This window comes from Lineus longissimus, chromosome 17 (genome assembly GCF_910592395.1).
Source record: "Lineus longissimus chromosome 17, tnLinLong1.2, whole genome shotgun sequence".
Lineage (NCBI taxonomy): Eukaryota > Metazoa > Nemertea > Pilidiophora > Heteronemertea > Lineidae > Lineus > Lineus longissimus.
This window is the reverse complement of record NC_088324.1, coordinates 15,640,436-15,757,988: the sequence shown is the minus strand read 5'-3', so window position 1 is coordinate 15,757,988 and position 117,553 is coordinate 15,640,436. Positions and strand designations below refer to the sequence as shown.

General features: G+C 43.1%; 11 protein-coding genes across 12 annotated transcripts; 5 read left to right on the top strand and 6 right to left on the bottom strand.

Annotated features, from left to right (window-relative positions):
* The first annotated feature begins 4,886 nt into the window (after positions 1-4,886).
* LOC135501347 (kynurenine formamidase-like) lies at positions 4,887-8,744 on the top strand. Its single transcript, XM_064793415.1, has 9 exons — positions 4,887-5,052; positions 5,550-5,643; positions 5,996-6,100; positions 6,340-6,388; positions 6,670-6,923; positions 7,100-7,178; positions 7,551-7,686; positions 7,899-8,003; positions 8,365-8,744. The coding sequence occupies exons 1-9, from the start codon at positions 4,960-4,962 to the stop codon at positions 8,395-8,397; spliced, it is 948 nt and encodes a 315-aa protein (XP_064649485.1). The 5' UTR covers positions 4,887-4,959; the 3' UTR covers positions 8,398-8,744.
* Positions 8,745-9,171: 427 nt separating this feature from the next.
* Positions 9,172-14,759, top strand: LOC135501431 (coiled-coil alpha-helical rod protein 1-like). The gene is made up of 14 exons (XM_064793549.1): positions 9,172-9,304; positions 9,541-9,673; positions 9,864-9,909; positions 10,029-10,280; positions 10,401-10,588; positions 10,702-10,831; positions 11,231-11,479; positions 11,718-11,935; positions 12,160-12,381; positions 12,550-12,674; positions 12,871-12,941; positions 13,143-13,356; positions 13,586-13,737; positions 14,304-14,759. Exons 1-14 carry the CDS (start codon positions 9,262-9,264, stop codon positions 14,529-14,531), a joined length of 2,271 nt encoding a protein of 756 aa, XP_064649619.1. The 5' UTR covers positions 9,172-9,261; the 3' UTR covers positions 14,532-14,759.
* Positions 14,760-19,671: 4,912 nt separating this feature from the next.
* On the top strand, positions 19,672-27,238 carry LOC135501098 (aromatic-L-amino-acid decarboxylase-like). 2 transcript variants are annotated; one of them, XM_064792904.1, is made up of 10 exons: positions 19,672-19,780; positions 22,296-22,540; positions 22,941-23,054; positions 23,233-23,346; positions 23,709-23,987; positions 24,427-24,493; positions 24,938-25,100; positions 25,653-25,842; positions 26,094-26,195; positions 26,529-27,238. In XM_064792904.1, exons 2-10 carry the CDS (start codon positions 22,340-22,342, stop codon positions 26,760-26,762), a joined length of 1,464 nt encoding a protein of 487 aa, XP_064648974.1. In that variant the 5' UTR covers positions 19,672-19,780; positions 22,296-22,339; the 3' UTR covers positions 26,763-27,238. The 2 variants fall into 2 exon arrangements, with proteins under 2 accessions (XP_064648974.1, XP_064648973.1); XM_064792903.1 differs by lacking the exon at positions 19,672-19,780 and adding an exon at positions 20,517-20,638.
* Positions 27,239-32,955: 5,717 nt separating this feature from the next.
* LOC135501043 (tyramine receptor tyra-2-like) lies at positions 32,956-33,987 on the bottom strand. The gene has a single exon (XM_064792763.1). It carries the CDS (start codon positions 33,985-33,987, stop codon positions 32,956-32,958), a length of 1,032 nt encoding a protein of 343 aa, XP_064648833.1.
* A 7,748-nt stretch (positions 33,988-41,735) lies between these two features.
* On the bottom strand, positions 41,736-44,180 carry LOC135501254 (temptin-like). Its single transcript, XM_064793274.1, has 3 exons — positions 44,071-44,180; positions 43,421-43,635; positions 41,736-42,594 (listed from the first exon to the last, which is right to left on the bottom strand). The coding sequence occupies exons 2-3, from the start codon at positions 43,628-43,630 to the stop codon at positions 42,226-42,228; spliced, it is 579 nt and encodes a 192-aa protein (XP_064649344.1). The 5' UTR covers positions 43,631-43,635; positions 44,071-44,180; the 3' UTR covers positions 41,736-42,225.
* A 1,498-nt stretch (positions 44,181-45,678) lies between these two features.
* LOC135501042 (FMRFamide peptide receptor frpr-18-like) lies at positions 45,679-46,740 on the top strand. The gene has a single exon (XM_064792762.1). It carries the CDS (start codon positions 45,679-45,681, stop codon positions 46,738-46,740), a length of 1,062 nt encoding a protein of 353 aa, XP_064648832.1.
* Positions 46,741-47,514: 774 nt separating this feature from the next.
* On the bottom strand, positions 47,515-48,721 carry LOC135501669 (temptin-like). The gene is made up of 2 exons (XM_064793907.1): positions 48,095-48,721; positions 47,515-47,824 (listed from the first exon to the last, which is right to left on the bottom strand). The coding sequence occupies exons 1-2, from the start codon at positions 48,302-48,304 to the stop codon at positions 47,525-47,527; spliced, it is 510 nt and encodes a 169-aa protein (XP_064649977.1). The 5' UTR covers positions 48,305-48,721; the 3' UTR covers positions 47,515-47,524.
* A 151-nt stretch (positions 48,722-48,872) lies between these two features.
* Positions 48,873-59,139, bottom strand: LOC135501668 (glycine receptor subunit alpha-2-like). Its single transcript, XM_064793906.1, has 8 exons — positions 59,013-59,139; positions 54,070-54,160; positions 53,273-53,328; positions 51,476-51,549; positions 50,624-50,930; positions 50,209-50,340; positions 49,647-50,008; positions 48,873-49,458 (listed from the first exon to the last, which is right to left on the bottom strand). Exons 2-8 carry the CDS (start codon positions 54,144-54,146, stop codon positions 49,297-49,299), a joined length of 1,170 nt encoding a protein of 389 aa, XP_064649976.1. The 5' UTR covers positions 54,147-54,160; positions 59,013-59,139; the 3' UTR covers positions 48,873-49,296.
* LOC135501041 (uncharacterized) lies at positions 55,191-55,571 on the top strand. Its single transcript, XM_064792761.1, has one exon. It carries the CDS (start codon positions 55,191-55,193, stop codon positions 55,569-55,571), a length of 381 nt encoding a protein of 126 aa, XP_064648831.1.
* An 870-nt stretch (positions 59,140-60,009) lies between the features above and the next one.
* Positions 60,010-72,785, bottom strand: LOC135501235 (complement C2-like). The gene is made up of 19 exons (XM_064793229.1): positions 72,672-72,785; positions 72,195-72,272; positions 71,520-71,705; positions 70,878-71,123; positions 70,275-70,451; positions 69,472-69,744; positions 68,772-68,963; positions 67,960-68,160; positions 67,468-67,647; positions 66,256-66,476; positions 65,684-65,840; positions 65,249-65,359; positions 64,596-64,850; positions 63,664-63,803; positions 63,172-63,283; positions 62,792-63,016; positions 62,048-62,236; positions 61,499-61,600; positions 60,010-60,915 (listed from the first exon to the last, which is right to left on the bottom strand). Coding segments are annotated over exons 1-19 (3,168 nt in total). The 5' UTR covers positions 72,673-72,785; the 3' UTR covers positions 60,010-60,793.
* A 526-nt stretch (positions 72,786-73,311) lies between these two features.
* LOC135501559 (metabotropic glutamate receptor 3-like) lies at positions 73,312-86,649 on the bottom strand. The gene is made up of 3 exons (XM_064793718.1): positions 86,412-86,649; positions 75,272-77,978; positions 73,312-74,815 (listed from the first exon to the last, which is right to left on the bottom strand). The coding sequence occupies exons 2-3, from the start codon at positions 77,366-77,368 to the stop codon at positions 74,288-74,290; spliced, it is 2,625 nt and encodes an 874-aa protein (XP_064649788.1). The 5' UTR covers positions 77,369-77,978; positions 86,412-86,649; the 3' UTR covers positions 73,312-74,287.
* Positions 86,650-117,553: the final 30,904 nt, after the last annotated feature.

Here is a 117,553-nt window from a genome sequence, read left to right as displayed (position 1 = left end):
AAGGTCTTTTCAGTTCCTCCCTTGCCCTGAAGATGGCGATGACGTAGTTCTTTCGTGAGATTTAAAGTTCTAAACTACGTCATCGCCATCTTCAGGGCACGGTAGGAACTGAAATGACCGTTTGGTCTTTTCAGTTCTTATCTTGCCCTGAAGATGGCGATGGCGTAGTTCTTCCATGAAGTCCATGAGACTCCGATAACCAGCTCAAAGAGGGTGGATTTGGGCCACGTAGATCTACGTGGTTCGGCGCTGAAGGTGTTAAAGGTGCACAAAGTTGCCAATTGTGGTCTCTCCAAACACTTGGACATGTAAGATTTGACTCATAAATTAGATGTATAAGTACATTCAAGATGTTTAATCTTATGATGTAATCTTTCCGTGGATTTTGATTGGCCATGAATTCAAGTGCGCCATTTTCTCCGCCATTTTCAACAAGTTGGATGCTCTCCGTGGTCAGCGCTCTTTTCTTTTCGACTTTTTGAAGATCAAAATAAGGTAGGGATGCAAATTTTTCAAATATTTCAGTTATTTTACTCAGCGTGTAAGCTTACAAAGTGTGTTTGCCTTTGTCCCATTATGTCGTCCCTTTATTTTGAACGTCAAATCCGTGAAGCGCCTCCACAAATTGTCCCCTCAGTTTAATCTCTGAAATCGCATAAATCCTAAGTTAGTCACAGGAATAGTGCCCCTCAATACCAGAGTCAGTCGTGTGCTCTTTCCTTGTACATTTTACCGAGTGTTGAACTGAAGTTCGGATCCCCCCCCCCCCCCCCGGGCCCCCATTCTCTGGGATTATCCCCTAGGACGCGATTTTATTCCTAAACCTTTCGGGCAGTACAGTGTACATTTGTACACAGGTTCTCAGCCAATCAGAATCCGATAAATCTGAAGAAAGCACCACATTGTCTAGTGAAGTGTGTTGAAAACAATCATTCTTGTGTCATTTGAACTCATTTGGCTTGCGTAGTTTTGTTTGTATAGTATTGTATAGTAGAACTTGCCATTATATCAACAGATATTTCATTTATTTTAGTCGGTCCATCGCTCTGACAGAAGGTGTAGAGTGGTGGGTGGTAGATCGCCCTGATTGTACAGGCGTGGTATCTTCGCTTTAAGTGATGTGTGGGAACTTTGAGTGTAGGTCTCACTTTATGTAAGCTTCAGGTAGATTATGGCATGATGTCATCTTAAAGGGTAGCTCTTACCAAAGTGGTGAGTGGTGATGACTGTCACTTGGAGCGTAGGTCTCACTGAAAGTAAAGCAGTGGGATCTTCACTTCAGGTATATTATGCCACCTTAAAGGGCAGTTCTTACTAAAGTTATTGTGTGAGACCTTCCCTTTGAGTGGAGTGTGAGAACTTGGAGTGAAAGTACTACTGAAAGTAAAGCAGTGGGATCTTCACTTCAGGTAGATTATGCCATATTAAAGGGCAGTTCTTACTAAAGTTATTGTGTGAGACCTTCCCTTTAAGTGGTGTGTTGTTACTTAGAGTGAAGTTCTCACTGAAACAAAAGCAGTGGGATATTCACTTTAAGTGGTTAAGGTTACCTCGGCAGCTGAATATTTTTTACTATTCTGAACATGAATGTTATTACTGATTATGAATGGCCTGCCACTATCACCGACTGTTGTGTCCCACCGACTATAACAGCAGAAGTAAGGAATATACTGTTATGGAGGTCAGGTAGTGGTTCCTTGGCATTTGCTTGCAGTTTCTATGGCAGAGACCCCACCGCGATCCAAGGACCTTGCTTTATCCATTGATATCGTCCGCACGGGTGACCGGGGGAAGAGCGTGAAGAGCAAGCCGCTCCCGCGTGGGCTTTTGCCCCGATGAGGGGGATCATAGAAAGTGTGTGCACTTGTTAGCCAATAAACCATTCTGCCCCTCTAAGGCATAAAATGGTTACAACTCTGTTGACTGCGAAGTGAAAGCAGTTTGGAGACGAGATGATAATGTCTCGTGTGCAGCATGCACGATGAATCGACTCTGAAATACCAGCTGCTTCAACACATGATTGTCGCCTGTCTCACAGAACGATTATGCCCCCTCGATTATCAGGTATACAGTGGTGACTATGATATTTGGACAGTCACTTGGAGCGTAGGTCTCACTGAAAGTACAGTAGTGGGATCTTCACTTCAGGTATATTATGCCACCTTAAAGGGCAGTTCTTACTAAAGTTACAGTGTGAGACTTTCCCTTTAAGTGGAGTGTGGGAACTTTGGGTGAAAGTACTGCTGGAAGTAAAGCAGTGGGATCTTCACTTCAGGTAGATTATGCCACATTAAAGGGCAGCTCTTACTAAAGTCATTGTGTGAGACCTTCCCTTTAAGTGGAGTGTGGGAACTTGGAGTGAAAGTACTACTGAAAGTAAAGCAGTGGGATCTTCACTTCAGGTATATTATGCCATCTTAAAGGGCAGTTCTTACTAAAGTCATTGTGTGAGACCTTCCCTTTAAGTGGAGTGTGGGAACTTGGAGTGAAAGTACTACTGAAAGTAAAGCAGTGGGATCTTCACTTCAGGTAGATTATGCCACATTAAAGGGCAGCTCTTACTAAAGTCATTGTGTGAGACCTTCCCTTTAAGTGGTGTGTTGTTACTTAGAGTGAAGTTCTCACTGAAACAAAAGCAGTGGGATATTCACTTTCAAGGTTGCCTCGGCAGCTGAATATTGTTTACTGATCTGAACATTAATGCTATTACTGATAATGAATGGCCTGCCACTATCACCGACTGTTGTGTCACACCGACTATAGCAGCAGAAGTAAGGAATATGCTGTTATGGAGGTCAGGTAGTGGTTCCTTGGCATTTGCTTGCAGTTTCTATGGCAGAGACCCCACCGCGATCCAAGGACCTTGCTTTATCCATTGATATCGTCCGCACGGGTGACCGGGGGAAGAGCGTGAAGAGCAAGCCGCTCCCGCGTGGGCTTTTGCCCCGATGAGGGGGATCATAGAAAGTGTGTGCACTTGTTAGCCAATAAACCATTCTGCCCCTCTAAGGCATAAAATGGTTACAACTCTGTTGACTGCGAAGTGAAAGCAGTTTGGAGACGAGATGATAATGTCTCGTGTGCAGCATGCACGATGAATCGACTCTGAAATACCAGCTGCTTCAACACATGATTGTCGCCTGTCTCACAGAACGATTATGCCCCCTCGATTATCAGGTATACAGTGGTGACTATGATATTTGGACAGTCACTTGGAGCGTAGGTGTCACTGAAAGTAAAGCAGTGGGATCTTCGCTTCAGGGAGATAATACCACATTAAAGGGCAGTTCTTACTAAAGTTACAGCGTGAGACTTTCCCTTTAAGTGGAGTGTGGGAACTTGGGGTGAAAGTACTACTGAAAGTAAAGCGGTGGGATCTTCACTTCAGGTTGATTATGCCACATTAAAGGGCAGCTCTTACTAAAGTCATTGTGTGAGACCTTCCCTTTAAGTGGTGTGTTGTTACTTAGAGTGAAGTTCTCACTGAAACAAAAGCAGTGGGATATTCACTTTAAGTGGTTAAGGTTGCCTCGGCAGCTGAATATTTTTTACTATTCTGAACATGAATGTTATTACTGATAATGAATGGCCTGCCACTATCACCGACTGTTGTGTCACACCGACTATAGCAGCAGAAGTAAGGAATATGCTGTTATGGAGGTCAGGTAGTGGTTCCTTGGCATTTGCTTGCAGTTTCTATGGCAGAGACCCCGCCGCGATCCAAGGACCTTGCTTTATCCATTGATATCGTCCGCACGGGTGACCGGGGGAAGAGCGTGAAGAGCAAGCCGCTCCCGCGTGGGCTTTTGCCCCGATGAGGGGGGTCATAGAAAGTGTGTGCACTTGTTAGCCAATAAACCATTCTGCCCCCTCTAAGGCATAAAATGGTTACGACTCTGTTGACTGCGAAGTGAAAGCAGTTTGGAGACGAGATGATAATGTCTCGATCGTGTGCAGCATGCACGATGAATCGACTCTGAAATACCAGCTGCTTCAACACATGATTGTCGCCTGTCTCACAGAACGATTATGCCCCCTCGATTATCAGGTATACAGTGGTGACTATGATATTTGGACAGTCACTTGGAGCGTAGGTCTCACTGAAAGTAAAGCAGTGGGATCTTCACTTCAGGTATATTATGCCACCTTAAAGGGCAGTTCTTACTAAAGTTACAGAGTGAGACTTTCCCTTTAAGTGGAGTGTGGGAACTTGGGGTGAAAGTACCACTGGAAGTAAAGCGGTGGGATCTTCGCTTCAGGTATATTATGCCATATTAAAGGGTAGCTCTTACTAACGTTACAGCGTGAGACTTTCCCTTTAAGTGGAGTGTGGGAACTTTGGGTGAAAGTACTACCGAAAGTAAACCAGTGGGATCTTCACTTCAGGTAGATTATGCCATATTAAAGGGTAGCTCTTACTAAAGCTATTGCGTGAGACCTTCCCTTTTAAGTGGTGTGTTGTGTCTTGGAGTGAAAGGCTTGGTGAAGTTATAGAAATGAGACCCTCTCTTTCAATGGATTTTGTTTAGCTCAAAGGGTAGGTCTCACTGAAGTTGAAGCAGTGGGATCTCCACTTTAGGCGGAGTGCTGGATCTCTCATTGTCCTTATTCTTGTATATGATTTAATTTTGATTGGAGCGAAACGTTTTTTCCTCTCTGTCTAATATATCAATTCTTTCTAAATTCATCGATTGATCGTCTTTTTTGTAGGGAGGGAGGAAAGCTCGATCCTGGATGGAGTTGCCTAGAAAAGGTAAGGTAAGGATCGCTGAACGACAGCATACGGATAGACTCCCTGTTTGAAAACAACAACCACACCAAGAGGCAGGTAGGCCTGGCCTCCGCACTGGCTAGTGAGACCACAAGCTATTTCATTGGTCAATACTTTCCGTGGGATTCGGGTGTAAGGACCGACCACCAATTTCCGGGATTCGGGTAAATAACCACTTCGCCAAAGAAATGGCAACAGCCTTGACAGCCACCTCGAATAAAACCCCTGAAACAGGGGAAGTCGGGGTTGCAAAAACTTTATTTAGAGGCATGAATAAAGAAGTAAGTAGATCCAACTATAACACGAGTCTTTGCCGCTGTGCCACTTTTATGTTGGATGCTCCTTGACTTTAACTTTTGTCTTTGTAGTAGGCCCTACGTGTAGTAGGCCCTACGTGTAGTAGGCCCTACGTGTAGTAGGCCCTACGTGTAGTAGGCCCTACGTGTAGTAGGCCCTATGTGTAGTAGGCCCTACGTGTAGTAGGCCCTACGTGTAGTAGGCCCTACATGAGTATAGGCCTACAGCCTACAGGACATGGTCGGTGTTGTCTGATGAACATTATCGCTCTTCAGCCTCTTGCACCACACTGCCACCAGCCACTAATTCGAGACTCACTAATTCTGAAGAAACCTGTTTCAAAGGCTACTGACCACTCACTTTGGCCTGGCATGAAATGATCAATGCACCATTGCCAAAAAAATGCTGATATTCGCGATACACAGGCCTGCACCATATTCGACGGGTTTCTGACTTGCTGTTTTTATTATCTGACTAACAGGAGTGTAAGCATCAGTACAAATGCTCCAGCTGGAGCTCTCGGACACTCGATTCAGAACAAATACTTCAACAGTTTTGTAAGGTGACAACACATGGTAAGTGTGTGATCTAGGCTACAGGGACTGAGGGAGGGATCCAGCCCTGCCTGTTTTTGGACAATCTTGAGAAAACTAAGGATTTGTGGTGGATTCACCGACTGCTTTCCGAATTTGAGTCGAATGTCAGTTGAACTTGAACCGAGGAATAGGCCCGGGTGGCAGAAATTGAGTTATTCATAAAAATCAAAGGTTGCAGTTCAGTCTTGTATCCACAGTGCAACTAATGTGCTGTAAACCTTTAGCTTACAGACAGCGGGTTTCTCAAAAAAAATTGAACGCCATCATTTGAGTTGGATTGGAACAGATATTGATGCGGAACTTCATATTTTTACAATTTACTTTGTTGCAGAGTCCCAGGAAGCATACAAAACTATACCATGTGACAAAGATATCAAATATGGCAACAGAGAGAGAGAAAGACTGGATATTTTTGTGTCAGACTCTCTTCCAGCAGGTAAGGCCTAACAGATCCAGACTCAGACATGTCTGAACAATAGAAGCCTTTTAAGTTGGCATTTGTCTTTTACAAGACACAGTTTTTTAGGATAAAACTGTTGTGGGAGAAAAAATGTTTGAACTGTCAACAAACATGACAAATAAACCAGATTACTGAGCATTTTTGTATGACTCCTCCGGAATAATCGATCTCCACGACTCTGAACCTGTCCAAATATCTGTTGTTTTACATTTCAGATGCACCTGTGTTTGTCTTTGTCCACGGAGGATACTGGATCCATGAGGAGTAAGTACGGTTGATAACTTCCTTGTGTTGGCTAATATTGTATGTCAATGGTTCATGTACTGCTCATGGGGCACTCCTAAAGAAGTTGAGAAGAGACGTGTTGTTACATAATACAGAGAGTGAATCATTTAATTTTCTTCTGGCTTCCAGTCATTGTCAAATCAGATCCAAGATTTGGGCTTGGTGTCAAAGTTTGGATCACCAGACATGGAGAGTTCACAATACAGTGATAAAAGAAACCAAGTTTTAACCTTCTGAGACCTATTTTGTCTTTCTTACAGCTATACTTCCTATGCTCTCATGGTGCCCAATTTGACCTCTGCTGGCACTGTTGTCGTAGTTGTTGAGTACAGTTTAGCTCCCGAGGTAAAGCTGGAGGACCAGGTTGAGCAAGTTCAGAGAGCTGTGGCATACGTTTGTGAATGGGCGAAACAACGAGGATCAAGGGGCGTCTATGTATCTGGTCACAGCGCCGGTGGTCATCTGACCGCCATGTGTATGACGCAGCCACACGACAGTTACCATATCATCAAAGGTATGTCCATTTTGTGTAATCTTCCTGTTAGAAACAGTGAGATGGTGTGCTTCCTGCGTGTCTCATTATTGATGTGCTGTGCTTTGATGGTATTCTCAATAGAACCAAAGCAAGATTCATTTGTCCACCTGTCCCCTGGAGACATGCATTTTCATTAGTGTTCTTTTCCATTGTAGGCGTGATTCCTATGTCTGGTATTTACGATGTTCGACCTATCACCTACACAAGTGTAGCAGATACAATGCCACTAACGGAGTATGTATTCAGGGAGAGTGTTGCCAGATAATGCCAGACTGCATCTGTTGCACTATCTATTCAGTTGAACATCAGTTATCAGGACACTACTCTTATCAGTTGAAACAACAGGCCTACATTGTATGAGTCAGACCTGGAATATCCTTATAGAGAGGTTCACTGTACTGGCTACTACAACAGAACGTCTTTCTGAGGGCATCTTTTGGACAGAAAAGTGCTATCTTTGATGGAGAGTTCCTGATTAAAGAGGTCGATTTGAGTGGAAATGATATGTTTGGGACAAAACTCGGTGTGCATCAATTTGAGAGTGAAATGCAAAAAGCGATGTCTGTCAAGAGAGGTTCTGCTGTATTATATTCATCACTGTTTTAGAGAGTATGCCTGGGAACAGAGTCCCATGAAGCAAATCAAGGCAGTCATTGAAGGATGTCGCGACAAGAAGGTCCTGGTGTTATTAGGGGGAGACGAGTCACCAGAATTTAAACGTCAGTCGCATGAGTTTAACAAGGTTCGTATCTGATATGACATTTGAACAAAGTAGCATATTTAGTAGAAGTAGAAGATCATTGACTGGGCATCATAATTTGATGGACTTTCTAAAACATGACTCCACTTTGTCGGCACTTAAAATTCCTGATGCTGCTTGCAAAGTGTTCTCGGCATCATCAAAATCACCCTGTTTAATCCTTACTTAGTTGTTCTACCTTGTATTGTTTTCAGTCATTGACAGATGGCGGTATAACTAGTCAGTATGTGGAGTTGGCCGGCGAGGATCATTTCTCGCTTATTGAGTCGATGTGTAAGAGAGAGTCTGCTTTGTCAGTGGTAAGCACTTTTACTAATATTGTCCTTTTTTGACTTATAAAACAAGACCATTAGATGAAATAGTACAGTACTCATCAGCAGCATTCCTAAGGTTTCCAGTCAAACTTAGGGCTTGACAGCATTCGGCCTCTACAACAACTTGAGAAGAAAGGAGGAGTTGTATGCCACGTTTTCAGTTGAATTACAGTCAAACCAGTCAGGAGCCATCCAAGTCTTTGCGTTCACAGCACCCTTCCTGTATTGATTCTATCCAATGCAGATATGGCCATATTGACTCCTGACTGTGTTTGCAGTATCACAAGTCACTACCACAGTTTCGATGACGATTCTAAATTCTGTTATATGTTATGTGTTTTTTCAGGCAGTTTTAACCTTCATGGGATTGCAAGTGTGAACTTGATGACTGTGATGAAAAGTCGTCATTTCATATGCAACATATCAACATATCAATTAGTTTTAATGACAATTCTTTATTACGCTCAGTTATAAACAGTGAAGTCCTCCCTCTGGGCCGAGGGAGTCAGAGTGGTTCTACTATATATTACAGTCATATCCAGTTTACAAACCAGCAGTACCTGCTGTTAGCGAGAAATGACATATTAGACACGTCTCTTTGAATGGATCATTGTGGATGAAGTGGCTTGGCTTTCATGGGACTGGTTGGTTCGAATCGTTGCTCACAAATTTTACAAAACTGTAATCTTTCGGGTTGATTAATAAATCACAATTGATGTTTGTTCATCTTAGTCTTGATTTGTTTAATCTAAGTTCCATGTCTGTTGTCATCTGATGTGAAACTTGAGAATGTCCTCTCCCCCTGGTCTTGGCCTCAGCAGCCACCCCAAATGACTTACTGGATGTGACCCAAAGATTAATGAAAGACTCTCCCTCTGTACCTATGTGTGTGGAAGAAATGGGGGTTTATTTTTCGCTCATCTGGCTCTTCTGTGAAGGCCGGAGACCCTCTAGCTCTGGATGTCCCTGCCCTATTGTCCATGGTCGAAGCTATACAAGAGACCAAGGAAGATGCCCCTCTACCTATGTATCTAGAAGACGAACCCCCAACATGAGAGAATTTGTCTTACATTATCCCCATGCAGTTCTTTATAAGATATTGAGGTACGGTGGCAACGGCAGGCGATATCACTCTCGGGTGTCCTGTTAAGTCCCCGACGTCTTGTCTTCGGGGCACCAAATGGAGAGGTCTGCGGCGTGAGTGGAATGGATTCAGGAAGTTTATCAACCGCGACGTTAAAAAATGGCGGCCAATTCAAAGAATTTTCCGATTTCTCCTCCAAAAGGTGAATTAAACTCTTGTTTCTTCCAACAATCCAAAAAGTCACAGATATCAGAAGTCACACAAGACATGCCATGATATTGTATGATATTGTATCAGGTATTGATAAAGACTTGGGGCATATGTACATCGTGGGCAGGGTGGTCTTTGACGTTGATCGCGCAGCAAATCTCGCACAAAAGAGACAACAGTAGCTAAGATCTGAAAAAATCATCCTAAAAACCCTTATATTATTTTCAGCAGGCATGGCAGGGAAGCCAGAATTGTTACCCCCTTCAAGTTTTGAAACCAGTAAGCCAGAAGATCCATGGAAAGCATACGCGAAAGCCACTCAGGAACTTGTGTCATTGAAATTTGAGAATCAACGGCTGAGGTAACTAAACTAGGCGGTGTCGATCAGATCAGAGTGATTATAAGCTCAAAATCAGTAATGTGAGAAAGCAACACTCATTGCATGGCGATGATTCACATTCCCTGAAGCCTGAGAAAGAAACAAAATGTTAGATTGTCATAAAGTTATTTAGGCCCCTAGTAAATTAATTTTTGATATTTAACATTTTAAGGGATGAACGGAAAATGCGACCAGAGACCTGCATATCAAGTGGAGAGGTGAGTCATTGCAGATGTCTTTAACCTTCAGCACCTTCAGTGAAACTTAAAGCAAACATCAACAATGAAATCGGGATACCTCTCATGGTTAAAAATATACTAATCTATTTATATTTCAGAAGGAAATCCATGCCAGAGTGGACGTTCATCATCAGCAACCGAGCAGATTGATGGAGCGTCCACATCATTATGATGACATCATCACTCGGCAGGCCGGAGAGATTGCACGGCTACAACAGCAGCTCGAAGAGGTCAAGGGCATTCGGACCCGTGAGGTGGCTGAGTTGGAGGCACAGTTGTCTATCGTGGAGAAGGAGCGAGATAAACTGGAAGGAAACGTGAGGAATATCGTAAACAAGAATGAAAATGAGGTAATGACGATCGGTCAATATTCATTATTCTACTTCAGGCATTCCGGTGGGCCCAGGCTCTCTCTTGAATAGTATCATAAAATACATGAAAAGCAAATGCATTTCATTGTTGTATTTCAGTTGCAACAACTTCAACGAGATCATGACCAGGAGGTCACTGATTACATCTCGAAGCTGAACAACTTTGAGGATGCATTTGGCTCATGTGAGGAAAAGCTTCACCAGCGGACGAGGGAGTTTGAGGTGTATATGGAGAGCATGCATAGGGAGAGCGACCAGAAGATAACATCCCTCGAGATGAGTCTCAGGTCGGTAGCAAGTTCATCTAGCTTACCTTAGCTTGCGTACTGAATTTCCCTCGTCATTGACAAAATTGGAAGTTGATTTGTTACAAGGAAATCACTTTGCTTTTTCGCTTCAGGGAGAAGACAAATGAAGTTGAGATCCTTGAATCGAAGGTTTCCCAGTTGAAGACGTACCTCGGGAAGGTAGAGGACTCGAGTCCTGAACCACTACAGAAGGAGAATGGAAGGCTCGAGACTAATATTAAGGTGAGAAAGACTCGGTGAGGAAACCATGAGAGTTTGTGGGATGTTTTTTTCTTCCTTTACTCTTGTAAGACTTTGTTTTGTGCCTCTAAGACTTGTGGCCAGGTGGGTTCTGCCCTGATGACTCCATCTTCGGCCTTGGCAGATGAGTCCTTCGCAATTTACCCATGTTTCTCACATGGATTGGATCCTGCTAGCCCTGGCTAGATGGAATCACAGCTTTACCTCACATTCAAAGATTCATGCAAAGTCGCCAGCAATTGGTCACACCACTAGATCGTGCTGTCCGTTGTTGAAGATCAGTTCGGAAAATATCACATCATTGCCTCGATTGTTTTCCTCAGTACAGAATGACTTTAACAAGTCTCTTTCAAATTCTGAATGTATGTGTTTGTTTCTCAGGAATTACAGCAAACCCAGAGTTGTCTGGAGATGAATAATCAGCTGCTAAACGTGCGCCTTGAGTCAATGAATGAGATCCTCAGCCTCCAGGAGAAGGAGCTCTCTCGGACACGATCAGAGCTGATGGACCCAGGTAAACAGGCTGTCAACCTCCTCACCAGGTGGCGAGAGAAGGTGTTTGCGCTGCTGGTCCAGTTGAAATCGGTGGACATTACAAACAAGAGGGATGCATCTAATTTCAAAAACGAGGTCAGTTTAAAGTCTCTCATGTTTGGAAATTGAAGTAAATGTATTACAGTATACCACAATCAGATGTGATTTCAACAGCAAGTCCTGATCAAGAGCATTTCAAGGAATAGTCATCTTAGTAGGCTTTGATAAGTGGAGTCTTTAGGGAAGTATCTGTGTGTCTCCCTTCAATCAACTATGTCGCCATCTGAAATAAACTGAAAATATTGTAGCAATGACAAACAACTTTCATTTGCAGTTTGACAACTACAAAGATCAAATCATTTCAACTAAAAATGAAGTGCAGGTTCTGACACACATGGTAAACGACAGGAATGCTGAGTTAGCGATGGAGAGGAACAGTGTGAAGAGTCTGGAGCAGGAGTTGACCAAGGTTCAGCAGTTGGCGCTCGCCCTCGATGACAAGGCCCAGGTCGATGTCAACCAGCTGCAGTACCTTGTGGCTGCTGTGAAGAGGTAAGAGACACGCTGCTGGTACAAACCGTGGTTTGGCAACTATTTGGGCTCAATGTATTGATGTGCTGTGTCTCCTTGACACCCAGAGTGCTTCCTGTCAGAGTGAGTAGGTTTGAGATATCTTCGTCAAATGACTGAGTATGGTATCAAAAACTTCCCTCGCCTTTCCAGTTTTCAGGGGGAAAGTTATGCCTATTTGTATGTCTTGACTTTCTTCCATGCAGCATGTTTGAAAAAGCCTGCAGCACTGAAGCAACATTCCAAGATGTGACCAGCAAGCTGAAGACGTACATGCAGAGAATCAGCTTCGCCAGCAAGAGAGTCACCATGCTACAGGGGCAGTTTGCCAGGAAGGAGGCCCTCGTCAAGTTACAGATAACAGAAGGGAGTAAGATGGCTGGACAGGTGGTGGTTGAGAGCAGGATGGAGGAGCCGGAGAAGGACAGGTGAATGAACATCCTGGCCACATGTTGTGACTGCTTTCTTTTGAGGGTTGCATGGTTGGATCTGGGGGACAAGAATAATTAGACCATTACGACAGCGATAGTCAGAAAGGCCGTCATGTTTGTAAATGTAAATGATACAGTATTTCAAAGTTGACATCTTTGTTCCAGTATGAGCTACTCTGAGCTGATTGTTGAGCTTGATCGTGTGACGCTCGAGAGGGATCACTTGGTTGATCAGATGAAACAGGATGCTGGTCTGCTGAAGGGGAAGGTGGAAGAGGCAAGGAGAAAATGTAGGTTCAGTGATGAAATGTGTTCGAAACCCCTTTTTGGGAGAGTGAGAGGGTAGGTAGACTCTTACTAACCCTGTTGCTGATGGGAGTGACTCAAGTTGTGTTTGAGCATGTAAGAAAGGATTCACTCTTGACCCCTGTTCCGTGAGGTGATATCTTGCTGGTCTTTTTCATCTGTTGAATTCTTTTGTTTCAGATGAAAACGAAGTTGTTGACCTGCGGAATCAGGTGTTGAGGTTAGAGCAAGCTGTCAGAGACAAAACAGATGTGAGTTGCACTTCAAGGTTGTTTCTTTTTTCTGAGCCCCGTGTGGGCTTGTGTATTGTGGTGTTGATTCAGAAGAAACTTGCAGTCTCTTTGTGGAGACGTTTTTGACCTGCCACATTGAAACAGCTACCTCTTGCACAGTCCTAGATTGTCACTAAACCAATTTGATAATATTGTTCATGATGTCTTTTTCCACCCCAGAGATGTCACAATCTGGATCATCAACTTGAAAACTGCTTCTCAGAGCTGGACGACTCTAGAGTAACTGTGGAGAGCCTGACGAGAGAGATCAAGGAGCGCCACCTTCAGTCTGCCATAGAAGAACAAGCGAAGGTGACCCAGGTTGAGTTTACAGAACAGCTGGCGTCTCTGGAGAAGAAACTGAATGAAGCCAGGAAGGAACATACTAAGGCTGGTAAGTACAGAGAGGTATTGTAGCTACACTGCCTGCATTGAAGATATTGTGTGAGCTAACAACACAATGCTTGAATCAGCTGGAAAACTATTTGATTCTGAATGTTGCAATTAATTAATCCAGAGCCTGAAGTCAGAAATGTGTCCTATACCAGGGACCTCGATGACGAAGGCCACTGGATGTGAAAGGTTTCAATATGAGGTCACAACTTGTCCCTTTCTTTCCCTAGTTGTGACATTGCGGCAGTTTGAGCGTCAGGCAGCGCGAGAGAAAGACAGATCGGCTGATTATTGTCTGACATTGGAAAAGGAATATTCGCTGAAGATGGATAAACTAAAACAACAAGTGAGGAGCTTGGAGCAGGAGAGAAACCTCATGATGGTAGGGAAGCACTTCTCTGCAGAAATACACTCTTGATGACACAATCAGTTGGAATGTTATTAACTGCCATAATGCCAGCTGAGAAGTCTTAATTACTTACTTAGGACCCTTCGTGCCCTCGGTGGCACATGGGGCGTTCCCCAGGGTCCTCCACTCAAGTCTGTTGGCTGCTTGCTGTCTGGCTGCCTCCCACGTTGGGCCCTTCTCTTGAAATTCCTTTGCCATGGAACGCCGCCAGGTCTCTCTTGGTCTGCTGAGAAGTCTTGGTGGTGGCTTACTCCTATGAGGGACAGCAATCTGTCATAGTCATGACAGTTTCTTGTCTCTTGTCACATTCAGAGGACTCCTGTCTCATCGCAACCACTGACATGTCCTCACTAACCTCTTCTTACCATCTGATGAGAGCATAGTCTTCTCATTCCAATAGATGGATGGGAGGATTAGGGTGCAGACACCATGTCTACCTCTGTCCCCCAACCATGCCAACATTATAGTTCTCTCTCTTTAACTTGTTCAATTTCGATTGTACACATTTAAAATCTTGTCTAATTATGTCTCTTCTTCAGGCGACTCTCAGACAGGAAGGACTCTTGAAGAAAGTCCATTCTTCTCCAGTCCAAGATCTCGAGTCATGTGAACCAAGCGACCATCAGGAGCCAGGAGTGAGAGCAGGTGACCAGGAGGCAGCTGGTTCACAGGATCCTGCCAAGGGGCAGGCGAAAGAATCGCTAAAAGCTGTCATGGATGACATCAAATCGCTGACATCAGAAATGTTTGAGGACGATGATCAGTGATAGAGATACTTTTAAAAGATGAGGCTTTCAGAAACATTGAGATTGTCAGTACAAAATCGGATCTGATGAGGACAAAGTCACAACCAGAATGCTGAGGTAAGACCGCATTGAAATGTCACATGTCAATGCAAACTTCTGCTGGTTGAAAGTAAAAAACTGCTGGACAGTTGGAACCTTGAGGAATTATAAATGTTGGCACTAAGTAATGACATGTGTAATTCTATATCGTCCGTGAAATAAAGATAGTTTGTCAAAAAACGACTAAAGATATGTTGGATACTTGTTCAATCATGGGTCCTATCATGGTGACCAGTTCTGACCTTCAGCTGGAGATCATGGAATGGCTTGATTGTGACATGTCTGCTGGCGTCTGAAGGCCAAAGAAGCACATCATGATCATGAACTCCCCTGGAGACCAAGAAAATATGGAGAAACATCCAAGTGCAGTCTTGGTTGTGACTTGTCTCTGGCATCTGGAGGCCAGTAGAAATGATGGCCTGGTGGGTCTGGCTGCCTTGCTTGTATACATGTTAAGACAGGCACAAGCAGACTGAATCGGACCTGAGAGATCTTGCCAATGCGTTGAGAGAGTGGTCTGGCAGGTTCGCAGTGCTGTCGACACGGTGGAAAGATGAGACGGTCACGAGCAGACTGAATCGTGCCTCACTGCTCAATCGTGACGTCTATGGTAGGCGGGAGGGGACATAAATCAGAATATATCGGCCGATTAATTACTTCATGTACTTGCGCCGCAAAGGCCTCCGCGAATGATGCGCCGCAACAATGCCCCGCTAAAAACACGCCGCAAAAGAATGCGCCGTAAAAATCTCGCCGCGTGACCCAATTTAAACCAATCAGGAGCCAAGGACGGTTTGAATTTTGCGGCAGAGGTATTTTCGCGGGAGTCTTCTGCACGATTTGCGGGGGACTTATGCAAATTTCGACACTTTAGCGGCGCATTTCTTTAACCAGTCAGTGTCAGTGGGCATGCTGGGTGTCATGCATGCGCAGCCATGTGATCAGTTAATCGGCCGATATATTCTGATTTATGTCCCCTCCCGCCTACCATGGACGTCCACACTCTGAGAAGAATGTGGCCTAATCGGGCCGTCCCATCATATTACCAACACGGTGAGAGAGATGAAACGGCCATAATCAGTTCGTAGTCGGGCACAGCAGGTCTCCACCACTGTTATACCGACACGGTTTGAGAGTTGAGACAGTCACAACCAAATATAACTCAATCATCCAGCCAATAAGGGAAGACAGATGAGACATTCAATAACCTCACAGACAAGGAACATTGCGCTGCTTGGTCACAGTAACGATCTTACAGTTTATCAAACTCCCGACCTGACTGTGCATCACAGTCACAATCTGACATAGACAGTGAGAGCATCAAATAACTGACAATCAGTCAGTGCGTCCTCCTCACTTGGTGTCGCAATCAACCAGTCAGTCGGCTGATTGTGACTGTCTCGTCGCCTGTCTCAGCCTGAAGGAAGAATATCATTCCTGATAGATTCATCACAAGAAAAACGGTTACTGGTTTATCAGAAGTAGCTATGAGAAGAATAATCCATTGTATTTCAAAATCTATGCGTGCAAGTATTTTGTGAGAAATGTTATGAGCAATTGCATAAGAGTCGTAGGTCTTTTGAAAATCAGGCCTTTAAAGTCCGAATGTCCCGATATCAAAGTACATACTAGGCATATGGTATTGGCATTCGAATCGGTTTAGACAAGTACATAAGAGTACATGTACTTAGGCCCTCTCTTCGGTTTGTAACACAGAGTACGATTTGCTATTAAAATGATCGACCATTAAGAACAAGTAAGGGGTTGAATGTCCGTCGAGTAGAAAACTAACGGCTAGTATCGCTCTTGCGGACCTGTCTTTTGGATTGCCTTCGATAGAGGTGAGTTTTTAAACACGAATCTATCGTCTGTGTCATTTGTCCATTGTGCTGGACACGATCAATTCTGGAAATCGTTTGCATTTCACCATCGAAGCCAGTGTGTCAGCGCGGGGTGTCGTCCGCCTGGTTGTTAAAAAGTATTCGGTCTGGTGATGTATAGTGATGTGTTGATTCGTCGTCTACTGTAGTTGTTCATCCTGAGATCAGGTTTTTGATACTCCTACCTCGTATACAAAAAGATCGAGAGGCCGAGTATATTGAAAATCACTGGTTATGTCAGGCATACTTATATTCATCTTTCATTGGCACACCGAAATTTCGTAAAAAGGACCTTATCTCTGAAGATTGATTCTATGTTTTAATGTTGTCCTAAGATAAAGACTAATCTTACATTATTGTGTTTGTAAACACCATTTAGGATAGTCCTCAGCAAATCCCGCATCTTGCCCTGATTGGTCGAATTTCTTTTCCCGAAAGTGTTTGTTGTGTGATTCTTCCTGGTTTTTTGATAATACTGATTTGTTTTAGGCCGGATTTGCAATGTTTGGTTATCAGTCCCTTCCATATCCTAGTCTCGGTCTTCTTCATCAAAGTTCTCTTTCCACTAGACCGTTTTCCCGCTGCAATCGCCACGACGGCAAAGCTTCGCTCGGCCCTAGCTGGTATTCGGTAATCGGACGTGATCCACTGGCGCGGTTGGCGTCTTTTGATGCGACGACGGTACCCCGCTTCCACCGTGGGTCATTTGCATCTGTAGGGCCTAGTTGTGCGGCGGAGAGGGGTGTTACAACTACATACCAAAGGCGACTCCGGGGGGTGTGGGGCACTCTCATAGAAAGGGGTATGCACATACATGACGCAAATCTCAGAGAAAACTGCCCAGTCTGTTTTCCTGCATCTACTATCAGTGCGTTCAGAGTCTTTGAAAGACTCTGGTGCGTTGGTATATAGGGAAACGGTAAAAACATCTGAAGAAAATATGATCTAGAATGCTTGTGTTACTTCTTGGCCTGAACGTGAAGTTACTATCTCGTGGGTTTGTCTTAATCTTTCAGTTCAAATACCAAGTTGACAAACAAGATGTCTGTTTGTGTTTACCATGAACCTCGGGTTTTCACCTACATCTCCGCGGACGGCTAAATTTAGCATGTTATCGGGTTCGTGTGTGTGAAAAGAATCACATAGTTGACGCACATCAAACATTAGCCGATTCCAAGTTTGACGGACAGTTTATTGACTCAAAAATGGTCTTTCAGTTGATTACCGGAAACTACAAACATGAAACGCGACGAGATATTTTTGTCGCGGGGACTTGGAATAATTATCGCATGCGAGAGAAGTATCTCGTCTGCAGTGGAAAACGTAACCCAAAGCAAAATAAAGCATGGGGACACATCCCCTTTAACATCTAAAGGGGGTCCCATGCTGCTTTACTTAATTATTCTCATAGAAAGTCCGTCCCATATGTCCCTACATCAATATGATAGAGTGTATCAATAATTGATCGTCTGCTAATTATAGCTAGAGTTATTTTACCGAATTTCCTGTCTGCTAGAATGGTAACTATTGGTTACCGCGGTAGCTGTGATGCTGTTTCCTGGCCACGGGTAATGATGTATTGATTTTTGATCAAACCTTGACGACCTCGCGCCATGTGCTGTGATGTGTTATCAATCATGCAAGAGGTGTGGGCAAATGAAGTACCTGGGGTGAGGTGTGCCATCATTGATAGCGCGCTTGGCATGCCGATAATGGTACTTGAATGTTACCTTTGGATACTTGACTTTAATTGAAGAGAAAAGATGGATGTTTAGTCTGAGGGATCGTGGGGAAGAAATCACTGGGTCTTTAGAAGAAGAAGAGGCTCTGTTCTGGTAGAGATTATTAAATTGGTCTTTACCCAGACCCTTTGATTGTGACATTGTCCTCATGATCAATATGGCATGACTGGGAATTTGAATAAGACTAGCAAATGCTTTTTCTAAAACTCCACGTACATTTACACTAGGCGTTTCTGTACAAAATTTAAGTAAAAGCATTTGCTAGTTTTTAATCACCCATTGGCTTTCCTTTAAAGCATGGGTCAAACGGGCTCTGCTCGCCTAGGCCTTTTTATGTAATAAGGAACAAAGGAGTAGATGTACTTTTATGCGATACACGCAGGGACCACTCCAGATAACATCATAATGGCGCCTGATGGGTTCGAATGGGGGACGAGACAGGTCACAGAGGAGCTCTTATGAGAAGAAAAAAACAAACAAAAACTATCCCTTGAGCGGGTTCGAACTGGGGACCTTCTATACTTGAGCCATGAAACCGTTGTTATGAGTGAACAAATCTTTCAGGTATTGTTTGTACGAGCTTGAGTAGAATGGCGTTTTGCCCCATCTGTTCCATTTTCAGTTTCAATGTAGCCTTTAAAATTGGCAATTTAACAATACTGGCAAAGGAAATTCATAAGATACATAATCAGGAGATGAACATGACACCCTCTGATGATTATAGGAACACGCACTGTTTTTGCGCGTTTTAAAGATGCAAAACATTTTTCCACTTCGTTGGTATTGAAACCAAGCGTGTATTGAGGAACTGTATGATCAAGACATCTTCGATTTCTGACAGGGGCCACGTGAGGGCGTAAGGGTCAGTTCTAGTAATAATGTGAATTGCTGCGCGTCCAGTGCTCCGTTCGTGAAGACGGTAGCGCCACTGCGGACTGCTTGTAGTTTATCATGTCTGAGGGCGTTTGGCGTTCAAAACATGGCGGACGTGTTCTGTTACTTGGCCGCTAGGGTTTTTATGGCTGCACGTCAGCTTTCATTTACAGTTCATGCGGGTCACACCATTAACAGGGCGTCACTGCGACATGCGATAAAATCCTAGCGTTTAGGAGAAAAACAACGCTCTACCATGCCTCATCGCAGCGATAACTGTCAGTAGAAGCAGAGGGCAGCAAAAAATATTTTCTTTATGGGACGCTGGCCAACTCTAGCGGGCAGTGGTGCTTTCCTGTACGTGGGTCTCAAGTTTCCACCCCCCAAACACTTGGTATCACCATTCATTATTCAGACCGTCGACTGATGGTATCACCCGACCAGCAGTCGAGTCAATGCGACAAACGGTAGTTACCACGGACGCAACCAAACGTCACATGACTCATTGGGCAATCACCGATATTTGGATAGTATTTAAACAAACGATCCTAACTCGTGTGTGATTGGTTTGTGTGGTCAGTATCGGCGAGAAGTCAGTGGTGATCGGTGGTTCGTGGTTGTGCTCATATCAGAGGTGGGAAGAAGCAGGACGTGTTAACCAACAGAATATCTCAAGGTAAAGCTGATTCCTGCAATTCTCGTTTCATTGCTTTTCCAAGACGTTGGTTTTCCCAGTTTTGACTTTTCATTTGTTGATATCGGTTTATCGGTGACATTACATGATTGAGTGGGTCACTGGTATTTGCAGTCACTTTCAATTGGTGGCAGTGTTGTTAGTGGCGATTGGAGACTGATTCAGGTTGTGTTTTCTAATAAGAGGCAAAGTTGATATCTGCAATTCTGTTCCACTCGTTGCTGTCGCAAAATGTTGGTATCACGAAAGTTCATGAACTGTCTTGTTGGATGATAGCTTATATCTCGTTATAAAATGTACCGTGTGTTATTTGGGATGATAGGACAAAGCGGACACCTGTGCCGCTGCTTTGAGGAGATATAATTCCTCTTTTCATTTCGTTTCATAAAGATCTATTTCAAGGAATCAGTAGGCCTGTCATGGTTTATTCTTCTTTTGAGGCAATGCGGCTGACAATGATAACCCGGTCTTCCATTCTAGGCAGGGGCATGATACCGCGTGTACCAGTTTTATAACATTAGGCCTACTTCCACGAAGGACAAAGGTCATATCTAGTTTGATAACCGCAGTTCCATGAAGAACACTGGGTCACATCCACTCACAACCTGGGAGGAGTGCTGTCCCAATTACAATCAACAAGTAGACCAATTATTGTTTACATTAACGCCATAGCCTATATGTGTTGTGTCCACTGCTGTCCAAATATCGACCAATGACGTATTCAATTGTGCGACATCAGATAAGAAGTCAACATTATGTAAGGTCTATATCTCAGTCGGACGTGATATCCTCCTCTCATGTCTCGGATTTGATCCTTTTCCTTCGTCTGCTGCAATTCGGGTAGGTCTGATGAACGTTCGCTATTCGCCCGTACACCGACAAGGTGAAGCGGCTGGGGTGACGAGCCAAGCTCTCATAACCAAACTCAGGGCATGCCTGCATGTTCACAAGCCATGATGTTTTTGGTTTTAAATGGACTTCACTTTACAAATTCGTCGATTCGATGTATACTTTCTTGACGGTGCAACATTTTGGTACAGGCCTAGTCTTTTTTCATTCAGTGCACGTCCATATCCACCTTTCTACTTAATGCAGTTCGTATTGTCTATAATAAGTTTTAAAGTCGATTTTACTGAGAAACCGCGTCATGTGAGTTAAAATCGACCTTTCTGATAAATCACGGTCATGAGTTTCTCAGCGCACCTGAATTACGACCATCGACCTGGCCAATCGGTGTCACCCCTTAAACCTTGCTCAGTTTATCAGGACAAGGGCCATTGAATATTTTACTATGTTGTGTTATCAGTTGTCTGACTGTGACACTCCCTGATCGGACTCGTTGTTTTGGCGCACCTCAGTGTCTTCGTATCGATATTGGGACATTCGTACATATTCCAGATTGCCATTGCATATTGACAATATCGTCAACGCATTACAGTTTTGGCATAAGAACTAAAATGTCAGGTGTGAACAGGGTCACTCTAATCGGAGGGTGGAAGGTGGGTGGGTGTTGGGGTATCAACGAGGTTGTGGTCTTCTACCGCTCTGCTCTGAAGGCAATGATGAGGCCATTTTGCTCAGTACCTACTGGTTTAACATGCATCATCTGTGCCCAAGTGTAACATCCTTATGTTTGCCTATCATTAGAGAATTCAAGTCCCTTTCCATCACCGGGAAATTACATTTCATTTCTCTGCAAGCTCTCATCTATTCATAACCTCTTCTCCCTACCTCGACATCATAAGTGCAGAAATCGATCGCTACATTTTCGTTATCCCTCCATCTAGTTTCTGTCACCGCTAAATCCAGGCTCATGAATGCTGATTGTTCTGTATCTGCGGCTATGAATAAGCGGCTAATTTACAAGTCGTGTTTCAGCGGCAGTGTGAAAGAGTCAGATGTTATACTCCCGTGGAAGAGTGACGATGGCAGTCGATGCACAGGGCGAAAGTATTACTTCCGTAACGTCTTCGTTAGCAATACTGCCAGTGCCTCGGTGTTCCCGCACTTCACCCGCACAGCACACTTTGCAACGCATAACCTGCCAGGAAGACTAACGCTGGGTCGCCTTTCAGGATAATACCTGTGCGCTGTGAACAGCAAGCATGGTTCGGCCTGCATCTATCATTCCCACACCTCATCGTTACTCTACGGTTTCCCTTGTTGTAGCTCTCTCTCAATGAGTTTCTGGCGGCATGCATTTTGTTCAGAAGCACTGGGAAAACCAGCGAACCTCTCGCAGACACTCACTGTAGCTACATGTATAATGGAGGCAAAAGCTACCCCCCTTCGAGCCGCATTTGTTGCTGAGCGTAAGCGGTAAACGAATGATGCAAAAAAGGGATAATGTGTGTCAATTCTGTCGGAAGAGTCAACAACTTCACCGTTCTATATTCCGATTTGAAGATGGTTTCACCATACATATGCAGCGGAGAGTAAGTTCGGCTCGGTGGCCTTATGGTTCCATTCATTTATGTCAAATTCGATTTCTTTCCAGTCTTTGAAGAACGCCTCCAACGTCTCTCAACCTAAACACATACGATGGACGCCGAGGAGTTCAGAAAACGCGGGAAGGAGATGGTGGACTACGTTGCCGATTATCTCGAAAACATCCAGGAACGCCGTGTCTTCCCGACGGTGGAACCAGGCTACCTCCACCACCTCATTCCAGACCACGCCCCAGATACACCGGACAAGTGGGACGAGGTTATGGCCGATGTGGAGCGTGTCATCATGCCAGGGGTAAGTTCTTAAAAAGGTTGCAAAGGTCTTCGATGGTTGATTAGGCGAACTGCTCAATGTATTTGCCGCCAGAATCCGCTCAATGAGCTGGCGTTTACGGTAATGAGTGAACCCATGGCAGGATATGATAACATTGGAATGCCACATGTGCCATCCATTGTCGATCTTCACCAGTCACATACAGCATTGAGGCATTGGTAGCTTGTGATGGGAAATATTACCATGAGGTAGATGAGCAGAGTTCCGTACGAAGCTGATCAGTCTTCGCCATGAGGTTCCGGGTTCAGGATGCAGTTTTAGCACCTGCTTGTGTTGTCATGAGTAGATGGCTGTGATCAGGTTCCACAACTCTACTTCGTCTAATGATTCACCATGTCTGACTATATTCTTCTTGTTGCAGGTGACCCACTGGCATCACCCTCAGTTCCACGCCTACTTCCCTACCGCACAGTCGTACCCAGCCATCTGTGCTGATATGCTCTCAGATGCCATTGGCTGTATCGGATTCTCATGGGTAAGTGTCAGTAATCCAAGGAATGTGTGCAAACATCGTCGTTCCGCTTGGTCCAGCCTTAGAGTAACCAGCCTAAAGCTCCGGCATTCGCCCAATCTGATATTCGTGTTGTCTGGTCAAGATATTCCGATACTTTGTCGTCCTCCCCCAACGTGTTAAGATTTTGTACGTATTTCAGGCGTCAAGTCCCTCATGTACAGAGCTAGAGGTGGTGATGATGGACTGGCTCGGCAAGATGCTCAACCTGCCAGAAGCATTTTTATCAGGAGGGAAGGGTGGTGGTGTAATTCAGGTAGGTATTCCTGTCAGTGGACATGGATGAGTTGACACCCTTCATCTAGTTACTCTGGGTCAGTTGAGCCCAGTGTCAGAGTCTAGACTTAACACAAAGCCAAACAAGACATGTTGCTTTGCCTTGAGGCGGTCTTCACTTACTTCCAAATACGGTTCCAACGCCTTGCCAACGGTTCGGATTAAGAAGCTCCTGTCGTGACACTCTTTGCTCTGACCCTAACTTTTACACTCGAAGCATTTTGTCACCGATCGACGTTCTGTAGGATATGACAAGTCTCATCTAATCCAATAGGCACTGGAGAAGAAAAACTCAGATCTCAGAATGCGTTATGACAAATGTCCCTGCCTGTCCAATTCCAGGGTACGGCCAGTGAAGCCACGCTTGTCGCTCTCCTGGCCGCTAGGTTCAAAATCATCCACGAACAGCTGGAGAAGAACCCCGACCTCACCAAAGCTGACATCATGGGCAAGCTGGTGGCCTACTACTCCGAACAGGCTCACTCTTCAGTCGAGAGGGCGGGCCTACTCGGCATGGTCAAGATGACTGCTATCCCGTCTGATGAGGAGGAGAGTATGAGGGGAGAGGCACTGGAGGCGGCCATCGCCAGGGATAAGGAGAATGGACTGCTTCCATTCTTGGTTAGTGATTTCTTCCCAGTCAGCCGGCAACGCACCGTTCTCAGGCAAATTCTCTAACCACCTTCTTTTAGTCCACTCGCGCAAACGTAGTGGTACGCTGGATGCACTGTGCAGTGATGTTGTCTCAAGCATCTTCTCAGTCTCTTCTCGCAGTTGCTGGAAGTAAATGTCGACATAATTCTACCAACAGAAAGTGCTGATCGAGATGTTTCGAAGTGATTGTACGTCAGTGTAATGCCGTCCCCTACCATGCTCAACTTTAAGGAGTGACACATTTGCGGCTAGCTGATCTGAGGGGCAAACACTACAACAATGCCGCTTGGTTTCCTGGCTCAACTGTGACCACAAGCCACCGGTAAAGTGTGAGCTGATTGTAAGGTCACGCACTCGATAAGAGATACCATGCCAGACCATAACAGCAACTTGCCTCTCGTTGCAGGTTGTCACCACATTAGGGACCACTTCTAGCTGTGCCTTTGATAACCTACTGGAGGTAGGCCCCGTCTGTAAGTAAATTTAGCTTAGCATCTGTTTCAGCAAATAAAACAACGATACTTCAGAATGAGGTGCAGCAGGGTTCGACAACAGATCGCCTCGATCCATTGTTAATCACTATCCTTATGCGTTTTGTTTGTGGCTGAAGGTCCAGATGATATCTTAATGGGCATCCCGACTACCGATTGCACCCTATATTTCTTTAGGCGCTACATATCAAAGGCACACTGCAGTTGAGAAATGGATTCTCTCCGCCGCGTTTACTTGGAAGGGTGATATTGCATTCTAGAGACAACGAGACATCCAGCAATGCTACCATCTGGAGTAGCAATGCTGCCATCTGGAGTAGCGATCACTCACTCCTGCAACTTCCCATTTCTCTGTCAACGGTGCCACCACATCCCTCTGGGGAGTTGGTCTTGAGCCGTCTCTGTCAACACTTTGTGATATTCCAGGTGAAAAACATGATATTTGGATGCATATCGATGCGGCATACGCCGGGAGTTCCTTTATCTGCCCTGAGTTCCGACCCTTCCTGGACGGAGTGGAGTATGCCATGTCATTCAACTTCAACCCTCACAAGTGGATGCTGGTGAACTTTGACTGCTCGGCCATGTGGTAAGTCGCCTCCACCAGTTTTGTAGGGCCTGTCGAAAATGGGCGACTGGTCACAACCCAGTCTTTCGGCCACTTCCTTCATGCGGACATCTTGGCGACTTCGTTATCAGAATGTCGATTACTGTATATTGCAGTTGGTGAGCCGGTTCAAGTTGCACGACTAACTTACTACCAGTAGCTAAAGGCGAAGGTTCACCGTTTCTTCAAGAACGGGATATTTCAATGCTCATGACTGAACTCATCCAGTCTAGTCCTACACTATCATTAGACCAGGCGCAAAGGTTTGAAATATCCTACGATAGAATATCGGGGGGAAAGGATTCTATTATGGCCCTTTAATCTCTTAGATATTGATGCTTAATTGGTCCCTCTAGAACACAATACTATGATCCGTCAGAATACAATATGGCTAGGCACTTCTTCGAGTAGAACGGGCATTTTCGACTGCTACACATAGGCGTCCAGACGGCGTCATAGCTGTGAACAATGCGAAAGAAAAGATTGTTATATCTTTAGGACACCACCGTATAGTATTACCACCTTTCCTTGAAGGTTAAAGGATTCCAGCTATGTTGTCGATGCGTTCAACATGGATCCGCTCTATCTGAAACATGACGCTCAGGGCCTAGTGCCTGATTACCGACACTGGCAGATCCCGCTGGGGAGAAGGTTCCGATCTCTCAAGATGTGGTTTGTCATGAGATTATACGGCATACAGGGTCTACAGGCATACATAAGAAAGGTAGGGGTGATCCTGGTGTTCCAGTTAAAAGTCTAAGTTCAGCTTCAAGTGCACTCATGCCTAAAGCGCGGATGGATATATCAAGCTTTCCTATAGTTTTGTTCTGTTTTAGGGAAGCCCCACGAACAACAGAAATAGCCGTGAACACTGACATCGATTTACAAAAACAACATGAAGAACAATCTAATATTATTACACCACTGACAGTTCCATGCCCTACATTTCTGATACCTTCTGACTCATTCTTCCAGCACATTGAGCTTGCACACGAATTCGAAGCTTTAGTAAGAGAAGACGAGAAGTTTGAAATCTTCGGTAAAGTCACGATGGGTCTCGTCTGCTTCCGGTTGAAGGTGAGTCGACTTACCACCGTCCCATCTCATCCTCCCCAGATAATGCGCCACATTCAGGATAGTGTTGAGTTTTGGTCACATTCAGCATTCATATGTAATTCATGTGTGATGTGGAACCTCCCTTTAATGGACATCTTTGTTATAGCAAGTCACCATATTAGGACAGTAAGCTTGGTCACAAGTGGGGCGTTTCTACACAATTCAACCTCTGAAATTAGGTCACCTCCCGATCAAGGACCTTAGAGTTACCAGCCTCGTACAGAGAGTGCATTGGTCTCCTTTATTGACAGGTATCACTGTACTTGCCGCTTCTGAAATGTTTGTTTGTTCTAGGGCCCTAACGAAATCAACGAAGCTCTCCTGAAGAAAATCAACAAAGAAGGCAAGATACACATCGTACCATCCAAGGTCAAGGCCACGTACTTTCTGCGGTTCGCCATCTGTCACAAGGAGAACGATTCGGAGGATGTTCACTTCGCTTGGGAGGTAATCAAAACAGCTTCCACTAAGGTGCAGATTGCCTATGATAACGGAGAGTTATCTAATGGCTCTAACGGCACACCTTGAGCTAGATGACAATTAGGTTTGGTGGCAATTAGGTTTGATGGCAATTAGATTTGTTAAATTTGTAATGAGCATGAATGACCGCGACTCGTATTAACACTTCACAGGAAGAACAAAGGACATTCATGATCCGTTCGCTTGGAATGTAATCGAAACCAGGTGCTGATTGCCTGTGACAGGGGGAATAACCACAGTGATCCTACATGTACGTACGCAATGCGGCCGACCGGATATTTGAAATGGACTCGTCGAGGCCTTTGTCCGGGCATTTTGCACACCCGGGTTTGCAGAGGAAGGCCCTATATCATGTTGGATCACAACTGATTTATAATTTTTTAATGAATAGCATCACATTTAATCAATTTGGTCAGATTCAAGATGATTGTTGCATTTGTGCGCCGGATGAATCTTACTCAGGTGTATGATAATTTTTGTGCTTGTTCATGTATATAACCGTTGCAAATATATGATGCAAATTTTCTAAACATATTTTGTCTTCTTTCTTTAATTGAATACAAACAAGGAACATACTAAGAATCGATAATTGATAATTGATGTCTAATTACTGCATCCTACCATCCAAGTCAGTGTCGAACTTCGCCACGGCGTAAAAACACATCTTCACAATAGGTTTAACGGTCGAAGACGTCAGACAATGCCCCCCCCCCGTGCTTTTTCTGGCGTCGTCGACCGTTAAAACCTATTGTGAGGATGGTTTGTTTTCCCGACTGCAGGTGGTACATGCGTATCTGGTAAGTTGCCTCCGCAGAACAGCTTTCTCTCCGTGACATTTTGTTCCTGCGGACCTCAGATATTCACTGAATGTGTCAAAGATCCATTTTGGTCTGCAATATCTAACAGTAAAAGAGTAGTCACGCAGATACACAGTAATTGTTGCTTATTACGATCAAAGCCAGGACGCGATACACGAGAGTCTAAATCACGAGAAACCAGTCGGAAGTCGAAAGACTCGGCCGCCAATCTGGCACTCTGAATCGATCTGCAATTTCTTCCAGTGTTTGCCTACGTTTTTATAATGAGGTACACAGGAAGAAAATGATTGCAATGAACCTGATTGCAAATCTTGAAGAAATGTGTCTTTAAATGGAAGTGCTGTCGTTTTCTTGGTTTTTTTGAATAAATGTTGGCCACAATTATACACAGGAACGTTTAGTTGGTGGCGCTTCCGATTTATTTGCTTGAAACCACAGGGAAGAAATAGCAGTTTCCACTATTGACCGGATGGCATACACCGGAATACTTTACTGATGGAGGCTCCTTCTGACGTCATGATTCGTTTTGGGGGTGTTCTACGCGAAGGCGTCAGCAATGTCAACGCCTTCAGGTTCAATTAAAGAGAACAAGATCAACTAATAATAGTGATTAGTCCCTTTTTGAAATATATACATGTACATTTACCTGCTTGAAGAGAAAACGTGGGGTGTACTTATGAGATTTTGTAAGCTCAGAAAAGGTCGTTGTCTTAAGTCGCTCCAGCTTACATAGGATGGGTGGCTCACTCCGTATTCAAAGGTTCAGTCAGCTGAGAACTTGACATGCTCAAATTAGACTGTGACAGCAAATCTTCAATATTTCGACCAGCTTTCTTAACTTGGCTCAAAAGGCGAAAATAGAAGCTTATTTACTCGAAGTGTGTCACTGCTTTATCTTTCATGCTGAGAAGATATTGAATAAGTTGTAGGCGTTATTGTTTAGTTAATCCATTACAGGAAAAGACAAAGTCAGTTTGCCAAGAATAGAAGAAAATCATTGAATTCTATTTTCCCCTCCTCTGATGGAACAGTGTCAAGCAGGAGCTCCATTTTAAAAGAGTTAAGCTAAACTCATCTTTTTCGAAGAACAGTTGGGTTTACGAAACACAGTTGCCGTTGCAGTTCAATCAAAAAGGACTTTAGTCTGTTCTGACTCTGCCGAGTTGTAAAAATATTCCTCGTACTAGCGAAAATAACGCCAACATACTGTTATATAGTAGAGACACCTTTTTGCAACTGTGTTTAACTTGACCTGATCAACCTGGTAGCTGCATGCCTATAATGTTCTACCTTTAAGTCATAAACGCCCCCTGCATCGGTATATACAAACCGATGTCTTCTAATCAAGGTCTTCTTCTTTACACTTGACTATGACAGGACTATGACCACATCTATGACAGGACTATGACCACATCTATGACACGACTATGACCACATCTATGACACGACTATGACCACATCTATGACACGACTATGACCACATCTATGGCAGGACTATGACCACATCTATGACAGGACTATGACCACATCTATGACAGGACTATGACCACATCTATGACAGGACTATGATCACATCTATGACAGGACTATGACCACATCTATGGCAGGACTATGATCACATCTATGACAGGACTATGACCACATCTATGGCAGGACTATGATCACATCTATGACAGGACTATGACCACATCTATGGCAGGACTATGATCACATCTATGACAGGACTATGACCACATCTATGACAGGACTATGACCACATCCAAGTATCACAGTCGGTGATGACGAAACTAAACTCAACATCATCAATTGAACGTCAGCCGTATCTCTCCCACTATTGATATCTCCTACCGTTGGCTTTACCTTAAATGTCAAAAGTGCGCGTTCCTCTATTACTATAGCAACGACGCCAATACCGGAATGATGCACTCAGATGTATGTTGCTGTAATGGAGACTGGTTGTTAAAAGAATGTAAGAGCTGTAAGCTCTTTATGTTCCTTGTACCTCCATTATGCCCACTGTGAAAAGGAGGGGACGGCAATATTACGTCGGTCAATAAATCTAGCTGCACTAGGCTTATCGGGGGAGAGGGAGGGTGAAAATCGACAGTACCGAGAGACAGGAGAAAATTGAGCGTGAAAAAAGTTTTTGAAAACGCTTTTCCCTCTAGAAATCCTCGCCACGCATATGTAGCCCATGTTACTTGAAGAAAGGTCCGCAATGGCGGTGGACAGTTTTGAAGACTAGTGTCCATCATCTTAGTACTGGCAGTAGGCCTGATGTTATCTGTCCAAACAGCGTCATTGCACTGACGAGGTAACTCAGAACTGCAGAAAAGTGGGCGTCCTTAAATTCCATCATGCAATTCATCAATATGATAAAAACAACATATGATATTGGTAAATTCTTATTTATTGTAAAAGGTGTTATTCGTACCGCACAACGAAAAAGGTGGGCTGATATGAATTTGATAAAGATAAAGAATATCCGTGCTGGTTACTTTTATATCATATACGTATACAAGAAAGTCCAGCAGGTCCGCTCGCACAAAAGTGTATACTGCTGATCAGTCACAGAACTTACAGACATCATGACAAGCAACTTCATGGTCGTAAGTGACATCAATTTTTTCCAAATCGCATAAACAACATGAATTCCTTCATTTGCAAGTTGTAACTAATACCGTGCCGTCTTTAAATCCTATAGTGCATTTGATTATGAAACCCACCAACAACAACTAAATCAGCTCCAGGGTACATCCACATTCAACAAATCACAATAATCATCGAGCAAGTACATGTATACTAGGGATGCACCCGATCAGAGTAAAACCAATGGAAGCGTTGATATGACTTCAGGAGATGGGCAAACGAGGGACGAATACCCCTTTTTCCAAACCATTCCTTGATCCATGGCAACTGATATAATTTGGTAAACCCAGCGGAGGGATTTAGCGTACAAAGTTGGACAATTTTGTCGCGAAAACTTAAACGATGAAGTCAATATGACAAAGGTCAACTAGTGTAAGAATCCGGATCTTAGATCGAAAGAAATGCATTGGCTATCCGCAAGATGTCTGTACCCGAATAACCGTACGATTGTCTTGACTGTTATTTCTTCTGAAACGAGTTTGTTTTCCTGGTGAATTACTCCTGAACTACCCCCGTTTGCCTCATCATTTAAGCTCATCATTCGAATAAAGGGGCTGGTTGGCGGGGAAAGCAATCTTTCTATTGATCTCTGACCATGGCTCCAATTTGGCGAGATTAGAAAATCAACGAAGGGGATTTCAAAGTCAGGCAATTTTACGGAGGCAGTATTTCTCCAGAGGCAAAGGAGGCTGGAAGGAGGACATAACAGATAAACTCGAAATTGAATTACCACCGAACATGGTGTATTGACGAAAAGATAACGAAGGGGGAAGCATTGATGTCTAACGATAAATGAAACGCGAGTCACAAAATAATATGCAGTATGTCATATATACACGCTTGGTATCAATGTATAAGTTCTATACGCTTTTTTTTCGTTGATAGAAACAAACAAAAGAAGCCCATCACAATTTTACTGTTTTCGTTGGTGCCAGGGGCATAATGACAAATCTTGTTATGGACTCTTGGCATAACATGTTTGTTATATCCTTACATGTCAAACCAACACGACGTGAAACCATAACAGCTTTATCAGATCCAGGTAAAACCATTAAGGGAGCGAAGGCAATCCGGTATTTAATCATATTTATCAGATCGGGAGCATTATCTTGGTATAGTCACCCCTTAGGTGCTAACTTATCAATGTTTATGGCTGACATTTCCTAGCATTGCAGCAGGGGACCATTAATTTTCACCAGTATGTAGGTAGCCTCATTCAGCCAGAATATAGATAAAACCTAAGATGTCATAAATGAAAAAAGTACAAAGCAATATTCGGTATCAATTCTTCAAACATATCTGTCTGAAAAAAGATTACAAGTTACTAAATATGAACGCTATTGACTATCCTGAATGTCTTTGCCCGGAGGCTAATTCTAAATATCAGTTTCTACATCAATAATATACCAATACTTTGAAGATGAAAACCGTTTTGAATCTGTGTTCTATTTCAAATCGTAAGACCTGATATCAAATTGGTCCGAAACCCTGGATATCAGGAGCAGTCTCTTTTATAGTTTTCCATCATAGTTCATTCAAGCTCACAATATAAAGGCGTATTTCATCCCACTGCTAATTGGAAACATACATTGCCAGTAACTAGACAAGGAGCCTCATATCTGAATGGTTAACCCTATTGGCTATCACGAGAAAATGGCCAGGAGAACACAGGGTTGTATTTCTGGATGGACTGGCTTTGCTTTCAAGAATTTAAAAGTCCTGGCTCTTCACGTCTCTTATATCAATGCATCAATGTAACTATAGTGAGTGAACACCCAATGCTCCCTATAAATACATGTACATCTAGTGGCTTATATCATGTACATCGTCGACTGTCGACCAGCATATACATTTACAAGTGCAATGAATGACATTTCAAATTATGTTACGTTTGGAACGGATACTTAAACCTTATAACAGCACATTATTGATAGCTAGAATGGTGATTTTAAAATGACTCGGTGATTGGATGCAGATCATTTACTACCGATATTCGTAAATTTGGTTGTCATATTGCCAAATCTAGGTCTGAATGTCGTTTTGACAAACTTGGTGACAAATTATTTCTTACTGACGAATCTCTATTTGTAGAAATCCTTTGATCTACGCAGCGGCTATTGGCAAGTAGAACTCAGCCAGGACACTAAAGACCAGACCACGTTTATAACTCATGCAAGTTTTACATCACTTTGATCAGACGTTCCCAATGTGGGGATGGAATGACTAATCGATTAAAGATTTATGTTATTTTGATGATTTAAGTTGTCGATAAATTCATGTATGATTAAAGTACCTCACCACATGCCGCACACAGCATGGTGTCTAATCATGCAGTACCGTTTTTGCTATTAATTAAAAGAAACACTTCCACAATCTTGTTAAGGATACAGGTAATGAGATTTGGAGAAACCAATAATAGCATGGTTCCTCGCTGACACACTATGGTGATTATTACACGTACAATGTGCTGTGAATTTGAAGATTTGAAGATTGATTCTTTTTCCATAGAAATAGCATCCGCTTGTGTGATAATGTTCATTTCCAATTCTGTTATCGGCCAACATGTTCTTTCACGAAGGAGGTCCATCATCCACTGTCACAACCAGACGACAGTACAAACATTCATTTCATTATCACAGATATCTCCCCTAAACCAACGAGATCAATTTCCGTCAGTTTCTCATGAGAAAACACGCGATGACAGCATTCTTCAAGCTGACCGCTTCCACGTGAGCAAAATTTTGATGGACATCCAAAAAGAACCACTTGGTTTTTCACCTGTTTGAAAACAGCCGGGTGTATGCCCTCCGGAACGACTGGTTACACATGCAGTAGATGATTGGGTTCACACTCGAATTGAAATAGTTGATCCAAATGGCGATGTCGTAAATGCGCTTGTGGATGCAGTTGTTACAGAAAGCCTGGAGTGGCCACATGATACTGTAGGGCAACCAGCAGACAAGTAAGCAGCCCATGATCACGCCCAAGGTTTTGGCAGCTTTTATCTGCTTGTTCAAACGCATTCGTTCCAAGTAGGTGTATCGTTCAGATTTTAGATACTCCCCGTAGGCAAGTTTCGTATGTTTGCTACCAGGTGGCGGTGATAAAGGTCCCGGATCTGAGCGCCTCGGTAGCGTGAAGACAGAACTGCTCTTGCGCATGACCATGTCATCACTCATGCAGCTGTTTCTCGGGGCCAGCAGGCAATTCGTGACAAATGACCCATCCACACTGCGGACCCTTCGCCCGCTGAAACTTCCCTCACTATCGCGAGACAGATTACCCTGTTGAGGATGGTCAGTTTTTCCTTCGACATTTGATTCAGAATCTTCATCGTTCTCATCATCTGTGCTCGCATCGTCATCATCCACAAGGCACCGACCATCTAGGGCCGGTGTCTCTGAGGCCACGGCAGTCGTTACATCTTTCCCCCCAGCATAGGCAATCAACCCAGTGCGAAAGATTGGAATGACCCTCTCGGTGCTGGGCGTGTTCTTCATGCCTGCGCACGTGGCGTCTGTCACAAACGTGCTATCTTCCTTCTCACTGTCAGAACTGGAGGACATATCGCACTCAGTCCCCGTGTGTCCTTCGCTCGTACTCTGACTGTAAACGGAGGCAAGCCTCTTGCGTTTTCCTTTCGCAACGAAAGGATTGAACCTGTTCGCAGAGTATGGCGTAGTAATCTGTGCCGTTACGTAACTGTTCTTCATTCTACGCAGACTCGGTCTGTCTGTTGCCATGGTGCTACGGATGGATCGCATACGGATGTTCATCTGGTGAGAGTGTTTGCGCAGGACCGACATTATTTTGACAAACAAGCAAATGATAACGGAAATTGGCAGGAATATACCGGGCACAGTGGCGATGATTACGATGTATCCTGGATCCCAGATGTGCTGGCACGTATTTGGCGGCGTATAACCGTTCTTCCATCGCGTAAACATTAAAATAGTTATCCAATACGTAGCAGGGACTAACCAAGCTAGGAATATCATAATTCTAGCCCGCCTCTTCGTTCTTGAGCGGATTGTTTTCAGTGGTTTTGATACAGCTAAATATCTATCGTATGCTATCATGCATACATTGGTCAGGGATGCACAGCATGCCGTGTAGTCAATGCACTGCCATGTATCACAGAAAATAGTCCCGAAAATCCAGATTCCGTCAAAAACAATGGAATACATCATCATCCACGTCATCACAACACTACCCACGACCAAGTCAGCAGCCGCTAAACTAGCGATGTAATAACTGCTAATGTTCTGTAATCTCTTATCCTTCTTTACCGCAATAATTGTCACTAAATTCCCAAATGTCGTGAATAATATTATGATTGATAAAACTGAGCATACGATGGCTTTTCGCTCTGTAGGCCAAATGTCAAGGTCAGACGCGTTGGTGGCAATGCCTGTATCTTGTTTCAGGTTCCCCTGGAGGCATCCGCCAATTTTCACCATGTCTGTGCCACCCGATCCTCGCGATCGATTCAGTTCCTCAGACTGCATGTTTCGAGTTGATTCACTTTGAAAACGATAACACAACTCATTTCGCAAATCACATGATCATGACCACAATTCACAGCGCATGCGCGCCCTGTATCCCTTCGACAGTGGTGTAATCCGATAAAAGGACAAGAAAAATTACACTAAACGTACAGCTTCGAGAAATCGTCAAAGACGTTTTTGCTGTTGTTCGTCAAATCAATGTACTCTATGATATTCTTGATAACTTGATATCAGCGATGGCGGCGTTGTGATTACCATTCTAGATACTGGTCACCCACTGTAAGCATCGATCCAACACAACCGAACTTCATCTTCGATCAACTGAAAAATGTAAAGTTGGCAATGAAAATGAATGTGTTCACCAATTGTGACAGGATACAAATAAAGATCTCATCTGCCTGGCATTATACTGCATCAATCCCCTGCTAGTTCCTTCCATAAGTTCACCTTCTAGATAAATATGATTGCTCACACAGACTTATGAAAGGCGTTTTATATATTCATCAAGTACCGTATTTAACGTGTTACCGAATGTCAGTGATAGTCTTTCTGAAAACGAACACCAAGTTCTCAAATCAAATTGCCCCTTCCCCGTATCAAGCTACAGAACACTAAATGAATCTATACACAAAACATTTGCATTAGCCATCAGGCAAATGAAAAGGATGACAAGCTACATTTCATTTGTAAACACGTCAAATGAACCCAGGGTCCTCCGCCGGCGAAGTTCGTAAACGACATAATCAAATTGTCACTTTGAGACTATTCTGCCATGAGTGATAATAAGGCTCATGCATTGAAGTTGTTATTCCAATCTGTCGTGTTATTCACTCGATTAACACGTCAAACATGGAACACTTTCCCTGGAGATGTCTCCTCGTGAAGACACGCCAATTTGCTCAGTCATTTTCCTATTTCATGCCCCTCCCTGGGACCCTTTCCCAACCGCACTCCTGGTGGTCAACATTTTAGGAGTAGTCACGTGTAATGGCGTTGTTGATACTCGGCGTTTTCGCGCCAGTCATGTTATTCCACGCTTTCTGAGAACATTTTGTCGATACTTCCGATCGCATTGTCCAACCAGAGAGGTAAACTCTGATATTCTGTAGCCTTTGAGTAACCTTTTTTTAAATACCGCATTGATATTGATATGAACTTAAACTGACAGTGTATTTGTTAGTACTTTAGAGACTATGCGTTGACGCGTCAAACCTCGGAACCCGGCCAATGGAAGCTAATCCGTTTGTCCCCTTCTTTCCTTTGGAGGGATATGTTTTGTTTGCAGGTGACAAATACTGCTCGAAATGTGGTATCGGCAGTTTGTCAATAAGATGCGCTTGTGTGCTCACGATGGTACAGTGGGCTTTAAGGCAATACATAAAAATCAAATGGGCTCGTTATGATTCGTTCGATGTTGGCTGGACACATGACTTTCATCCGACATGATCGCTTGGAAGAGGTGTGGTGATAGACGATGTGAACTTTTCTGCTTCAGTGGAGCGCAATGGAAACGGACCACGTTTACTTTGGTTTAGGGGCTTCAGGTCATCACCTCACCCCTATTAAGGCAATAAACATGACCCGATTCGTGTTCCAAGCTTGACGACTTGCAATGAGAGATCTGTCACGGAAATCACCACAACAAGAAGAAATTTTATATGAGCGAGATTTGGGATCGAGGCTTGCGTGCCGAGTCACCACTGAGGAAGCGAAAACCCCGAAAATTTATCGATATGACCTGCCACGTGATCATCTCCCCCCCAATCAGAATGCGCCTTTGATTTGATTTTTCTGGTTTGTGACGAAGATCTTTGCCACTTTTATAAAACGGCATCAAAAATTAGCTCGGGGCTGGCTCATGCTACGAGATACTTGCCTTTCGTATATCAAATGGATAGCTCTCAGCTACATCTCAAATCGCATCTAAAGTGTCTTCAAGAGTATTTTTACAATCCCCATATCACGAAGCAATGGCCAACCACGCCCACCGCGTTAGAAGACCAGAGTGCTCCGAGTGACTGATCCAGTGCCGCCAAATGATAATTGATTAGACGTTCCTGATTACGATGCCGATTCGACATGGATAACCACTGTATGGTACGTGGTACTTGGCAGGATGTACCGGTGGAAGGATATGTTATTATCTTTGAGAGTGAGAGGGTATACGCCTCCGCCAATACGGTACCACGCACTTTAACTACTTTTCATGCAGACTAACATTAGTTCGCAATGACGTCATGGTAGGCGAACTGGGCGGGGAGCTGTGTCAGTCATATAATTTTGTAAAAGATGCCAATGATATTCTAACCTGCTTCGATAAGAAGTCCCTTTTTGAGGACAATCAAGAATGATTCTAGAACTTTGATAAGATGATTCCGAACGCCAAACATCCTCCAATTTATTGCACTTGTTCAGAGTTCTATGATCAATTATTCAGTTCTCGAAGAAACATATTAAAAAAACCCTCGAAAAGATCGATAGGCACGGCATGATGGCAGGTTGTCAGGTAATGCTGCTGAAATCAGGAGGATACGTGCCACGTACAAAAGATGCTGATATATCTATCAATTCAGTTACTAGGAATAGATAGAATTGGTGCAGAATTTAATCTTGACGTTTAAATATGCGTTTCAAGGAGGACTTGCAATAGTGCGAAAACGATTTCCAGAAACCGCTGAAGTTCTAACTGTAGTTTGATGTATCAATTGATTCAATTGGCATGTCTATATGGTAACGCCTTAGGCAGGATGCTGCCGACATAACACTAGTATATACAACCATTTACTAGGGATGTTGTTTATAGTTATGATACCCAAGAAAGCATGTCAATTTAAGCTCTGAAGAAATAGAAAGGGTACGTTTTCCGAATCAAATCCAGGGGCTCCAACAAAACCAATAATTACGTTCTTCTGTATCTCATCGTTGTTTTTATGATGTTCGTGTCGTTTTCAAGGTCCAGTCCTGTGCGAAAGCTATTTGCAGACAGTTACCATGGTGTAGGATATGTCTCCAACTGCAACTCGACTGCAGGCCTCCTTGGTTCGTGAAAGGCTTAGCCGACGAACAACGTAAACAACAGGCCTGGTTGTAATCTTGGAGAAAAAGGGGATGTTCTGTCGCTTGACGAAGAAAATAGCTCAGTCTTCGAGCAATGTTACATTTACCTTATTTTCTGTTCTCTTAATGCTTATTGGCTTGGATGGTTTTGCGTTTCAGCGATGACCGTTTTAGCACGGTCTATTTGAAGGACTGGTGCCTCAAAAACTGGTTAGAAATTACCAACAAATATAAGTACGATCTATTTAGAGGGTCATGTCTTCGACGACGATATGTAACACTTTAGCAAACCGACGACGGGGAGAATTATTCATATCTTTTAATCATGTTTGCCACCTTACCTTGATAGTTTGCTTTAAAGTATCGTACATCCATTTTTCTTGATGAGGCGAAGTCCTGTTGGTAGATTTGTAACCTCTTGTCGCAAATACTCGCCAGTCCCTCTAAGATCACGTTGGTGCTAACAGAAGCGTCAACATATGCGAGTAAATCTTCCTTTGACGAAATGAAAAAGGGTTGATATCCGTTAAGAGTTCAAGTCTACATTCCTTGATAATGAGTTTTCTTTTCGTTTGAGATTAGCAACATACAGTTACCGGAGAGTGGGATGAAACTGGGCTTCTTTTTTATATATCACTGTGCCTACTGTCGTACACCAGGAAGGTAATCCAGTCAGACGACGAGGCCTCAAATTCTGCAGTGACAACCGCCTAGCCAAGTCACATTATCCAGATCCGCAAAAATACTTCCTTGGTTACGCCTAGTAACGGAACTCCAGATAGGGACAAACCACGAAAAACTAAAGAATTAAAGCTCTTATCGCCTCATGTCTCATCCAGGGACTGTATCTCTCGCATGTGGTAATGGACACCTAAACTGCTCCAGCCTTTTCAGCAACTATGAGCGAAAACTTAGCGATCGCATCTCCTCACCGATTGGCTGGTTGTGAATGGGTTTCTACAGTAAGGAGAATTTAAACGAATCGGGGGCGTTCGGTTATTCTATTTCGAGAACGCTGCGACCGCGATCGGAAAAATACGATGAATCGGAAAAAGTTCGAGCATTCTCGGATAATTTCGGGAACACTATAAATGGCATTGCGCTTGTGTTACAAGTAACCTGGGAACGCTTAATCAATGAGATTGAGGAGGCATACAATTCAATTGTGCCGCATTGTCGAGGGGTTATTCGTGTAAATATTGTAAGAGTGCAAATCCTGTGGATGCTGGGATACTGCGAAGCGAGCTGGTGAAATTAGATTGGCTGTCTTTTTCCCTCGTGATTCTGGTAGTTCATCCAGGGTTGGTTGACAAATTATCTCAATGAATTCCTTGCGCTGTTATGATTCACTGGTGACTCCAGCACGTTTCAGAGACACCCGTTTATCATGTCTATGGGGTTCTTGATTTTAGCTTTGCACGAACACCGACCGTTATGTCGGAATGATCATTTGACATAATCTCGACAAAAACATTTGGGGCCATGCAACAACAGTCTGGCCACCATAGCCGCCTTCATGGAAACAATCAACTCTGTTCGATCATAACGAATATCCAGATTCGCCGGGTAGGGTTCTCCAATAGAAAACGTCCATGCTGAAGTTGGGGACATGTGAAGTCACAGGATGGCCGCTTTAGTCGGGTGTAGTAGGTTCGAGGTGTCACCTCTAATGACAGTCTCAAGGCTCCCAAGCGAGTAGAGCTTCTAAAGTTAGAGGTGGCACCTGTAGACTAATGCCTGGTCACGAGGCCTACCAGCTGTCAGAGCTTCAAAGGTTAGAGATGGCACCTCTAGACTAATGCCTGGTCACGAGGCCTGCCAGCCGTCAGAGCTTCAAAGGTTAGAGATGGCACCTCTAGACTAATGCCTGGTCATCAGGCTTGCCAGCTGTCAGAGCTTCAAAGGTTAGAGGTGGCACCTCTAGACGAATGCCTGGTCATCAGGCTTGCCAGCTGTCAGAGCTTCAAAGGTTAGAGATGGCACCTCTAGACTAATGCCTGGTCATCAGGCTTGCCAGCTGTCAGAGCTTCAAAGGTTAGAGATGGCACCTCTAGACTAATGCCTGGTCACGAGGCCTGCCAGCCGTCAGAGCTTCAAAGGTTAGAGATGGCACCTCTAGACTAATGCCTGGTCATCAGGCTTGCCAGCTGTCAGAGCTTCAAAGGTTAGAGATGGCACCTCTAGACTAATGCCTGGTCATCAGGCTTGCCAGCTGTCAGAGCTTCAAAGGTTAGAGATGGCACCTCTAGACTAATGCCTGGTCATCAGGCTTGCCAGCTGTCAGAGCTTCTAAAGTTAGAGGTGGCACCTCTAGACTAATGCCTGGTCATCAGGCTTGCCAGCTGTCAGAGCTTCAAAGGTTAGAGATGGCACCTCTAGACTAATGCCTGGTCACGAGGCCTGCCAGCCGTCAGATCTTCAAAGGTTAGAGGTGGCACCCCATGACTGATGCCAGGGCTCGAGGCTTACTAGCTCGCAGAACTTCTCAGGTTAGAGGTGGCACCCTATGACTGATGCCAGAGCTCGAGGCTTACTAGCTCTAAGAACTTCTCAGGTTAGAGGTGGCTGGCGAAGAAGCAAGCTAGTCACTTAACATGATACATCATTGCACTACAAAAAACATGCCCTTCCGTCACACCTCAACTTGTGTCAAAGGGCAGAAAGTGATATTTGTAACCCTTAATACCAGGCCACCCGTCCAGGCTCCCCAGTTGCAAGCGCCGTTGCTAAGGTTAAGGATCAACAAGCGAGGCCAGTTGCTAGACAAGATGCATCATGCACGACAAGAAGCGGATCCTTTCCCAGTGGTGTTTCCTGGCAGATGTCGCCATTTCCCCGGAAAGATCGGTCAAATAGGTGCCCTTGTACCAGGTTTTTAACATCATCGGCGTTTCATAATGATGGCGTGGGGTATTTTCTTGTGGAGTAGCCTGATTAGTCTGAAAGATGTTGCTATTAAGCTATCATGGTCCGTGCTTAGAAATATAGCCTACTTGCAGTAAGTAAACTTCAATCAGTTCTTGACTTCGTGAAAGGTCATGCTCATTAAATTTTGTTGAAAATAATTGAAAGCATACTGAGAGGTTCTTTGCGCCTCTGACTGCTTCTTTTATTGTTGACACGAGCATTTCGTGACACAGAGTATGATCGTGGATGTCTGCTCTTTGATAGTGGAAAATATCATTTGATGAACTAGTCCCAAGGCCAAGGTTATCACGATTTCAAATTTTGCGAATCACTTCCAGAGGGGACATGTGAACGCCCATGTAGCTTTCAATTTGGAAACGCCATGACACGTGACTCGTGAACGTGATAATATGACGCCAGTGTTAACTCTTCTCGCGAGATCTTTACCAAATGGAGAGATTTTACCAGGTTTCCACTTGTTTTTTCAGCTGCCATCACAACAATCTAAACACAGCGCTATAAGAACACACTGACAGGGATAACGGCCGCTGCTGGTCCCCTGGAACATTGCACACAATAACAATAGAATCAGCATGCACCTAATCAAAGCATGCCTCATCCGACAGACAGGCGCAATCATGTTTCTTTTGCCAAACAATCCCATCCGGTGATGCTGACTGCAATATTGATGAAGCCGATTTCACCGGAAAGCTTTGTCAGTCGTGCTAATTAGAAAAAAATATCCCCTGTTGTCCGAGGATAGGAAAGGGCACTGTTGTTGACTACTAAAAAAAACACGAACTCCAAAATAACTCCTGGGCAATGTGTTCTGCATCCTGAAATAATGACCGAGCTCAGGAACTTGTGCGAGGGGAGGAACATACGACTGAATAATGGTATTCGAGGATGTGTTTCGTTGCTCCATACGACTGTCGTCCTTTTCAGTCACCCGTGCGCCGTACTTATCTATGCTCATCTCCACCCTAAGGTTTGCGTACTGACCATCATGTACTAGCTGGTAAGGCGCGAGTTTAGTTGCAATCATGCCCTGGATGGGGCAAAGAATCAACGCAGAACAACACTTGATCTAAAAGTTGTTTATTGACAGAAATCTCATAACAGTTTCATTAAAGATCTAAATAGGTTCATAAGCTTCGTCAAGAGGAAATAACATAGGAGGCCGGGATGTTCTTTGGCCATTTTCCCCCCTGGTTTGGTTTGATATACACTCTTAATCCAAAATTCGATCATCACGTGTGGCGAGGGAGAATACACATCTAACTCTAACATTGGGTGATATGAATAAAGACTAGCAAATGCTTTTATCTAAAACGCCATGTACATTTACACTAGGCCTTTCTGTACAAAATCGAAGTAAAAGCATTTGCTAGTCTTTATTCATATCACCCATTATCTACAGATACAAAGTAACGTTCGAATTTCTTCAGTCTATTGCTATCATGAGGTTGCAAAGTTTTGAAGACAAGATGGCGCCCTGACAAGTCACGTGACGCTTAGAAAGTACATTTGATCAACCGGATGAGAAAGGGCTTTGTGTTGGAATTACTGCGTCTAGAAAATCGCGACAATGGCGGCCACAAACAGCATAATCACGGATACAGCAATAGTAGAGGAGCCCTGGACTGGGATGTTTGATGGATGAAGGGTTGGCATCCGAGTTGGCATACGCGGCGTTGGCATACGCGGCGTTGGTATTACCGTCGCATTATTCGCTGGTGACTTGATATTACACACGTTGACAGAGTTACGGAACATGCACAGTGCACTCGCTGGTGGCTCACAGATACCGGGGTGAGAAATACCGTCGGATGTGGCAGGGGCTTTCCCGATCACCCAGTCACAGTTAGGATCACCCAGCTCCTGGCCGTTGGTCTTGCCGTCACCGTCACTGTCAGCCTTACACAGGGTTTGGGTCCACGACTGGAAACAAAAGGCACGTTTAATAAATGAATCGGATAATGCAGTGATAGCATAGAGACCAACAACTGATCATGACCACTCTCTGTGTTTTAATCCAAGCACTGATTTGAAAGGCATTGACTTTGGTTTGGCTGTCCCAAATATTTGCCAAGCCACGGTTCTTTGTGTAACGTTTTTGGTTGATCCCCATGTGTGAGTGTTTGGATAAAATAGACAGCGAGAGATACCATGACCTTCCAATGTGAGGGGAAACAGAGAAAACGTGTCAGTCCGTCTTTAAGCGTTCCCAAACAATGAGAGAAACACTCAGCAACACGTAACACAGGTGAAGAACATTGAATTGTCAGTCCTTGACTACAATGTCCAGGGAACAAAGGATTGCATTATGCGCTTTAATCTCTAAGCTATTGACGCCCATGGCTGCACAAATCAGATACCATGATCCGTCTGAATACAATAGGGCGGGACACTACACCGGCCGCGATCGGCCCCCGACCATGTTTGGAAGTTTGTTGTCTTCATTTACGATTGAAGCCACTTCAAGCTTTACTTAACTACATGTATGTCAAGTCTTTCAATTTAATGAAAGACTTTGGCTATGCTTCAAGCAGGCAATTAAGGGCAGAAAGAGTCACGACGTAGACCTCATAACACCATTATAGCTAACATAAAGCTAACATGACATTATTTATGTTTTCGCAAAGCCCCCCAAACGCTGATCCCATTGTACAACCCCGAACATCGTGATAGGCGTACACTTTGGCGTTTCGGAAGCTTGCAAAAACTCCCTATTACACAAACTTGTAAAAACCTGCATTGGACTTACGTATCCGGCGGCTTTGAAGGCTAATCCGAAAGGATTGCGTGCATTTGATCCGGCCGGGCTCCAGTGGCCCACACCGGCCCATAAGCTGTTTGGCTTACACGGGTCCGGCACCTTGTCACCGTTGGGGATTTTCCCCGATAAGTACGGGTAGGCCGTGCTGAGGACGATCAGCGATGCCACAGTGAACAGTGTTAAAGTGATCCTCGCCATTCTGACTGAAAATTGAGAACATTGTTTGAGACTTTGATATGGTTTAAAATGCTTTTGGAATGAACTGCCTGAGCGTGAATTGCGACAGAAAATACTGGTTTTAAGCCGAGAAAATCTTTACCGGAAACTCAGATTCTCCGCTTGGTGTTAGATTAAGGGGCCCGACTTTCATGGAAGTGTTTCGAATCTATACGTCACATTCTTTTGCTATGAGAAAGTATCGATGGACTGCCTATACTACTGTTTAGAGCCCACTGAAATGGCGATTTGGAATGTGAGATCATCTTGAAGTTTCAAGTGTTATGGTAACGTTTGACAAATACGTCTAAATATCTCTAAAGTTTGATTGGCAAGAACGAAAAATAAAGATTAAGGCACAAATATTAAGACTGTGTGGACCGCTACGGAAAGCTTCATAAATTAGACGTGGTCAAACTCACCTTATCTTAAATTTTTTGGCCCTGAATATATAAACCAGTGCACCTTCTGTCACAGACGTCGGCCTTATAAAACCAGTTCCTGGGCGTGCCAGGTGACGTATGGCGAAATTGGGACAATAATACCACCTATCCAGAAAGATTTGTATGTACACGTTGTTTCTACACTATTATTAAAGGTTTAGAACTTCGTTCAACCAAGAAAGCCTTATAAAACGTCCTTGGGTCAACAAATGGAACGATAGCATTGACTTGTTCATCGATAGTGTACACATTTATGATCATAGGCTTGAAACGGTATGTAGGACTGTAATCATAATGGGAATAAGGCGTTGCCCTTTTTAAAAGACAGTGTTCACATCTTGGTTGGCATATGGCGCTCCGATGCGGTCGCAACTTAAACTAATATAAGTTTAACTAAAAACACTCTCAGTTCTACTCAAATTGATATGAGCCGATCTCAACTGATACGGAATATATGTGTTTAATCATCAGCAAAATTTCTTTAGTAATCATGCAGTGAGAATTACTTGTATTTCAAATATTTATTTCGGAAATTTTCCTTTCTATTCCCGAATAGTAGATTCTGGGGAGGTAACTTGAGCAGGCTTTATAACCCGGCACTGATAATGATTAAAAGTAAGTTGAGCTGTTTCCTATCTTCAATGCTTGCTCGAATTTCATTTGGACTCGCGTTACAAACTTCACAATGGGATGTAATTCTCGGCGACCCATGATAATAAAATCAAAAGGATTATTCAATAGCGTATTGTTTTCTTTGTTTGTAGCTGGTATATTCGGCCCTAGGTGCTACGTGAGATCACTGTCATACGATATATACCAGGTTATTATTTTTTTTATCGCGAAGAAGCTAATTACTATCAAGATTTCTCAACTATCGCGGGAGCCAAATCCACAGGATGTCAACGGGTGCGGTTTGATCAGAGACGCAGAGACATTAGGTATGTTAGTGTTCTTCTCATCGCCTCGTAAAAAGCACAGGATACCAGATCGTGACAACTTTGGCAGTCTGGTTGATCTGTGACATGTTGGCCTTCCTCACTCCATGCAACGAATGATACTGAAAGAAGTGTTGGTCTGTGTGGTTATCAAAGCTTATGATTCCCAACTTGATAAAGATTTATTACAATCTCGAATGAGTTGGTTGTCCTGCGATTTAGCCCGCGAACGGTAAGCGAAAAAAGCTGAATTTTCGCTCTGAAGTGTCCGGGCTTCTGCAGGACCTCCATGACAGATGTTTGCCACTCCAAGAAACCTTACACCCGATGTGTTAGCAAAAGTCTATGGATTGTCTTGACAAAATTGGAACACATGATCTTAACAGTTAACAAGACACAGTCACATTCACACCATCTGCAATGATGATACAGCCAGAATAAGGAAGAAATGGGAACTAACACAGTGTACACCGCGTATTTACGTTCCAGTTCCGAGTACTATTTTTCACTTCTATGACGATTCACGGGCATCTTAGTTTAGGAGCAGTGTTGGAACGTACGTATACCACTGTAAATGTCGTATTGGTAAGAGGCTGTCGAACATAAATACGTATTTGGATGTTGTTATACGTTGCCCATGTTTTCTGAAGATATGCCGAGGGGCATCGCTCAGCGCTTTAGTGTGGAGGGAATGAAGGAAGGTGAGAATAGTTCAGTCGACTTCCATACGTTGAAGGCTGACTCTCCGACTGCTGACCAACGCACATTGATTCTACAGACAATTCTGTACATCGTGGACGTGTATCTTCCTCCCGTCATCATCCCGGTCGGTGTGTTCGGAAACATCCTCTCGTGGCTCCTCATGTCGCAGCCACATTATCGCCACTCGACCAACTCTCTCTACATGCGATTCCTTGCCTTCAGTGACAGTCTTTACCTCTTAACCAGGGCAACACAGCGATGGCTTCTCGTCATTATCCCAGAGTTACTAACCGCGCCTGCCGTACATAAACACTTCTGTCGCCAGTATCTGTTTTTCGAGTCATTCTGCCAGATGGTTTCTTCCGAGCTTTTGGTAGTGATGACCGCGGATCGCCTCATTGCAATAATGTTTCCGTTAAAATCAAAACTTTGGTTAACAATGTTTCGTGCAAGACTATGCTTGCTGGGCATCATTTTGGTTTCTTTGACCATCCACCTGCCGGCGTTTTGGCGAATCAACCACCCCAAGTTTTCCACCTGGCTGTGCCCGTTCCACTTTCCTTACGATGTATTGTTCCAAACAATCACCACGATCATCAATCCGTACATTCCGATCTGTCTTCTCTTTGTCTTCAACACGGCCATCATCGCCACAGTGAAGAGGACGAGCAGTAAACGCGATAAAATGTCAGGGAAAAAACTTAAAGGTGAGAAAGAAAATGACAATAACATCACCAGGACCCTTCTTGTTGTCTCTTTCACCTATTTAATTTGTCTTTTACCCTTCAAAGCCCAGATAATCATCTTCACAGAATGGAAACCAACGCACGACAAAGTTTTCTGGAAACTTGTCGACAGGCTGACCCTCGATTTGACCATTACGTTCGAGTTTTGTAACTACGCTTTGAATTCCTATTTGTATCTTTTGGTGAGTGAGCGCTTTAGAAAGGAACTGAAAGGCCTCATCTGTGGTAGACCTCCTTCTAAACTGGCTAAAACATCGGTGTCATAGGGGGACCTTCCTAGCAGCCGTCGTCATCATACTGACAGGCTGACATTACAATGATCAGGGTGAACAATAATATGTATGGCCCGATGTTCTGTGGTCTCTTCGTTTTGTATCTTGACCAATCACAGACTACAGTCGCACCTCCTTTTGCATTGATCAACTGATTCCGTATATAGGAGGAAGTGAGACCGTACGCGACCGCAGACCTCGTTGCTAGGTTTTCGCGATGACTCAATTTGGCTCATCGACATGCTGCATTAATTGCCTTTTGATCGCACGTCTCTACGAGAACATAGATCTTTTGGCAAGGTGACGTACCATGTTAACCAACTCAAACAATGATATTTCACCTGATCCCAGCAAGCAATAGTTCAAGATCCCTATCACTAAGAAATAAGAAGCTCGGAGTAACCATAATTTACATGTTTGTACATATCCTAAACGATAAACAAATATGTTTTTGCGTTATACACAACAACTCTTAATGACCACTACATGAAACGATCATCACAATCAAATACATGTAGTTATGTTGTTGTCGGCAAATTCTACTGTCAAAACTACAATGGAAGATTTGGTGCATGTCTCATCTGAGTTGGAAGCGTACCAATGAACGTTTCTCAGTTTCTGTGATCACGTGATCATGTGAGAAAGCGAGATTACAAGTACGTTTAATATTCAAGAGTTTAATGAAGTCCATAGTAAGAACGACAGTGCGGTTTTGGACCTGTATGATTTTCCATCATGCCAACCATTCACATCCAGTTGAGATAAGTTCATATATTTATCAAAATCGGAATGCCGTTCTTCTGAAAGCGATGATGGAGACCAATGATGCCATAGCGAACAGCAAGAACGACAAGCTGATTGAAGGAGCTCCATTCGAGCTCAATGCACAAACGTTGACGGTGTTCAGCTTCCTGCAGAGTGAGCTCGCTGGCGGCTCACAGATCCCGGGATGACTGAGGCCGCTGCTCAGCGGGGGAGTGGTCCCTGAGGTCCAGGTACAGTTAGGATCGCCCAGTTCTAGTCCGTTTGGTCTGCCATCGCCGTCGCTGTCTGCCTGACATAGGGCTTTAGACCATGACTACAATCAAGAACAATAGAGTCAAAGATCGTATCTGGATTGGAGTAATGACTTGAACATGATGTCTATCTTTTAAACGGGAGTGATATATATTCAGAATCGCTTTAATTGGTGAGGCACCAGGCTGTACGAACGAAAGTCCAAGAGGGAACATCCACGGTTAGAAATAAAGGTTTTTCAGCCAACATAAATAAGCAGCCCGTAGAGGTTATTCATGGAAATTAAAGCAACGTATGTTTTTTTATATTTACGAGTAGCAGGTGTACTTACATTTCCATTGGCCTGGAAAGCTAATCCGAATGGGTTTCGTGCATTATACCCTTGAGGGCTCCAGTGACCGACACCACCCCACAGACTGCCCGGCTTGCACGGGTCTGGTACCGCGTTCCCGTTAGGGATACTGCTCTGGAATGTTTGGTATCCCACGCTGAGGGCGATGAGGGAAGCCAGTGTCAGTAGGGAGAACCCTGCTGGTGCCATGTTTAACCTTAGAGTAACCAGCCTAAAATGATTGATCTATATGCCTGCGCAAGTATTTGATAGCAAATATTATATGTGAATACCAAACATACATTGAACTTGGAACCAAGAACCGATATTACAACGGTCTGCGATCAGATAATTTATTATTCAACAGCATGAGTAGTCACATGCGCTACTGGCTTGCACCTCGTCCCTGGCCAGTGAGTTTAAGAGTCCCCAGATAACTATACACTGATAAAACAGTTCATGTAGATATGCTTGTCACCTTGTTAACCATGTCTTGCAAATCACATGTTTATCATTTTCAGGTTTAAAGGGTTACATCGTTCGTGAACATTGTATTCACTGGTGGTTCAGGAAAAAGGAATACACAATGCCGTAGTGCAGTTATCATTTTATATATATGTGTATGTTTATTCGTATAAGATTACAAAATCAGATACACTTGATAACTGTGCAGTGCTTAGATTACATGGTGCAAAAATTTACAATTCAACTGACAATTGTTACATATTGTGTCTTCTCCGCTGACAAATAAAAAAAAAAAAAAAAAAAAAATTGTAATTATTGTAAATTCGCTGAAGCTCGGTATTTATGATATCTGTAGGCTATATCTGCCTGTCTACACACTTTAACTTTTCAAATACATGTCATGTACGTGTACAAACGGAGGAGGCCTTTAGGCTCATCTTCGCCTTTTTCCATGATGGACGTGTTTTCAGTTCGTCAAGAAATAACTGTCCGATTGGAAAATTGATGTTCTATTATATCATGATATACTAAAAGAAATGCTGGGAAGATGCTCTGTATCATTTGCTCTTTGCTCCTGGATTCACACTTATGTTTATTTGATCACGTGTGGATTCACACTTATGTTTATTTGATCACGTGTGAACAAATTTCGATTCACGCATAGTGACACTTTCAATCTTTCCTGACAGCTGTCCATTCTCTTCACTTTCTCCCCGGTTCTTGTAATATAAGCACAATTACAGAGTGCAGGCCAACCAATAAATCAGATTGAAGAGTGAGAAAACGATAATGAATGAAATCCGAGTGACGACATCAACATGGGCGAGAAAAGATGGCGCTCTTCGTCCTTGGACGTGAAGGGGTTTGCTGTCATCAGCATCCGAAGGTTGCATGCTTGTCTGTAACGAAAATATGAAGGTGGCTTTTGATTTGATACATTGTTCGGATTAACATCCCATTCCCATCCCATCCCATTCATTGAAATATGCGTATGCCAATATTTGGTAACAAGGATTAATTGGACCAGGTAACAGGAATAGAATTTATGATTGTTTCTACCAACTGGCAAGATTTAGAAATGACCTACCGACTCCAAAGGCAACATATTCGGTTCATTCTTCTGCGGTTTTTGTTTCTCAATGACGGCTACTGCTGCGGTCTCGGCCATGGCAAGAAAGATGAGGATGTAACAAACAGCACCGTACACATCCAGGGGCGTGACGTAATCAGTGGGTGGTTTATAGTTCAATCTGTTCCCAATAGAATGCGCTGCCGTTGCGATGACAACAGAGAGTAGTACCATAAACCTTGCAAAGAGGGCTCTGCGGTGAATCCAGAGGGCAAGGTTGGAGAAGATGACGAGGAAGACCCAGGGAAGATAAAACTGTGTGACGTAGTGACCGGCAGATCTCGTTAGAGAGATTGTCAACAATAGACGTTGATAATTCCCTGAATTGGACAAGATATTTATTATATTGTTTGCAAATCATCTAATCAGATGGCGAATGGTAGACGATCGTTTACGTCCGAGATTTCTGAACGTCGACGGTTTACCGTGGTTAAAGTGGCAGCCAGTGACGGGAGATGCCCCCCCCCCCCTCCCCCTCCATATGAAGTAACTATGCTACAGGCCTGGAGAGTCTATTTACCTGTACTTAAGCTCTGAGTCATGCTTTGGTGTGTAATGTTAGCGATGGAGAACCGCTGAAGCCCCGCAGCGGACTTCACGATTTTAGCATCACCCTTCCACTCAATGACAAGGTCTTCTTTTGCTGATGCGTCTGAAGTATGCAATATCAATAATCGTATAAATAGTGAAGCGCGTGTTGGAGTTTTAACAAGAACGTTATAAAGCTTTAACTAACAACATTGCCGTTGGGTTTACCATTTTCAAACAGTAATTTTCTTCTTCTTCTTATAATGATTGACTCTTCGTTCTCAAGTTACACTTGCCTCTTCATCCATTTTACCCGGCAGTAGCAGGTGTCATTGCGCTCTCTTGGTCAATCATGGCCTGGCGCCATTTGATAGCTTCATATGTCTGGATGTGAGGCCCTTACTTACACGATTCTATATCCACTGTGCAGTTGAAACTGTCCCACGGGAAGCCCCTGTAGTTGATGTCACAGGGGACCTTGACCAGGAGTCTCCGGCTGTACAAGATATCCCCCACAGACGACAGCCTTAACATCTCATGACCAACTGGTTCCGTCTCCTTCTCTACGGACTTGGCACGAGGGAAAAATAAATCGGGTTTCCAAATCAGGTTGATTGAACTCGTAGGCACATTTATACTGCTAAACTGCTGGCCTTGGAATTTCAGTCTGGGGTCACGCCAGAGTAGTCGGAAATACATCGTCAGAGACAGATCCTGAAAAGCCAAAAAGGAGAAACATGTGGAATTCAGTATTGCATCAGGGTATTGGATTGTCGTCTTCATGTCTTGGATTGCTGGAGTTTATAACGGATCCTCAGACGTATACGGATAGAAATGTACACAACATTCGTCCTCCTACAGAGTTATATCCGTATACGTCTGATCCTTGATACGTCGCTGTTCTCAAACTCCGAAGTGAGGCCTGCGTAGAGGCCTACAGAAGTGATGTGGTAACATAATTGGATTTTGGCCCAAGGCTGAACGCTGTTTTTGTCAGTCAAGTTCGCCCAGGTTCTATTCGTCATTAGACCACAAGACATGACACAACTAAACCAGAAGCAGCATCTGAGTAGACCAGGTGAACAGAGCATCCGTTTAGGAATTCAGCACCCTAAAATAGCCGGTTGAAGGGCTAAGCAAAATGCAGTTTCCCTGTGAACTTTATTGTAAAGGATCGGCGTATTCCCATATTTCGTTGCTGGGGACACTCGGATATACGGAGGATCTATACTCTAAACGTTACATGGTATACGCCTCACCTGGGCCTCTTCATCCATCTGGAAGAGCTGTTGAATATAGTAGTCGACCAGTACGGTCACTGGCTCGCGTCTGACTGGCCAAGACATAAAAGGAAATAAGATTAAAACATGCGTGATCATTCTACGGCCACTGACACATTTTGACCCCTTGAAACAATCTCTCAGTGAGATGATAGACAGACGTATGTATCTATGTGATCATGGACAGGGGTTGCGTCGACAGGACTGTAGCACGCATCCTCTTGCCATCCTGAGGAAATCAGGGGTTAATATTTGCTTCTCCGGCCCTGAGAAGCGGCCATAAACTCATGAGAGCCGGAGAAGCGAACATTTAACCCCTGATTTCCTCAGGATGCCTCTTGCAAACAAACAGGGTGCATCGAGTGTATTGGCCTGATACAGGGTTAGTAGCGCCAGACTGACCCGCCACTGGCTATATATAGCACCGGAAAGAATTGGGGCGGGAAAAAAACACGTTGCGTGGACCGTTGGTCTCTCACAAGTGTGCTCGTCTTTCAACGTATAAGTCGTATGTTTCAAAGGTCATAAAAACAATCATCAATCGAGAAGTGACAGACTTGGATGTCTTGTTAATGGGATCGTGCTTGTGAAGGAATTTGTTGTGTTTTCATTTTGTAAACCGTCTTTAATGATATCTATGGAGTACGGTATCGCTGTGCATGCTCTAGGCCTATGTGTTGTATACGCGGGGCCGAGGCCTCTCAAAGTGGAAGTTCGAGTCGGATCTTTCGTTTGTATGTATTTCGTCGGTGAGCCGCTAGAAATTTGTATTCTTCATACGACAACATGTCAATTCGATAAACTGAATGAGAAGGTAGGAATTGCAACACGAAAACCTGCTCAGTCTTTAAGTCGGGCCAGAATCCAATCTCCTTGAGCATGACCGGAACTATTTATCGACGTATGATATGCTTGAATATTATCGCTGCTTCTGGAGAATGGCCAGATCAAGAATTTGGTGAGCTCGTTCTAAACTATTATTCTTTATCATTCCCGTAATCTCCCCAGCAAGGCATGTCTAAGGCCTATAAAAGCAGTAACTCCGAAACACCTTGGCGTAATAATTATACAACGATGGTCGTACGAGATATTGTGACTTCAGCCACCATTATACCAGACGTGTACCAGCTGAGTGACAAATCGTTTTTCATATTACCGGACTTTTTCATTGGATTCATAAGACATTATGATTTAACTGATTTAAAGCGACCTGCCTTTTGTATAGCTGTTGTCTTTAGGCCCCATCATTGTAGCTTGAACTTGAAATCCTGGAGAACCACTTTAAAATGAAGTGAATGCCAATTTTAAGGGTGGGGGTCAGTTCTCTGGAAAACTAACCAAGACTCCCACCCTTGAATTTGGGATTCACCTCGTTTTAAGAGTTCCAATTGGTTGAGGATTGCAAATTCTAGCCTTCTTATAATATTGCATTGCTTGTAGCACTCCAGTCTGCAGATAAATGAGATGGTCGTCGCAAGTGTTGCTCGGTGACAAGTATATGTAAAGAAACCAGCCCACAGGCACATGGAGATCAAAACTTCAGCCAAAATGGCAACATGATCACTCATCAAATAATATGATTTGATGACCTTATCAGTTTGGCTGGGTTCAGATCATCATGTGCCTGTGATCAACCTAAGGTTGAATCAAATGAATTCGGATTTTCTTGCCTGCGCCGGCTGATTTCTTTCGTCAAATAACTGCAGATTGGAATGCCAGGCTATACGAATGTAGTTTGTCCATTACTTTACAGCAAGACAGGGATGCAATCCTTACACTTTGGTCTCAGGTTTCCGTCGTAGGACCGCAGGAGTGTTTGGAGGACGGTTGTTCTGAAATGCAATTTTTAATTTTTTTAGATAGCACGTATTGGAACACTCACATGACCGCTTTCAAGGTCAAGCTCTTGGCTTCGTGAAGATGTAATCACATATGGTACCTGACAACTCTCATATCTTGGTTCCTTGTTATGTAGCTGCAGCAAAAAACAATCAACGCTAATTGATACGCTAATGACAATCATAAATGACCATATGTCTAACTTTTTAAGACACACGTTTTTTTTAATTACTTTACCAACCGAGCTACACTGAGGACGTGAAAAATCACTAAATTATAAAAAAGGCACATAAAAAATGTATTGCGTTTTCAGTGGATGTTTGCTAGCATGTCTAAAGAACCTTATCGTGCTAGAAAAAAATATAAAAAAACCAGACAGATTTAGCAATTCTGACAAACCATCCTTTTACAAATTGTCTTGGGACAACCTTTGTAACATTTATAACAACATTTTAAACTTTTTGGAGCAGAATATCTTTTCTGAATACATTTTTATGGTAGAAATATAACTTTTTGATGAATATGTCAAAAATGCACTTCCCAACAAAAACATGATCTTGTCCAAAACTATTAAACGTTCCACTTACATTTTGAGCATGCGATTGAGTTCAGCATTGTCTGCAAGCCTTCTGTCTCTAGCTTGCTGCATTAGCTGATGGGAGCGAACACGATTATATTATACGGCAAACAATACAGTAAATGACAAAGAGCATCTGTCATGAATATCTACTCACGGTGTTTCCTCCCCTGCCGCCAGTGACACCAGTATCAAACTTGCAAAAAGGACATGATGGGGCACGGGTGACGCCATACTTTTTTAATGATCTGAAATGGATTGACATTTGATTTTTTGAGAAAAACTTGATATTTCAAATTAAATACAGTGAAACCCTCCGTACATACATACATCTGACACCTTATGTGGATACCTGCCAATTACCGAACACTTTTTGTCCCAGCCATAAAACAATGTCGAACTTATCATCATACATGTAATAAACATTTTAAACTAAAAACAATATGTATTTGTGCTGCAGCTACTCTTCAGGGAACCAATAATTCCATCTTCCGTGGCTCCCGTCGTTCGTTAGAGAATGTTATCGGTAAGCTGATGGTTCCATTAGTGTCCGACTGTACACTGTGTAGATCATCACAGCTGTCAAATGGTTCCATTAGTGTCCGACTGTACACTGTGTAGATCATCACAGCTGTCAAATGGTTCCATTAGTGTCCGACTGTACACTGTGTAGATCATCACACAGCTGTCAAATGGTTCCATTAGTGTCCGACTGTACACTGTGTAGATCATCACACAGCTGTCAAATGGTTCCATTAGTGTCCGACTGTACACTGTGTAGATCATCACACAGCTGTCAAATGGTTCCATTAGTGTCCGACTGTACACTGTGTAGATCATCACACAGCTGTCAAATGGTTCCATTAGTGTCCGACTGTACACTGTGTAGATCATCACAGCTGTCAAATGGTTCCATTAGTGTCCGACTGTACACTGTGTAGATCATCACAGCTGTGTAGATCATCACAGCATTTGCCAGGAAGCAGAAAGCTATGCAGAAAGCCTTTTTCATCGTCAGAACTGACTAGCTCAAGACAGTTTTGGCGTAGAAGTAGTGATTATTCTCAGAACGACGTTTTAAAAAAAAATCAGAATTTCCGTAGAGCTTTTTAAAAAAACGCAATTTGGCAGCAAAACTCTCTAATACGTGCTCCAAGAACTCTCTCATCGAATATCCATCATCACTGATTGGTAAGAGCATTCTTGTTTTGTGTTCAATAGAAATCTGTGCTCAATAGTCACTGCATATTATCTGATGGATTCCCAGACTCTTACAAGATGTCTAATAAACAAGGTAACCCAGACTCTAACAAGATGTCTAATAAACAAGGTTACCCAGACTCTTACAAGATGTCTAATAAACAAGGTTACCCAGACTCTAACAAGATGTCTAATAAACAAGGTTACCCAGACTCTTACAAGATGTCTAATAAACAAGGTAACCCAGACTCTTACAAGATGTCTAATAAACAAGGTAACCCAAACTCTAACAAGATGTCCAATAAACAAGGTTACCCAGACACTTACAAGATGTCTAATAAACAAGGTTACCCAGACTCTAACAAGATGTCTAATAAACAAGGTTACCCAGACTCTTACAAGATGTCTAATAAACAAGGTAACCCAGACTCTAACAAGATGTCTAATAAACAAGGTTAACCAGACTCTTTCAAGATGTCTAATAAACAAGGTTACCCAGACTCTTACAAGATGTCTAATAAACAAGGTTACCCAGACTCTTACAAGATGTCTAATAAACAAGGATACCCAGACTCTTACAAGATGTCTTATAAACAAGGTTACCCAGACTCTTACAAGATGTCTAATAAACAAGGTTACCTGGTTGTACGAACATAACTAGACTTTCGTCACTTATCAGTCTTCAAGATAGGGTGTTCCCCCAATACACCACCGCCCAGAGCTGGCACAGATCTGTCTTCAAGATAGGGTGTTCCCCCAATACACCACCGCCCAGAGCTGGCACAGATCTGTCTTCAAGATAGGGTGTTCCCCCAATACACCACCGCCCAGAGCTGGCACAGATCTGTCTTCAAGATAGGGTGTTCCCTTCTTTTAAGAAAAAAATAAAAACGCACCTTTTTAGCTCACCTCTTAGCAGAGGTGAGCTTATCCCATACCGTGGCGTCCGTCGTCCGTCGTCGTCGTCGTCGTCGTCGTCGTCGTCGTCGTCGTCGTCGTCGTCGTCCGTCGTCGTCCGTCGTCCGTTAGCAGGGCACGTTTCGTAACTGTTAGAGCTATTGAGTTGAAACTTGGTACACATGTACCCTTATGTAATGACACCTTGGAGACCAAGTTTCGATCCGATTCGTTTCATGGTTTGGCCACCAGGGGGCCAAACGTTAAAAGTGAAAATATGCAATATCTCCCTTAATAGTAGTCGGGAAATTTTGAAAAAAATATGGTAGGTACTTCTAGCAAAGGTGCATCATATATCCTCCGGGTTTTTGATTTGACCTCCTTTTCAAGGTCACAGAGGTCAAATGGTGTAAATTGGCCGTTAGGATGTAACGATGGCACGTTTCTAAACTGCAATGACTATTGATACCAAATTTGGTACACATTTACTCCTTAGTCAGGTGATCTCAGGGACCGAAGTTTGGTCCAATATGATTCACCACTTGACCACCAGGGGGCAAAATCCAAAAACCTTAAAAATGTGATTATTCCTTAACTTCTTGCCTGATTGCCACCAATTTGATATCATGGGTACATCTAACCACCATACAGTATATGTCACACAGGTTTTTAATTTGACCTTCTTGTCAAGGTCACAGAGGTCAAATGGCGTAAATTCACTCTCAGGCCGTAACTATGGCACGTTTCTAAACTGCAATGACTATTGATCACAAATTAAGTACACATGTACCACTTGGTCAGGTGATCTCAGGTACCGAAGTTTGGTGCGATCTGATTTGCCGTTTGGCCTCCAGGGAGGGGGCCAAATCCTAAATTCTTCAAAATGCCATTATTCCTAGTAATGACTTGCCCGATTGGCACCAATTTTATATCATAGGTACATCTAATTCTAACAACCATTCAATGTGTCACCCGGGTCTTCTTTGATTTGACCTACTTTTCAAGGTCACAGAGGTCGAATGTACTGTAAATTGGCCATTTTGGGGAAATTGTAATTGCTTGGACCTACATCAAACCTAACACTACATGACACAATACCATGCTCTTTATCCATCTTTCCTCCACATGAGGTGAGCACAATGGCCCTGGCCATTTCATTTAAATACTCAATCTGATGCCATCTATTGTTTTATCAAATGTTCTACTATTTTGAATTTGTCAGTGTTTTTTATAATTTTATAATTTTTCCTTCCTGCACATGTACAGTGCTTAGAAAATGTCTATTTTTACATTAATGTAGCACTTGAATAGAATAATTTATTATCCATTTATTATTTTTCCCCTGATACACCGTCGCCCAAAGCTAGCACTGAAACTAGCACTTGTCTTCAGGATGGATTGTTCCACCAGTTCACCATCGCCCAGAGAACTGATCTCTCCTTCAATGGGTTGCCTAATGGGTAAGTTAAGAGTGAGGCAAATCTGTCTCGGTTCCCCACAGCTCGTTTGAAGAGATGTGGCTCTAACTTCCCCTTGGTTGGTAATCAGAGGACATATCTCCAGGATGTGGTTCGGTGTCTGTTCAGAGAAACCACATTCGCAGATTTGCACAGGCCCAATTTTCTTAGATTTTTTAAAGGTGGCAGTGTCCAGTTCTACGTCGGAAGATGGCACCTTGTTGTTCTTCCTCAAATTATTTGTTGATGCCGTCTGACTTTGAGTTGTAGCACCAGTTCTTGCTACCGAGTGAGTGTAGAATTTTCCCCTTAGTTATTTTTTATTCTCCATGGATCTTACATTTGGCGGAGGGAATTTACTGCCTTCTTTTGCAAGCTTATCCGCCACCTCATTTCCAGCAATTCCCCGTGCGCTCAGATTCACTGCTCTCAGGTTTTCCGTCAGGTTGCTTGTGAGTAGGTCTTTTTTTCAGATTCTAGAGATTGCAGGCCATCATCTAGAACGGTTAGAAAGACAGTGGGTGTCGTATATGTATCTTGTAAGGCGATCAGTTGCGGCAGTAAGGGCCTGGATTTTAGCTCTGTAGTTGGAGCTGAAGGCCCCAGCCGGCACGAGATTGGTCAAATGACCACATACTACGAACATCAATTCTCGTTTTTTAGCACACCTGGATGAGCTCAAGACATCAGTCGTCCGTCGTCTGTCTTCTTTCATCAGTCGTCTGTCTAGGATGTTTCAGCAGCACTCGACTTCCACCATTGGTCTCCTTGGATCAGGGTTTTGAGCTCACGCCTCTGCTCACGGGGCTGAAGGTCTGCTTCTTATTCCTTGCCTTTCACTGGGGTGCGCTTTGGGCTCCAAGGATCACTCTTAAACCCATGCACCTTGTGTAACCTGGCTTTTCATGTTCTCGAAGCGTTGTCCACAGACTGGAGGCTTATTCCATGACTGGTGGTGTCCTTTCTACCGTTGTTTTTATCTGTTTTCTTTTTTACGTGGTGTCTTTTTTCCATCTACCTTTAACTTTTTCACAACCCTGTTGTTATTTTTTCATGTTTCTTTCTCGTTGTCTTTTTACTTTTTTAAAAAATCCGTTTTGTATGGATCACACCCGCTACTATCACAGTTGGTCAGATCCCAAATGACCACACACTACGAATATCAATTCTCGTTTTAGCACAACTGGCTGAGCCCATGACATCTGGCGTCCGTCGTCTGCCCTCTATCTTCAGTCGTCTGTCATCTATAGTCTATAGTCTGTCGTGTCATCTATCGTCTGTCGTCTGTCGTCTGTCGTCTGTCGTCTGTCGTCTGTCGTCGGCGTATGTCGTCCGTCAACAATGGTAGCCCTTTTTCTCACCATTGAGTCTAGATAGTTCAAATTTGGTGAGTAGCCCTTTTGGGTCTCATCATTAAAAAAACCCGATATACGTGTAAGGCTAAGGCTAATCCATGCAATGACCCATGAAACTATGTGTTATCCAGTACATTCACACATTGCTATTTGAAACTGGGACTAACACAATACCAAAAACAAAACCTTACCTCACGCCTGCTGCCACGTTTACATCTTGTCCTATCGAAAAGTGTTCTCCGTGCACTAAACAGTCTCTGTCAGTAACTGTATTCGGAATGCGTTCTCTCTCGTAACTACATAATTCGTCCTCTTATTGTTCTGACCCAGATATAAATACAGTAGAACCTCTCTATAAAGGACACCCTTCGGGCTGACAAGTGCTGTCCTCAATAGAGAGGTGTCCTGATTAGAGAGGTCAAATTGAATGGAAACACCCAATTTGGGACCAAATTTAGTGTCCTTAATAGAGAGGGTGTCCTTAATAGAGAGGGTGTCCTTAATAGAGAGGGTGTCCTTAATAGAGAGGGTGTCCTTAATAGAGAGGTGTCCACTAAGGGAGGTTCTACTGTATACATATGCAGACCGTAAGTAGATGTCAACATTTATTGAATCGATGTGTAAAGACCTGATTGCAAAAATGTCCGAGGCCTGGTTGTTGAAATCTGTGCTCTTTAGGCACCTATTCCATAGAGCTATACCCTATACTATACTATACGCGAACAATAGTTTCATGGTCATGCACCCTTTGTGAAGCCATTGTTCGCGTATAGTGTAGTACACCGTATACCTCTATGGGGAAGGTGCCTAAGGCACCTATTCCATAGAGCTATACCCTATACTATACTATACGCGAACAATAGTTTCATGGTCATGCACCCTTTGTGAAGCCATTGTTCGCGTATAGTGTAGTATACCGTATACCTCTATGGGGAAGGTGCCTTAGGTAGAAGGACCAGATGATTCACCCCATTAGAAAAAAGGGTACTTGAAATCTGTACGATATAATAATTGGCGTTTATTGCCGTTACAGTCTCGGATGTGCATATGGATACCTTCTGCATATTTGAGACACTAGTAGAGATTTTCGTTCTTTGGTGATGATCAGCGTGCGAATACCCTGGAATCCTGCACATCTTTATACCATACCACAATATTCCTTTCAATAAGAAACATGGAAACGCCGACTTATCGTCATCATTTATTTGGTGCAAAATTGAACATTACAATAGGTGACGATTGACGTCGATGAAAATAAGCAAAAAGCAATATTTAATAGCTGCAAGAAGGTTCAAAGCAAAGACAACTGGCTTGAGTATATGAGAAATATAGGGATATAGAAATATGGTCAATGAGTGAGTGATAAACATTTAGCTTGGCTGACCCAGTGTATTTTTCGTTAGCTTTATTGGGTTTTACCCATTTTAACGAAATGGTCAAAAAGTGTACCTGAAATCCTTAATTCTCGTGCTTACATCGCACGGTCATCTCTACTGAGTAAAAAGCATCTTTTGGCTCGTTGTACCTCAACTTTCAGATCAAGATTTAGTTGCTGGTTTATATCACTTAACACACCATATTCCGCCAACCAGCTGTACTCTGTAACAGTTGCAGGTTAATTCCTACTGACACACTAGGTAGTGGACGGGGATCTGTACACACCGGGAGTAAATTTCTGGATATATTTTAGCTACTTGGCAGAGCAGTGACCCTATGTGAAGCATCTTAGTATTACTCATTAGAGGGAAGCACAGGGTGTGGTATTGATGGCGGGGTTTATTTGCGATCTGGGGCATCATTCCATATCCCACTCAAACTCACATCCTCCTCGTACCTTTGATTTGCTATAACAGCAGGCATGACCACAGATTCTCTCAGTCATGTCAGTCTTTTAGTTCATATATGAGCTGCAGCACACTCTCAGTCTGGAGACCACTTAGTCCCAAAATGCGCAGGTGCCAGGACGTCAATTTTATGGCCCTGCATTTCGCATTGTGGCTTCGATCCAGTCTCGGTACTTTCTCACGTCTGTGTATCTTCCGTAGGGGACGCCCTCGTCCAGCTGAGCGCAGCCAAATCCGTTAGAAACAATGCCTGAAAGAGATCAATGGAACGTTCCTTATTTCAAATACGTGACAGCCTGACTCTTAGTTTCGTTTGGTCAAATGATCTGTAAAGATTCAATGCCCAGATCGTACAATATCTCGGACAAATGTCGTACTTTTGGACTAAAGGAGAACTAGGGTGAACTGGTAAAAGATTATGGAGAACTTGAACCAGATAACTTGTCCTTGTTTGATTCAACGTGTGCCTAAAATGTTCTAGGACAGTCCCATCTGGTCGTGAGCCTGGGTTAAATGACGCCACGTGGCAATATTTGTATTCTGTAACATCTCGACATCTTGAGGCAACGTACTCACTCGCGACAATGAAAGCTGGCGAACCCCGGCAGTGGTGCGGCTGCGGGTTGTCTCCGACTACCGAAATTGCATCACACAGAAACCATCATGCAGACTTCGTGTGAATTGCCGAGAAGTGTTCGTGTCTCCGCGGCGTAAGAAATAAAAAAATAGATCTAGAAAGATCTAGATTCTACATCGCGTGACAAGCACATGTTGAACCTCAACAGGCCTTTGCAGCTCACTTCTTCCTGAAACCCCGAGTAACTGTGACCTACCTATTTGGTTCCAACGTGGCTTGTTGTTTTCGGACCCCAACTCAATCATCAGCGGACCACCGCTGTCTCCTCTGCAAGAGTCAATCACAGCAATATCGCTGCCTATAAAAGAGATTAAAAGTGGAGGAATTACATACATTGAAATGTTTGATTCGCAAGGCCTCGGGTCCGTACTTTTCCTCGTGTTCGATGTAATAAATTCTCGTTCTTTGACCATAAGCCGTCGTTCTCGATTGATGTATCTCGAAGTATGGTATTAGCCGTGGTGAAGTCATTTTGTTAGTGTCGCCAACATACAAGTAAATAGGCGTATATTTCTTTAAGACTTGCGAACTGCTAGTCTGGGCCATGAAGCCATGATATGTAATGATGGCGATGACGGATGAGAATATACATGATACTAGTACAAGCTACCGCATTTATTAGTTTGGTTATGCACCAGTTTCTTCAAGCAACTCAAGAAAGGCGGTAGTATAAGGGTCGGTAGGGGTTCGGGTTGGGGGTTGACGGTTGATGTTGGGTAAGAGTAAAGATGCCTTGCAAAATTACCTGCACATATTACTTTCTCAGCTGGATATTTGTTGTAACACCGGTTTATATTCTCAGCCTGGGTGACCACAGGGAGCCTGACTTGTCTCAGTTCCTCTGATGACTTTAGTCTACCTAACTCTTCATCCGTCAAGCTCTCGTTCCCAACTTTTCCCCAGCCGGCAACCACCGCATTCTTATCCTGGATATCTGCAAAAGAAGACAAAGGGCAAATGGTGGTCAGATTCTAACTGTCTATGGACACCAAGGTTTCAAATCATGATTTTCATCAATTTGGTTGTAAAACCCTCCTATACCAATTAGGTCGTGAAAATATAACTACCCTACTACTCCCGGTTCGTTCAATTGGAGGTAGGCCTAGTGCAAAACAAATCGCAACATCGTCGAAACGTCGTGCGTATCATTGGCCAGAATTTCATTGGGAATTGGCACAACACAAGTGACGATGATACGTGCAGTGTGGCGATGATATGTCTCATGACGCTGGGGGCCAGGATGACCCCTGTTGAAATGAAAAGACGTAACGAGTAACCCTTATATATAAGTGTTAAGTTATGTTGCAGGGAGAGAGACTGCAGTGTTTTAAAATTATAATTTCCATTCAGTGCACTTTGGTCTGATGAGGACAAAATCACAACGCAAATGCTTAAATTGGGTCACTTTATCCTGATTGTGTAAGCAATTATTCGGCACTCGGCATTTATTTACCTGGTAGAACCATCACACGAAACACCATCAACTTACCTTTATCGAGGGTGTCTTTAGGTATCAGGCAGATTGGTCGGACGCTCTGGGAAAATTTTATTTTTTCTGCGAGACGCAGCAATGCAATGTCATTCGCCCAGTTGTCGTCTAGCTTTTTATGCTCTTCATTGACAATCCATCCTCCATGAATATGCATAGATCGCACCCTGACATCATGCACGAATTTTGGATCGTTCTCGTGCAACTGCGTCATGTTGTTTGCACCTATAATTAGAAACCTTTTTGTATTCACACCACCACACCATAACTGGAGATGTCTATGAACATGTAGTCGTCTATGTAACATGTACTGACGTTATTCTTACGCTTCAATTTGTTTTTATATTGTGTGAGATTTATCTGTTTACTAGTATATTTACCTATTTTGACCATCACCCTGCGCGGATTATCGTAGGTGTCCCCTTGAAAGCAATGTGCTGCAGTCAGAATCCATTCATCATCCAGTACCGTCCCACCACAAACTTGCTTGTGCTAGAAAGAAAAATCTCAGTACAATCACAGGCAAAAATGTCCATGCATGGACCGTTGATGGGTCCATGGATGGATCTGTGATGATTATTGTAAGCCGCGTTTTACACGCATACCCCATCATAGATTCTATGATGGCTCATGGTAGATCCACTGATGGCCGGTGGACTAACCGTTGATGTGAGTTCCGTCCTGGCCCACTGACGTAGGGTCCCATATAAATGAACGTTTGCAGCAAAGTACAAACCCAATTGAGTAACAATCTTCAGAATTATGGAAAATATGCATAGTTCACAAATTCTAATATAAATGAATTCCATCCATGGATCAATGATGGGCCCGTGACAGTAAAAAGAATTCCAGTCTAGGCATTAACCACCTACTTGTTTCACGCCCGCGTCATTTGCCTTACTCTCTCTCACTGCAACCATCCATGGCCAGGCCCGAGGTTTGGCGAGTTTCCCTCCAATAATGTTACCAATAGTGATGCCCGTCTTACCAGCGATACCACATTCACTGTAGTCTAAATTTAAAAAAATGGTAAAACTGGGGGCACTTTCGCAGGCAGGGGGGAAACGGAAGATTATTTGATGAGCCCCACCGACCCGAATTTTCCTCAAAGTAATTTACGAGGGCTGTCGCTGTTGAAGTCTCCGCAGATACATTTTGCGTGTGAGAAGAGTGCTACTACAAGGTGTTGACGAAGCTGGGGGCGTTTAAAGGAGGAGCTCAAGAGTGGGGGCTCAATCGATAGGTGACCCCTAAGGCTATGGCTTATATTCCGCTTTCACCATTAGTATCTGTTGTGTCTAAGCAGTTTGACTATTACCGAACACTTTGATTAAGCCTGAAGTGCTGCTTTCTTACTGAACGCGTTTCGGGTTGTAGTGATTTACATTTCTCCTCGTCGCTTAAACCCACGCCCGTACGGATATGCACTACTATAGATCCATGCACTTGATTGGGACCAACGTTTACGAAAATGTCGCGTCGCGTCACGTTACAGTAATGTAAAATGCATGGTGACGTGACGACCGCCTTCACTACGTCATGTAAACGTTGTTCCCAATCAAGTGCATGCATTATAGATCCATGCACTTGATTGGGACCAACGTTTACGAAAATGTCGCGTCGCGTCACGTTACAGTAATGTAAAATGCATGGTGACGTGACGACCGCCTTCACTACGTCATGTAAACGTTGTTCCTAATCAAGTGCATTAGTTCACAGAAGGAAATTCTCAAATATTGATGGTATCCATACGGTTATTCTGATCTTTATACCATTGTGTAGAGACTATTTGTTTTTTACTCACCGATACTTCCGTTAAGCAGCTTCTGTACCAAAAAGTCGAAAGTTGCATAGGTTTGCAGATGAAAGTAATGTGGATCTGTCAGATCGACATTCATATCTTTCTCGGACGACAAATCGATGAGAACTTGTGTGTTCACCTTGGCCTCTGCTGCCTCTTTTTCATTCCCTATCTTTACTGCGAAGATTTCGACTTTAAACGGCTCCCCACGGAGTTGCTGGGCTGTTTTTATAGGACTTCCTCCCCGGTTGTATTTCCCTAAAACATACCATATCAAGTTCATGCAAGTATATACGTGCAAGTCTAAACTTTTTATTGTCCGATTTAGAATGTCTTTGTCTAATCTAATTACCGCCATTACCGACACCTAGAACCAATGTGCGAAATTTAAACTTCCTCATAGCATATTTTCATTAATTGAGCGAATAAATGAATATATCATAAATATATATCATGATCATGAACACTCCTTATCACCGTTGATTCCTGAACACAGTCACAGCACGTAAACCAGGTATAATTTCTAATCAAGTTCAGCATTTTCGTTCATTGGCAAGACACCAGATCGCTCGATAAAAGGTGGCTTGTCGACGCCTATCATGTGATTTGGACAAGTTTCGCTTGCTCGAACAGTTCTGCTTTTTATTCATACTAACCATCTGACAAAATGAATAAGTACTGTTTTGCATTTTCTCTGATTCGAAGATTTAAGGGCAGCATGTTCTCTTTGAATTGTGCCAGTGCTCCTGTGATGTTTGTATCGCCACCTGAAGTAAAAATGAGGTGAGGTAATACTTGATATTGAACGGTAATGAACCATAGTCAGTTAATTTGTCGGGTGATTTAGAAGTCGTTTGCATAGCAATCCAGAGAGGATACGAAAGCCTCGCCTCTTTCTATCAGTGATACTTAAATAAAATTCCGTTCTGCATACTGCTGGCCTACTTCCTAAAGATGTGCAGATTTACTATTCAATTTGTGTGCTCTGTATCCTGTGTTTGCTCCTTAAATGACGCTTTTTTACTGATCACTCTGTATAATCAGAATCTTTCAATAAATTGAATTGGTATGATGCAATGTATGTTACTTACTTTTGTACTGAAGCCGGGATAGCAGAGCTTTTACCAACTCCACAGTTTTTGGTGGATTGGCATTAAACCCATTATTTTCCTGAAAGTCCTTGACAGGGTTCGCAGCAAATGATGCGACTGCAATTCGCGCTCCATCATCTCTTCTTGATACACCGATCTAAAGGAAAGGGCAGTAGCATTATTCACGATCAACTCGTTATTTTGTAGATTGATTAACGTGCACTAAATAAAGGGCAACTCCTTAAAAAGCCAGTGACAGAAAATGGCAATTTGTGTTGAATGAGTGCTGTTGCTTGCATCTTTCGATACCGGCCTCCATTTCAACTGACGTTTTTATCCATGCGACTGATCTAGTATTATGCACCGTAACAATTTTAATCAGGACTATTTTCCCTTTCGGATCGGCTCACAAATTAACCACATTTGCACGGTGCCATGCGCTTCTGAAATTCACGTAAAGATAACCATCGGGAATTGTATTTGGGTCACGTAAAGTTGTCAGAGGAATCTCAACAGGTAAAGCGGTCTTTTATACACAGCGTATCTAATGCAGTCTCTCTCTCTGTATATACCTTCTCTACGAAAAGCTTGACGAAATTGATGGCATCATTAAACTCCTGTTGTGTAATGCTGCCAGAGGAATCGATTAAAAAAGTGATGTCCATTCCATCTGGCGCGTTCAGATCGATCCGCCTCCCTCTCGTATCCAGGTACTCATCTGTTTTGTTCATCTCGTCGAACAACAGACCGAAGTTCCCCGCCAGTTGTTCGGGGTCGTCGAAACTGTACAATCCTGTAGATGAAGTAATAAGAGTTGAAAAACAACTGAACAGAAAGGAGGACAATTTGTCAACTCGCTTTTTGTTTTAACTATCTTCTGCGTCGATGAAGACCGTCACTTTTTTCAGGAATACGTGAAATATGCCTTACTGTACGGTTAGTGAAGCAGCCACTTGGTGCGGTGGACGTGGCGAGGGTGCGTTGTTCCAACCACTCCATGTATGCATTAGTTACAATGGGAGACCTCTCGGACTACCCATGGCTGTTCTAAACGTTTGCGTTAACATTCTCTCAGCAAGTGAATAAGTAATTGTTAAAACAAATATAAGCAATGTGGTGACGTCCTACACTTTTGGGACCTAGCAGGAATGTAAACCAAGAGTTAGGAAATGATACGTCAATGACGTTTTGAGAAGAGAGGCGGCTCAACGGATCACTGACCACATCAACACCATCGATGAGACAGAGTGCGTCAAGTTCTATTTCGAGGAGGCAGAAAATAGAAGTACCACTCCTGGATCTTATGGCCAGAGTAACAAAGTAAGTTCTACAGAAAGATAACACATACAAACCAGGATCTAAACTTCTCATCCTGGCGTGTTCTAATACTTAAACTCTCAGTAATAAGAAATATGTTGGATCGTAAAGCAACATCGTTTCAAGCTAACATGATCGAAAGACTGAGGGGGACGCATCAAAAACAAGGCGGCTTTGGCTCATGGTAGGGTCGAGATAGAATGCGAGAAGGAGCAAGAAGACACACTCGAAACCCTTAGCCGAGCAGCAGGACTCCACCGGTGATGACATTAGCTTGAATCAATGGAAGTGTTGTGGACGGGACGCAAAATCAGAGACTTGATCTACCGTGTGGAAGAAAGACGAGCATAGTGCTGGTTAGTTGAATGTGTTGGGTCGTCCGATGATGGCATGACTGTGGGGCATGATGATGATGATGATCACCATTGATGATTGTAAAAGCCGTCCATGACTAATGTTCAACGTACCTTCGCACCTCGGCAGCCCAGGTGGTTCCCATTGGCCTTTATCATTACATGTAAGATTTGTTGGTCCCCGGGCTATGAACAGGTTGTGACATTTGTAAATGACCGAATCACCTCTGTTGTAACTATCGCCAAATTTCCTTGCTGCGTATGGTAGCACGGGAATGGGACAGTGTGAAAGATCTGAAAACATGTACATTTGTCGTGAAAATAACATTCATCTTTAGAATTGGCGTATTCCTCCTGCCGGTTAGCCAGGAAACAAAAGAGCACTTTGCTTTGAATAGGGACTTCATCACAAATCTGTGATATGCACCTGGTACCCATTTGCTGAAATGCTACACCGATGTACTATAGGTTCTTTCACTAACACGTGAAATTTGGCAATAGCTTGGCTGTCCTGATGCATCTTCCATTAGCCTGATTGTTGTTTTCCCATGTTTCGAAATGAAAAAAAAGTCATATGGCCATCTTCTTGTACTAGCAATTAATTACCTTGGGCGCGCGTGGGCTGGCATGTCGCATCTTTCCCTGACCACCGGCCATTCCTCATACATTTCCGTGTTTGAGAACCATCTAACTCGAAGTGACGGTTACAACTGATCTTGATCACTGCCCCTATTCCATTCTTGTTAGTGCGGTTCATGAATTGTACGATTCCTCTTTCTGGTCTCGCGGGTCGGGCGCATCTTATCTCTGTAAACCATAATTGAATTTTTTAATTGAAAGACAAACTGCCTAGTAAAAAACTACACCCAGTATATAATCCTCTGACTCCTGTAATGGAAAAAGCAGATATCACCTACAGAGGCAGGGGCCACTGTCCGATACTGTAGGGATAACCTAGGAGTTGGAAAGAGTTGCCCTGACTGAAAGACATCAGTGTGTCACTGAGACACAATCGTGAACTTCATTGCTCTCATCGTTTGCTGCACCAGACACTCCAGTCCAATCTGACCAACACTGCACAAATGCACGTACCCCTGGCGATTATATCCCAATATTGTAGTGCTGATGTGCATTTGATATTTCATTTAGTCTATCTCATGGGCGTGTCCAGCACTGCACGCAAAAAGCCTAAAAAATACTCGAGAAATTTGTTTTACTTCAAATCGCTCGTTTTTGGTGATACGTATTCTTATTTTTCCAAGTTTTTTTTTACTAAGTGCTTTGGACTTCACATGATATACTTTGTTCTACGGAAGCAGTACTTTTGTGTCAATCATCGAAACACGGAGTGCCAGAATCTTTCGAAATAAGTTATAGTTGTTCATCATAATGAAGTTGAAGACCATTGGATTACTTACCTCTGCACGAGGGTGGGTCCAAATTCCAGCCATCTTTGTCATTAGCCCTATCCATACTGCACTTAATTGATTGATGTCCGAGTGCAAGGTAACCTGGGTCGCAGGTTATGGTTATGGCCTCTCCATGCTTGATTTGAGGTTGCTCAGTATTCCATTTACCGTTTTGTACAGTTGGAATGGGGCATGTAAATGCTGAAATCCAGCAATGGTCATTTTGAGAAACTGCAGAATACAGTTACATTTGTGTTTTTCTTTGCGGGGGGGGGGGGGGGGGGGGGGGGCTTCCGTCCATCAGGATGGGGTCGTCCCATTCGACGGAACGTTAAAGGTTTGGGCTTTTAGCCAGAATGGCCTGGGATCGAAGTCGGCGCGCGCGGCACCTGTGGTTATTTTAGCTTGACACAATCGTCATTAGACCACTGAAGTGATTAAGGTACCAAATACTATTATCGTACACAATCTCGTATCAGCAGTAGGTACAATCCAGCAGCATTAGCAAGAAGGTCCAGGTGATGGTTTTGGGCAACTAATATCCAAAGTTATTGAAATTGATCTGGTGTGTATAATCATAAGGGATAAACATGTTTCTCATTACATGATATTGAAGATGTCACATGAGTCACCTATCAACGACTGATTTGTGGGCCTCTAGGCCTATACCTGTAACCTCCTCGTAATCTGCTAATAAAACTTGGCTTACCATTGCAGGTTGGTGTGGGACCACTCCAATTCGGACCCATACAATTAAGTCTTCTGTGGAGGATATCAAAGGTAATCTCGATCTGTGTGTCTTCTCCGCCATAATCGTAGTTATCTGCAGACTCGGACGCCACTTCGGTCTCAATCTTCCTGAAGAAGTAGCCGGGGCTGCAGGAAAACACCGCTCTCGTCCCAGGTTCAAATTTCGTACTTTCAGTAGGATATCTCGCAAGTGTCCCAACGACGGGGAGGGGTTTTGAACATGCTGGCGAAGCTGCAAGTTAGTATGAAGACCTGATAGACTTTACAAATTACTAATACACTGTGATGCGAAAATTGCAAATTAAAGTTCGCTCGGACTGAAGGTGGTGCCATGGGTACTACATTGTATGCTTCTGCGTTTGGTGGAGTCTATTAATAAAGCACCATTTGGTCGCAAATGAGGAGAAGTGACTTCGGTTTTCGCTCAGGTCTTCCACCCTCATTATTCCTTTCATAGGTTGCAGGCAATATTTCTATTCCTCCCAAGGAGTTGAAGATACCCTCTCCAACACGATGAGTATAATATCGATTACATGATAATATTTCCAACCATCATATCTCCCGTAAACCTTCTACCGATTTTACAAGTTTTACTGTTTTGAATTCACACCTTGCTACAACATGTCTAGGTCCTGCTGTCAGTTCCGTCACTACTAAAGTTTAGGAAGAGAGAGATAAAAAAGAAGGAACGGTCTTGCTTCGAGACGACCACACTATAACTTTTAAACATACGAATCGTTGAAGTACAAATGGTGTACTCACAAGTACAGTTTGGTTCTTGGCTGTTCCAGTTCCCGTTAATGCAAGTGATTGCCTTCCTGCCTATGAGGTGATAGCCTCTGTTACAACTGTACGTGATTGTATTGTTGTTAGCACAGCACGATCCACTACGGGTCCCGTGGGCGATGTCTTTCAGATCACGGTTGCAGTCTACTCTGGCTAAAAGTCGAGGACGGAAACATTGAGAAAGTGCATATATTTTGAAGAATATTTTGACAAAAGTGGTTTATCTGTTAAAGACAAACCCGATCTGCTGTTTGACAATAAGCCTTTAGGCTAAATGAGAGTCTTGATGTTTATATGCCATCTAGGCCTGGCTTTTCGAAGGAACTGTTCCTCAAAACACTTCAGTATACCATGCAGTGCCTTCCCTAGAAATGAGAGTGCAATGAACAGTGTAGCCCCTATGTGCGTCGAACCTACGACCTATCGGTATGGAGTCTGAAAACCCTTCCGCAGAAAACCCTTCCGTGAATGACATTCGATGTAATCAGAGTGATGAACAGGCTCGAAAACATGGGTTATTATTACTGTGATTGCCAGGACTCAGATATGCTGTCAATGGACGATATTCACGCAACCTACCCAAACATCGGAATCCTGGCATGTTCATGCGCCGGGTCCAACGCCCAGCCCATTGAAGATCATTGCCGCAGTGCACTACGATCTGTTGTGGAACCGAGTTATTTCTCGGGCCTGCAAAGAAGTGTCCTGGGTTGCACTGAAAGGCTGCTCTTGCTCGGGTCACACTGTATCGGTCGCCTGGGCCGCGGCCAGTCAGTATCCAGGTACCCCCTGCCTTCGGTGGTAGAGTGGGGCACGTGACTTTCGCTGAAGGTCAAGTGGTGAATTAGATTGGTTATGCTGTACATCGTTTAAAAAGGAGTATATCTTTGACAAGGTGATCTTGCAAAGATGCTTAAGTATCGTTTAATTTGTACCTCCCGATGCAATACATGTCTGAGGACCCTTATGACCGGCCTAGGCTTAGAACTGCATCCATCTGTGACTCAATAGCGGTTCGGAAGAAAGGCGCGAGACACATGCATATTGACCTATATGCAAGATGGACTAACCAGTGTAAGCTGGGCGGCATTTTTACACATAACTTGAAATCGCATGTCTTCTTTTCGACCTATCACAGCTTGACTTTTGTTCGTGTACATAATGTACAGCTGCTTTACATTCTTATTATGACAGTATAGCGATGTTGCGGAGACTTCTTACCCTGACATTGAGGATACGCCTCCCATACCCCGCCAGGCAAGCATCTGATAGCTCTCATTGTGTCATCTGTGCCGCTGATCTTGTAATGCGTGTTACAGAAAATCCTTGAAATGCTTCCTTCGCGGATTGGTCCGGGGAGTGAAGACACGTGTCCATTTTGCGGTGGAAGTGGTTGGGAACAATAGGCTTCAATGGGAAGAAATGCGAAGTGATGAGAGGGAGGTATGATGATAACCGTGAAGGAATTAGAGGCTCGTGTAATATCGGTATTTCTTAGTCCTTTCATGATTGCTGTGCCTCAACGATATACATTTGTAGTCAGTTTAAAACGGCCTCGTTTTCTTATTCATGAGGGGTAGGAGGGAAACACCCGGGAAGTAGTTTCGTGTCAACTATCGCAGTCAACATTAGGCAACCTTAAAACCTTAACCTCAGTCAACCTTAGGCTCACCATAGGCTGAAATATCCCTCATGTCGTAGTGGACAAACAAGAGGTTTTTGTTCTCGGTGAGCTTCAGGGAAAATCATCGCTGAACTCGCAAATATGCTTACTAGTATTTCCAGCTACGGTCGTGGGGAAGCTGATCCATTAGTTCAAAGATTTACAAAAATGTCACTAAATGGTGCCAAAAACAATCTTGATGAAACCGGGTCCTTTGGACAACATTGGCTTACCTTGAATAGTGGTTACTGTTAATGCTAAAATAGCTGTGACGACAAGTAACATGTCGCCCAATGCTTTGTCTAACGACACTGAAAGAAAGATATAATTGAGATCAAACTTAAGGCTTGGTCAGTGAAGCATAGTCGATGACCCGTGGCGGAGGATGCAAGTTACGAACAGGGGTAAAAGCCTGGTGAGGAAACAATGCTTCAATCAAAGTAAAATTATGAAGCCTGTGTAGCAGCCAAATCCGCACTTCCTGGAAAATATATCCTTTCCTATTGTATGGTGACGGATTGAGGTATGGTTCTACAAGGATCAGTAATTCAGAGATTAAACTAAAAGGCATATCGAATACGTCGTCGAAGGGACAGTCCATTCTCTAAAAAAGTGCAACTTTGCTTTGGGAAACGGTAACGGGTAAGGATAACCCGAGCCTCAGCGGCATGTTGTTATTGAATAGGCCTACCAATTGCGTGTATACTTACTCGTTGTAACTGTGCTTTCTTTTCTGTCTCACTGAGTCATTTCACTTCGTTTCGTCTGGTGATGTCGAGTACGTCCTTCCAAAGAGAACAATATAATGTCTCTGTGATTGTCAACAGGACATCCGGTATCTTAATCATCGGTCTGGCGTAATTATCGCCAAATTAATGACCTGATTAGCTTATTGGGAAACTCAGCTTTATCAGTGAAGAAATAGGCCCGGCCATGACGTTTTCCTGTTGTTTGACTTGATAGTGCACCTACAGTTATCATGAATAAGGTCATTCCAGCTGCGAGCTGGCGGTCAGACCTTGGTGTTTGCCTGTAGTTGAGTTGTAATGGTGTGGGTTGTCATTCTGCGAGCTGAGCCTTTCGAACTCTTCTTCGAACGGTTGATCACCAGGCTGCATCCTAAAAACGATTGTGCCACTGCCGGGACCAATGTGAACGCAAAGATTTGTTGATCAAGCTGCCTACACTGGGCCTCCAACCCACTTTAGGAAGAGCTTATGATACAAAGTTTCATAATAGAGTCCCATCGATCAGGAGGAAGTTGTGCTAAAGAATGGCAAATGTACTTTTTAGGTACTCGCCGTAACTTTTTTCAAGGTAGATCGATGACAATGTAGCGTAGAACAAGTATTCTTTTTGCGTGGCCTTTTATTTATTTCTGCAGAGGTCAGACCGATAAATTTCCAAGTAGTCCTGTGTTTAATATTCATATGTTTGAAAGGAGGTCATACAGTCTTGGAACAGGAAGAGGTAACCGACTAATGACGGGAAAGATAATAAAAAAATGCCAAATACTTTTCTCTCGTTTGTCCAATCAGCTGAGAGCCTTGTTGGGGTTTCCCCGAAACATATCATAGCAGATATATTAAATGACCAGCGTGAATAACGTGGTTATGTTGTCTGAGTTAAGAATATTAAAAGATGCATATAAATCATCTTTATTCGTGGTTATTCACAGCCCATTAAGGCCTTGTCATCTTGTATATCATAATCTGCAACCTGACAAATATCCACAGTGCGAGGCAATGGAAAATGTCACGCTTTTCAATACTTGCATATACGGAGTGTGATATTTTTCACCGCACTTCTCAACTGAAATGAGATTCTTGGGTAATCAGCAAATGTCATATTGTAGATGAATTCAGATCTGCCCACTTCTCTTGAATATTTTACTCTCTGATCTGCCTTATCGGCGCATAGTAAATTTTAACTGTAGAAATTGCACGAAGTGGCCGCCCCACGAAATAAGAAAGTTCAAGCCTTGTCAGTTGTGTACAATTAGCTGTTATGTCTATGACCGTGTAGTTCTATGACCTCTTTACCAGAGATTAACAGCGCAGAGTAATAGAATCCTCTCCCCCTGTATTCCAGCTTCATTTGAATGGATTTTGCCTGATCATGTCTTGATGCAAATATAGCCCTTTTTATTTCATGTGGCGGCCACCTAATGCAATTTCTACAGTATGTCATTGACACTTCCAAATATACTGGAAAATGTTACAAAATGTTTTGGAAACAGTTTGCCGTTTTTCTCCGAATATCGAAAAGGAATTGTGCATCCAAGAACATACAAGATCTCTTGGTAAATGCCAGTCCCTGTGGTCGATTAACTTTGTGGAATGTTTTTGAGGCAGTATCTCTGCACAGTTGCATCACTCTGCGTACGCATCCTTGCAATGGAAGGCCCATTGTCCGAGTTGCTGCCACTTCTGCCCTGTATTCCTTGAACAAGTATCTCGTCCTCTTTCAGATACATCACTGCATACAACTTAGGTAAAAATAAAGACATTTGTATAAGATAGGCATGTATTATCATCGCCAGGGTCAAATAGATTGTTTTGAATCGTTCATTGTTAGCTGTGTAGTATGTTGGAAGCAGCGCCATCCACAGAATCAACGTCGTGTAAACACTGAAGCTGATGAAACGGGTCTCGTTGAAGTTTGCAGGAATTCCTCTGCTTTTGAAGGCATAGATGGCACAGGCTATCAACAGGATGAGGTTATAGCTAAGGGGGACGAGGATGATCAAAGTCGAAGCGTGGCAGCCCAGTTCCACCATCTTGATTGTCGCCACTGGCATGAGTTTCTGAGGGAATGGCTTGTCGACCAGGGCAATGGTCACGCAGATTAGAATCTGAAATGGGACATCATTTCATAAATCCCGACAACTGAATCGTTATGATAAATCCTGTGAAGCAGGCAATGTACTACATGTAGTAGTACTCTTACTCTCCCAGTAATGAACCATGTGGACACCGGCACGACATAATTGGAACGCTCACAAGAAGACATTCTTGTGGTCTAGACTTATTTCATCATATGATCTCAACCCGATCTGATCGAGGCATGACCCCATCGTGTGGTTACAAGTACTTGCTCCCGCAAGTGTGGCAAATCAGGGCTTGTAATGGGTGATCGGTACAGAAATTCGAGTATTGCTCATTAGCTCTTCGAATACTGAACATTATGATCAACGTCTGTGTTGCCTGCGCAATCATGGAACCTGAATCATCGTGTTCTTATCTCAAAGAAGGAAGACCAGTCTTTTGTGAAACCTGTGTTTGTCATGTCAAAATTGGTCACCACTCACCTGTACTAGTATTAAAAGAAGACACAAGACAACCTGACTCTGCGAGCTGATCATAGGGGGCGCTTTCGTAGTCTTCTTTCCTGAGGCAAAGATGGCGAAGATTCTCCTCGCTTTCACCAGTAATGGAGCGTAAGAAGAGGCGAAGCTCACATTGAAGCCGAAGAAGTTTGCATAGCACGAGATATCATCGGGACGACTGAGGAATGAAAAGACCATGAGCAGGGACCAGAAGATTGCCCACAGGATCATGTACATGAGTTCAATACTGGCCGCCTTGATCAACTTGGAGTCTCTGTACTTAGTGAAAAGAACGAATATGACTAGAGTCAGCACTAGCCCTACTGCAGTCAGTGCCATTACTACGATGCTCTCGACATCACCCCATTCTAACACCACGGGTTCTATCTCTATACACGTTGTGACGGTCTCTTGGTCGGGCCAGTACAATTCTGTACAAGGGACACATTTACTGCGGTTGTCCACTGTGAATTCATTTTCCCTGCATGGTCTACACTCCCAACAGCATTGGACATCCCGCTGTATCTTCTGATGCCCTGGAAGGCAGGGCTTGCTGCATAGTGACTCCGGTATCGGGGTCTCATTCAAATTCATAGGCCAGCGTATCTCTGTACTAGTCAATTGCAACCTTTCCGTTTTAATGTCATATATTGCTACGAGCTCTGCTTTAACCTTTCCACCAGTCCTCTGAATGTTTAAGATATCGTAACGACCCATCAGGTCTCCGTGTTCATTGAATTCTATCTGACCTGTGTGGCCCTTATACGAGATATTCCGAAGTTTATACATCAAATCTGACCCTGTCATACAACTTCTGATATCCCGTCCCATAGCCCGTGGACATTTATCCTTTATCACATTCTCAATACCACTGGCCATCACGTTTACTGAGTCGATCACAACAGCTACTAGAGGATCGGAGGAAAAGCTATCCGTATCATTGAAAACTAAATCAGGATGGCAGATATTTGGTGCATCGTAAGACAAGGAACAGTTGAAGACTTGCTCCCAGAAGTCGCGCAGTATGAATGTTTTGTTAGCCGCAGCTGTGTTAAAGGACTTGAAGTAGTCATTGAAGTCGGGAACTGGTTTTCCAGAAATGGCTACCCCCATCATCCCTTCTGGTAAGATGTCCATATATTTGGGCGTTGAGGTTAGCACCGAGATGGAATCAGATGCAATGATAATGAACTCATCCTGCAGATTCCTCCTCCGTAAAGCTTGTATGAAGGTCATTGTCGGTTTGCTGTACAGAAACAAGACAATGACCTTGGCCTTTTCGTGGTCAACGATTTTATCAACGATTTGATTCCATTGTGATGTTGTTGTGGCGTGGTCCACCATCTCATTAATCCCAAAACAGGCGCCTATCTCCCCCAACGCTCTATCTAGGTTCTTGATGGCAGCTCGTCCATAAAACCCATCTTCGTATATCGCAGATATGTACTTCCAACCGAATTTCTCAAACAGGCTTTTCATTGCTACGACTTGGAACCAATCAGGTGGTACTGTCCGCAGGAAATACGGGTACTTATCACGTGATGAGAACTCATCACTAGTGACGTAATTGCTGATCTGGGGGATGTTAAATAATCCAAGGACTGATGTGGTTAGCCTGGCAATGAGACTGCTCTGCGGGCCGATGCTGCCTACGATTGGGAAGTAGTCAAACCCACCGAGGCAGCTCTGGTTTTGTTTACTAGCCGGACACGATTTCGTCCATCGTTTGTCTGGAACTGTGTAGAGGCTGCGAGCCAAAGATGTTGTGCCCTTCTTACAGCAGTCTAGAAACACGTAACCCAATTTCTCTCTGGGGAGAATGTCATGTCGTTTGTTGATTTCATCAACAGCGTATTTGAACGCCAACGCCCGATAGGTTCCCGAGATATCCACCTGTGACCCACAGGCATTTCTTTCGTCATACCTGTGCAAGTCAAAGAGCCCACTTATGATGACGTCTCCTTCTTCAAACTCCACACCCCCTGAGATATCAGGGTAGTACCCAGACACATCAGGTATGCGACTCGAACTGAATCCGAACCAGTTGAACGCAAAAACTAGAAACGTAATGACTTCCATGCCAAAAAGTGAACAAGTTCGTTTATCGTAGGATTTACTCCGGGCAATTTGAATGGCAGCGTAGTAGTCAATGTGACTACGCCATCTTGCAATAACAAGACGAATTCAGTTCGGTATAGCCCAATAACTTGTCCTTTATTAAACTTCCATCGTTATGAATCCTGATTGGTTGAAAAAGGATCCATCAATAGCCAGTAGTAAATCAAGGTAACACAACATGATTTGAAATATCCAAGCATATTGTATCAACACTGAATATTCCCAATGTTTGTGTACCGTTCATGCTAAACCTTGTTTGTTTGTGGTCTGGAAGGACTTGTACAACTGCTGCGTTTTAGAATCATACTAGACTACTCTATATCCACTGTCGTGACGAGAAATTCGTCAAGGCTTTGTTGGCGTACTCCTTTTAACATCCATTTACTCCTCCTTTCATACTGTGGACACGAATATTTCGTCCATGAATCTGTTCTGCGTTGAACATCGATTGCCCATCATTGGACCCTATGTTTCGTTAATCCTGTTGAATACGCCCAATCCGTTCGCTCTTCATCCGTTGACTACATGTACGTTGTCATTTCGTTTCCGAGATGCCATCAGGAGAAAAAGCCTGAAGTGAGAAAAAAAGGAAATGAAGGAATAATGGAGAGCATCATCATCTTTCACACAAGAAAGTTACACCTGTTGACTTCACGTGGGATGGGCCTATTTCTGTCACTTCTAAGTCATCGGGTGACGACTGTACGTCGGTGGGGTCCCAAAAAGAACTAAACATGAAAACAAAGAAGAAAATGATGTACAAATCAAAGAACGGAGAGCATTATATGTTTCCACAGTAGATAGCTCCATCTTTTGACTTCACGTGGGCTATGTCCCTAACTCTGTCACTTCCACGGAGGTCTTTGGGTGTCGACTCTACGTCCAAGTAGAGTAGATATAGAATGAACTAAACCTAAAGCAAGGTGATGTATGTAAATAAATATAATGAAAGCATTATTCTCCACGGTGGACTCCACATTTTAACCTCACATAGGATGTTTGTAACTCGGTACAGGTCTTTGGGTGACGACTCGACCTCTAGGGATTCCAGTAAAGAACTAATCTGTAGGAAGATAATAGATAAAGAAATCAATATATGGAGTGCATTATCTGGCACGTGTGACGCTTGGCTCCACATGTTGACTTCACATGGGGTGTGTCTGGCTGTAGAGGTTACTCCAGGGTTTCATGTGATGCCTTCTTGATTTTATAGGCCTGGTTGAGAAAAGCCTAAACAAGACAAGTACGAGTATTAGTGAAAAGAAGAAGGATATAGTTCGCGGTGACAATTGTACACCCAAAAATGAATGGATCAGAAACGGCGAAACAATTAAAATCCTTTCTTGATTAACTTGTTATTTGCTTTATAAACTACATGTGTACCCCTTTATCTTTAGTGTTTTTCTTTCTTACTGATAATGGGCAGGAAGAGAAGAGGAACTGGGATGCATTAATTGGTTTTCAGAAATCACCTGCCTTTAATATCACAATCCAACATCATAATCAAAATTTATAAGAAGGTATCACCTGCTAAACCTTCGTACTTTTGATGTATTACGGTAATGGGTATATACCTTAAGATAAGCCGTAAGTTGCCTCTGGCAAAGACAATTTTCAAATGATATTTAAAGATGGTGGGATAGCGGCGCAATGATTCAAAGGAGAAATGCTACCATTCCGGCTAATAACACCTCTCGTCTTGATTACATTACTTATTCTTGATGATATTATTAAGAGAGACCAGTCAGTATTCGTGAGAGCCTTCAGAAAACATTCACTTTATGAGCAATCGTAGCCATCTCAACAGGACCTGATTTAGGTCAACAGTAACCGTCACAAGAGCCATTCTCTTTGCCATTCAGCGACTTTATCGACTGGATATCGTGAGAGGGGGCAGTTGAATCCATTTCTAGCACACCGGTATCAGTTTAATTGCAGCTTTCTTTTTATACTCCCCTTACCCCCGGCCCCTCTGATCCTATACCACTGACATTTAAAAAAACTTACCAAAAAAAAACTTTAAAAAAAACCTTAATAACAAAATACAGATACTAAAATGTTTCCTGTGCTTAACTCTTTAATTGAGGTTCGTTGAGGAGCCTTGGTCCTCATCAGTTCCTCTATGTTTTGTGGTAAAGATGTTTTGTAGCCAAGCATTGATCATTTGTAAAGGAACACCAAGGTAAAGACTCTCTGACAAGTTTCCCCTCAACGAGGACAGCGTTGGCTTTTCAAGGTGGGGTAGAACTGGCAAGCTCTTCTCATTATGGTTGGTTCTTCCGTACACCAATGACTACTTAGATCGTGGAACGTAAACCTTTCCATTATACATGACATGACTTATAAATCTAATGAATACATCTGCCATAGTGTTGTCTTGTCACTCTTGTACCGGTCCACAATCAACCATTGATACTAACGGTGATGTCTTCTCACCATTTACGGCCTGTCTCATGATGATGGGTCAGTCAATCACAGTCAGGTCGCATAACCATCAACCAAGAGAGAGTGTGGATATCTTTGGCTGTTTGTGTAAATCAACCAACCTGTAGATTGGAGTCTTGGCGGTCATATCGGGCATGCGTTAGAAAAAAGTCCTAGACCCACAGACACTAGCTAGAATGTTGTATTCTGTTTACAAAGAGTTCCATAAAGCGCAATTGCTGGTGAGTTGCCAAGCCATTGTTAATTACCACATTAAGCGATTTTTATATCAGGATGTCGTCGTGGTCAATTTTCCAGAAATTCAAGTGACCATGCGAGGCACCCCAAAGGTGCGATATTTATATGTGATGCCTGATTGTTTGAAGTAAGCCATTTTCTCAAGTAGCTGAAAGAGTACTGAAGAAATCTCCGTTACTCAATATTGTGTTGGCAAAATATGAGCATGTGTTTCTGAATGCTTAGATAATCCATATTTGATGAAAGGCAAATTAGCTATTTGTTCAGCGCAGTTATGGCATATTTTGCAAGTGGCTGAGATCATCACTAGGTGTTGCTTATTCTGGAGGGAAAGTGGTTGGTAAACAATAAATCAGAATCCATTTTTCATCAAAATCTCAGTTCGATGGCTCCGCAATACTAAGAAGCAGTAGTGGAGACGCTACTAACAATCATGTACCACATGCTACTGTATTGATTAGTACGGATAGGTATATATGACTCTCGGCAGTGGTTTTGAAGCGGTCTTTGACATGGCTTGTGTATTTCAGAGGGCTTAACTCTTATGCTCTAGTCTTGTGTTTTGTTTACGTTCGCTAAATTTTGCAAAAATCCTCTCTCTTTAAAGTCATGTTTTGTCATTTATGGAAGCGCTTTATATATGACCTCATCATATCAATATACGAGGAAACGAGGAAATAAGTCTGCCGGATTTCCCTGCCATTTAAAGAAAATAATATGAAAATAATTAATCGATTTCGGATGTTCTGCAGTTTCAAAGTCGAAAACTAAAAGGATTTGAAATTGAACTAAGGTGTTTCCATGGCAATGAAAGCCCCGAACATGAGCTTAACTTGTCTTGTTCTTAATCTGCAACTTAGAATCACGGTTTGAGAAGAAATTCAGTTGTTTTATTCAATGCTTTAGTTTCAAGCAAATGACATTGATTTTCGTCTACGATTAGAGCAAGATGCCCAATAATAGCATGTACTGAGTCCCTTGCTTCGTGCGGTTGTGATCTGATTTGAAGTTAGTAACATGATATATTTGTCAATTATGGGTAATGTAATGCTTGACCCAAACCATAATACCAAATTCTAATTTTCGTCCGACCTGTCACCTTCAGTCAGTCTGGCATGGATGGACCTGCAAGCCGGCAGTGCCGTCATTGCGTTACATAAGCTGAGTGACGCTCAGCCTGAGTGGCCACTCTGAGGCTCGTTAGAGACGGTAAAAGCAATTGGTTTGATTGCAGCATTGTTGGCCTTTATGTATACAATATGTCATTTATGGCGGCAGAAATGTTTCATGTTGATGTATAGTATTATTGGTGCAAAATACTAAAATCAATTCAATTCCCTAAGAAATGTTGTCCATGAGAGCGAAGACAACGTTCTGCCACAAGCCTTCGCCCACAAAGGCAAGAAACATCCGTCCTTTGTTATCGAGTAAGACAAGTTTAGCGATAAATCGGTTGATCTTGGTCCTGATTGGCTTTGTTTGACTTCAACGGGCGACTACTTCTTATAGTAGTCTCGAGAAGCTTGATAATTGGGGAAAATAGGTTTTTGATGTGAGATGTCTGCTGTCAACAAGAAGTATTGCCCAGGTAGAGCGTGTCACGATATCTCAGAGTTTGCCTCAATTCAGGCATTACAATTGAACAAATAGTGTACGGCATCAGGTTAAGAACACTGTACCTTTGGTAAGGCATCGATGCATCTTTAATTAAGACACGAGGAATTTCATTACCAAACGAAATCCATCCAATAATGTGTATGGCACGAATTGAATTAGGCATACATGTACATTCTTTTCTAATAAAAAATAGATGGAAAGCCTAAGCTTTTGATTGAAATTGCTATTACGTGCACGTAATGTGCCCAGATCATATAGAAATGGGAAATGCCTTAGTCTGGGCCAAGATGGAAGCTAACATTAAGCTAATTAAGCAGGTATCTCAGTATCATAAATTAGCGTTCTCAATGGAGCAAATAGCACGTCTATTGAATATGAGAGATGTTTGTTCCAATGTTCGTCAATATGAATATTGCTATAAGTTAGCGTCTCGGCCTCCTAATGTCAGCGAAATAAGGAAAGACCAACTCTATGCTGAACACAAGTTTCATTCTCAGTATCAAAGCGGTTACTTATAAAGAGTAGTGTTGTAGATCATTTTCTTTACATTAGACCTATCTCGTCATCATCCTGGCACCAGTAGCTTTCGATATACTCCGCCTCTCGATATTTCGCCAGAGAAAAATTGAATAAGGTTGACGTCCAACTAACGTTATTCATGTACTGGAATCAGTCATTTGCCTACATAAGATGTTAATTTCAGTCGAAGGCTAGATAAACCAAATGTTCAAGCGAAAGTCAATTACATTTAATGATAAAAGGAAAAAATATATAATCTAGGATGTTTGCTGCTGACTCACTTCATTATCTAGAACTAATTGTATCCTAACACTTGATAAACTTGTTAAGACGTTCGAACACTTGAGACAATAGCAATCAAGCATGCAGGAATGAAATATGTTGTTAGACCGGAAGTTACCATCGAAAATATGACGCAATTAGGCTCATAATTTTTGATTTTCTGCTGTCTTTTCCCCGGATATTCCGGTTGCTGAGTCGACCAGCTTGGCGGAAGTCACGCGCAAAGTGGGGAAACAAGCAGTCTGGCCGGTCTTGAAAACAAAAATGAGATGGAAAAGTCACTAATTGACTTAATGAATAATGAGACTGTTTCTGAATTTTATCAACCCGGACGGATGTGTCTTAAAAATAGACTCATCTGACTGGACCTCATTATATTGAAATACCCCAGTCGTCCGTAAAGTGCATGCTCCATGCCAATAGAGGACATTAAAGTCTTGTAACATTCGAATGGTCTACTCTCGGTGATGAAAGGCCAATGCAAGCACAGATTGAATGTCATGAAATACTTCTCGTCTCGGTCGTATGCAAGGAGAATCCATGATGAATGCTACATCATATCTTTTTTATCATTAAGAGTTTGGGCCCGTTCGCCATCGATTTTGGTACAATATTGAGCGATCTGTAATGTATAGTAGGACGAAGCCGAAGGCCTCTCTCACACTCATATACCACCCGTACTGGTGCCTAGATTTGTCATGGATAGAACAGAAGTATCACATCCTCTATAACTTCCATGTCATTATTTTATTGCTGCATTGTTCATACGCCAGTTGGCAACTTTATTCACTGATTGCATTTCACGCATCAAAGGTGAAACCATTAGTTCGATATGCCTGTTGAATAGTTTTTACAATAAGCTGTGCAGATTTAGCGTTGGGTAATTGCACTGTGTGTCTGTGCCGGTCTCAGTTGCAAGCGTCTAGCATTAGTGCTACCGATTAACCGGCCAATCTGTGAAGATGAGCTCATGTCTTTCGTGTTGCCGAAAGTTCAAAACAGGTACCTCACACGAACATCACCAAGGATGGTATAGTGGCACCTTGATGCCCGCGGAGGAGAACTGATATCAACTGTAATGTGAAATGTAAATGATCGGAAAAACTTAGCGTACACATTCGTCGACTGTAGTTATCGCAAGAATGAAGACGAGCGAGGTAAATAGCGTGTGAATGTTGTGAAAGGTGGCAGGGAATACCTTGAAAGCATACTAACTTATGTTTACATCTTCACAGACTTGCGAAAGTAATTATTATTGTTATTATTATTAGAAACATTTTATAGCGCTTAACGTTGTTAAAACTTCTAAGCGCTTTACAATTTATAATAAAACAACAAAACATTAATACATGATAGAATAAAAGGCATTACTAAAGAAAACGTGCAAGTGGGATTTTAAAAAAAAAAGAAAAAAAAAGGAAAAAAAGAAAAAAGATTACCACCTTGTGAGAAGATTCTCTATTTGACCTTAACGTCCTCACTGGTTCTCTTTGCATTGTTTCTGTCATTGGTCCCCTGTTTCTAGAATGAGCTGGCCTTTGCTGGTTTAAAAAATGGAATCGCTCTGAGATGCACAATCAAATAACTGATTTGAAAAGAGACATGAATCGGCCAATCATGCTAATGCTATCACTAACCTAATCCCAGTTGCAAGAAATCACAAGCCAAATCAAAGTCTGGGATTCTTTGAACTTGTAAACCTTTAAACAATCAATTAACTTTTTGCTGAGGCCTTCGTTAGTTTGACGCGGTCTTACTGTAACAGTACACCTGGACTCAATAATGGGACAAAATTGAGTAGTCCACCCCCCTACACATTAATTGATTTTGGTTGAAGAGAAAATTGTTATTTACCATTCGGATGAATAACTTGAATTATCGTTATACAGCTGGTTCAATTACGCTTATAATCGATTGAAATATTATCATAAATCATATGTATGGTCAATGACACTATGCATCATGCACTATCACGAAGAATCACAGGTTGGAAATCATTTCGTTTGACCATAAACTCTGTCCGAACGCTCCAACGGATAGTAACTGAAGCAAGCAACATGTTGACGATATGAAGGTAGCGTTTGGCAAGGTCGTGTTTGGCAGGGAACGATATTGGACGAGATGCTGTGAATCTCTCACTCGTAAAGAATCATAAAGCTATAATCAACTATGATTTATAGTGCATTATCTAGCTCGAATGGTTGATTCAACAATCATGACAGGAAGCCGCTGAACATTGGAATCAGGAAACCTCTTCCAAGGGCTGGCTTTCGCTCGTGGTAGTTTTCCATAAGTGACTGATTTGCATCTTACATTTTAGCAAAGGCCTTGTTGGTTATCCCACGAATGCAGCGAGTCTTCCGTCTTAACAATAGATCAACGGCATTGAAAAGGCATGCGGGCTTACCAGAGCTGTGCACATCAATACTAACGTCTCTCCGCCTTATACGAAAATCGCTGGTAGATTGGGATGTAGGACGCCAGTGCCGCTATCATCCATAGAGGAACTTTTAAACTACAAGTAGTTGGACTGGCGGGGGGGGGGTGACTTCTCCCGCTAGCAAACGTGAAATTTGGTGGTGCAGAGAAGACTAAGCTTTTTCATTGGCATCAAAAAGAAGAAGAAAAGGGAGCACCATCGTATTGTACCATGTGGACAACCACTGTCCTGATTGGATTGGCTTTATAGCCATCCAATCGTTTAGTTGTTTCTGTTTGGCATAAAAGAGCCCTAGCAACAGTAGCTTTTCTCGACATGCGCTTCAAACTGTGCAAAGAATATTTCAATCACGAGAACCTGTAACCACTCAATAGTCTTTAGCTGCCCAATACGAAGACCACCTCACCAGTCTGATATGCACTAAGGACTGACATGATCTGTGATCGAGAGCGTCCCACGCGTTCTTTAATTAGGTATAGACTTAATTTGTCGAAGGACATCGAGGGAAACTAATTTGGTTGCTTCCTTGGCTGCGACCGTGGAATTCAGATTGGATTGCTCTGGGTGTCAACATCGTAGATATGTTGTTGTCAGGTCTAGCTGCTAGTCTAGAATGAAGGGGCATTCCGATCTCACAGCGCCTGTTGCGTCAAAATACTCATGATGAAATGATGCACCTTAACTTATTGGGTTGGTTCCCAGATGTTAAAGTCCTTTGAGGTAAGTTCAGGACGTGACTGTGACCTGCAGCTGCGGTAATAAGAAACAAACTGCAGTCGCAAGCATGTCTTCACCATCTTTATTTGGCAACTTCGACATGCCACGAGTCTGTGGAACTGTCGGAACTGGAACCATCCATGTACTTAAACATACATATTTTGTAGCTTCCTCCTCCAGCAACTTTAAACTGTATTGAAACCACTGCATAAGAATATGCCTTCCGCGATCGGCCGTCAGTTTATCAACAATACTAAAATGAACATTTTGCTTGAACTTTCTTAGTTGGGCTGATCAACCAGGCATCTTAAGTTACATTGACAGAGTCAGGGGTAATTAACGGATTAACATGCCAGTAACTGGCTCTTGTGGTTTCTTTACCGACTGTACGCACGTTACAGGTGGAGAGAGTTGTTGTTCACAAGTGTTTGATAAAGTAAACAAACATAACAAATACTGTTGGAGAGCTGCCTCGATGGTGTGATGAGTTGACTTAGATTTTGCATTTGAAGGAAAATGTTATTCTGGTAATGGACTGTGAATTTCACACACTGTTTAGCAGATATTTCCATCACCCTGGAGAAGCAGCGCCTCATGTCTTAGGGTATTCTTGATTTCAAGTTTCGAAACACCATCGCTAACCCACGTAGTTTTTCTTACTACTGGATCAAGCAGTTTATTTGAAAACTATCGCCAGATCTCCTGGCTATCCCAGTCATGAACACAAAAAAACTAAAGATTACTTACCTCCCCAACACCATCAATGAATTCGAGTTGTTACGTTGACTACTTCAGGCAGCTGAATACCTTTGACCTTGCTGAACAGCTGAATTCGAACATTGTCAAGACTGCAACCGAAATTGGCCACATTTTCCACCTCTCATTGCAAGTATTTTTTGTGCTACTTTTTAATCCGTATACGATATCAAAGTTCTGTCATGCTTCCTGGCTTCACCAATTGGTGTCATTTAAGGCCCGGGCTCAACCATCCTCCACGCATGTACGGAACTAGAATTCTTTGATGATATCTTTCCGAATACGCTTTGATATTATGTATGTATGGAGAATGTGGATTAGTTCCCTCATTCAGCACTTGCGCACGCCATCTGCGAGTACAGCTGCACATCTCCAGTTCATCATTCTCTCGTTCATACAGGTTCCGCTTTTATTGACAGATCAGTCGTGTTAGTCATTGAAACGAGCGTGAATAATTCTTCACCACATCAGAGATTTAGTACGCCTTGGTCTGATGTTTGTGCTGTTGTATCGATCATAATACATTTCTACTTTGGTCAATTGTCTCTAGGGCTGCTGCAAATCACTTCTTGTCAACTATCCTATGGTGGCAAATGACACAGTTAAAGCACCCAAGGTGGCCTATGACACAGTTAAAGAGCTCACCCAGCAGAAACCGCGCCGACTGACGTGCATTGACAATGCCGATGGCAACCTTCTTGCAGAGAAGCCTGACATCACAAAGAGATGGCATGAGTACTGCTCTGAGTTGTACAACTACATGTACCAAATTACAGCCGAGCAGGAGGTTCTCCAAGAGCTCAAGGACAAGACGACAGAACAGGTTGATCCAGACCCCGAAATCCTGGAGAGCGAAGTCAAAGCAGCTCTGAAGAGTCTGAAGCTTGGCAAGTCACCGGGAATTGATAACATCCCTACAGAGCTCCTTGCAAGCGGTGGAGAAACGGTGATCAAGGCATATACTAGGATATGCAACCAAGTGTTTAGGACCGGGAATTGGCCTAAGGATTGGACAACATCCATCGTCATTCCTATACCGAAGAAAGGAAATCTACGTAAATGCAACAACTACCGGACCATCAGCCTGATAAGCCACCCGAGGAAGATCTTGCTGAAGGTGATCCTCAAGCGCTTGTAACCGCAAGCCGAGGCAATCCTATCGGAGGAGCAAGCCAGATTCCGTAATGGCCGATCTACAGCAGAACAGATATTCAATCTAAGGGTGTTGTGTGAGAAATACAGACAGCTGGGCAAACCTGTGTACCACAACTTTGTAGATTACAAGAAATGCTTTGATCGAATCTGGCAGGAAGGCTTGTGGGCAGTCCTGAGGAGGTACAATATCAGCGCTGGCATTATCAACTGTATCGAGGCACTATATGCAGCATCAAGGAGCATGGTCCAAGTTGGAGAAGACTTCAGCGATTGCTTTCCAACCACCGTTGGCGTAAGACAAGGCTGTCTCCTCTCACCAACCCTATGCAAAATATTCCTCGAGAACATCATCGCAGAGGCGTGCACCGAACTAGAGTCCCCCGCGGCGATCTCGGGTCGAGAGATGAGCAATCTTAGATTCGCTGACGACATCGACCTCCTGCATGGCTCACCGAAGGACCAGATTGATCACTCCCACAAAGTAGACACGAAGACCATGGTATCCGGCGGCAGATAGATAGGAGCAGATAGATGTGTGCATAAGGGACTACCATCTGGAGCAAGTGTCAGATTTCGTCTCCCTCGGCTCTACTCAAACAGAAGATGGGACATCACTGAAGGAGGTGAAGGTTCGAATTGCCAAAGCTACAGCAGCCCTGGCAAGACTGAAGAGGATTTGGCGAGATGGGAACATCTCTATGCAGTCAAAGCTTCACCTACTAAGATCATTGGTGATCTCGGTGTTCCTCTATGCTGCTGAGTCGTGGACGCTGAACATTGAGACTGAGAAACGCATCAACGCGTTCGAGCTAAACTGCTACAAAAGGCTTCTAAACATCCACTACACGTCACACACCACCAACATCCAGGTCAGAGGGCTGGTCACCCAGCACATTGGACGTCACGACAGCCTGTTGACAGTTGCCAAGAAGAGGAAACTGAGATGGTTTGGCCATGTGACCAGAGCCAAGGGAACCCTGGCAAATACGATCTTGCAGGGCACAGTTGAGGGAAAGCGAAAGCGAGGGCGCCCAAAGAGGATCTGGATGGAGGACATAAAAGATTGGACAGGACGTAGAACAGAGGACCTGATCCGCCTTGCAGAGGACCGATCCCTATGGTGCCAAGTAGTCATGCATGCAGCGTCGCCCCAATGGCCTAACAGCTGCGGGACATGATGATGATGATGATGATGATCCTATAATGGCCAAATTCCCTTAGCACTTATTGGTCTTCCAAATCCTGTAATGGCATTGCCAATGAAGAAACCGTTCGCTTTTTTGGTAGTCCTACGGCCGCTACAGCAGTAAACTTTACCGTATTCGCTCGTGGATTCTGCGGGCTGTGGGAATGCGACTGGTGCACTGGTTTTATATCACGATGCTAGATGCCCTTCCAGTCTCACGCTCTTCCCCATCAATTGCACACACCATGTATTTTAGATTTATTGGCATGATTGGTCAGATAAAAACTTAGTTGGTCATCGTTTCCTTCGCATGTGAATATAGGTCGTCTAACCCGCTTATTAACTCACGTTGCAGTTCGTATTTGGAGTCATATACCACCACCCATGGTTTCTGAGGGAGCTTGTGACAAATTACTTGGGTTACTTTACTTAAGGCCTCCTTAGTTATGTACGGTATATTCTTTATGATCACTGTTCCAAATGGAATTTCCAACGCTACTTTTTTGGGAGTGGTACCGACACATCCAAGCAAAGAGTAAGAATCGTTTAGACTGCTAACGTTCTAAGAAAAACATGAGGTTACTCTGTGTTCATTTATGATTCTATGTATATCATGAAGTCACAGTCATAAACTGCCTAGGGACCAGGTCTAGGATGCAGATACAGGGGACTCTGGAAGACGTGACAGAGTCGTGTAGCAATTTTATAGACGCGTGATCACGGTATATTGATCACATATAACGTTCAGTCGATCGATTACCTCGACCCGACCCGGCTTAGACTCACAGTTAACTCGGTTCAAATCGATGGGTAGAGTGGAACATTGGATGCCTGCAGCTCCGTGTGGCAAATCTCTCATATGGTAGGCTGACGAAGCCCTAGATGGATTAATTAAATTTCCCCAGCTGTTGGACGTAACTACCTGTAGAGGTTTCCTATCAGATATACATGTTATTCGCTATTGGAATTGATATGAACGTTAGCAGAACTCGGTGCATCAGAGACGATAGTTGGAGGTTTCCCGTGGTTCGAGAGTTCATGGTTTCTTTTCCGTTTGATATTTACTTGGATGATTTCTTTTTGGTGTTATTGAATATGCTTCAGGAAGAGATTATTGATGATTGGTAAGTCAAGATGTGTTTACGCATTTTGTTACGAACGTGTATAACATGCAGTCATGTACTAGCATCGTCCGTCACCCGTCGTTGTCGTCACCTGCCTCAAAGTTATCTTGATACGAACCCCTTGCAAAGGCTGAGTATCAAGATGGAACATAATCAATTCGTTCCAGAGCGACTATGGCAGCTTTTAGCATTACTATACTGCTTGGATTCCTCTAACATGTTGTATTTGTCAAGGCTTCTAGACCATGATGTAATACCCGTATGTTGACTTGTTCAAGGACATTCTGATATCATGATAATTCGATGATGGCCACCTCAAAGTATTCAAGTTGCATTGCTGAAAATATTAATATAGCTAAACATCATTCTGTTGATCATCTACAAAATCTCACGCCTGAATCTGCTTTTGTAATCGTCGCCAGCAGTTTTCGCCATCGCCTTTTTGGTCAATATCATGCGTTACATGATACATACATTGAAAAGGTTCCCGAGTACTTTGTTGAAGTGTGGAAGTTGGTCCAAGCCTGCATCTGTCACATGCTTATCCAAGTACAGCTATTGATATTAAAAAAGCAGGTGTCTGGGAATAAGTACTTCACTAGTAGGCCTGATATGACGGGTGTTGGTCGATTGGCACCGTACATCATGAAATCGATAGTAACCACGATATTGCCTTAGGCATACACTACAGTTGAAGATTTTATATGGCATAAAAGTATCCAATTTCGACCTCAAGAATTAGACGAAATGATTTCATTCTGATATCGGCGACATTAGTAGGCCCTTAATAGCAACAAAACAACATTGTCAAGACTCTTCCTTCTGGTAACAACGGCTGTACATTGACAACAGTTGTCTTTCTTCCACTTTATTCTCGGCATAGTTCTCTTGTGCCTCATGTTGGCGATGGACCAACATGGTCATGCCATTGCCAGTGTAATGTACTACTGATCAGGACAGAATACGGCGTTCTGACATTAAGTGGGCATGTAATAACATCAAGATGCCAATTTATTGTTTGCGTCCAGGAGATTATTGGCATGAGATAGATGATTGGCTGTTTGCGATACACTTTCTAGTTACGACTGATTGTAAGGCAGGGTCGTTTGTTCGTGCACTAGAATCATCATATCATCCAAGTGGGTTGCCTATAGAACTACTCTACGCTGAATGAGCACCCATGCTAGCTTCATCCACAAAAATGATACAAACTGTTCAAAATAAGAAATGTGACGAATTGAAGTTACTGTAGCTTTTTCATTCTGCTCATAAGAACTTTATGATTATCAGTATTGTAGACCGAGTCTTGAACTGGAGAGATATTCGAGGTGCATTACCTTTATGCTTTCGTTTTCCATGGTATGGCAGGTCTATACGAAAACATGGAAGACACAAGGCACCGTCTTCAGATGATATAGAAACGCAGAGGAAAATACGATTCACAATGGTTTTTTACTTGAATATAACAACTGCTAAACCTGGTTTGTATCTTGAGTGGCCACTTTGCTTCCAAGTTAGATTACCGCCAGAGTTCCTTGGCTCTCAGATCTCTTAACCGCAATTTCCGGTGGGTTAAGTGGGTGGATGCTGATCGGTCATTGCCGCGGTGAAGACTGCAGAGTTCTCGAGTATCCACAGTATATGCACCAAAAGTTGTTTTGTTCGTCTAAACTGTCGACAGGCCTTGTCATTCGTCTTTAACAAACAACGTATTTCTTAGTCTTCGCAAGCAAAGTCAATGGCTGGTATTTATAAAAACAGGTATATGCTTATAAGCATGTTCTTTAAGCATGTACTTAATTCCTTAAAGAATTAAGTAGAAGCATAGCCTTATACTTGATTTCATATTTATAAAACAAGCATTTGTGGATGATGCTTGGCTTGTAATTTTTAAGCTTATGCTTAATTGCTCATACTGCATAACAGGGTGAAATTAGATTTCCCATGTGGTATTTGTGGTGTAAGGCTGGTCGGTTTCGTGATTATGGCAATCATTGCTGCCCTGGGAATGGGGAAATCCTTTGTTATTGAGGTCACGGATAGTCATGCCTGTCCTCAGTGCATGTAAACCTTCTGGTTTGTACACCAACTGTTAGAATCCTATTAAACGTTACCTCTTCCGGTTGCTGAGGATTCCCATAAGGTGTAAAGAGCCAGGGGTCAATGCCGTATCCACTATCCCCTAGCAGTAATGCATCCGTCCTCATAGTGGACAAACGATGACAAACTACCGAATTTCTCCATATTCTACTGTCGTGTACAGACCCTGGCCACTCAGCTACAATACTTGTGAACGTTTCCTTTGCATCACAAATTCTCTGAACGTTTAACGTAGCCTTTCCACTCCGGCCTACGTATTCGTCGCCATGTGCATGCCTCCCTTGTGTCTTCAGAACTCGGACTTGGGTACAGTCGACAGCAGCTATCGCACAAGGCATCTCATAGGTCGTTTGCCAGTTGTCCATTGCTGACTGCATCTCATGCACCGTGCTTGGGAAATGTATCCACAGTCCTGCATTTTCAACAATCTTGTCGAGTACTGTGTGGAATGTTCTTGACACGGTGGGTTGGAAAATTCCAACATCCTCAGCAACACCCATCTGAAACCCTGGGTCCGATATATATCGAAGGAAAGTCTCCATTTGTGTCTTTACTGTCAGTGCCCCGCCACGAGTTTCTCCACTATCTTCTAAAAAATGATCAGCAAACCATTCAACATTTTGCTCATCAAATCGATAAAATCGTCGATGAAATGCTGGCAACATGATTTTCTTGGGGTGTACTCCTTTGGATGTCGCCCCGCAAGTGCAAGAAAAGCTGCCATGTCAAACACGTCTTCCTACTTCGAAGTTCAAGCCTGGTCTGAAGCTACCTTGAAAAATCTAAGGATATCCTTATAAGCATATGCTTAATACTCGTGTTTATAAATATGGAATGAAGCAGAAGCTTAGACTTTAAGTTTTGGCAAGATGCCTGAAAAGCAGACACTTATACTTGAAGCATAAGGTTACAGGTACAAGCATTACCTTAGGTTTTATGAATATGCAGCGTACTTAACACTTGAAAATCCAAGGATAAGCATATGCTTGGTTTTTATAAATACCAGCCAATGTCTTAGAGATCCTCGGTGGAAGGATTGAGATGGCCAGATAGCATCCAAATTGTATCTCAGTAGCAGCCGTTGTCGTGTGCTGATACATAATAGTCTTATATCATCACAAAGTCAAACGCCATGTTATCAATATCGTCACCCTCATAAAACAAATGCCCGGGTCATGTTGTGCGAAATTGATATTTTCGCCTAAGTCAGCACTTTACAATAAGAGTCACATGTGGTAAAAGTGCTTTTAAAACTCCTTGTCTCATCTCCTGGTGTGTAGAAAGATGGAAGGTCAACTGTTTAAGTCAAAGCAGGGGACTTAGGCAGATCTACCTTATGCCTAAATCTGACATGTGAAACTGCCTAAGTCAAGCTTGGGAATTAGTTCTTGTGTATGATTACCGAACTAAGGGCTGAGAAAATATGAGTGTTGGCGTGATATTTTGCTTACAATAAGAATAATACTGCGGTGATAAAATGCATTGCCTGTTTGCGCCTTTTGATTGATTTTTCTATCAAGTCACTTGGTAAATTTATCTTCACGGTTCTGATATAAAACATTTGATTGATTTTGTAACCCAGGAATGTGAACCAGCTGCACACGTCGATAATATGCACAGTGTGAGATATTTGCACTTGCCTAACTCAGAACCATTAAAGGAACAATGTCGGCACTCTCTGTAGGGAGCATAAATATATCAAAGATATATTACTAATCAATACTCGGGGCAATAATCTTCCAAACCTGCTAGGCAGCTAACATCCTTCGTCATGTCGGGGCTATGATGAGACACAATGCCAATTGATTGCAGTTTTTCTTGACGTGTTTTATTTTGGCCTCAGGCCATTGTGAACCAACCTTAGTTCGCTGCTGTCAGTTGCCAGTTCCTGATTGATCTTTTGGACAAAGGGTGTACAGCAACAACAATGACATGCTCCCCTTCTCAGGTTTTCAGGCTCGACACCCTCACATCACAACTAAATTTCACTCGTAATATCTCCCGTTACGCCAAACCCATGCGAAACATCGTATGCTCTTAACCTTATTCTTGAACAACCGACATCCATGCTGTTCGCTGTGACGATAGATCGTACAGTGACTGTTAATTCTCTTTACAGCAACATTTTCCACTCAAACGCATAATTTAGAATCGGAATAGAATATTGAAGTCTTTGTGGTGTGCAAGTTTTACATCATTGCAACTGAATGCTCTTTTCCATCTCCATATTGCCAATACCGAAACATCTCTCCATTAGATGTTGTTCCTCTGTGAGAAGAAACTCTCGAGTTTACTCAATCATGCGTCAAGATATTGGTAATTATCACGATGATTAAATTGTGGATAAATGGATTTGTCTGTTTTGTGTTCTGGTTCTTAAGGAACATCGCAAAAGAAGTGACAAATTGACTCAAACGATAAATGTTTATCACCCCTACTTTGCAGAGCGGTGTCTTGAGATTGGCGGTTAGCTTTATGGATTTAGTTAATGATGGCGAGAAGAAGATCGTCGATATCGCTGATTTCGACCTCATGCCCGGTGGGAGCACTGAATGCAGCCACAAATAACAACTCCTTACTATCGCCAGAATATTGCTGCTGAAGAATCATTCAGCCGACCCAGACAGCATAGCAAGCAATGAACGACGAGATAAGAAGCAATTATGAGTGCATGTTTCGAGAACATACTGTGAGAACTGGCTCAATATTGCGTCTCCCCCTCTGACTGGGATCGAGCAAATAATTCACACCAGCAGTAGGGATACGTCGTTAAGGTACTTTAAGGTTTGACTTTAGCTTAGCCCTGATCTGGATCGAAGCCTGGCCAACTCCTCCGAATTCCATGGCTAAGTGTGTTTTAGAATACCGTAGCCGCAAAACAATGTGTGGCAGAATATTCTAGCCTTTCGTCTCTATGCCGTGTGTGCTTTATTGAAGCAGCTATACCAGAGGCAGCATTGAACCCTTTGGACGCTTTCAAAATTTGGCTAGTTACTGAACCGAGAATGATTGATCTGACTCCTGGTCCCCTTCCCATCACAAAGCAGTAACAGCCCTCGTCTGGTGACAGAGTACGCCTGTTTTCTGATTAAATGCCACGATATTGGGAATGGGAGACCGTGGGGATGGAGGCCCGCTTATCTCTGAGATGATGGCTACTGTATTGGAAGAGACGAAGCATTATTACAAAACGCTGGATGGATGAGATAAATGTCTCGTTAAATAAACATGCGATCGAACGATAATGTCCGCTGTTTTGTAGTAAGTCGTTAATTTATGTCGTTTATAGAGGAGAAAAGAAGACTGTTGGTGGCTGGTGTAGCGAGTATACAGAATGCAACGCCGTTACGTTCTGAGCTTTAGAAGTAGTGCATTACATTTTACGAGGCGGTGCAAATGGTAACAGGTCCAAATCAACAACGTCCAATATGCTTGCAGGTCATTCAGTGTCACTTGGAGTCGATCACAGTCTTTACCAATGCGTGTAAACAAATTTTTTTGTAATGGGTTCTGTGCTTCTGCTGGTGTAGCAACTTCACGTAACATTGGTCATTTATGATATGTACAACGGCGATGCCTTGTGGTTTTACAGTATCGCTGGAAACGTTATCAAATTATAATTCAAGAGGAAAATGAAAATGAAACCCAGTGACAGCCCTCAGTAATCAAACTGTAGTCGAACGTGTTTGTCGGCGTGCCTCGTGGGATATCAGGATGGAATCGTAGTCATGGTCGCTTTCGATCACATTGTTAAGAATAGTAATTACTTTCTATTCCATTGGGATGAACTGCTGTCAGCGATCAACCATTCAGCATCACTATGCACAGCCAAGAGTATGTGAGAGTAAAAACTTATACTACAGTAGCGGAAGTGCTTCTTATAAACATAGTAACCGTGCATCTTTCACAGGTTCAATGGCGCTGTGAGTTGATGGCTCCCTTGCAAAAGTTACTCGCCGCAAGAAACAACTCGTATTTTTAGTCCCAGCCACACCCGAACTCCAGGTCGGTCTGTGAAAACTGCAAATTTCGACGGTTACCGAATCACACCTCAAACCACTGCAGCCGTTGGTTGGCTCCCTCTGTTTACTTCCCTTTAGTTATGGTTATAATCGCTAGATTTGCAGATGCCTGTATTCAGATAAATGAGAGCAAAGTTGGCTTCTGATTCCAAGTTAAATTCAGTAATAAATGAGTCAGGGCTAAAGTCATTAAGTGACTGGATGAAGAGCGAAGGCTTTACCTTAACCATAACCACACCTCGATCTAGAATTGGTATCAAAAGCCTAAATCTATATTGAGAATAGCTATCAAAAGCAGAAGAAGTGACCAACATCTTTCGAGTGAAAGCACTTGTGGTGGTAATGGCATTTCTTTCTACGCCCAAGAGTGGCTCTGTGGACAGTTATGGCTGCAGCGAGTGAGAACGTGGACTTCATTACACGGATCCTGCTACTCCCCTCGTTGCGTTATAATGGCGTTGCTGCTCCCTTCAGGGTAGAAATAGGTTGAACATCTTTCTAACCAATAGCAACACCAACTACACCATGCATCCTTTGGTCCTGCTTTATCTTCTCATTAAAAGTATTCAGATTGAAACATCACAACTTTACCTAGCTGCTTGTGAATGTTTCTCCCACATCTTTGCCAGTGATCCCTCCGATTGTTTCCAGAAAGCGGCCAGATACATCACGTTGTTTTCGTAGCAAATATCTTCAGCATTATTAGATAATCCAATGTGGCGTCTGTTGATACACGTTGATATGGATAATTTTATTCGAGATAGTTCTCTCTCCTGAGGGGTATTACAACTCCATATACTCTTACCTTTCCAACAACCTGCCTTAATGCACCAAGTTGGGTCTTGGCTAGGTTGATTGGAGGTACGTTACTGGTTGCTGCTACACTGCCATGGGAAAACGCAACTCTGATTAAAGAAGCCATGAATTAAGACCAGAGAGGGCGACCTCTATGGCCTGGTTGGTAGATGGTACAGGTACACTGCCTTGGGAGAACGAATCTTTGATTGAAGAAGCCATGAATTAAGACCAGAGAGGGCGACCTCTATGGCCTGGTTGGTAGATGGTGCAGGTACACTGCCTTGGGAGAACGAATCTTTGATTGAAGAAGCCATGAATTAAGACCAGAGAGGGCGACCTCTATGGCCTGGTTGGTAGATGGTACAGGTACACTGCCTTGGGAAAACCAAACTCTCATTAAAGAAGCCATGAATTAAGACCAGAGAGGGCGACCTCTATGGCCTGGTTGGTAGATGGTACAGGTACACTGCCTTGGGAGAACGAATCTCTGATTAAAGAAGCCATGAATTAAGACTAAAGAGGGCGACCTCTATGGCCTGGTTGGTAGATGGTACAGGTACACTGCCTTGGGAGAACGAATCTCTGATTGAAGAAGCCATGAATTAAGACCAGAGAGGGCGACCTCTATGGCCTGGTTGGTAGATGGTACAGGTACACTGCCTTGGGAGAACGAATCTCTGATTAAAGAAGCCATGAATTAAGACCAGAGAGGGCGACCTCTATGGCCTGGTTGGTAGATGGTACAGGTACACTGCCTTGGGAGAACGAATCTCTGATTGAAGAAGCCATGAATTAAGACTAAAGAGGGCGACCTCTATGGCCTGGTTGGTAGATGGTACAGGTACACTGCCTTGGGAGAACGAATCTCTGATTGAAGAAGCCATGAATTAAGACCAGAGAGGGCGACCTCTATGGCCTGGTTGGTAGATGGTACAGGTACACTGCCTTTGGAGAACGAATCTCTGATTAAAGAAGCCATGAATTAAGACCAGAGAGGGCGACCTCTATGGCCTGGTTGGTAGATGGTACAGGTACACTGCCTTGGGAGAACGAATCTCTGATTAAAGAAGCCATGAATTAAGACCAGAGAGGGCGACCTGTATGGCCTGGTTGGTAGATGGTACAGGTACACTGCCTTGGGAGAACGAATCTCTGATTAAAGAAGCCATGAATTAAGACCAGAGAGGGCGACCTGTATGGCCTGGTTGGTAGATGGTACAGGTACACTGCCTTGGGAGAACGAATCTCTGATTGAAGAAGCCATGAATTAAGACTAAAGAGGGCGACCTCTTTGGCCTGGTTGGTAGATGGTACAGGTACACTGCCTTGGGAGAACGAAACTCTGATTAAAGAAGCCATGAATTAAGACCAGAGAGGGCGACCTCTATGGCCTGGTTGGTAGATGGTACAGGTACACTGCCTTGGGAGAACGAATCTCTGATTGAAGAAGCCATGAATTAAGACCAGAGAGGGCGACCTCTATGGCCTGGTTGGTAGATGGTACAGGTACACTGCCTTGGGAGAACGAATCTCTGATTGAAGAAGCCATTAATTAAGACCAGGGAGGGCGACCTCTATGGCCTGGTTGGTAGATGGTGCAGGTACACTGCCTTGGGAGAACGAATCTCTGATTAAAGAAGCTCTGCAGACAAAGAGAGCGACCTCTGTAGCCTGGTTGGTTTGGTGTTCATTTAGGTAGAAGCTACTGTTAATGGCTATTGGTGGTCTACCAGATAAATATCTGATCAGGTTTGGCTTCCAAGAGTATTTATCGATGACTGATTCCTGTGGTAATTCAGCGGAATTGGTAGTTATGTAAACAAACCATTGCCCAAACAGCCTCAGGCAATTGCTATCCTCTGTGCCGTTCTATTCCCTTTGGGTCGATGCGGCGAGATGTAGCAATGAATATTTTCATCTGGAAGTAATAGGCTGTAATCAGAATGAGAAAGGTTGATATCAGGATGTTTCGTTGTATACCAAATGGGATGCATCGTGGTGCAAAAGAAAAGAAAATGTCAGGCCGGGGAGAAAAGCTGTGCTGTGGCTTTTTGCTTGCTGACGCAGGAAAGGTTGCATGTCGTCTACTCTGTAGCACAGCGACGTATTGAGGGAAATAGTTCCTAAAAGGGCGGTCAAAGGGAGTGAATGGAATAGGATCTGTGGTTGGCGTATAGTAGTGGCATGTCCCCAAGGTTTTCTAGAGACCAGTCGATGGATTGGATCAACAGTTACCCGTAGTTGTTTGAATACTCCACTGTTGTTTGTTCCGTCTACTGATTGATCTGGAGAAAAGTTGAGGGATCAGACAGCCCGCATCTACTCCCCGTGGATCTCAAAACATAAATTGGGAGCCCAGATGAACCACCATATCTTCCTATTCTAACGCTTATAAAACCCGTGCGTCTGAGCAAGTGCTGCTTTTACATTGACTCCTCTCTTACGATAGTTCATGATGAGGGTTAAGACTGGTTTTGACATCAAGAGCTTTAGAGCCAATCTGGTGAAGACTTGCTGCTTAGTACTGCGCTGAAAGCAATGTTAACCATGTGAAGATGTGTGTTGTTAGTCGACATACCTTAAGGTGCAGAACGCACCAATGACGTCTGTCTTATGTATAGAATATTTTCTCACACGACATTTCGTTCAGTTTATCCTATATCAGTATTCCCTTAAACTATCTTATTTTTGGACCCGGGCCCGTGTTGTGCGTTTGGCCGTGATGACTTCCTAACTACATATCGTGTAGCAAATGCAAGAATATTCTTTACTAGCTTTTCCTATCAGCTTAATGTACTCTTCTCTTAACACCATCTCATGAAGAGCGCTATCTTCTATCAAACAATGCCAAGCTAGTGAACTCATTCATTAGTAGAAGAGGGTATCTTTTCACGCCGAGAAGCAAGTAAATTTGGTGTTACTTTTCTCTGTTAAGAGTACGTGCTATTGTACGTGTGCAGTATCCATCGAATGGCACGATATTCTTTCAAAACGATGCCAAACTAATGGTGAAATTGATCCTTGCTTGCTGTTATTCGCCGTATAGATCATGCCCAGACATGCCATCAAAACCTCCTCGGTTAGATTAGAATCCTATCGATTCAGCTCAGATAGGTTATTGATAACATGATTGCGAGCTGCACTATGATTAATTAATGGCGGTTCATGATACGTTCGATCATGGAACGAGGTCGAGGTCGACCTGACCAACGATGTCAATGTTTTCTGTACCGGTATGTTTGGACTACATTTCATATGTTGTGACATGATTTCAGTTTTGGTGTTCCGGCAGAGCAGCACACTAGCTACAGCATAGAGTCGTAGTATGTTGTCAAGTGTGACCCGGTGGTGACCCATGTTGCAGTTTTACCATCACGACTACAAGTCTTTAGGTAATTCATCTCTCCCTTCGTTAATAATTTACATTAATAACACAATAAACAAAGATATTGATCACATGGTTCGTGTTGGGCTTGGCACGAGGTTTGACTTATGTTTACCTAATCTCCTTAGTAACGGCGGTGATATCCTGTCATTCTATTGCTTCTCAATGTCACCAGCGTCTGATCGTATCATGGTTCTCCCAACGATCCATTCGATTGAAAGCGATCTACAGACGCAGCTTTCCTGAGCCGGTTTAGCCAGATCTAACCAATTAACCCCCAACCTCTACTGGTGACTCGTCATCTTCAGCAGCGCATTTGGCATCAAATGACCTTTGTACTGTTATTATTATTATGATTATTATTATTATTATTATACAGAATTTATATAGCTCCCTAATCAGAAAATCCGCTCTAGGGCGCTTTACAGAGATAAAACATTCATTGCACACAAATATTGAAAAAGATAAGATATTGATAATTCCTGTAAAAACTCGTAAAAATTTAAACATTGTAATAGCTTTTAAAAAATTTTAAAAAAAATAAATAAAAAAAATAAAAATAAAAAAAATAAAAAATCCGTATCTCGGTACTGTTTCTTTCATTACTCTGTTGACTGATATTCTCAATGCATTTGGATTGGTTGACATCGTTTCTCCACAGGACAAATCATTGAGCGCTTGTAATGGAGTCAGCTTGTCTGATAACTGAACATGCCGGGTCAGTTTGGCTGATCCCAGTCAGCTTGGCCAATAACTGAACATCCCGGGTCAGCTTGGCTGATCCCAGTCAGCTTGGCCAATAACTGAACATCCCGGGTCAGCTTGGCTGATCCCAGTCAGCTTGGACAATAACTGAACATCCCGGGTCAGTTTGGCTGATCCCAGTCAGCTTGGCCAATAACTGAACATCCCGGGTCAGCTTGGCTGATAACTGAACATGCCGGGTCTGCTTGGCTGATAACTCACCATTCCCGGTAAGCTTGGCCCGGTGAGGGAGTCGAATAACTAAACATGCCCAGTCACCTTGGCCAAGAACTAAAATGTCCGGCCTGCTAGCACCACCGTCAGTAGTTGTCATTGTTCAAATTACCCATGACTGCTTTCTTAGGTCGTAAAACTGCCATCGAGCGTATCAGCCTCTTGCAGCACCAGATCTGCGCCAATTCAATAACGATTTACGCCATCACAAATATAGACCCTCCGAACATTAGTGCATTGACAGCGTGGAAATAAGATGCTCTTAGTGTACGTGGGGTGAGGTTGATTGAATGGCGGTTTGGCGGTTCTTCGAACCGGAAAATATCAATTAATGATTATTTGATGATCGAGTGGTTTGATGCATTTGCCCCACTGTGGCCAAAATCTGTGTGATTCGTGTGATTTACATAAAACATATGAAGTAACTGACAATAGTGGCTATCACCTGAAAGGCTAGAGTCTTCTTTCGTTCTATCATAGTGTGAGCAGATTCGTTTTTACCAACTACTGATCAGTCAAGGTGTTATTCTCATTAGAATCGTTGATTAGCAACCCCAGGCGTCTACTGGAATGTATACCGGTAATAGGAAAGGTGATGGTCGGGTCACGTTTAGGGGAGGGCTGGGTCAACCGTGATGCTTCTGGAGAGGTGGTCGTCGGGTCACGTTTAGGGGAGGGCTGGGTCAACCGTGATGCTTCTGGAGAGGTGGTCGTCGGGTCACGTTAAGGGGAGGGCTGGGTCAACCGTGATGCTTCTGGAGAGGTGATGGTCGGGTCACGTTTAGTGGAGGGCTGGGTCAACCGTGATGCTTCTGGAGAGGTGGTCGTCGGGTCACGTTAAGGGGAGGGCTGGGTCAACCGTGATGCTTCTGGAGAGGTGATGGTCGGGTCACGTTTAGGGGAGGGCTGGGTCAACCGTGATGCTTCTGGATGGATAGACTTTCTAATTGCCAGCTTAAAAACAATGATGTGGTCACGGCACCTGCTATTAGTTCAGAGGCAGTGTGGTTGAAATGTGTATGATCTTCAGTACCAGGCTTGTCGGTAAGTTAGCTGGAAGAGCTATCTGCCATTCGCTTTTGAAATACCGTTGAATGTGCATGAACAAAGCATTAAATGTATCTGAGTGATTCTAAAATTATATTGTTTCAGATATACCAAGGTAAATACAACAGACGATACACGGAGCGAATATTTCTATCTCAGCCATTGGATTTTATTTCTCCGGTTCTTACTAAGATGAATTAGGTTGCCGCTTGTCGGAATAATCACATGCGAGACGTCGGCGATTTCATCTTAGAAACGCGGAATTTCATCGGTGGATAAGAAAGATCATTTTGGGATCACGTGATTTCGAGACCACGTGAGCAATCACGTCAGTTTCTGGTGGAATTCAGGAGGAATATATCGTAATTTGATAGATACGAAGGGAAATGCTGGAATCTTTCATCGTTATTCGTCATTTAGTAGTGGAGATATTTCAACAAGTCGGTGTTTTATTGTGAAAAGCTGTACTTGGCGGATTAACTAGTCCATCTATGCGTTGAGACTTGGAGAAGGTGGCTGATGAGCACCATGTGAGCGTATAGAAAAAGGTAGTTCAAGTATGGCAGCACCGATTCTTCAAAATGAACGCAACAATTCATGTTGTCGCACGTGATGCTTGGAAGTACTGACATTGAAACTAATCTTGTTTCCTTTCGTCTTTTCTAAACCTTTCCCGGCAGTATTCAGCGCTGCCGAGCATCGTATGACCTTTACCTTGTAATTTGACCTTGGCCTTCTCGGTTGTCCTTGACCTATATGTCCGCAGCTCACAAAATGATGTACAACGCCAACATCGATATACACAGGCTCCAGCCACAGCCGTTGAAGAATGGAGTCTGTTCATGGTGTCGCCTGAACATGGCGAGTGGGGTGTTCATGTGCATGTTCTCTATGACAACATACCTGTTTGGCATCAAAGGCTGGGGCACAGAAATGATGACCTTGGTGTCAGTTGGCGACGGATTCTTTCTGATTCTGACCGGCATTATTGCCTACGAGATATTCAAGTTGCCTCACAGTCGATGGAAGATTTTCGCCTTTTTATGGGCGTTGTTGTGTGTGCCGTTTTCAATCGCAGTTATAGTCGTGGGTTGTTTTGCAATACCGTGGGAGTTGAACGCTCTGAATACGGGGTTGGTGCGCGAGATTACCTATGGAAAGGTCCGAATTGGCTTGTACGTTGTTTTGATCCTATGCGCATGCTCGGCGTTACTATGCACAGGTGCGCTGCTTTGTGCTGGGTGGGAGATACTTCGAGCGAAAAGACCGCCTCGTAAAATGTTTTATAATACAATCCCTCGTTACCATCATGACTATGATGACTTCTTGTACTTACAAAGTGCCAGGGTACGAGGTACGACAGAGTGCTAGCGATGGCTAGGAATAATGTGCAAAACTAAACTTCGACCAGGATCTCGCGCCATGATGGGCCAGGTAACGTTTGACTGGGTTGAAAACAGGACTACATGTATTTAAGCAAAGCACGTGTGACTCTGGAGCCTCTGTTTAACGTCCCATCAAAGGACGAACACTCGAAGTAATGCACGGCTGCAGACGCGGTTGGCAGTGACGAGAGGGGATCGAAATATGATGTTCGATTATAAGGCATGTACCTTTACAAATATGTGGTGGAAGTTCCGACGGCGAATATTCTGATTTATTAATTTGTTTCAGCCCGGAACTTCATGGAGTAGAAAGCTTCGAAGGACAACTTTTGAGGAAAACATGGGCCTTTTATCTTAGAAAATGTACATAAGTCCTCCATACTGTATACTATCTGGTAATATATTTATACTTTCATTATACATAATGTACATATATGAAGTAATTTGTCAATAAAAACTATCTGAGAAAAAACTTGCTTTTGGTAAGACATGTTGTGGTGGTTGTCCGTGGTTGTGTTGGTTGTGACAGCGTCATGGTTGGTTGTGACAGCGTCATGGTTGGTTGTGACAGCGTCATGGTTGGTTGTGACAGCGTCGTGGTTGGTTGTGACAGCGTCATGGTTGGTTGTGACAGCGTCACGGTTGGTTGTGACAGCGTCACGGTTGGTTGTGACAGCTCTGACAAGCAGGATGACATTGTGTAAACATTGCAAGCGCCGAGATGTCGGTTTACGTCCAATGTCAATAACCGTCACCGCGGCAGAAGCTGCAATATTTGTTACGGAGACAGGAGACAAAAACAAATGTTCCAGCGATGAACCTAGCGAAATCCGTGCTTCCAATCTCGCTGCTGTGCTGAGTTGCAGTTGTTCCGATCCATTTATTCATTCCAAACATCACGGCCGGTTAATTGTCAATTATTCTTCAAAGATTTCGTTAGTGATATGAGCCTGACATTCCCTCGCTGGCAGGAGATAAATTGCAAGGCTCGCCTGCAAACATTGATTTTATTTCTGTTCTTTTTGATTAAATTCGTTTAATCTGCAGAATCCAGCTCACAGGCCGTGTTTTGATATGCGCATCTTTTGGGGCGCGACATCTGATGGAATTGGACAAAACTAAATGTGATGCCACGGCAACCTGAAGCCCGACATCAATGTTTCAGTATTCGTTCACGGGCTATCATAGTCGCTGGTAGTCTTCCAAAAACGAAGCCCTCGCCTGGGTTCGAAACCCTCGATACTTGATCCTTGCCGTCTTACCCACTATGCCACGAAGCCGTTGTTGAACATGAACATAGTTCACTTACAAGCTCGACAGAAAGGCGTCTTTTGTGCCATCTGCACCATTTTCTGTTTCAAAGTGGCCTTTAAAATGTGCCCTTTTACGATATTGGCAAAGTGAAGTCATAAGATACACGATCATGAGATGAACATGACATTCTGTGATGATTATAGGAGCACGGAGCTATTTTTCGAGTTCTAAAGATGCAAAACAATTTCCCGCTTTGCTAGTATTAAAACCATGCGAGTATTGAGGAACTGTCTGATCAAGTAGCATTTGATTTCAAACCACGGCCACGCGAGGTTGCAATGGCAAATAATATAAACTGATGCTTATGCCAGTGCTCTGTTGGTGAGTACGGTAGCGCCACTGCGGCCTGCTGGTAGTCTATCATATCAGAGGGCGTTTGAAAGATTGCTGACCGGTCGTTCAAAAGTGGGCGGTCGGGCGTCAGTGTTTTCTAACTTGGCCGTTAGGGTTTTTATGCATCCATGTCAGCGACACGTTATGCAAGTGACAGCTTGGTTTCGTCCAGTTACAAAAGATGGAGTGGGAGTCTTAAATCGGCTGCTTCCGCATAACTCGGCCAGGTGGCATGGGAGATGAGGTTTCCAGGTCCGATTTCTCTTGACACGACTATGACAGTTCAGAACCGATGCTGTCATTATCCAAGGAACCCACACATTTTAATAGTGTTCGTGTAAAACAAGGAATGATTTCGTCCGCTGGACGGCATCCCGAGAGTCCAGTGTACCGTATCGTTTCATTTTGACGCGTAAAGCTTGTATTGGTTTTCGCGCCATTTTATTAGATTAACTTACCAGTGGTCAGGGGAATAAACACAAATCAAATAAGGAAAATGCTGAGGTGAATGGAGATTTGGATGAGTCTGAGTGCATCTTGTCATGAAATGGAAATTGAAGAACGCTACCAAGGATAAACCTTGTAACCTAAAGTTTTCGGTAAGATGCGATAACAGGGTTCTCCCCCCTGGCATTTGGATCCAAGATATCCAGTATGGTGTCAAACACGTCATGCTTGGCTGGTCCTGACCCGTATCATTTCGACATTCTCAAGAGTAAGGTGGTGTAACATTACCCACGTTATTTCTGATGACCTTCTGATGACTTAAGGGATGATTGCTAAGAGGACGAGTGATTACCAGTCGTCGACGTAAATAATTACGGGGTTTCCGAATAGAGGGCGCCATGAATACAAGTCAGAAATGATATGTGACCGCAGAAGTGTACAGTATTCAGAGTTGTGAGTAAGTCTACTGTGGACACGCGTTTAGCCAGCCCGAGGGACATCCATACCTTGGGCCTGTTGGATAAGAAACGCTTCTTGCAGCTTAAACTTGCATCCACAGTATGTCCACTAACAATGTAAACTCGACTCATCCACAATCCGTCTTCTCTGTCCAGCATCCGTTCTAACCGGCCGACCGTGTGATGTTGCATTTAAATCCAATTTGAAATCCAATACCTTCTCGAAATTGAATTAAACGCTGTTTACTCTTGGGCGTTCCTCGGCCAACAGTGTCTTCAGAAATGTTCTCAACAATAAGATGACAGAATTCGAGTTGAAAGTATGTTTTGTTGATGTACAGGATATCTACCTGTCATGTTCGTGGTCTCCAATCTTTGCAAAAAACCTCGCTGATTTGAAAAAAAGAACGTTTACACAGATTGTTTGAGCTGGATGCTCCTCTCTTTTTGCTAGCTAGATTTCGTAGTTTTTCTATCCCGGATTCGTACGTCACGTCTGAAATGATGCAACAGAACGTGTTCTTGATAATACACCACAAAAAGTTAAAAGCTCGGTATTTTTCTGTCCTCTTTGGTGCAATCCTGTGTGTTTTCAAGTGGAGAAATGACATCACATCAGGCTCACCGAATCGGAATATACTAATAACAAAAAAGACCCGATACTTATGATCAATGTTTCCACTTTTCACTTTCTTTGTGAACGTATGGGATATTTCTCCATTTGCGCCGAAAGGACATTATTTTACACCCTGAGGCGGGCTCGACCTAAGAAACAAACTAGGGATTTTCCACACGAGAAAAACAAAACGCAACGAACCATCTGCGCAAGTCATCGATCACCTTATCGATGTTGCGAAAAATTCATCAAAGGCAGCCGTCTCATTTCTGTAACGACGAATTCAATTGGCCGTGACGGTACCATGTGACAGGTTCCCATGGTGCACGCTTCAGGAAACTTGCTATGAGGAGGAAGAAACGGCCTCAAAGTGAACCAAATGCATTTTTTCCGGTGATCAGGACAGCCTTCTGCCTCATTGGTTCTCCTGCATTTTTGTGGCCGTTAGAAAGATAGATTTTCGACTTTTTTCTCGAGGGATGATTCTCAGCGAAACAGTCGTTTTGTAGATGTTAATGGGAAGCTTTTTTCGTTGACATTTGGGCAGTCTATGGTCCTGTTTAATGTTTAATACTATGATGGATCCGTCTGTAGAATAACTATGATCTGGGTAAGGTAACATGAAGTGCCCCTACTGGGTGCAGATATAACCTGGCCTTCATGACCCTGTCCTCGTTACTTCCCTCTCTGTTCGACAACAATCAGACCTCTGGTATATTGAACTTGAGTTTTGACACACCATGGTGTCTATTTAATGTTTCTAATGAATTATTCGTTCATTGCCAAATCCCAAGGTTGATAAATCACACTTGACATTATTTATTCAAATCAACTCTTCCGTAATTCCCCGTTTTCTTTTTGTCATAATCATAAGCAGTACGCAGCATTTGAAATCAGTTTTCCTCTTTCAACTGAAAAATATAGATTTCAGAGCTCTTAATCATCATTGACCTTATTCAGTTCCATTCTCGATTTAAATTTATATTTTGTTTTGTCAACGCACAATTAAGCTCATTGTGAAATGAAACTGTTATAAAGGGGGCCCCTTCTGTCCCGCAATGACAGTGAACTTTTCAAACAAGGACTTGATAATGAAAATTCGTCAAAGGGACAGTTTTCAAACTAAAGCACATTTTTGGCGATTTCGCATCATTTGCATGAATAATTACTGGTCCTGTATGAATGGAAATGCGTTCATCACCCTATGGTGAAGTACAAAGCGGAGGCACCATCCCGGGATGACGATAATCTTTGGTGATATTCAGAACTAACTAAATCAGATGTCTTGCCTGAGAGCCACTAATACCTTTGTGCAAATGTTGGTACGACGTTTATATCAATCACAGCCCAATTTTACGGACAATAGACCTCCGAATTATCAATTATTCGCGTAGGAGACCGCTGGCCCTTGGGCATGGAGTCTGAATTGAGAAAGAGAAATGAGTTATATCCTGCCGTAGTTTGGGAAGTTGGTGAAAAGTGAACATGCAGTTGCAACTCGGGTTAAGTTTTTCGCATGTGACAAGTAAGAACTTGATACGTGCTTCCTCGGAATGGGAGTTTCCTTTGATAAATGACAAATACATCAAAACTTACTTGTATGTAAGTGCTGCAGAGTTAGGCACAGGTTTGATAACTTGTTGCTATGGCCCGTGCCTGTCCCCGCTGTACGAAACCTCTTGAAATAAGTCATTCCCATCCTGACACAGACAAGGTATTTCCTGGTAAACTTCGTTAACTATTATGACATTCTCAAACTGTATTTCCAGCGCTTAACGAGATTGGGTGATTTGTTTGGAGTGATACCATGCTTTAATACCTACGCGTGTCAGGTCGTATGAATAAAGGTTTTGTGGCTTTTGAAGAAAAAAACTTCGGCCAACACAAATATGCACACCGTAAAGGTTTTTCGGTTAAATGAAAAACTCTTGACAGGGATAACGAGCAATCGTCTATTGGTATTGAAATAAGCCATTATAGTTAATGCATTTTATAGCTGCATCTGGTAGGCCTCTGTAATGTTCTCCTAGATGTTCCGCCAGCAAAATACTTGATACATATTCCGCTGAACTCAGCAATAATATTTGTTGTCACAATAACGTCTGAGAGAGTGTGTGCTGACCGCATTACTCTTCATAAAGATAATATTAATCTATTATATCGTGTTTCTAGCTGTTTCCAGGGGAAACTCATGTCGTGTATCTTCAAAATCGTTTCGATTTTGAGCGGTGTAACAACCTTCCTATCATTATTTTTTTCACCCCACCAAGAATGCGCTGTTGATCTCTCTATTCCCTTGTATGATTTGTTTCATCGACAGCGTTTCGTCCATCGTTATACAAAGTGCCCTTTTTATAAATTTTGACGGAAATCATCGCACATTCTAAATGGTTTATTTTACTTAAGAAAGTTCACTGGTACTAACTATTCCCTAGTTCACAATAAATGCACCCATGGATCAGTGGGTTGCATGAGGCGAGCGTCACCGTTTTTGAGATTTTTCCTATGGATTCCAACTCTCAATTCTTATTGCACGGGGTAATATTCAACCTATTGAATGAAGGTTTGTTGAGAAAGAAATGTTTGCTCATTTCCTAATTCAGATGGCAGTGTTTTGATCTGCCGAAGATGAAAGGCAGAGCCTTCTATCATAATTATGATCATCTTAAGATACAGAAGCATGTGACACCAATAATAATTGAACTGACGTAAAGGAAAACATCTGGTTTGTTCTCATTGAGGAGATAACCCGGACGAATCCTGTTTGGATCGATGAGCTGTGCGACAGGAGATACCCCTATCGGCGACTTCGTGTATCATAATCTGGCCTACCTGTCTCCTGCCTTGTAGCAGACCGTTATGACCAGAAGTGAAATTCAGAGCCGGAGAAAGATACCCCATACAAAAGAAAAGTCTCTGTTATGATATCTTATTCAGAGAGCATATCAAAAGCTGATTATCATGGACTCGCTTACATCCAAGACTCATCTTGCTCAGATGAATATAAATTCCCCAGGGCTCCTCTCACGAATATATCACTTTAATCTAATAATCGGATTATCTTCTGTGACCTATTGTCGGACATCTCAGTACATTTCACCAAGTTCACGCATCCGTAAATTGTTTCTCAAGTGATTTAATTAAAGTGTAATTGAGCTATTTTTAATTGACACCCGCAGTGTAATGATGCGGCTTGAAAATATTGAGATTGAATTGAGACAGAGTATTTCGCGGGAATGATTAGTTTTAAATGGGGAGGCATTTTGTTAACACCCGAGTTCGATCATAGATATTTTAAGGAAAGTTATAGACCGAAAGCTCCTGTTGTTGAAGTCAAAAGTTTCAGTTTGGTCATTAAGATTGAAGAAAGAACGATTAAGGGGTTGACATAATAAGTTGTCTTTGGTGATCTTTTACAGCCCCGATCCCACACCCAATCAAGACTTTGTCAGAAGTCTAATTTCTACCAGTGAGTCATATTCTTATTTCTCGTTTTGCGAGCTGCCTCACAGCATTAAGTCCCAGTGTTTGACCTTGATTTGTGACATTCAGTGCACATTCGGTTCATGTACATTGTTCCGAATACATTCTATCAAGCAAACTGGTCTCAAAGCTTTCTCATATTTTCCCCTTCCCCAGTAGACCTGGAATTTGATATTTTCTAGTATCTGAGCCACAAAAACACAGAACAGCCCTTTATCGGAAAAGTTAGAAACGCGACACTGTGCGAAGGAAGCAAAAAAATCCATTGGGACTCCATGCAGTAAATACGCATGCGTGTTACCGGATGAGTGGGCGATAGTCGGCTTTTGATACCTGACCTTCTTTACCTTGTTCCCAACGAGAGTCACTATGAGGCCTGTGCAGTGTTTATCTCACTTCAGAACCCATGGGAGCGGGTTTGCTCATATTTGAACTCTGTATTTTGTAACATTATTACAGCTTGTGAGTACGATCAAATTCATATCCAAGCAACGTAATATCGATGCTGTGTTTGTTGACAAACGGGTTCCCCTTCTGTTTGCATTGTTAGAAGTAAAAAGATTTTGCAACCCTGTTTTATTCGAAATAAACGATCAGTTACAATCCTCTTGGTTTCAAATGTGTCACGTTAAAAAGCTTGAATCTGTACTCGAATATGCAATCCCTTTGAAGTAGATTTCTGCTGGTGTCGTTTGGTCTTTCAAGTAAACCAGGCGATTAACGAAAGTGCCTTTTATGGAAACGTTATGTTATTGTGCTTTATTTCCTGTTCCATGACAAGTCACTGTCATGGCTTGGAACGCTAGTAAAGTTTATTCTTGCCAACATCCAGAGATACAAACAGCATACACGGATACCTGGGTTAACTTAACGCTCAGTTAGTTTTTACCAATTTTGTACAAAAGTGTGACTGTTTGGTTTAACAAGAAACTTGTCCTGTCAACAGACACCAACATTTTTGCCAGTGAATTTTCTACACAATTTAAAAACTATTCAAACGTTATGAAAATCACCCTAAACAGAATTTGAAGGGTCGTTAGAGAACTTTATCGGTTGAGAAGTATTCAGAGGTCAGTTTACATACTTCAAGGTCGAATAACAATGCAGGAATTCAAGTATGAAGTATGGCATCCCTAAGTTATCACCAAGATGGTGGAAGGTCACGGTACCTACTGACCTTCAGGCTTGATCTGGCAGGAATAATATTACCGGGCTGGGTTTTTAAGCAACCATTGAAAGGCAAGAAAAGCCGAGTTTAGGAGATGGATTTGGACTCTTTTAATGAAAAACCCAGAAGGGAGTTCTTACCTCATGCGTAGATGTTTGCCAATTGCCCTGCGGTTCGAAATCGTATGCAATCTCTCATCTCACGCGCATTTTGAAATGTTGACATGTATCAGTATTGTAATCAAGGCTTAGTCTAACATGAAAATTAACGCCCTTGCTATTACCGCTCAGTCGGGTAACTTGCTTAGTGTTTGCTAAGCTGGTGCAGTTAAGGATAACTTTGCTTAGAAATGGAAAAGAATCTTATCATGCTCTGACTTCTTGACAGCAATCACCAGAGTTCTCTCATCCTACTGCAATCGAGCAGCGATATTATTGTACATTCAGTTTGGGTCTTCTTCCACTAAATATCTCACATATTTCGAACCCATCGTGAAGGTGGTCCGCCCAGCATCTTTCCCCTTCATTACCTATATCATATAGCATAACCAATCACGAAAGCGGCGTGGCAGGACCGAAATGACTAGATGCTGAGAACCTATTAGCCAAGCGAGCTTCCTGAGAAGCGAACTGTGAGAGTGAAACAAACTATCGTGTTGTCTGCCAGTTTGAAAGCATTCTTTTTGTAAAAAGAGTTAAGTAATTTACTGTGGTGCAACCTTTTAGAAAATAGTTGACCAGCAAATTTTCCGTGAAAAAAAGCAATCTTGATACTTTTCGCATCAGAGAGATATCAACCAATTGGACGAAAACTAAGAGAAGGTAAAGTCATATACACCTTTCCAGAAATGGGGCGCTGAGTGTCCGAAATAGTGATGTCATAAGGGGAAACTAGGCCTTATGGTGGAGGGACAAAGGAGATAGTCATGGTTGACCAACACACTTGAATGCCTTTGATGACGGACAAAGGGGAAAAGTTAGTTCCAATGCAAGCCACCAATTTCGGGAAGCATGTATAGAACTCATGCTTGAATCAACACAGTCATTTATACACAGATGCGTAAGTTTGCTGCAGTGTTTCAACATGCACATTATGCATAACTATCTGTGATTCTGTCTCCTTCTAGGCGGTTTGTCCACATCCGTCACTATCGGACATCACTAATGTCTCTCCTCCAATAGTGACATATGGTCCTTATGACTATTGACCCATCCGGCGACCTTTAGGCACCTATTCCATAGAGCTATACCCTATACTATACTATACGCGAACAATAGTTTCATGGTCATGCACCCTTTGTGAAGCTATTGTTCGCGTATAGTGTAGTATAGGGTATAGCTCTATGGAGAAGGTGCCTAACGGCCAAGTTTGAAAGAACACAAACGCCCGAACACCAAACGACCAACTGCACTTGAAACGCGATTGACACCCAGCGACTGGTCTCACTTGACTGCACAGACAACAAGTTATTGACGGGACAGGTCATAGAGGCGCTCCCGTGTAAAGAAAAAAAAATCCTCGTGCGGGTTCGAACTCGGAACCCTCCCCACTTGATCATAGCCGTCCTACCCACTATGCCATGAAGCCGTTGTTGTACATGGTCATATTTTGCAGTTTTCATTTCATGTACAAGCTTGACAGAATGGCGTCTATTGTGCCATTTGTACCATTTTCAGTTTCAAAGTGGCTTTTAAAATTTGCCCTTTTAAAATATTGGAGAAGTGAATTCATAAGATACATAATCAGGAGATGAACATGGCACCCTGTGATGATTATAGAAGCACGCAGCTTTTTTTCGAGTTTTAAAGATGCAAAACAATTTCCCGCTTTGCTAGTATTAAAACCATGCGTGTATTGAAGAACTGTCTGATGAGGTGGCATTCGATTTCAAACGTCACGATGGCCACTTCAGTACGATATATGAACGAGGCTCATATCTGTGCTTCACATCCAGTGCACTGATGTTGAATACGGTGGAGCCACTGCGGCTTGCTGGTATCATATCTGAGGGCGTTTGAAACATGGCTGACCGGTCGTTCAAAACATGGCGGAGTGTTCTCCGCTGAATCTCTGCCACCAGTCGTCTATTACATCAATATCTTCAGAAGCAGTACTGCCGCCCAAAATGTGTACGTGTGCTTGTACATGCCTGTATTACAACCCATCCAGCATATTGTAATTTCATTACGCCTGGGCCACCTCTCATTGCATTTCGTCTTCTAAGTCGCCACGGCGGCCCCGTGGCATCTATAAGAGGGCACCAACCAATTACCCGATACGTCGCTCCCGTCACGGTCACCACATAATACCATGTCCTCGCAAACGAGGTGCTTGTCTGAAGTCCAAGAAGCCTGCTAGTCTTCTGCCTCCTTCTAGCGTTGACCACCTCGTCTAGAGTCTCTGTAACTTACTGCCCCTCGCACCACGCTATCTTAAAAAGCATCCCTTAGCTGCTACCTCTGTCTCTACATTCACCTTTCCCCCGCGGCCTTCATCGACCCAACCTTGCTCATCCCTGCATTAAATAACACCCAACGAATCTTCCCTATTACGTGAGTTATCTTGAGAGATCGTCAATATCTCGCCAACAATATTAATTTATACCACCCCATCAAATCTAAACAGAAACGCTCCCCGAACCCCTAACTAAGTTACCCTCACAATTACCCCAGCGTCGCCGAAACGAACGCCCGTATTAACAGTCAATTTTCGCGACATGACTATTTAAGACAGGGTTGATGAGATTAGTTTTCAATTGAGCCTCAGTTGCAAGTGGATCCCACTTTGACAAACAATTGGGCAATGTGGTAACTAGGTTACGGTGATCTCGGGGCGCGGGAGGTAATAATCCTTGGCTCTGAAGTGATGGCCGCCATCTTGGCATGTGGTTACGGGGCATGGAAGATGATAAATAAATAAGGGATGAGTTTGGAACCAGGAAAAGCTGCTCGTTTCGTTAATAATCCATTTCAAGATGCGAGGTAACGGGTGAAGCCAACACTTGGACGAGGTGAAAGAAGCATTTCGTGTGATGTTTAAAAGCAGTGACATTTGGATCTGAGCGATGTCGGAGTGTGTCCAAAGAACACTCCTTCCAACCTTACCAGCTTTTCGTATATTTTCGTTATTTTTCTATCTGAAGGGCACGTACACTCTCGACCGTCCACTCTATACATCCATGTCTGGCTGTTGTCAATGAATGGAGTATTTCCCGACCAGTACTGAATTGGTTCGATTATCAACCACGACAACGACCATCAAATCAGTGCGCCACCCTCATCAAGTAAACAGCAACAATCAAGCTAAGTAAGAATCAATCTGTCGTAATAGAAATCCCATTTCCAGCTCACAATCACCGTAATCCGAGATGAAAAATTGACTTAAAGCATAATGCAGCTTATTTGGAGCGAGATGTTTAGTGTTTGGTTGGCTGACTATGTCAGGGAAGTATTAGTCGGGGCAGAGAAGAATATGGTGATGCCAACTTCATCTCTACTTTTTCAATACCTCTCAAAAAGGAACAATGGTCTGTTGTGACCTCGTAAGGGATACTGCTTGCTGACTAATTCGTATAGAAAGGTATCGTATGACACATGGTGCCAAGTGTAGTATCCAAAGAATGCCCGTGCTGTTGGTTAGCTCTAAAAAGTGGGACAAGTGATTCATCAAAATGATATGTGACCACAACCCGAAAGTTAGAACCCCTGCCTTCGACTGCCTTGAACTCTACCAAGCCTGCTGCTACCAACCGACATTCCTCAACAGACGCTGAGCAACTTGGTTCCTTGTGTGGAAAGACGGAACTCAAAAGTGGAGATACACCAATGACTTGTTTTGGTCATCTTGACTAATGATGATGCTTCTTTCATTTCCTGGCTATTTAAGGCGCACAATTTTTACACTGATTGACCATTCGTTGCAAATTGTCATCAGTGGCAGTCATGTGATCATTAAGATCCATTGTTGATTGTCATTGCTCTCAAAGGCTAAACGAACTCCATTCGACTCCATTTGAGTGATTGAATAACTGCAGAGAGCAACTGATGAGATGGACTCCAGCCTTGGTTACAGGGGTTCCTCCGTTTGGCAATGCAATGCAGTGACGAGGTTGGATGACTCGTGTTCCTGGCTGTTTTGGAAGGTCTTGTATTCGCAATATGTATTGGAGATTCAGACGAGATCATTGCCATTTCAAGTAGGGGATATCCCGTAGGCCTTCGCAGTGTCGGCCTTATTGGCCGTTCCGATCCACTGACAAAGGGAGGACATGATTTAGAACCAATACAAGACGATATTGTATCATCAAGAGTCACTGTTTATTTGCAACACTAACAGTTTATTTGCAACACTAACTGTTTATTTGCAACACTAACTGTTTATTTGCAACACTAAAATCGATGAAGTTGTTTTTTTTCCTGACTTGTGAACTTTGCAAAAAATGATCTACATGTGTACAAGAAAATCATATCAGTCCTATCCCCGTCGAGGGAGACTGAGGTTCATTATACAACCCCTCAGAATATTACATCTCCGCATCCAATAAATACAGAATCACATCTAAATAGCTGTGTTGTCAAAATTAATTGTAATATTCGGCGGGGCAGCCTACAATTTGCTCCATTCTTCGCCAATTTTAGGCAATAAATGACATTATTTTGATGCTGGGGTGAAGTTAACTCACTAGAGCTTGGGAGAGTGGATTCGCCGTCTGCAATTTGCCACATGTAGGTTATTTGTTCTGTTTGATGTGAAATTGGGAAATAGCGACGATTGACCCGTTATAGATCTCCTGCATTCAGTTCCAACCGATCTTATGGGACCAGCATCTTGGACTGATGCCGGCCTCAAATTATATAGCTATTAATTGGTCGGGCAAAATTGAAGCCATCCAAGAGTTCGACTATTAAGTGTTGACAGGGCGAACGAACCAACTCTACATCCCCTTCAATATCATGCATAAAAGTCACATTTAAGAGAGAAAAAGTATGACGTTTTTACATTTCTTTCAATGCCTAAAAAAAGTGTTTGTGGGCAGTGAAGTTTGATCGACATCAACAACATGATGCAGCAATTAAGAAACTAATGCCTTGGACCCAGTTCCGAACAGCTCTGGTAATACCAATCGCTCAAAACCACAAAAGTTATATTTTTTAAACTTATTTTTAAAACATTGTCAGCTTTACTGTCATATCTGCAACCGGGTAGTCTAAGATGGCTCTAGCGTTCACATTCCGTCAGTATCTTCCTCAATGACTCGTCAGCACTTTCACACATCTGATTAATTTCTGGAGTAATTAACGCATCAGGAAGCTTATACGACAGATTCAAACTGTCATCGCAAAATCTCGCTTGATGTCCCGCGGTTTTAGATGGGATTTGTTTTTTACGCAATTTTTGTCGTTTCATTATAAAAATTGCTGGAAATGACATCTTTATAGTCCAAGTGATTTAGACGCTTTTCTAGTCTCTTGTGACCCTAAGCTTCAAAAGCAACGACGATACCTTGCGTTACAGATTATACGTGGTTGTGCCAAAGGCAAAATGTTCTGGAAATCCGGGATGGAAGTAATGATGGCACAAGAGACTGGCCACACTGTTATCCAGAATGTTATGACCAGTATCACGTGATTGATGCGTGGCATTCAAACGTGATGACAGTTTAATACTAACACTCCGTCAATGATTACTGATATGCTGACTAGGATGTATAAAAGTTAGACGATTATTTATTTCGCTGACAGTTAAACTTTACATCAGTGTTGTTCCTGGAGTGAAATGAAGTTTCACCAGTCTAGGGCTTCACGTTACGTTGCACATTAGTTGCAGCGCTTTATTTACACCAATAGGCCAGAAGTTACGAAAAGGTACACAGACGCAGTTAAAGTTCCAATACAGAGGTGCACAACTAAAGCTTTAAAGTGTCGATGCCGTCATTGATGATGGCATTGTCAACCAAATCGTGACGATACTTCATGTACTATCGCAACGATTCTGCTACTCGAGGTTGTTTTTGACGTCAATCCGAAGTATTGACGATATCAAGTTCTTTGCTTCTTTTTTATTTCCCAAAATTCCCTGCCGTACGTCGCCAAATCGATGGCTAGTTTCACAAAGAATGCTTTGTTTTGTGAAGA

Coding starts and splice junctions, on each gene's coding strand:
- LOC135501254 (XM_064793274.1), bottom strand. CDS start 43,630: ATGGCGAGGATCACTTTAACACTGTTCACTGTGGCATCGCTGATCGTC. Junction 42,595..43,420: donor CCTTCAAAGCCGCCGGATAC/GTAAGTCCAATG, acceptor TTTTGTTTCCAG/TCGTGGACCCAAACCCTGTG.
- LOC135501041 (XM_064792761.1), top strand. CDS start 55,191: ATGTCTAATAAACAAGGTAACCCAGACTCTAACAAGATGTCTAATAAA.
- LOC135501235 (XM_064793229.1), bottom strand. Junction 70,452..70,877: donor GCCAGGATTCCGATGTTTGG/GTAGGTTGCGTG, acceptor CTCGACTTTTAG/CCAGAGTAGACTGCAACCGT. Junction 65,360..65,683: donor ATCCCGGCTTCAGTACAAAA/GTAAGTAACATA, acceptor TTTTTACTTCAG/GTGGCGATACAAACATCACA.
- LOC135501347 (XM_064793415.1), top strand. CDS start 4,960: ATGGCAACAGCCTTGACAGCCACCTCGAATAAAACCCCTGAAACAGGG. Junction 6,389..6,669: donor GGATACTGGATCCATGAGGA/GTAAGTACGGTT, acceptor TCTTTCTTACAG/CTATACTTCCTATGCTCTCA. Junction 7,179..7,550: donor GATACAATGCCACTAACGGA/GTATGTATTCAG, acceptor TCACTGTTTTAG/AGAGTATGCCTGGGAACAGA.
- LOC135501431 (XM_064793549.1), top strand. CDS start 9,262: ATGGCGGCCAATTCAAAGAATTTTCCGATTTCTCCTCCAAAAG. Junction 9,305..9,540: donor TCCGATTTCTCCTCCAAAAG/GTGAATTAAACT, acceptor TATTATTTTCAG/CAGGCATGGCAGGGAAGCCA. Junction 13,738..14,303: donor AGGAGAGAAACCTCATGATG/GTAGGGAAGCAC, acceptor TCTCTTCTTCAG/GCGACTCTCAGACAGGAAGG.
- LOC135501098 (XM_064792904.1), top strand. CDS start 22,340: ATGGACGCCGAGGAGTTCAGAAAACGCGGGAAGGAGATGGTGGACTAC. Junction 22,541..22,940: donor AGCGTGTCATCATGCCAGGG/GTAAGTTCTTAA, acceptor TTCTTGTTGCAG/GTGACCCACTGGCATCACCC. Junction 25,101..25,652: donor TTTGACTGCTCGGCCATGTG/GTAAGTCGCCTC, acceptor CTTTCCTTGAAG/GTTAAAGGATTCCAGCTATG.
- LOC135501042 (XM_064792762.1), top strand. CDS start 45,679: ATGCCGAGGGGCATCGCTCAGCGCTTTAGTGTGGAGGGAATGAAGGAA.
- LOC135501559 (XM_064793718.1), bottom strand. CDS start 77,368: ATGGAAGTCATTACGTTTCTAGTTTTTGCGTTCAACTGGTTCGGATTC. Junction 74,816..75,271: donor TTCTTTTAATACTAGTACAG/GTGAGTGGTGAC, acceptor GTCCCATTTCAG/ATTCTAATCTGCGTGACCAT.
- LOC135501043 (XM_064792763.1), bottom strand. CDS start 33,987: ATGTCGGTCCTGCGCAAACACTCTCACCAGATGAACATCCGTATGCGA.
- LOC135501668 (XM_064793906.1), bottom strand. CDS start 54,146: ATGGCGTCACCCGTGCCCCATCATGTCCTTTTTGCAAGTTTGATACTG. Junction 53,329..54,069: donor GCGGCAGGGGAGGAAACACC/GTGAGTAGATAT, acceptor ATTGCATTTCAG/AACAACCGTCCTCCAAACAC. Junction 50,009..50,208: donor GACTCAGAGCTTAAGTACAG/GTAAATAGACTC, acceptor TGTCCAATTCAG/GGAATTATCAACGTCTATTG.
- LOC135501669 (XM_064793907.1), bottom strand. CDS start 48,304: ATGGCACCAGCAGGGTTCTCCCTACTGACACTGGCTTCCCTCATCGCC. Junction 47,825..48,094: donor CTTTCCAGGCCAATGGAAAT/GTAAGTACACCT, acceptor TCTTGATTGTAG/TCATGGTCTAAAGCCCTATG.